The 144,179-nt window shown below is 32.2% G+C and overlaps 8 protein-coding genes, 1 long non-coding RNA gene, 1 other non-coding gene and 2 pseudogenes across 21 annotated transcripts; 7 read left to right on the top strand and 5 right to left on the bottom strand.

The window, feature by feature from the left end:
• Positions 1-16,027: 16,027 nt before the first annotated feature.
• On the top strand, positions 16,028-19,066 carry LOC107924036 (transcription factor MTB1). Of its 3 annotated transcripts, XM_041105944.1 has the most exons (3): positions 16,028-16,189; positions 16,448-16,507; positions 16,593-19,066. In XM_041105944.1, exon 3 carries the CDS (start codon positions 16,803-16,805, stop codon positions 18,651-18,653), a length of 1,851 nt encoding a protein of 616 aa, XP_040961878.1. In that variant the 5' UTR covers positions 16,028-16,189; positions 16,448-16,507; positions 16,593-16,802; the 3' UTR covers positions 18,654-19,066. The 3 variants fall into 3 exon arrangements, with proteins under 3 accessions (XP_040961878.1, XP_040961879.1, XP_040961877.1); XM_041105945.1 differs by having other exon boundaries at positions 16,448-19,066; XM_041105943.1 differs by lacking the exon at positions 16,028-16,189 and having other exon boundaries at positions 16,212-16,507.
• Positions 19,067-24,074: 5,008 nt separating this feature from the next.
• Positions 24,075-26,979, bottom strand: LOC121223712 (uncharacterized). Its single transcript, XM_041105942.1, has 4 exons — positions 26,465-26,979; positions 25,945-26,050; positions 25,474-25,564; positions 24,075-25,180 (listed from the first exon to the last, which is right to left on the bottom strand). Exons 1-4 carry the CDS (start codon positions 26,765-26,767, stop codon positions 24,244-24,246), a joined length of 1,437 nt encoding a protein of 478 aa, XP_040961876.1. The 5' UTR covers positions 26,768-26,979; the 3' UTR covers positions 24,075-24,243.
• On the bottom strand, positions 26,931-27,002 carry TRNAQ-CUG (transfer RNA glutamine (anticodon CUG)). Its single transcript has one exon. It is a non-coding gene; the product is annotated as a tRNA-Gln (tRNA).
• A 21,945-nt stretch (positions 27,003-48,947) lies between these two features.
• On the top strand, positions 48,948-65,289 carry LOC107922997 (lysine-specific demethylase JMJ25). Of its 6 annotated transcripts, none has more exons than XR_005921047.1 (14): positions 48,948-49,692; positions 49,929-50,059; positions 50,184-50,283; positions 50,390-50,522; positions 50,605-50,668; positions 50,763-51,534; positions 51,618-51,947; positions 52,052-53,000; positions 53,081-53,397; positions 53,471-53,543; positions 53,637-53,722; positions 53,819-53,938; positions 54,542-54,878; positions 55,215-55,637. XR_005921047.1 is itself a non-coding variant. In XM_041105938.1 (13 exons), exons 1-13 carry the CDS (start codon positions 49,210-49,212, stop codon positions 64,971-64,973), a joined length of 3,636 nt encoding a protein of 1,211 aa, XP_040961872.1. In that variant the 5' UTR covers positions 48,948-49,209; the 3' UTR covers positions 64,974-65,289. The 6 variants fall into 6 exon arrangements, 4 of the variants coding, with proteins under 4 accessions (XP_040961872.1, XP_040961874.1, XP_040961873.1 ...); XR_005921048.1 differs by having other exon boundaries at positions 48,949-49,692; positions 52,052-52,976; XM_041105938.1 differs by lacking the exons at positions 54,542-54,878; positions 55,215-55,637 and adding an exon at positions 64,896-65,289.
• A 633-nt stretch (positions 65,290-65,922) lies between these two features.
• On the top strand, positions 65,923-68,626 carry LOC107924789 (cyclic pyranopterin monophosphate synthase, mitochondrial). Of its 5 annotated transcripts, none has more exons than XM_016855377.2 (4): positions 65,923-66,213; positions 66,325-66,693; positions 67,374-67,492; positions 67,779-68,626. In XM_016855377.2, the coding sequence occupies exons 2-4, from the start codon at positions 66,543-66,545 to the stop codon at positions 68,427-68,429; spliced, it is 921 nt and encodes a 306-aa protein (XP_016710866.1). In that variant the 5' UTR covers positions 65,923-66,213; positions 66,325-66,542; the 3' UTR covers positions 68,430-68,626. The 5 variants fall into 5 exon arrangements, with proteins under 5 accessions (XP_016710866.1, XP_016710870.1, XP_040961871.1 ...); XM_016855381.2 differs by having other exon boundaries at positions 65,924-66,213; positions 66,325-66,336; XM_041105937.1 differs by having other exon boundaries at positions 65,924-66,213; positions 66,325-67,175.
• Positions 68,627-74,348: 5,722 nt separating this feature from the next.
• On the top strand, positions 74,349-76,147 carry LOC107923216 (aspartyl protease family protein 2-like; annotated as a pseudogene).
• A 3,446-nt stretch (positions 76,148-79,593) lies between these two features.
• On the bottom strand, positions 79,594-85,434 carry LOC107923750 (ABC transporter G family member STR). The gene is made up of 4 exons (XM_041105935.1): positions 84,781-85,434; positions 82,606-82,785; positions 82,271-82,539; positions 79,594-81,280 (listed from the first exon to the last, which is right to left on the bottom strand). The coding sequence occupies exons 1-4, from the start codon at positions 85,159-85,161 to the stop codon at positions 79,657-79,659; spliced, it is 2,454 nt and encodes an 817-aa protein (XP_040961869.1). The 5' UTR covers positions 85,162-85,434; the 3' UTR covers positions 79,594-79,656.
• Positions 85,435-95,071: 9,637 nt separating this feature from the next.
• On the top strand, positions 95,072-98,609 carry LOC107923566 (E3 ubiquitin-protein ligase SINAT5). The gene is made up of 3 exons (XM_041105934.1): positions 95,072-95,787; positions 97,303-97,689; positions 98,016-98,609. Exons 1-3 carry the CDS (start codon positions 95,566-95,568, stop codon positions 98,376-98,378), a joined length of 972 nt encoding a protein of 323 aa, XP_040961868.1. The 5' UTR covers positions 95,072-95,565; the 3' UTR covers positions 98,379-98,609.
• Positions 98,610-98,754: 145 nt separating this feature from the next.
• On the top strand, positions 98,755-103,564 carry LOC107923872 (uncharacterized; annotated as a pseudogene).
• Positions 103,565-103,719: 155 nt separating this feature from the next.
• On the bottom strand, positions 103,720-106,725 carry LOC107923874 (phosphatidylinositol 4-kinase gamma 4). Its single transcript, XM_016854041.2, is given in 3 exon segments — positions 103,720-104,285; positions 104,807-106,131; positions 106,134-106,725. Coding segments are annotated over 3 exon segments (1,776 nt in total). The 5' UTR covers positions 106,207-106,725; the 3' UTR covers positions 103,720-103,907.
• A 2,615-nt stretch (positions 106,726-109,340) lies between these two features.
• LOC121223711 (uncharacterized) lies at positions 109,341-111,071 on the top strand. Its single transcript, XR_005921046.1, has 2 exons — positions 109,341-110,181; positions 110,684-111,071. It is a non-coding gene; the product is annotated as an uncharacterized lncRNA (long non-coding RNA).
• Positions 110,382-118,132, bottom strand: LOC107924334 (uncharacterized). Its single transcript, XM_041105933.1, has 11 exons — positions 117,675-118,132; positions 116,722-116,854; positions 116,347-116,502; positions 116,121-116,226; positions 115,696-115,878; positions 114,752-114,911; positions 113,945-114,270; positions 113,572-113,661; positions 112,651-112,724; positions 111,726-111,846; positions 110,382-110,761 (listed from the first exon to the last, which is right to left on the bottom strand). The coding sequence occupies exons 2-9, from the start codon at positions 116,734-116,736 to the stop codon at positions 112,657-112,659; spliced, it is 1,104 nt and encodes a 367-aa protein (XP_040961867.1). The 5' UTR covers positions 116,737-116,854; positions 117,675-118,132; the 3' UTR covers positions 110,382-110,761; positions 111,726-111,846; positions 112,651-112,656.
• Between the last annotated feature and the right edge of the window lie 26,047 nt (positions 118,133-144,179).

Raw genomic sequence — 144,179 nt, 5'->3', positions numbered from 1 at the left:
TCGTATGTAACTGACTCCCGAACCCATTTTCTAAATTTCGTAGACCAAAATAATTGTTTTGATAAAATCAAATCGTTTATTAAAAACAACCACTTTTCAAGGTGATCCGATCACACCTTATCAAAAAGGATTGGTGGCGACTCCCGTTTTATTCAAAAAATGGTGTCAACACATTTAAAGTAGTTTTTTTTTTTTTGAAAATTAGATTGGTTCTAATCAAACAATTGAATCCTTAAATTGTGGGAATAGATCGTGATAGTATTTAAGATACCATCAAAGAATGAATCTCTAGGAGTCCACTTTACATTGGTCTTTATTAGTATATTATATTTTTCTATTTTATAATCAAAGGATTGATTGGAATTAATCTCTAGTGTATTAGCAAACCTCATAAAAGTTTATATATTGAGAGGCTTGTATAAGTTTATATATAGAGTATAAAAAGTACTTTATTATTCATTGAGCAGCGTGTTTGTGAGTGCATTTTAGAGTAAACAATTTGTGTTTACAATCTAAATTCCCAGGAGAAGATTTAGAGGTGAGTGATATAGGTTTTTAAGATACAAAAGTGAAGTTGTTATATTAGGAGACTTATAGAACTTGAATCACTTATTGTATTAAGGATTAAAGATAGTGAATTTACTTATTGAAATAAGCTTCGCAAATGTAGATAAATTGAACACATAAACTATCTCTTATGTCGCCTGTTTCCTCTTATTTTTTGTTTGTTTATCGCAGTAGCACTCTAAGTTAAGGTCACATTATGTGTATGATAACTAATTTCTACCATCATGACTTTTGTATATTTAGTTTTTTTTAATTTGTTAAATAATATATTGATTCATATAATTAATGCAAATTAGTAAATAATTCAAAAAATAATACTTAATAAGCATAATTAAAATATTCAACTATTTTGATATTAATATTTGGTATACAAGTAATTTTAAAAAATTGCTATGTATTTATTTTTAAAATATTTTATTATGCTAGTTATCAACCTTTTGATATATTATAAATTAATACTCCATGCTTCATTCAAAAAAAATTAATACTCCACGCTGTTTCATTTTTTTTTCTTTTCCTAATAGTTAATAAATTTATCATCTTAGTTAATATATATTATATTTGATTATATAAATGTGTTTTCTATAAAATTTTATGCATAGAATATAAGGTCACTTATTATATAAATAATTAAAATTGAATTTTTTTTATTTACAATTGTGATAATTTTTTTAAATATAAAAAATTTCAAAATGTGTAAATCATTAATAAAATGAAGAGCAAAAAGGAAATATTGGTTATATCTCTTCTATATATTACTAGTTCTTTTGTCACATTGGTTACATGTGAATATTCACATTTATTTTTATTATTTAATATTTTTTAGTTTATTCATTTAATATGTATAATATTTTAAAAAGTAATTTCATGATTTCTATTTTTTTCTAATCTCATACTTTTAGTATAGATTGTATATACATAGATGAACTCTTTTTTTTGTGTTAATAATAAATATTATAAAAATATCAAAATAACTAATTTAAATTTTATTTTATGCAAGTAATTTTGATAATTATCATCATATTTTTTAATAAAATATCTAGCGAATCAAACATAAATAAATGTATAATAAATGTCATAAAGTTACATTAATCCATTCTTAATAATCATACCATTGAATATTAAGATGGAAAAGGCGAGTGAATTAGTATTTGGATTGAAATAAGGATGAGCATGGACCATCCGCAATTGGGCTTAAAAATTAAGGAAGGGAAGCAAGGGGGCTGTAATCTAAGCCTGGCCTGTTTTTACATATTTCACCACATCTCTTCACGACCCACATTCAGCCTCTCATGTTTTAAAAGTAAATATGGCAAAATCTAAAACAGGACAAAACATTCAGTCTCCCGTATGTTGTTGGTCTAAAAATGGTGTGAGGCTTTGCATTCCATCTTAGTATCAAGGTTCAAATAAAGGGCGTTATCATCATTTATTATTAACGGGTTTTAATTTGTAAATAAATAAAGGATTCATTTACCAACGGTTGAAAACAATGATGTATTTATTTTTAATTAATAAGAACAATGAAGGAGGTGATAAGGAAGGTTCATAAAATAAAATTTTCAAAACAAACTTATATTTTATTTTAGAAAAAAAAATGGGGAGAACAAGTTTTGTTGTCATCATATCGAACATGTTATGTTAGATTCATCTCGTAACATGTAGAAAAAGGAATAGAAGAAGAAGATTTCAACATAAACTCGTATTACAGAGTCATCAAATCCACGCACTGACCGAGTGGGGTTAGCACATAAAAGAAAATCCAAAAGCATTTCAACAAGGACAAGAAAGTCAGATTTATGGGGGGAGTAGGAGTGAAATTAGCATAGGTAGTGTCAAACCCTATTAGCACGTGAAATTTTGGTATAGCGACTTTTCTCTCCCTGCATTCAAATTGAGGGGATGTTAGTAGTAAGCTCAAACTTTAGAGTGAAAATCATTTGTTTTTTATTTTTTGTTTTGTTCAGTAGCGCTGTCAGCTTCCAGATTAGTTATTATCCGTCTTTTTCTTCTCTCATCAACCCTTTATTTCTTTTTTCTTTTCATTCATTACACATGTTTTCTCTCTTTTCAGTTTGTAAATCTATTTTGTGGATATACTTGTTGTCTTCACTAGTTGTGATGGACATATGACAGTGCTTGTCGTTCACTAAAACTCCACCGGCCACCATTAAATTTTCTTGAAAAGTGGGTGGCTCTTCATCAACTTCTTAATCTATTTATGTTTTGAGAGTATTTTAAAATAATAAATAATTTCACGTGTTGATTTGGACCCGTGTTGTCTTAAGTTTTATATGTTTTTTTGTTTGTTTTTCTATTGTTTAATAAGTATTCAGTTTTAGAAATTTTTGTCTGCTCTTGTTCCACATTTTTTAGTCTTGCTTATACATGTAATCTTAGTTTTACAAGTGATTTTATGTATGATTTTGTTGTCGTCCTCTCTAGTTTGGTGAATGCTCGATTCTTTTGTAAATTTTTGCTCACCGTTTTGGACCATCCGATGTTGATTTCCTTATCGTATAAAGTGCTTGCAATCACTTCAAATACGTCATACTTGAGTTGTGATAAAGCCATTTGTCAACATGTCATAATATTTTATTAATGCTAAGGCTAAAGCCTTTTTTGTGTTGATGGAGCTTGTCATTCATTATTTATAAACGATTGTTTATTATTTGTTTCTGAATTGTATAATTCCATTGAATGAATTAATAAATTTATATTTTTAAAAAATAATTTGGTGGTATGTTGTTCTAAAGTTACTTTCTCCGAAGTAATAGAAAGTAATTTACCTAATAATTAGGGAGAACTTTCTCATATAAATAAAAAATAGGATAAAATTAATTTTTCATTTATTTGTGCTGAGGATAAAATTTATTTGTGCTTAGTGTGTTAGTTTATTAAAAAATCGCTAATTTTATGTACAAATTGAGTTACTAAGCAAGTTGCTTTTTGAATCTATTCACGTAATAGATTCAATCAAAATTTGAGAAAATCACATTTTGTGGACTAATTCAAATATTTGTCAATAACAAATATTATTAAAAAATATTTTTAATGATAAAAATTATTAGAAATATTAAAATATATGAATATTATTTTTTATTTAATAAAATGTAATTTTATAATGTAACATTATATTCTAAGGAAAATGTTGAATGTACAAAATCGTGTTAATATAATTTTACCGATAATTTATTCCATATTTTTTAATATATGTCAAGTATTGCAAAGCAACTAAAGACATTTTCATCAACCACATTCTATTGGAATCATAATATTAAAAACATCAAACTCAACTTTAAATCTTGAAGTGTCTAACACAAAATTTTAACCACATGCTTCTCTAATACTTTTACAAAATTAATTTATCTAACATTTAGTATGAAGAAAAAAAATTATTAAATCAACACTAAAGTTTAAAACTCTCATAAAAAAATGTTACAAAAGTTTCAACTTACTTATTCATTCATTTTAATATATATTTTAAAATTATAGTTTAAGTTATGTTTTATGAAATCATTAGAAAAAACAAACAACTTTATAACAAATTTTGTTGTTTTTGAAAAATATGTATTTAAATTTTAATTAAATTGGTGTTTGATTAACTCGTAACATCAATTAATTTAAACATTTAATAATAGTAGAGAATATTCATAATAATGAATATTAAAACATAGATTTAGTTATTAGGTCAAGTTTGAGTAAGATTATGTATAGTATCAATATCATGTATAGTTGTTCAACTCCAACTTAACTTAAAATATGGGCTTTAAATTTGCTCATGCTCATATGAGTATGTAAATAGCTAAACTAAACTCATCTAGACAAACCCGTATTGTTTTCTATTCATAGAGTTATTTTGTTTAATATTTATATTATAGTACGTTTCATACTATATAAATTATATAATATTTAGAATAAATTAAGATATAGCATATCATAAACTTAAAATCCACCGCTGCATTTTTTGAATAAATAATTTAATTATTTTATAATATGTTTGAAAGCACATGTCACGTATTTAACCCGCTTATAAATTTTGTTTTAAAAAAATCGCATACGAGATAATTTTTTCCTATTTTTATGTATATCTTCTAAGCATTTGGTTGTTTAAAAATGAAGAATGATTTCAAATTTGACAAGAAAACTTTTGAATATTAAAATTAGCTTGATCAGATGAGTGGGCCCGAAGTCGGTGTTAAAGACATGTGATGCCCCGTGACAGACATTTCACATTTTGCTTTTCGGTTGCACCAAAAGACGTCACTCATTTACAAATGACAAATTCAACTCTCACATGTACGTCCACATCCCACGTGCTTGATCATCTTTTTTCTTTTCATTTCTAAAATTTTAGCCTCTTTTCCCCTAATCTCTCACCATACTCACCTACTTTTTATAAAATCACAACATTAACTACGTATTCAAAAATAATCATACCCAGAGACCAATCGTATTTTTTAATATCTATTATAAAATAACAAAACTCATGTAAATACCATTTAAAGCTTCATAGTGTTTAATATAATAATTTTACTTTAAAATTTTTAAATCTAATTTCTCACAATCTATTATCAATAGATAGGTTGTTGACGAAAAAGACCAAAAAACAGATAAAGAAGCTAAAGATCGGTCTTGATTTGGGCCAATCTTATAGGCCTAGCTTAGCAGCTGTTCCGCCATACATAAAGACAAGCGTGGTACATGTTTTTGAATTTAACGTGCGCAGTTTATTTTGAATTTTTTATTCTTACTTTTTTTTTAAAAATTTTTGATAGTTGAAAAAATATTATCTTTTTCATGACACGATATTTAATAAAATTTACATTTTGAAAATTTCGACAATAATTTATATCCAAAATTTTGCAGTGAAAAACAATCTGGTATTTGGTTTCAATTTAATTCATTTGACCGAATGGCAGTGGACGCCGACGCAGCCAAAACAGTGCTGCTGGAAGCGGCAGGCGGTTGAAAATGGTAAAATGGGAGTGGACCAAAACGAAAATGATTTGGACAGCTCAGTAGTAGGAGCAGAGCTAAAATGTCGTGGGATTATCAATTACTCACGCACGTCTATCACGTTATTCCCACCTCTCTCTTTTTTACTCTCCTTTTCATTTTCTTTTTCCAAATATGCGATTTCAAAACTAAAAAGAGAAATGAGCTAAATTTCAAACAAACAATATACTCTGATTTAACAAATTTTCAATTATGGGTATACTTTTTTAATTTTTAATGTGACTTAATTAAACAATTACATCTTTTTCATTTTAATTTTTAATATGTTAATTTAAAAATAATCTCCTAAAATTCTATCTGAATATTATCTTAATATAGTTATACTATTTTTTTTGTTTTTCATAATTGTACACATATTGATAAAGAATTAGTTGATTTAATTAAATGCACATCACGTTCTTCTCCCTCTATAAAGACCACCTCGAATCACGTTATTTCTCACGTGCTCTTCACGAGCTTTACGTCTCTTTCCTTTCTCCTCACCCCAAGGTTACTTTGTTAGTTCTTTTTTTTTTCTACTATGGGTAAATTATTCTAATATAATTAAATTATTAATAAATTTATATTTTAATTTAAATTATTTAAAAGTTTTATTTAAATAGTTGAGTTGTTTATTTTTTAAAAAAAGTTTTTTAACGAGCTTCAAATGACGGTTCGACAGTCGATACAATTAATCAATACTCATCAACGAATAGAACATATTTTAAATCTAAAATTAATTAAAAAATTAGTATCTGATTAAATTTTAGAGTTAAAAAGATTATGAAAAAACTAAATTATAAAAAAGGTAAAATTTAAACTTTTAATTAGTCAAAAAAAAACTTATAAAGCAATTAAATTGTTTGGTGGATAAGATGAGTAAAGCAGCATGCTGTGACGACACGTATGAGAGATCAGAAAAAGAACGCACGTGGCACGCGTATTCTTTGTTAAACGTGTTTCCTTTTTTCGGTTTCGGAAAGGCGTGAGTGACGGATGGACGTGATTTTTTGTTTATTCATTAAAAATTCAGACTTGATCATTTCTAAAAACTTCTTTTTGTTCTAATAATATGAAAATGAATATATTAACCTTAAAAACTATTCACCACGCGTTAATACGAATAAAAATTCCTGTTCTTTTGTCGACTATGTAGTGGGTGCTGATTTTTACGCTGCGGTAGAGAATTTTGCTTAATCACCTAAATGAATACTTAGTAGTAGTTGGGCAACCTTTGATGTAGTTTACTTATTTTCTAAAATTACTATTAATTTAAGAATAGTTATTTGGTGCAATGAAAATTTTTAACTCCACGAACAATATTAACACTAGTCATTAAATTGTATTTAAAAAAAGGTTCAATATTTTATACGTAGGTAGTGGAAAGCTTTTATTTCACAACCGAGTTTAAGATTTTGACACGTTTTGTCTATTTACTTTTTAATTTTTTCTAAATAAAACTTAATGACACATACCAAAATCTCAATCCACTTGTGGAGTTAAAACTTTCAATTACTAGTGTACCAAATAGTTTTCCTTTAAAAAATGAAAAATTTATTCCACATTGTTTGTGGAGTTTTTTAAACTCGACAAGCGGATTGAGAATATGACTAGTGTATAATAAGTTGTAATAAAAAGTAAATTATAAATATATAAATGAATGTAACACTTGTGCCATCTTCAACCGCTTGTGAGCCAAAAAAACTTTAAAAATAATCTATCAAATAATTACTCTTAAAAAATTAAAATTAATTAAATTACGTAGATGATAAAATTTCCAAGTCCATGCTTAATTTAAAATATAAATATATCTTTTTACAAAGATACAGAGGTGTGACAAAATCAATTATTTTTAATTTAATTTTTCCCTAAAAATATTACCACATGAGGTTATTTGAATGGTTATGAAAATCTCTTAAAATTCATAATCTATACAAATATTTAATCACTTCAGTGTCATTTTAAATTATGTGATCAATTTAATTATGAATTTATAAAAATATTTGTTAGGTTATAGTTTTATATTTTCCTACTTATATATCATGTTTAATAAAAGAATTAAACATTAGAACACATATTCAATTGTATTAAAATAAAAATTTATTAAAACTTCATCTATATCTATTATTGAATAAATTTAAAAAATATTTTTTTTACCTACATCTGATAAAAATCTAGTAGAAGACCATCAAATGTTGTATAATTTTAACAGTTTCATCACTAGTCACTGTACAACTTAACTAGGGTTAAGGATACAACTTATTTTACATTAAATTCTAGGATATTCTTTTCACACAGTATTTTCATTTTTATGGATCTATAATTCTCTTTTTTTATTTATTAAGTGAAATAAATGGAGTCACGCAATTTCGAAACGAAACAAAATTATTTCCGTTGTAAAATAAAATATCATAATAATTAAAGAAAATAGCCCATAACTTTCTTCTTCTTTTCTCAATATATTTCTTAAAAATATGTTTGGCTCCACATTGCTTTCAACATTGGTTTTGCCTTAGATTCCACTCAATAAAGGGTAAGGGGGCATAGGATCTAATTTATCAAATTAATCGTAAAACCTCGAGATTATAAAAATCTAAAATTTATTAGAGTAAGTTCAATAATTAATTATCAGCAATAAACTCATTAAGGGTAAATATTGGCGATGAGTTTTAAAACTGCTTTATATCCAAAACGAAGATAGAACCCTCAATCACTGGTATATTTATTATCTCTCTTAATTCTCGTTATTAAAACTTACATTTTTATTAAACTTTCGGTATTTTAATTCCTTGAAAACAATCTCAACTGAAAACTTTATGCCATATATAATTACTAATATGGTTGAGTTTATGAATTAATCGTTAATTTCAGGTAATAAGAAAAGCTTAAACTTGTTAGGACCCTACCATGGTCAACGCCTCGTTTTACTTTCTTTCTTTCATACCTACCCATGTACTCTCCTTGTACCTGTCCGATTCGCATTTGCAGCATTTAGAAAAAGGAATAATACTACGCTATACGAAAACTAGATGTTTTATTATCTTACTTTTTTTTATTTAAAAATGTGTGAAATTAAAAATATATTAATCATATTTTATTAATTAAAAATAATCTTCAATGTGTAAAATTAAACTATTAAGTTCCCTAATTAAACATTCTATTATGAATTAGGAATATAAATTGATTACTTAAATTTACTAACTCATTAATTAATTGAACTTGTTATATTTATGAATTTTATAATTAATCATGTGAAAGCATGTAAAATAAAATATGTATAAAATCAATAATATATGCACCTATTATACGTCTTTTAATTTTTTTGATTTGATTATCACATTCTTTTATTTTTTTAACATAATTTTTACTTTCTTTATTTGATAGAAATTCATTATATAAATTATATGGTAAGCTTACAACGATTATTTTTCTTTAACGTGTTTTTATAGGTGTGTAATAAAATAAGGCTAAATTGTTTTTAAGATTATCCCTTTATTACAATTTATTATCACTATTTTATCAACCTAAGTAATCTTCAAAATTCAAATAAAGGCATGTAATTTTAAAATGGGTTAATGTATCATTTAACTCCAAAGTTACACTTAATTATCACATTGGTACTTAATTTTTTTATATCAATTTAATACTTAAAAGTTTTAAACCGTAAATTAGTTTATCCCAATTGTTAACGACATTAAATTATATGATGATCACGTAAATGACAATTAGTTCTGTTTGTTTTTTGAAATTTATATATTTTATATATATAATAAAATTGACATTCTGTCTTTTTTGTATTTTATATATTTTAAAAAGTAGATTTCTATTTATGGAATTTTTATATAACTTTCCATGATTTATTTTACTTTTTAATTTGGCTTAATAATAAATTTGGCCGCTAACGTTTGCATGTTTTGTCAAAATAACTTTAATTATATATATTTCTGAGTTTTTTTTGGCCATCAACCTTTGATTTCTTTTCAAATTTCTTTTTCTAACCGATTTAATGAATAAATTTCAGGTTTCAATATTTATTTTCTTTTTTCCAAAAGATTTCAACCTTTCATACGTTTGTTTACTAATATGTTTTTCTATTGAGTTAATTTTTTTAGATAATTACGTTTATTTTCTTTAAATTAAGAGTTATTTTTTAATTTCATGTATTGTTTATTTATTTATTTCGTTATTTTTACATGTAATTATCTTATAGGGTTATTTAAGTGATAAATTACATTTCATTAAAAATATTCCACATCATTAAACCTGTTAGAAAACAAGGTTTGAAAAAAAAAGAACAAAAGTTGAAAGTAAAAAAAGAGTCAAAAATACAATTAGAGCTATTTTGACAAACCATGCAGGTGTCAGTCGTCAAATTTATCATTAAACCTTTTAATATTTTGGTATTCTTTTGAATTTTTGACATTTTTTTTCGATATTTTTGTTTCGTTTTATGTATTTTTAAAAATAAAAGTAAAAATTATATAATTTTCCGAGATTTCATACAAATTTTTATATTCTTTTGAATCTTTTGTTAATTTATTTTTCCTTTTTGAAGTTACTCTCCTAAAAATATAAACTAAAGGTGAGTTTGGATGAGCAGTGCGTTTACTTACAGTTAGTGTAAAAACAGCAGTAGCGATGAGATTAGATACTATAGCGACACTGTAGCGTGAGACAAAAAGTAAGCTAAATGCACCACACCGCACCTAATCGCCCATCTAAACCCACCCTAAGTAATGTGGCCGGTTGAAAGCATATCACGTCACTTTTTTAACATCTTAAGAGTTAAGGTGAAGTGATATATGATTAAAAATTTTAAGTATTTAAGTGGTAAAAAAATTATTTAGGTAATTTAGATGAAACTTTAGAAAATAAATGTTGTATTTGTTGCGGAAGCGACGATAATATTAATAACAATATTATCAAAAATATTTAGATAATTATTATGCCAACAATTATACTAAGAAAATTCCCAGTTAAATTGGAGGGGTCACAATGGTCCCGCTTAAAACCCAACAACTAGACAGAACTCACTTAGATATTTATAGCAATAATAACTAAATAAATATAACCAACATAAAGCTATTAAATAAAAGCAAACAAATAAGAAATAAAATACCAGAGTTTTAACGAGGTTCGGCCAATTTAGCTTACGTCCTCGGACACTACCAAATTAATATTTCCTCTAGAAATATTACAAAGGAGAAGATTTTGGGATGATTAAAACCAAAGGGGGAGGGGTTCTATATATAACAAACCAAACCCCTCCCTTTCTATCTTTTCCTAATGTGGGATATTGCCAATATTCAACAAATCTCCACCTTGGCGATATTCCACATCTTCGAACATCTTCTCATAACACAAACTTCAATAGTGTCTTCAAATTTGCAACCAATCGCCTTCTTCCCTTTTGGTAGTTGTGCCAGCTTCCACGTCTTGTTTTTCTCTAGAGATTGCATTTCCTCTTCCATTGCACCTAACCATCTATTATTCTCTAAACTCTGAATGGCTTCGGTGTAAGTGGATGGAATATTATCAACAACTGGAAGTGCATAAGCTACCATGTCAGTGAAACGAGCAGGTTTCTGAATTTCTCGTCTCTGCCTTCTGACTGCAATTGGCTCTGATTGCTGTTGAGGTTCTTGGGTAGAAACCTCTTCCTCATCTGACTCTGCATCTGCCAATGAAGAATCACTAGTGGTACCTTTTGCTGGAATTACCACACTCTGCTCAAACTCCACCTGCTGCGGAGTACACTCCACCTGCTGTGAAGTACTACTCACTCCTTCTGGATTTACCTTATTCAACATGGCAGATTCATGAAAGGTAACATCCCTACTGATTATCGTCTTCTTTGCCTCTAGACACCACAAACGATATCCCTTAACACCAGCATTGAAGCCCATGAATAGAGCCTTCTTTGCTCTTGGATCTAACTTTGATTCTTTCACATGATAATATGCAATAGAACCAAAAATGCGCAAGGTGTCATAATCAGTAGCAGGTTTTCCATACCATTTCTCCAAAGGAGTCTTGCCATTTATAGCAGATGATGGCAAATGATTGATGAGATGTTGAGCGTACGTCACAGCCTCAGTCCAAAACTTTCTATCTAATCCAGCATTAGATAACATACATCGAACTTTCTCCACAAGCGTTCGATTCATACGCTCTGCCACCCCATTCTGTTGCGGTGTTCCACCTACGGTGAAGTGCCTTACTATGCCACAATCTTGGCATATCTTCAGGAAAGGATCGCTTTTATATTCTCCACCGTTGTCTGATCGGAGAACCTTAATCTTCCTTCCTGTCTGATTTTCAACTTTAGTTTTCCACTTAAGGAAAACTTCAAGCACCTCATCTTTGTTCTTCATAGGGAACACCCAAACTCGTCTGGAAAAATCATCAATAAAGGTGACAAAATAACGTCTTCCTCCAAGTGATGGAGTCTTGGACGGTCCCCATACATCAGAATGCACATAATCCAGAATACCTTTAGTATTGTGAATCCCAGTGCCAAATTTCACCCTTCGTTGTTTTCCCAGAACACAATGCTCGCAAAATTCAAGTTTGCAAGTCTTTGTACCTTTCAATAATCCTTGCTTGGCTAGAGTTTGCAAGGATTTTTCACCAGCATGGCCCAAACGCATATGCCACAGCTGTGTTGCCTCAGCGTCCTTCTTGGTACTCGTAATTGCTGCTGCTGTTGTCCCGACCACTGTACTACCTTGGTAGTAATACAGATTGTTCTTTCTTATGCCTTTCAACATCACCAATGCTCCTGAAGTTGCTTTAAGAACTCCATCTCGTATTGTCACAACTAGGCCTTTAGATTCTAACGACCCCAAAGAGATGAGATTCTTCTTCAACTTTGGGACATATCGTACATCCCGCAAAATTCTAGTAGATCCATCATGACTCTTCAGTTTAATTGAACCTATCCCGGCTATTTTACATGTGTTATCATTACCCATGTAAACAACCCCTTCATCTAGTTTTTGAAATTCAAAGAACCATTCCCGAATGGGACACATATGATAGGAACAACCAGAATCCATGATCCACTCATCTGCATATAATGTTGAAGATGTCATACTAAGAGAAAAGTCTGACTCTGCTTCACTATTGCATTCTGCAACATTTGCATCTTGCGGAGTCTTCCCTTTTTTCTTCAATTTTGGACAATCTTTCTTCCAATGTCCTTTTTCTTTGCAAAAAGAACATTCATCTTTGGCAACAGCTCGACCTTTGGACTTTCTTCTCTTCCCCTTAGACTGACTTTGCTGACGACCTCTTGTTACCAATGCTTCCACTGCTGCTTCACCTGAACCTTTCAACTTATCCTTTCGGCGTAGTTCATAGCTATACAATGCAGCAGTTACTTCATTGAAAGTTACTTCCGATTTTCCATGAAGTAGAGTAGTTTCAAGGTACTCAAACTCCTCAGGAAGCGATCCCAACAACATTAACGCCAAGTCTTCGTCTTCAAAAGTCACATCCAAATTCAACAAATCAGCCACCAGCTGATTAAAATTGGTAATGTGCTCGTTCATCGTGGTACCAGGAACATAACTGAAACGAAACAGTCTTTTCTTCATATGTAACTTATTTTGACTGTTCTTCTTCAGAAATTTCTCCTCCAATGCTTTCCATCAAAAATTTCCACTACAAATCTCGTATTTGCAGTTCCAATCCTCGGCAAAATGTACGAAGTGGAAGTTGTTGATATGGATGGTTTTTCTTCTGTCATTTTTGCCATAGCTTCTACTTAATAGCCACCAAATGTAGAATACCCACAAGCTTTAGGAAATGTTTCTGATGTGTAAGATCAGACTAAGCTGCAAACACAGAGCATACTACAAAACCTTGGCTCGGATACCAATTGTTGCGGAAGCGACGATAATATTAATAACAATATTATCAGAAATATTTAGATAATTATTATGCCAACAATTATACTAAGAAAATTCCCAGTTAAATTGGAGGGGTCACAATGGTCCCGCTTAAAACCCAACAACTAGACAGAACTCACTTAGATATTTATAGCAATAATAACTAAATAAATATAACCAACATAAAGCTATTAAATAAAAGCAAACAAATAAGAAATAAAATACCAGAGTTTTAACGAGGTTCGGCCAATTTAGCTTACGTCCTCGGACACTACCAAATTAATATTTCCTCTAGAAATATTACAAAGGAGAAGATTTTGGGATGATTAAAACCAAAGGGGGAGGGGTTCTATATATAACAAACCAAACCCCCTCCCTTTCTATCTTTTCCTAATGTGGGATATTGCCAATATTCAACAGTATTAACCCTTTTAAGACTTTAAACTACCCCTGAAAATATAAGATTCCATTAACCGGAGGCAAAACTTGGAAGTGTATATGGGGCTTCTCGTTTGGTCCTCTGGTTTGGTTATTTCTAACGTTGTTCTTGTCCGTTCTCTCCTTTATGTTTGGCTTCAATAAAAATGACCCTTTTTTACTAAAAAAGTTATGTTCAAAAAACTTTTTTACTAAAAAAGTTATGTTAATTCGCGTCTACATCTGGTGACAAATATAATTATAAACTTTCTTAAAAAACAAATGTAATTATAACACGTTTGTGATGAAAATTTTATTTTTATCTATACTTATATTATAATGGTTTAATGATAAATTTAGTCACTAATGTTTACATTTTTTGTTAAAATGGTCCTAATTGAATTTTTGTCATCAACTTTTTTTTTTCAAATTGCTTTTTCTAATAGATCTAATGAAAGTACTGTTAAAAAAATTAATGGGGATGACGTGGAATTTCATATGTGGAATATTTTTAATGAGATGTAGTTTATTCCTTAACTAACCCTATAAGATAATTACATGTGAAAAATAAATAAAATAAATAATACATTGAATCAAAAAAATAACTTTTAATTAAAAAATGTAATTATCTAAAAAATTAACTCAGTAGAAAAACCTCTCAATAAATAAATATATGAAAAATTAGAATTTTTTGAAAAAAAAGAAGAAAGATTGAAATAGTGAATTTATTCATTAAATCTGTTAGAAAAACAGTTTAAAAAAATCAAAGGTTGATGACTAAAAAGATGTTCAAAAATATAATTAGGGCTATTTTGACAAAACATGTAAATGTTAGTAGCCAAATTTATCATTAAGCTTATTATTATAATATATTTGATTAAGTTAGTAATTTTTAACTTAGGCTCTATTTAATCAAGTGTTGAAAAAATTCAATCAACTAAAGTTAATATTTATAAGCTACAATGAAATTTACAAAAATATAATTTTTTCCATAAAAAGTATATGAAAAATGATAAGCAGGTAATCACATACTTATCACTCAATAGAGAATAAATTCAGTTATTATTATTTTTATTTCATTCAACTTTATTTAAGATTATATTATCCTTCATCAAGCGGTCTAATTATAATCAATATTTAATTTTAACTAATAGACCAAACATATTTTATAACTTAAAACTTAACACTTAATTTTTCAATATTTAATTTTTAACACCTAAGTTTTTCAATTTATCAAACGTATCCTTAGTTGTAAAATAATTAAAAGCTCATTCATTTTATAAAAGTAACAAATATGATTTCGAGGGTTTTATATTTTAATAAATGAAAAAAATATGAGAATGATGGAATTTGAACAAAAAAACATAATAGTCATCGCTATTTCAACTTTACCACTTCAACCAAAGCCACATTTAATTTTCATATAATTTTTTTATAAGCTTGTTACTTAATTTTTTTGTCACCCACATTATGAGTGTGCTATAATAGTAGCTATGAAAATGGATAACGTAACATATAAGTCTAAGTTTTTAGTCCACATGATGATGTGTCACTTTGAGATATTATCATATAATAACTAAAAGTTTTTAGAAAAAAAAGATATAATTTTGTATATAATAACATAACATAATCTCTGAGTATCACATCATCACATGGATGATAATGAAAAAAATTACTTAATTCAGGGATTTATATGGAAAATTGAAATTGAAAAAAGTTACCAAATAGATATTTACCATAAGATTATGTGAAAAATAAAAAATTGGTAAATTTGAAATTTCGTTAATTAAAAAAGTTTTATTAAAAATCTAAAATATATAGGGATTCCTAATTTATATTTATGATCAAATATATGTGGACATTAATTAAGTAAAACAAATATTTTCCTAGATAAAAAAAATATTAGTTAGGGTCACAGGAAGAACGTGTTGCAAGTCTAACTTATTATTACGTGCCACTGTTTAGCATGAGATTCACGCAATTTTTATGTCTCTCTTATCTGTTACAAGAAAAACTCTTTTTCATTGCCCTTCACATTAATATCATCGAAAACATTTTTTTTAAAGGCAGAAACATGAAACTTCAAACTTTATTATTATTATTATTATTTAATAAAAACTCTACTTAAAGTCTCATGAAAAATTTTGGCCAAACAAAAAAAAAGTCGCATGGAAAATGATGTCTAAAAACATTACTAAATTCTCTCCCAACAGAAAATAGAAAAGAGAAAAAAAAAAGAAGAGAGAAAAAAATCCTTGCCGACTCTTACCCCTGAACTTCAGACCAATTAAAATTAAACCCAAAATTTTACCATGGTTAGTATTTAACGCTAATATTCATTGCTTAACCATGATCCACTTATCGCATTTAGGATTTTAGAAAAAAAGAAAAAGGAAAAGGAAAAAAAAAATCCCTTCTCAATTTCCTCTCGTATTATTTTCTATCTCATGATTTGCTTCAAAAAGGGAAATTGAATGAAAGCCATATTACTTCTTATGTTTTCCTCTCTAACTGATCCTTTTCTTTTCTGGGGGATTTTTTTTTTGTGTTTTCTTTTTTTTGTGTTTTGACAGTGTCTTGTGACTTTTGAGCACTCTTCTGCTGATCCCAAATTTGCTTTTCCATCTAAACTGGTGTGTATTATTATTTATCTTGAATTATTATGTGTTTTTCGCTTTAATTTTAGCTTATGTTTTCTGGGTTTTCTTTATTATTTAGGAGCTAGTAAGATCTGGAAAGGAGGGAAATCAGAAATGGATGCTTTTATCCTTTGCATGTAAAGAAAACCTAAGGGTGTTTCTAGGTTAGTTATAAATGCGTTGATTATATTCTTTTTAGGGGTGAGATTTGATCTGGGTTTTCCGAAAACTATTCATCTTTGTTCTTTTTGGGATTTGTGGATTGGGTTGTTTGGGGGTGGTTTAGGATATGAAAATAGAATTGGGTATGGGAGGTGGGGCTTGGAACGATGAAGATAAGGCTATGGTAGCCGCTGTATTAGGAACAAGGGCATTTGACTACTTGATATCAAGCTCAGTGTCGAATGAGAACCTTTTAATGACTGTAAGCAGTGATGAGAATCTTCAAAACAAGCTATCAGATCTCGTGGACCGGCCAAACGCCTCTAATTTTAGCTGGAACTACGCCATATTCTGGCAAATTTCGCGGTCCAAATCCGGGGATTGGGCCCTGGGTTGGGGAGACGGGTGTTGTAGGGAGCCTAAAGAAGGAGAAGAATCGGAAGCTACTCGGATTCTAAACCTACGCCTCGAAGACGACACTCAGCAGAGGATGAGGAAAAGGGTTTTGCAGAAATTGCATACTTTGTTCGGTGGATCAGATGAGGATAATTATGCCCTTGGCTTGGACAGAGTTACTGATACTGAGATGTTCTTCTTAGCTTCCATGTATTTCTCTTTCCCTCAAGGAGAAGGCGGCCCTGGGAAGTGTTTTTTGTCTGGGAAACATGTTTGGCTCTCTGATGCATTGAAATCGGGTTCGGATTATTGCGTTAGGTCATTTTTGACAAAGTCTGCTGGAGTTCAAACCATTGTTTTGGTCCCTACTGATGTTGGTGTTGTTGAATTGGGATCTGTGAGATCTGTGCCTGAGAGCATGGAGTTGTTGCAGTCTATAAGAAGTTCCTTCTCATCTAATTCCTCGTTGCTTAGGGCGAAGCAAATGGTTGCGGCAGCACCAGTGGTGAACGAGAAGAAACATGAAAACCCTTCCCACTTTTCGAATTTGGGGATTGTTGAGAGAGTGGAAGGTATCCCCAAGATTTTTGGGCAGGATCTGAACAATGCTTCACATGGTCATTCCAATTACCGGGAGAAACTTGCTGTTAGGAAGATGGAAGATAGACCGACATGGGCAGCTTATGCTAATGGTGTTAAGCTCCCATTTACAAGAAATCAAAATGGTATCCATGCTCCAGGTTGGCCACATGTTCATGGTGTGAAACAGGGGAGTGGGACTGAATTTTATGGTTCTCAAACCACAGCAAATAATCTTCAGGAGCTTGTTAATGGAGCTCGGGAGGAGTTTCGGCTTAACCAATACCAGTCACCAAAGCCGGTTCAAATGCAGATTGATTTTTCAGGGGCTACTTCAAGGCCTTCTCCTGCAACTACTCGGCCATTAAGTGCCGAGTCTGAGCACTCGGATGTTGAAGCTTCTTGCAAGGAAGATAAGCCGAGTCCAGCTGATGAAAGGAGGCCCCGGAAAAGGGGTCGGAAGCCTGCTAATGGTAGAGAAGAACCTCTTAATCATGTTGAAGCTGAGAGGCAGCGGCGTGAGAAGCTGAACCAGCGGTTCTATGCCTTACGAGCTGTGGTGCCCAACATATCCAAGATGGACAAAGCTTCGTTGTTAGGGGATGCAATTGCTTACATCAATGAGCTTCAGGCAAAACTTAAGGTCTTGGAATCAGAGAGGGAAAAGTTTGGTAGTACTTCGAGAGATTCGGCAGGGCTAGATCCTAACATAAATGCAGAGAATCACATCGGAGCGGCTAATATAGATGTCCAAGCCGTTCACGATGAGGTTGTTGTTAGAGTAAGCTGTCCTCTAGATTCACACCCTGCATCAAGAGTGATCCAAGCATTTAAAGATGCGCATATCAATGTACTCGAGTCAAAGCTTGTTACAGCAGATGATACTGTGTTTCATACATTTGTTATCAAGTCTCAAGGATCCGAGCAGCTTACGAGGGAAAAGCTGATTGCAGCATTTTCGTGCGAACCAAATTCGTTACAGCCATTATCATCTCTTGGATAGCACACAATTGCATTTAACATTGTCCATAGGCATAAAATTAATGTGAAGAACCTGATTTGAAGCTTCTTCAGAGGGTTTTTTATAATACTGCAAGAGGATCCCTAAAAGAGCATGAAGGGCCTGCTAGGAGTAGATAATAACTACTTATTGACCAAGTAGAGCAGCAAAGTTTTATGTGATTTGTTTATATATTATATACATATATTCTGTCATAATGAGGTCTTTTTTGCAACATAAATTAAATTCCCAAGTTTAGTTGTCTGTTTAGGAACTGATTTTACTTTATAATCTTTTTTTTTAGTTCTTTAATATCTTTTGTTTACCCAGTTTTTTTGTTGTCAGTTTCGTAAGAGTCATCATATATCAATTCATTAATGCACAACTATGTGGAATTAAAGATGGATTTAAATGCATATTATTTCTGTTTTTTTATAAAGTTCTCTTTCCCTGGAGCAAGTTATCTGCAATGGGTTGTTCATTCTCAGTGTTGTATGCCTATGTATGGACCTGTTGTATTGGTTAAATAGAGTATGAAATACTAGAGAGATTTTAATGGATTTTTTGTACTTGAAGAAGTCCGGGATTGTTGTTAATTTAAGATCACTTAAGTTGGTAGGTTGGATAGTTATATACTCAGATTTCCACTATTACTAGTACTTTTTTCAGAAAACCTATTTCACCATAGCATGTAGGGTTGGAGTCCTTAGTCAAACATGGCCAACTCACAGGTGAAAACCAAAAAAGTATATAAAAAAAACTTTACAACAGCAATCCACCAGAATCTATTATATAAAAAGAAAGCCTTTCTAGCAACTTAAAGAATAAAAACATGTAGATTTGAACAGTAAAAATCTTGAATCGTAGTAGATTGCAGCACTAGTTTTAACATTTTCCTTGCAAAAAACAATAAAGGGGGTGTGGATAACTTGAATCTTTTGTTCCTTAGAAGACAAAAATTCTAAGGACCAAGCAAAGTAGATATTGTACAGGGTATTGTCTGTGTGGATCTTCTTTTTTCATTTATTACTACATGGATTTGGAAATCAAGAAAACAAAACAAAAGGAATTGCAGATAATGCAGGGGAGGAAAATAAAAAAGGGGAAGGGAACCGATTCTTTTCTGAATTTCAGGGCCATCCCTTTAAATCTCTCCTTTTAACAAAGTTAATGGTGGGATAATTATTAACCATTGATCAACCAAGCAAATCTTATTGAACAAGTATGAAGATATGGGTGAAGTGGTCCTTGCCATTCCGCGTCCTTCCAGCCAATCAAATAATATTTGACATTTTTCATGAGGTACATGTGTTTTCTTCACATATATATTTTTTTTGGGGACAAATAATTCAAAAAGCTTGACAATTCCACATCTTCACATGTGTTTTTGCTGAGAAAACCAAACCCCCTCTCTTGCCCGTGAGTATCCTCTTCATTCTAACTCCATCCACTGCACCATTTCTTAATTACCCTTCTTAACCCCACTTTGCCCGTTAATTACTTCCATCTACCCCAGTCTTTCATAACTCAAACGTGGGCTTGAAAATGCTCCCATGTGCACCATTTTTCTTTTTCTTTATTAAATAATTTCCTTGTCTGAAAATTGAAACAAATGGATAACTGCTGAAACATATGCCCAAAATGAGGGGGACCACCACCATTAAACCTTGCTTCCAACTTTTGCTCTCTAATTTGCCTTATTATCCCATCCCCTACGCAGCTTTGCAGTCCACATCTTAAGGCCCCATTTCTTGAAAATTATTTTTTACTTTGAGATTTTCTTTACTTTCACCTTTTTGGACAGGTGAAGTTTTGGATTGGGTTCAAATAACCTCTAGTTTAGTCTTGTGATCAAAGGCTCTAATTCAATGATTAAACAAAAAAATTTCATTTAGTTGAGTGATTGTAAAATTACATAAATCAGTAAAATTGGTTGAGTTTTGTATGCCAGAAATTTAATTGGGTCAAACACGATGCCTATTGGCTTCGCCCCTCAAGAGCTGCTAGGAGTGTTCAAACAAATTAAGAAAAAATTGACATTTAGACGTAAAAGTCTAGGACCCAACCCAAAACGCGGTGTTTTGTAAACCACATTTTTGGCAAAACTAGAATGACAGCAAAAATTCCCATTTCTCATAAATATGTTCCACTCAATTACCTACTTCCATTTTGAATGATACATGTATTTATTATTTTATTATTTTATTGGGAGAAAAAATATTATTAAATTATTAAATTTTAATTTTAATACATTTGGACTTGGTTGTGGGGTTGAGACTTGCTATAGCTGAAAATGTAAGTTTTCGACAAACAAAGTGGGCCACCTCCATATCTATCGCAAGTCAGGCCCACTGCTGGTCCAGTCTATAACACTTAAATATTAAATTAGTATCTGAACTTATCTACTTCTCTGAAATTGATATTTATGTTTTTTTTTTGTCTCAGATCAATACCCAAATTTTTTTCCATCAACTAAACCGATCCCTAAATTTTTTATTCCTTTTCTTTTCCTTCTTCTTCCTTCAACCCAATTTTCTTTTTCTTGTTTGACACTAACAGTCAACAAATTTTTTCACCACTCTTTTCCTTCCTCAACTTTAAAACCCTTATATTCCATATTTTTTTTCTATTTGTTTCTCGAGAAAAAAATTCAGATATTTAATTTTTCTTTTCTGCAGATGTTGAGATAATTCTTATAGATGATTAATTAATTCCACATAAGAAATCTTTCCTTGTACAGTTGATTTATAGTATCTGATGAAGTTTAGCAAGCCTTAACATAGGCCTTTGGTTTAGTTTCCCAAAATCACCCATTGCAATTGCATATCTAAGTAGATTTAATGTTTCATTTGTGTTAAAGAAAAATAGATAGCTTTTTCATCGTAGACAAATCGCTTATTCAAAATCATAAGAAACCTTAAAAGAGAATGGAGATGATGATGGGGAGTGCAGATTAGTAATATCTGCCCAAATCAATTGCTTCGGTTTTTAACTACTATTTCTTTCTTCCTCTCTTACTTAATAAGTATCTGCAGTAGGGTTTAGGTATAGTTTGTATGGCTGTACCAGCGTTCTCTTGCCCATCCTGATCTCATCTCCTGCACAATCCAAACCCAACACCAAAACCTCAAATTCACCCCATTAGCACCCTGCAGCAACCTTAAAATCCAAATTTAGTCTCCACTCAAATATTCAATTCAAACACCCAAAATATCCTTTTTTTTTTCCAAACATATATTGAAAAGGGTTTTCATTAAATAGAAAGAACAAACAAAGAAGAAACATAGAAGCTTTTGATTAAAAAAATTGAAAGTTTTTTAGATTTAAGTATTAATTTAATTGATGTATCAATCTGTAACAAAAAAAATATAAGTATCAATTTGGAAAAAGTAGACAAGTTCAGGTACTAATTTTATATTTAACCTTATCTATAATCTAGGTATAAAACCATAAATTAAAAAAAATTGAACTTATAAAAATATTTTTTTATTTTTTATCTGTTAAATTAAAATTAAAAAAGTAAAAGATTTGAAGTAAAAATAAAAGTTTTGATAGTTATATTTTTAAAAATAATTATAGTTAATAGAAGTTGAGATGATTTCATATTTAAAACTAATTATAATTATAATTTACAATTATTCATTAAAAAAGTTATACTATTTTAAAAATAGAATTATAACTTGAATACAATTCAAAGTATAAAATATAGGGAAAAATTTGTGATAATTATAATTATAATTTCAATTAAAATTATTACTTAAAAAATTTGATTTCTAAAAAATGCATTAATTTTATTGATGTAAAACAAAGTTATTGCTTAAATAGAATTTTAAGGATCTTAATTATCATATGGGTGATGTTTGGAAAGCCACCTATTAGTTGGATTTGGGTATAATTGCTTGTAATTACATAGGGTGACATGTTTAGACAACCATTGTAATTGGTGAGTCTCACCAAATTGCCTGTAATCAAAGCATCTAATTACACTTTTCAATTTTTAGAGTGAAGGTGAGAATTGAAGTAATTATGCAGACAATTACACTCAAATTTAATTTAAAAAAACATTTTTATACAAATTTAAGTTATAAAATTTTATATTATAAGCATAGACACGTATCAGTGTTTTGGATGATTATGACCAAACATTTATTATATTATAAATCTTAAAAATTATATTATAAAAATAATTTTTATATTTTTAAAGTTATAATAAAAATATATTTTATTTAAATCCTATTTTTTTAAAGTTATGGTAAAAAAATTTATCTACATGTCATAAAAGTGTTATAATATATTTATTTATAAAAATATATGACCAATAAATATGAACACAACTTATTTATGTGTCCATACAAAATTTATAAAAAATAATATGTTTATTCGTAAAAAAAACGTGTTATAATTTTTTTTATCATAATTCATTTATAAAAAAATTTTCTAAAACTGTGACAAAAAGGTAAATTATTTATAAGAAGTGTTAAAAAAATTTATTAGACACTTTATAAAAATTTTTTTATAATTTTTTATAAAATTTATACATTATAAAATTTATATTATTTTTTAACTTAGTTTATATATAATAAAAGGAGTTATAACTTAGCATAATTTTTTCTCCGAATTAAGTTTATATAAGTTTTTATTATTAAAGCAATGTACTATTTACACCATGAACCCAAACATTACATGGTAGATGTTAATTATCGTGGGGTATAATACCATTTGAGAGAATGGAACTAGAACGTGCAAACCCTTTAATTGGAGACATTCAAAGCTCTGAACTGTGGTTGAGAGAACATTTATTATTTTAAAAATATTTTTTTTCCATATTAACAAAATCACCTTAGTATAACATTAAAAAAAATATTGGATTGTATTAGCATGTTGCGTACTTTATAGGTTGATTTTGGATGATTCATACTTCAAAGTGTACATGAAAAAAAAAGAAATCTTGATAATCTTAATTATTAAATTTAGATATAAATAATGATAAACTCGGTCAATGACTAACATTTAGGGAAAAGCTTATGTTTTATATTTAAAAGTGAATAACCCAACAAATATGGAACACTAAAACAATTAGATAAAATTGCATAAGATGTTTTTTTTCTTATTATTTTTATTAACAATCATATTATGAACTGCTTTTTTGGAGTCAGTAAAAGCTACTCCCACTGAAATGAATGATATTTAAGATATTAAAATATAAATAATTATTTGATACGTTTTACCTGAAATGTTTTAGACTCCAGAATATGAAAAATATCACATTTATGTATATATTATCACAGCCTAAACCTGCTTATGAAGTTTAAAATCCGTCATTTTTTGTGTCATGTTGTGAAGTCATCATCTAATTTTTGGTCAACTAAAACCAATCAATAGAAGCCAATATTTGGCACAATTAGAGAAATGTAGACACTCAACTGACAGAGACAAAGGATCTGCAATATGTTAACCAAGCTTAAACCATTTACAAAATGTTCCACCTGCATAGAATGGGCATGTAGAATAAAATTAAAGCGATTTAGTGTTTATTACCTAATACAACGGAATAGAAGACCTGAGCTACCAAAACAGCATCCATTCCAATTAACTATACATTACTATCAATCATGTTTACCTTTGCAACAGCAGGTATTGTTGAATTCTCACCATTTTGATTCCCATTCACAGCTTTTTCGATTTTTCTATTACGGCAGAACTTGGAAATATGCCCCTTCTTCCCACAATAGTTACATTGTATGGGCTTACCATGCATTTCTGATTCTCGCTTTTTCCAGGGCACACCTGTTTTCTTTATATCCCTTATCCTTGGCCCAAGATTGTTGGGTGGCTCAAAGTTTGCAGACTTCGAATGCTCTGCTTGTTTGACTCGGTTACGAGACAACTCCTCAACTCTTACTTGTTCCATCAACATCCAGAAAGGAAGGTGTTCTTCACGCATCAACTTAACACAGAAGTCCTTCCAGGATGGTGGTAGCTTGGAAATGATGGCACTAACATGAAAATTCTCATCAACCATTATTCCAGTTGCGACAATAGAATCAGCTATGATGTTGAGTTCTTGCATTTGCTCAACAATTGGTCTTTCATCAACAATTTGAAATTCAATGTACTTTCTAACTTGAGCTCTCTTTGTTCCAAATTCCTCGTAAAGATAGACTAATTTTAGCTCTTCCCACAGCTCTTTAGCAGTCTTAGCTTTCTTTGGGAATTGATAATACAGGTTATTAGACAAAGCGCTCAAAATGCAGTGGTGACACAGGTAGTCATCATTCATCCACTTTTTTTCAGCAACTTTGGCTTGAGCCAGTTCTTCACTGGTTGCTTCAGAACTAATATTGAGACTAGGGCATGGATCAGTAAGCACATACGCAATCAGCAATTGCTTTAAGAAAAGTTCCATGTGTTCTGCCCTGCAATGGTAATTCTTTCCATCGAAACGAGTGGTTTCAATTGGGGAAATTTCATGAGAAAAAGCAGTCCCTGAGTTAGAGACATCTCTGTTGTGTTGATGATCAAGTTTGTCTCTGCATATATTTATTCAAGGGACTGAAGTCAATACATCATTCATTACACAAATGACTCTCAAGCTAAACAATATTTGAGAGAGAGTTAAATCTGCAGGCAAGAGCAAGGACCCTGCAAACCTAGACTTAGGCAACTCTACATTTACCCATAGTTATAGGCATTACTGGAAACAACTCTACATTTACCCATAGTTATAGGCATTACTGGAAACTTCTTGTATATCATTGACAGTCTAGGTAACAATAAAGAAACTACCATATCGCTAAGCTTAAGACTGAAAATGGATTCCCACCTTAGCTTTGATTGCATCTTAGTGATAGCTTCATCAATTGCAGGGAAACTATTCTTTAAAGTTGACCAGGTTTCACTTACCAAGCTAACTCCTGCAGTAGGAAAAAAAGGAAATGTATGTTGAGAGAAAAGTGCTTGGTCCCAATACAGAATATAGCAATGACAAAACAAACAACTCGGGCAACAGGAGAAAAACGAAATAATAAAAAATCCATGAGACATTAAGATGAGCAATCAGTCGGTAGATAGTAGATGTTCAAAATATCAATTCAATCAGTAAAATGATAATGGAGTAAGTAACAAGAATCGATATTTCTTATCCACCTGGACACAGGAGTCACTATAAAAGACAACACCAAACAAACTACAGTTTTTCTTTTCCATGACGTGCATTTATTATTTGAATGGAAACAAAAAAAGATATTGGAAAAGGAAAAGAAAGAAGGTAGGGGGAGAGGACATATATCATTACCTCTTGCAGATGGGAGCTCTTTTCCATTTTTCACATAGAACTCTCTAATGGATACATAACTTTTTCCTCTAAAATCATGAACAACCACATTCGTCTTGTCTGCTAGCTGAATCAAAAATAAGAAATCTTCAACAAAAGCAAGGATTCAGTAAATGAAAACCAAGTTACAACATGGATTGTTTTTTTTTTCCAGATCCAATATGGGTTCTGAACAGCTCTACTTACCTGTTACTGTATGTCCTTCCAACAACAGAAGTTTAAGGGACACTAAACTATAATTAATACACTGACAAAAACTTCAACAAAAAAAAGTTCAAGCTTTAATAAATTGGATTCCAAGCAAATTAAGCAGAGGCAGATAGCTGAGATTGTAAAAAGATTTATTTATTATCAATTTCAGTTTCCAAACAACGAAGTATATTTATCTCCATTTTACTAGTCTATTAAAAAAAAAACTTTACTTCTATTTCCAAAGTATTTCAACAATTAATCAACCCAAAGGAAAGTGAAGAATTCGAACCTTACAAATAATACGACCTCCGTCCCCCTCAATTTCTTTCTTAACCTTAATAGCTTCTTTAGCCTCCTCTTCCACGGGCTTCGTATTGGGTTGTTTCCCGTCCACATTTTCTTCGACAGTGGAGAGAAGAAAAGACTCCACTAATTCTCTAATAAATTTTCTGTGACTAAAATCAGAAAGGTCGATTCCAAGCCGCTCAGAGGCTGTGACTCGGACTTTAAACTCAGTCATCTCTTCCATATCGGCTTTGCTCAGCATATCCTTCACTGTTTCCTCGATCTTTTGCCGAGTTTCTTGTTCCATATTGGGTTGGGATGGGGAAAAAGGAAAAATGAGAAAGTAAGGTATTTGGATGTTGTTCAGGAAAGATTAATTTAGGGGTTCCAGTGGGGTGCATAGCGAGAAGAGTGGTAAGTTAGGGATTTGATCTTTCTCTCCAGGAAAGGAAAAGGAGTAACACAAAAATAGGTTCCACCGAGATTTGAACTCGGGTTACTGGATTCAGAGTCCAATGTCCTGACCACTAGACCATGGAACCAACTTATTACATTTTTGATAGTACATATCTTTTACCATTAACTTTTAACTTCCTCACTCTCCGGCATTGAGCTTGAGACTAATGAAGATTTATTTATATGCATCTTTAGGTTAATTTGCCTAAATAATTTTAAAAAAAATTTAAATACAAAAATAGGTTGTTAGCTGGATTATATAGAAAAATGATATTTTTTTAAGTCGCGCCTATTTGATGGGGGCAACCACTTTTTTTTTATTAAAATATTTTTTTGTTTTTTTAAATATTCTTTTATTGGTGGCCCATTTCTTATAGGCGCCACTGCTTGTAATTATTTTCTTGGATCAGTATATGACCCGTGTAGAGATACGAATATGGTATGAGGTAGATGACGCCTATCTGGTAGACGCGACTGGTAGAGCCTTTCTGATAGGCGCAACTGGTGAAGCCTATCTGACAGGCGCGACTGGTTGACCAAAATAACTATAAATTTTTTTTTAAAAAAAATTTACATTACTAAAAACTCACAAAACACAACAATTTATAATAAATTATTTACTAAAAATATTTAACAAAATAATTTTATATTACTAAAAACTCACAAAACACAACAATTTATAATAAATTACTAACAAAATATCTAACAAAATAATTTTACATTACTAAAAACTCACCAAATACTAAACTAAACACAACAATTTATAACATAATCCTAAATTACTAATAAATTAATTTTAAAATAATTACAAACACAACAATTTATAACATAAACCTAAATTAATAACAAATTAATTTTAAAATAATTAAAAAAATAAATTCATACAAAATATTAATTCAAAACCTTAAACACTAAACATAAACAATTTATAAATAAATAAATAAAAATTTTGGTGCGGGGCGGAGGGGCGTAGGGGGGAAGCAGTGTGGCGCCTACCTATCAGGCGCGACCAGTGGAGCCTATCTGACAGGTGCGACTGGTCTCGGGAATTTTTAACCCATATTTTGACCCGTTGACTCTATTTTGACATGTATATATATTTAAATATTTTTAATAAAATAAAATAATATTTTATTTAAAATTAAAAAAATATTTTAATATAAAAAAGTGGTCGCGCTTGTCAAATAGGCGCGACCCAGAAAAAATACCATTTTCGTATATAATCCAACTAACAACCTATTTCAATATTTAATTTTTTATATTATTTAAGTAAATTAACCGCATCTTTATCGTTCTACCTATTTTAATTCATTTGTTAAATTATTTTTATAAATTTTATTTCAATATCAAGTTTACAAAATCTATTATTCATTTGGAGGATTGATTTATATGTATCTTTATCATTCTACCTATTTAAATTCAATTGCTAATTTTTATAAATTTTATTTTAATATCAAGTTTTCAAAATCTAATATTATATATTTATTTAAGTACGATTTGGTTTAAAATATAAGCTTCAAAATTTGCTAAGCTAGTTCTTATTTATAAATGACTATCCAATTTTCTTAATATATATTAATTTTTATCACATTAGGGATACAATTAAAAAAATATGATATTAAAATTATATTTATAAAACATTAATAATTAAATTATAGGTGAAATAGTAAAATATTTATGATTAAATATAGATTTAGTGTAACACCCCTAACCCGTATTCATCGCCAGAATAGGGTTATAGAGCATTACCGAAGTTTACAAATTAATTTACAGACATTTTATTTCATCAAGCATTCATATTTATAATTAATCAAAATCAAAACATTAATGGGCTAACGTTGGCCAATTTAACTTATACATGCCATTATAACCAAAATCAGATCATCCAAAATTACCGATAGGACCAATGGATAGTGTGATATATCTTCGATAAGCTTCCAACCCAATCGAGCTTCCGATAATCATTTCAATGCATCTAATAATTATACATATTACCAATAGTAATTCAATTCCAATAATAAAACACATATTTATGTAATATTCATCACCAAATAATATTCACTGTAATTAAAATTATACAGAACATAGTTCATACAAACTTACCAGGCTAAATTGCAGAAATACCAAAAATTCAGAGATATTTTGGTAATTTTCTATTTTCCTCGAATTTCCATCCAATCTCGATCTAAATTAATATTTCATTCAATTTATTAATTTAAATAATAAAACAATTCATTTCATGCAATTTGGTCATTTTTTGACTTTTTTACAAATTTACCCTTAAAATATTACTTTTATTCAATTTAGTCCTTGAACCTAAAACATACAAATTATTCATTTTTAATGAAAACTCATAATAGTTGAATAATCATATATTTTTCCTCCTCCTCCTCTCCATTCCACATCCTTAATATATATAACATGCTTATATGTAACATTATCTATAATTTCACTATTTATTTATATGTTCATTCAAAGCTGTCCACTTGAGTCATAGTCACTGAATTATTTATATCTTGAGCTACAGAACTCCGAATTAAGATCCGCTAAATTTATATGAAACTATACTCACATATATTCTTACTATAAAATTTTCAGAATTTATGGTTTATCCAATAAGTGCATTTTATTCTTTAAAGTCACCCCTATTCTGTTGTCTGACAGTTTCGACCCTTCTTCACTAAAAATTAATTATCTCCTCATACGGGATTCGGATGATGTTACTGTTTGTTTCTATTAAAAATAGACTCATTAAGTATTTAAAAATATAAATTTAAGCCCATAATTATTTTTATAAAATTTTTTATGATTTTCCAAAGTCAGAATAGGGGAACCCGAATTCATTCTGACATTGTCTCACAAAATTTATTATATCTCATGATTTACAATTCCATTACTTAGACCGTTTCTTCTATAATAAACTATACTAAATAATATTTAATTTCATTTTTTTTTGATCCTTTAATTGGATCTCTACAATTTATGGCGATTTTTCAAAGTTAACCTACTGCTGCTGTCCAAAACTGTTTTAGTGCAGTAAATTGATTACTAAGTTTATAACTCCCTTATTCCCTTTCTCTATAATATTTCTCATCACTTTCACTTATTTCCCTTCACTAATATATCAAGAACATAAGACCTTATATAAGAAAACTCTACTATAACATCATTTCTATGCTTTTTCAATAATATCAAACTTAAAAATATATTGAAATCTTGATGTTCTTACCTTGTCCTATTAGTTTCAACCTTTAACTTGATTTTCTCTCTCCTCCAGCTTCTCTTTCTTAAATCTAACTTGATATTCTAGCTCCCCATAGTCTCCTTGTTATCTTTCTCTCTTGATGCATATGAAAATTCTTTTGATTTCTAGGTGAAAATGATGAATTTTTGGTGGAAGGACCAATTTGTAAAGAAAGCAAAACTTTCTTTCTCTCTTCTTCTCACGTTGGTGCATGGGAAAAAATGGTGGGATGGTGATTCTTCATCTTCCTTTTCTTATATATATACTAAATAAAATAATAATAAAATAATAAAATAATATTTAAAAATCAAATTAAAATATCTAGAAACTAATATTTATTTATTTATTTAATCTAAAATATCTTTAACATCATCATTTCCTTCTGGATTTCTCTCTCTTCTAATTGACCATTTTTCCCTTTATAATCTTTAAAAATTTCATCCTTGAGTATCACTTAATTTGGTAAAATTATGATTTAGTCCCTCAAAATTCTTTACCTTTTCAATTTGGTCCTAATTCATCCATTTTCCTTAGTTTCTAGATTATTCCACCCTTAAAATATTTGCACCATTGGTCCTTCAACTTTTTCATATTTACACTTTACCCCCTCAAACTTTGAGTATTTACTCTAAATCAACAAAACTTTTCTCACTTTTACGATTTAATCCTTTCTTGAATTAATTTATCATAATATACTTCCCAATGTTGCCATAACTCAAAATTTCCCTTTTGTCACTTTATTTCCTTATTTTACTATATCAAGGATACATATTTTCTTACTGTAGTTGTAACACCCCAAACCTGGTCTAAACGTTATGACCGAATCTGGCGATGTCACATTGTAACATCCCTTACCCGTATTCGACGCCGGAATAGGGTACGAGGCATTACTAGAAGACATACATTTGCATACGTATTAAACCAAGTTACAAAATTTTGTCCGAATTAAAACTTTTAAATTATTAACATGCTTTTATAATTCTTTACAGCATATCCTCGAAATATTATATTCATAACAAATAGGGCCTACGAGACCCGATATTTACTCATGCAATTCAAAGCTTCATTTCTATTTCATTCAATTCACAATTTCTCATGTTCACAATTCAAATCAATTTCTCAATCCAATATATATATTTCAATCATCTAAGAATATAATTCAAGTTACATGAACCTACCAGGCTAAATTGCAGAAATACCAAAATTCAGGGATATTTTGGTAATTTTTTATTTTTCTTCGAATTTCCACTCAATCTTGATATAAATTAATATTTCATTCAATTTACTAATTTAAATAATAAAACAATTCATTTCATGCAATTTGGTCACTTTTTGACATTTTTACAAATTTACCCTTAAAATATTACTTTTATTCAATTTAGTCCCTGAACCTAAAACATGCAAATTAGTCATTTTTAATGAAAAATCATGCTATTTGAATAATCATATATTTTCCTCCTCCTCCTCTCCATCCCACATCCTTAATGTATATAACATGCTTATATGTAACATTATCTATAATTTCACTATTTATTTATTTGTTCATTCAAAGTTGTCCACTTGAGTCATTGTCATAAAATTATTTATATCTTGAGCTATGTAACTCCAAATTGAGATCCGTTGATTTTATCTGAAACTAGACTCACATATCTTATTACTATAAAATTTTCAGAATTATTGGTTTAGCCAATAAGTACAGTTTATTCTTTAAAGTCATCCCTGTGCTGTTGTCTAACAGTTCTGACCCTTCTTCACTAAAAATTAATTATCTCCTCGTACAGGATTCGGATGATGTTTCCGTTTGTTTCTCTTGAAAATAGACTCATTCCGGATTTTAAATATTTAAATTCAAGCTCATAATTATTTTTCTCCAATTTTTTTATGATTTTACAAAGTCAGAACAGGGGAACCCGAATTCATTCTGGCATTGTCTCACATAATTTATTATATCTCATGATTTACAATTCCATTACTTACACCATTTCTTCTATGAGAAACTAGACTTAATAATCTTTAATTCCATATTTTTTTCATTCTATAATTCGATTTCCATAATTTATGGTGATTTTTTTGAAGTTAGTCTACTGCTGCTGTCCAAAACTGTTTTAGTGCAAAATGTTGATTACTAAGTTTATAACTTCCTTATTCATTTTCTCTATAATATTTTCCATCACTTTCTCTTATTTCCCTTCACTAATATATCAAGAACATAAGACTTCATTTAAGAAAACTCTACTATAACATCATTTCCATGCTTTTTCAATAATAACAAACTTAAAAATATATTGAAATCTTGATGTTCTTACCTTGTCCTATTGATTTCAATCTTTAACTTGATATTCTCTCTCCTCCAGCTTCTATTTCTTGAATCTAACTTGATATTCTAGATCCCATTGTCTCATTGTTATCTTTCTCTCTTGATGGATATGAAAATTCTTTTGATTTCTAAGTGAAAATGGTGATTTTTTGGTGAAAGGACCAAATTGTAAAGAAAAGAAAGTTTCTTTCTTTCTTTTCTCTTCATACGTTGGATGCATGGGAAGAAGATGAAGATTCTTCATCTTTCCTTCCATATATATACTAAATAGAATAATAATAATAAAATAATAAAATAACATTTAAAAATCAAATTAAAATATTAATAAACTAATATTTATTTAATTAATTAATATAAAATATTACCAACATCATCATTGCCTTCTAGATTTCTCTCTCTTCTAATTGACCATTTTGCCCTTTATAATCTTTAAAAATTCCATCATTGAGTCATCACTTAATTTGGTAAAATTATGATTCAGTCCCTCAAATTTTTTCACCTTTTCAATTTGGTTCTAATTCATCCATTTTCCTTAGTTTCTAGATTATTCCTGTAATACCCCCTACCCGTATTCGTCGCCAAAATAGAGTATGAGGCATTACCAGATTTTACCGAATAAATTTTTCGCAAAATCTCAATTTTTTTGAACTCAATATAACCCATTTATAAATATCTAATATTCCCTGCAAATTTAAACCGAGACCAATCGAGCACAACCAATCCATTTCAATATATTTTCAAGATAGATTTAACATATTCATAAGATAACCTCATCACATACCAAAACCAAAATTTGTTAGCCATACCAATGGCTAACCATATATTCATTTCACATTAACCTTTACTTTACTAGCTTATACATGCCATTAATTTCCAAAATAAAATTTCTTTATATACCGAGATCTTGAGGTTGATAGTGTGATACGTCTCTGACCGAATCAGACCTCCGAGCTCTTAACACTACAAAATAGGAGAAAAAGAAACAGGGTAAGCACTTTGTGCTTAGTAAGCTCATGTAACAAGAATTATACTTACCTAATATTTTCAATACAATGCAATAAACATTCATACACCCATTCAATACATTATTCCCCTATCATGCACAAACTCAACATTCAAATTAGTCCAATAATTTCCATGTATCAATAATATATACCATGATTGATGAGCTCATCAATTCCATTATTTCCATTCCCTTGTTATTTTTCCATATTTATCCCGTTAAACTACTCGGAATTTCAATGGATTTTAAAGGTACACTTTAGAACGCGTTTGGTTGGGGGGAATGCATGCGTATTCCCCCTATGCAGCGGGCCCACTGCTATTACACCGTTTGGTTCGCTGTAATCCCAATCCGCGTGTAATCCAATACCCCCTATGCAGTTATTGCGCGTAATAACTATTACGCTCCCTCATCCCCGATTCCCTAATCCGTGTTTTCCCCTTCTCTACTTTTCCGTTTTTTGCCCTCGTCCTCAGCCTTCAGATTCTCCGATGCCTCCTTGCAAAGGTAAAGTTCTTTTCCCTTCCACTCAGTCCGTCATTGATTTGAGTTTGTTTCTTTGATTTTCTTCATTTTATCAAGAAGGAGGAACCGATTTGCTGTTTTATTTTAACTGTTCACTAACCCAAATCGATTTCCCTTTTCTTATTTCAGACACCTTCTTCATCGCAATCTTGCCCGATTTTGCATTCACCCGGTTAGTTTTCCAGAGGTTTTTCCAAAGATTATTTTGCATGTTCGATTGGAAGACATAATTTTAGGGCTAAATAGTTTGTTTCGGTTCTTGCCTGTATTGCATTATTTGTGGGAGTTAATTGATTTCCCTTTCTCATTACAGGTTGTTGTTCATCGAACTCTTCCCTGATTTCCCTGGTTACAGGTTAGTTTTCCTCCCCAAGTAAAACTCCTCTGCGATTTGTGAAGAGAAACTTGAGGGGATGAATCTGCTCTCCCTTGCTATTCCTACTTAACTGCTTTCGATCTGTTGTTTTTGTTCTTTGGCATGCTAATGAGCTTTATGATTGTTTAGTTGTTGTTTGGCATACTTAATCTGCTCAAATTCCAAACAATGGAGATTTTGCGTAATTTTAGTTGTTGTTGCGTCTTGGTCTGTTTGGTTTGTTTATATTTTGTTGTTAGTAATGCTCTGCTCTTTTGGCTAGATTTTGTTCCAGTTTGCTTAGCTTAGGTGGAATGGTGTTGGGTTTAGGGTTGTATCTTACATCTGATACATGGAAGATTGTTGTCTCTTTTCCTTTATTTTGTAATCCAAAGACTTTTAAGGCATGCAAGTATGTTAATTGAAGTTGTTTAAGCTATGTTTATTATTTCATAGGTAGTAGTACAGAACCATTAGGTTCATTTTGGTTGCAATCAAAGTTAATAAGCTTAACTGCAGACTTGAGGCAGTGAGCAATTACGGCTACATTTTCTAAGTTAGCTTAATGACTGGTCCAGACTTGTGAATTGCCATTTAAATTCAGACAGTTTTGTGATACTCTGCTGTTGTTTGAAGGAGTTTACAGTGGAAAATGTTGTTAGTGCTGTTTTTTCAATTCAGAAATTGTTTAGTTGTTGTTAGTGAGTAGAAGATGAAAGGGGATATTGTTGCGTCTGTTTTGATATTATTTTATAGGTTCTGGTTCCTGCTTGTATTGGCCATTATTAATTGCAGTTTTGCAAGTTTTGATATTATTTTATAGGGTTAATTATGTTGTTATTATTAAAGAGTCAAATAATTATTGAATTAATTTACAAGGCTTTTATTATATAATAAGCTCTCTATTTTTAATTATTGAATTAATTATTAAAGACTCAAACAATCAATCAAGTTCCAAATTCGATTCTTATATAATGTCCAAATTTAAGATTAAATCTTCATATTTTAATTAAAATATAATTCGGTACATCAACCGTTTAAAATGCTAACGCAAATTTTTATGATGTACAATAATATTCAAATTTCTTATTTAATTCGAATTGATTATAATATTATTTTCAAATAAATTATCAAATTATAAAATTACACTTAATTGACATAATTATTCATAAAGAGTTCGTTCCTTTTCAAATGCGTAATAATGTTAATTACTCATGTTTTTGTTACAGCAACGGAGAAAATGTTCTCAAAATTAAAATTGATAAAATCTTACTGAAGATTATTAAAAGTTATCTCAATAAAAATTGAATGAATTAGCTATTTTATTAATTGAAAAAGATATCTTATACGAGATTTATTTTAATAATTTGTTTCTCTAAAATCTAAAAATTAAATTTTAAATAAACATTTATAATGTTGATTTAATAGTTAGTTAGCTAATTTGAAGGTCTATTTTTACAGTTTCTCTTTTTAAGTTTTTAGAAATGTTGAGACACATTAGCTAAATATATTAACAATTTTATTACCTTTAGGTGCAATTTACCTTAAATTTAATGATTAGTAATAAATTTGGTAAAAAAATTTGATTAATAATTATTAAGCCTAGTATAGTATTACTTCATAAATGGCTTCTCAAAAGTGTTAGAGCCGTATGTAATACCAAACAAACAACTTTCTAAATCAGAATTATTTTTAAAAATTATTTTTGAACCCAAAAGCAAAAGCTACAAATTTGAACATGCTTTATAATTTATTAAATCATAATGAGTTTAGTTATAATCTAACAAATACCAACAATTAATTTTAGTTCAATTATATATATACCTACAAATTTTAATTACGAAGACGAAAAATTTAATAATTTATAAATATATTGATAATGTGTAATTGCAACTTCAGGGGATTGATACTGAGTTCTAATTTTAATATGTTGCAGTAATGGCTCGTCTGCCTTTAATTGCACAAAGTGTGAGGCGTAAAAGAATTGGTGCTGCATTGACAATATGGTTGGAAATCTGTAGAATTGCGATTTGGTTTTTATTTAGAATGGGTGCCAACCTTAGCCTACAAAGAAGCCTACCAGTCCAGACATCGTTCTTTCCCTTACTACAACCAGCTTACTGCCATATACGCAAGAGATCGGGCGACTGGGAAAGACGCTCAAACAGTTGCTGATGTTCTTGAAGAAATACATGTTGAGGATGAACGTACTACAGATATGAATGAAGAGAGAAACACATTCTATGACTGCGAAGCTGACGTCTTTGTAGACGACATGGATGTTTCTGGTACAGATCCGCGAGGAGATAGAGACCAAGGGGGTTCCTCATATTCAAACAAGAGAAATAAGAAATCTGATGTTCGTGATAATGTGTATTCTTCATTTGATGAGGCTGCCACTTTGTTGGGGGAAAAAATCCAGGCCGTTGGCGATCAAATCAGTAGGAGTATTGCCTCCGAGGTGGTAGTTCAGCAGAAGTCAGAAGAACATCAAAAGATGGAAGAGAAAGCTTTAAATTTATATTCAGCCTTATGGTCAATTAAGGTTTAACCGACGATCAGCGGTATGATGCTTTGAGTAAAATTCCTGATCATCCAACTCAAATGATCGTTTTCTTTAGTTTACCTTCTCTTGCCCAATTGGAATGGGTCAGAAGATTTCTTTCTTACCATTAAATATCAATGTTCAAACTTTTTGATGTTGTAAAACTATATAACATATGGATTATGATGTAAAATTTCATTTTCATCTAACATTTTCTTAATATAAGTTAATTATGTTTATGCAGAATATAATTCTCAAGTTATATATTGATTTTAGTAAATTCATATAAGAACATTTTATTATTAAAATTTTATGAAATTATATATCACTATTAAATTATATTTAATATTAATTATTTTAAATTGTATAAATTCATATAAGAAAATTTATTATCAAGAATTTTATGAAATTTAATATTAATTATTAAATTATATGTAATAATAATTATTTTAAATTATACAAATTCATAAAATATAATTTATTAGTTATAATTATTTTAAATTTTATTAAAGCATATATTTTAATTAAAATATATTTAATATTAATTATTTCAAATTTTCATTTATAGTATCATATATTATGATTTGAGTAAATTCATATAAGAATATTAATTATTAAGAATTTTATTAAATTATATATTTTAATTATAATATATTTAATAATAATTATGTTAATTTATATTTTACAATATCATATATTATGATTTGAGTAAAGTCATATAAGAATATTAATTATTAAGAATTTTATTAAATTATATATTTTAATTATAATATATTTAATAATAATTATGTTTAAATATGATTAAAATATTTATTATTGATAATAATAATCTTATTAAAATTTAAATAACAATAACAATAATCATTTACCAAAACAAATTTATGCTAAGGGTATTCTAGTCATTTTAGTTTTTTCCACTATGCTATTACACCTCTATTCCATTCAACCAAACACAAGATTACTATTACGCCTCTATTCCATTACGTTCAACCAAACAGTTGATTTGCTATTACACCTCTAATCCAATACACCTCTAATCCAATACAGCGAACCAAACGCACCCTTAGTGTACAAATTCGGGTCCGTCAATTCATATTCATGTGCGCACATTTCCATTTCAGAGAGCACACTCCCGTGAACCTCATCCTTACAGTGGGATTACCAGTCCAGGCTAAATCTCCTGTAATATAAACTCATAGAGTATTGTTGGGATTACCAGTCTAGGCTAAATCTCCTGCAATGACAATTACTCTAATGAGCTTGGATCTGAATTACCAGTCCAAGCTAAATTCAGACCCTAATTCGGATTACCCGTCCGGGCTAAATCCATTTTCCACATATTCTTCGGGAGGGCTATATCAGAATAGGATCACCGTCCGGGCTAGATCTTTTTTACCGTCAATTTCTTTTTAGAGATCCATCGAATTTTCCTTCCATTCAACCAGGATTTCTTCCCCTTTTTTATCAAATATATCAATGTTTCATCAATTTTCATACAATGAACATTCAAATCATATTCACATCAATAACAAACATTTCAAGCATTTAAGAATATAATTCAAGTTACATGAACTTACCTCGATACTTGTTCGTAAACAAAAATCTACTAATCCCGAACTTTTTCTTTTCCTCGATCTAGCTTCGTATTTAAATTTTCTGGATTTAAATAAATAAATTTAATTATTAATCTAATACATTTCATGTTCATATGTAACATTCTCTATAATTCCATTACTATTTATAGTACATTCAAAGCTGTCTCATTGAGTCATAGTCACTAAATTATTTATATCTTGAGCTACGGAACTCCAAATTAATATCCGTTAATTTTTCCCAAAACTAGACTCATATATCTTCTTACCATAAAATTTTCAGAATTTTTGGTTTATCCAATAAATACAGTTTATTCTTTTAAGTTTCCCCTGTTTCACTATTTAATAGTTCCGACCCCTCTTCACTAAAAATTAATTATCTCATTGTACAAAATTCAAATGATGTTCTCGTTTATTTCTTTTGAAAATAGTCTCATTAAGGATTTTAAACATATAAATTTAAGCCTGTAATTATTTTTATCCAATTTGTTATGATTTTCCAAAGTCATAACAGGGGAAACCAAATTCATTCTGACATTGTCTCACAAAATATATTATATCTCATGATTTACAATTCCATTGCTTACACCGTTTCTTTTATAAGAAACTAGACTCAATAAGCTTAATTTCATATTTTATTAATCCTCTAATTTGATCTCTATAATTTTTGGTGATTTTACAAATTTAGACTACTGCTGCTGTCCAAAACTATTATAGTGCATGATGTTAATTACCATTTTCCCCCTTAGCTTTCAATAAATGATAATTTCATCCCTACTCAATTAACCTCTCAATTGAGCTTATTTTTCTCAATTAATACTTTATTATATTACTTTAAACTACTTTATAACCTTTGGTAATCAAAATATTAGCACAAGACTTTAATTCCAAACTTTTTCACAATTAGGTCCTACAAATCAATTTCTATTGAAATTACCTAATTAAATCATCTCATAAACAAATTAAAGCTTCAATTTCATGCTAAATCATCATATAATTCTAGCACATATTCATAGTAACTTTCAAATTCCTTCATAAAATCTAAAACTAATGAATTCAACAAGTGGACCTAATTGTAAAAGTCACAAAAACACAAAAATTTCAAGAAATAATCAAGAATTGAACTTAATTGCAGTAATAATATGAAAAAAAAGCTTAATGAAACCTTCTATGGTGTTTTTTTGCTGAGGAGAATGCAGAAAAATAAAGAGAAATCTAAATAATTCCACTTTAGTCCTAACTTTTAAAGTAAATTTTGCAATATTCTAATTTTACCCTTAATTCTCCAATTCTCCTGATTTTTCTCAGCTTATGCCGCCCAAAATATCCCCTTTTGGGCCTATTTACAATTTATGTCCCTTCTCATTTGACAATTGAGCTATTTAATCCTTCTCGTAACTTTTACATCCTTTTCAATTTAGTTCTTTTTACTTAATTGACTACCCAAACATTAAAATTTTCTAACGAAATTTTAATACCATATTACTAACATTTCATAAACATTTATAAAAAATATTTTTGACTCGGTTTTATGAGATTGAGGTCTCGATACCTTGTTTTTACCCAATTTCTTCAATAATTTCTTTTTCTAACTAACCAGTAAATTGGTAAAATTCTTCTATCTATATTTTTATACTATTTTCCTATCATATCAATATTCATGCAAAAATATTAAAATAAATTTATCTTTAAATCAGATTTGTGGCTACGAAACCACTGTTCCGATAACCTTGAATTTAGGCAATTACAACTCTCCCCCCTTTAAGGATTTTCGTCCTCAAAAATCTTACCAGTAAAGAGGTTCGGGTATTGTTTCCTCATTGCCTCCTCAGGTTCCCATGTCGCTTCCTCAATCCCGTGCTTTTTCCATAATACTTTCACCAAATTTATCTTTTTATTTCTAAGCTCTTTTATTTCCCGTGCTAATATCTTGACTGGTTCTTTACTGTAAGTCATATCTGGCTGAATCTCCACTTTTGATGGAGAAATAACATGTGAAGGATTTGATCGATACCGTCGTAGCATAGATACATGAAAAACATTATGAATTTTATCGAGTTTCGGTGGTAATGCCAATCGATAAGCGACTGGCCCAATTTTTTCTATGATTTTATATCGCCCGATGAATCTTGGACTCAATTTACCCTTTCGACCGAACCAGAGAACTTTCTTCTAAGGAGACACTTTTAGGAATACCCTATCACTCACCTGAAATTCGATCTCTTTTCGTTTAAGATCGACATATGACTTCTAACGATCAGAAGCTGCTTTTAGACTATCCCGAATCACATTTACTTTTTCTTCTGTTTCCCGGATCAAATCAACCCCATGCATCTTCTTTTCACTGAGCTCTGTCCAATATAAAGGTGTTCTACATTTTCTACCATACAAAGCTTCATACGGAGCCATTTTAATACTGGACTGATAACTGTTATTGTAAGCTTCAATCAAAGGTAGATACTTCTCCCAATTACCTTCAAACTCTAATATACAACATCGGAGCATATCTTCCAGTACCTGAATTACACGCTCAGATTGGCCATCTTTCTGAGGATGAAATGCAGTGTTGAAATACAATTGAGTACCCAAGGCTTCTTGTAATTTGTCCCAGAAACGAGATGTAAATCGAGGATCTCTATCTGATATAATGGAGATTAGCACTCCATGTAGCCTGACAATCTCAGATATATATAGTTTAGCTAATTTATCTTGAGAATAATCCATACGTACCTGGATAAAATATGCTGATTTTGTTAATCGATCAATGATCACCCAAATGGCATCTTTCTTCTTCGGTGACTAGTAATCTCGAAACAAAATCCATAGTAATTCTTTCCCATTTCCATTCCGGTATAGTAATTGGCTGAAGCAATCCCGAAGGTACCTGATGTTCTGCTTTGACCTGTTGACATATCAGACATCTTGATACAAACTCAAAAATATCACGTTTCATACCTGGCCACCAGTACATCTTCTTTAAATCATTATACATTTTATTACCTCCCAAATGTACGGACATAATACCATTGTGTGCATCATGTAAAATCTTCTGTACAAGCTCTAAATTCTTCGGTACACATACTATTTGCCTCTGAATAATAAACAACCATTAGTCCCTATTTGAAATTCTGAATCATTACCTGACTCACATTGTACCCGTTTAGCCTGTAGCTTTTCATCATTCTTCCGAGCTTCATATATTTGTTGTAGAAATGTCGGTTTAACTCTCAACTCAGCTACGACTGAACCATCATCAACCAAATACAATTGGGCATTCATAGCTCGCAAAGCAAATAGAGATTTTCGACTTAAAGCATCAGTAACAACATTAGCCTTACCTGGATGGTAATCAATAGTCAAATCATAGTCCTTTATCAATTCAAACCACCTACGCTGTCTCAAATTAAGATCTTTCTGTGTCATCAGATATTTCAGACTTTTATGATTAGTATAAATATGACATTTCTCACCATACAAGTAATGCCACCATATTTTTAATGCAAATACAATAGCAACTAATTCAAGATCATGCACCGGGTAATTTCTTTCATGTGGCTTAAGTTGTCTCGAAGCATAGGCTATAACTTTACCTTATTGCATCAAGGCACAACCTAACACATCGGAAAATTCACATACAACTGGCACTACTTGTATCTTTGACTCAGATACCTTAGTGTCTAACACATATGCCAAATAAGCACCATACCCTTTTCTGACACAACTCTGAGCTGTCATAACTGAAATCACATCAGATAATTCATCTGTCTGATCAGATTTAACCCCAAGTAATTCTCCATTCTGACACTTCAGCACAATATATTTCTGTTTACAGTTTACTACTGCATCATGCTGAATTAACCAATCCATGCCCAATATCACATCAAACTCATCAAAAGGCAACAACATCAAGTCAACCGGAAAACAAATACCTTTTACCATCAGTGGAAAATTTTTACAAACTTTATCCACCATCACAAACTGGCCCAGAGGGTTCGAGACTTTAACCACAAATTCAGTAGGTTCAACAAATAAATTTTTAACAAATACTAATTTTGTGCATATGTATGAATATGTAGAACCAGGATCAATCAATGCAGTAATATCAGTATCAAGTAAAGAAAATGTACCAGTAATAACATCGGGTGCTGAGGCATCTTTTCTAGTACGAATGGCATATGTCCTAGCAGGTGCTCGTGCCTCAGGCCTGCTTGCAGTATCTTTCGTAGCTCATCGGCTACCACTGACATTACCGGATGGTCGATGTGGTCTACCCCTCGAAACTGGATTACTCGGCTTCGATGTCTGTTCAGCTTCTTTTTCACCCCTTTCTGGACAATCTCTGAGGAAATGATCAAAAGAAGTACATCGGTAACAAGCCCTGCTCTTTAATCAGCATTCACCAAAATGAGTTTTATTACAGTACTGGCATCTCGGCTTAGGGGTACCAAGACTGCCAACACTAGTCACTGATGGAGTGGAAGGTCTTGGATTAGTGCGTTGAAAACCTCACTCTCTACCTGAATACCCAGTAGCTGAAATAGAGCGATCCTGATATTTCTTCAATTTCTTTGAAGCAGAAAACTGAGATTTTTCCATCGATCTTTTACTAAGAATTCGAGCTTCCCTCTCAGTCTGTTTCTTTTCTTTGCTCAATTCTTCTGCTTTATAAGCTCGCTATGCCAATGTAGCAAACTCTCGAATTTTAAGAATTCCGATCAGTAGCTTAATTTATTCATTCAACCCTTCTTCGAATCGTTTGCACATTTCGGCTTCTGATTGTATCCATTTCTGAGAATATTTACTCAATCGAACAAATTCTCTTTCATACTCAGATACTGATCTGTTACCCTATTTCAGCTCAAGAAATTCTTTTCTCTTCCGATCAAGGAACCTCTGACTGATATATTTCCTTCTGAACTTGGTCTGAAAGAATTCCCATGTAATTTCTTCTTTCGGAACAACTGAAGCTTTAGTATTCCACCAATGGTAAGCTGTATCTTTTAGCAATGATACTGGACATTTCAAACACTCTTCTGGTGTGCAAGATAATTCCTCCAAAACCCGAGTAGTATTTTCTAACCAAAACTCAGCCCGTTCGGGATCATCATCAACTGCAGCTCTGAATTTTTCTGCCCCATATTTTCTAATTTTATTAACCGGAGCTTTCCTTTTTTTGATAGATTCAATACCTGTACCCTGTGAAATCTCGGGAACCGGTGGAGGAGGAGGAGGAGCTTGAGCTTGAGCTTGCTGCACTACAGGGTTAGTTCTTATATACTGAGTAAATCATTCTTTCATCATTTGATAGAAGACCATTTTAGCCTCTTCACTTTGGTCCCTTGTCTCAGACCTTCTACTACTAGTAGCTTCAACTTCTCTTTGTTTTGAAGCCGGAGCATGACTCTCAGCTTCCTTGGGTTGAGCTCGGCCGGCAGACATTTACTATAAGAAAATCACATTTCAAATGGTCAAGAGATATCACACTATCAATGATAATTTAAATGGCATGTATAACTAATCCCGTATTTGCTAAGTCGGTCTGAGAACCGGCTAAATCGTAGCTCTGATACCAACAAATGTAATATTGCCTACCTGTATTCGTCATCGAAATAGAGTATGAGGCATTACCAGATTTTACTGAATAAATTTTTTGCAAAATCCCAAATTTTTTTTTGAACTAAATATAACTCCTTTATAAATATCTAATCTTCCCTTACATTTAGGTTCAATTATTATTAAGCATTGCATTTTTAGTTATTTTATTTAAACATTCCATATAAAATAATAAAAAAAACAAAAAATATATTAATATTAAATTCTTTATTAGAAAAGAGCTTTTATGTAATTTACTAATATCAACCCACATCATAGATTGAACGTAATATTGTAATATTAGTTTATTATTAATAATTAAAATCATATAAACTAATTTGATGCATATAAAAATATTATATTAGTTATCACGACTAAATTTTATATACTAATTAATTATTAAAAATAGATAAAATCATGTTAACTAAGGTGAAAAAGATAAAAATATAAAATTAAATTAATTATAATTTAATTAGTGTAGTAGTTATATACAAATTAAACTTAAGATATAGACATTTTTAATCAAGTACATTTATTATTTAATAATTTCAACGAGAATTATACCATTACATTGTTTAATGTAAAAGCTTCAATTTATAATAATTTATTTTAATTTTGCTTTATAATATTTATTATTTAATATTAATATTAATACAATGTTTATAGTTCTATAACAAAATAATTTACAATGATAAATTATTATTTATTGTTACAAAGTTATTATTATTTTAGGTAATTTATAACTCCTAACTTGACAGCCACTTCACAGAATAATCTATATATATACACAAAGTTTGAAAAGAATTGAACTAACCAATTAACTTATATAGTTCATTATAGTACATTTTTTGTTCATTTTAAATATTTTTTATTTCTCGAAAAGTTTTGATTGAATGGATTTATTTTGATAATAAAATTTACCACACTTATGAATAAGGAATTTAATTTTGTTAAATGGACTTTTAGCAATTAAATAAAAAATTCAAAGATAAAATTATTATGTAATTTTTAAAAAAATATAAATATATTTTATTATAGTATAAGTTGTTGTAAAAGTTATTTTACTATTATTTATGCTTTTCTATTATAGATATTAATAAAATATTAATCTTCAAATATGTTTGCATAGTTTGAATATAATAGGAACTGATCCATTTAAAAATTTATATTATTTAAATCTTACTTTTTTAAGTTATGGTAAAAATATTATTATAAAAATTAATTTACGTCTTATAAAAATAATATAAAATATTTATTTATAAAAAATTATAATTATTCATAAAAAAATATGTTATATATATATTATTATAACTTATTTTTAATTTTTTTTAAATTATGGTAAAAAATTATATTATTTATAAAAAGTGTTATGAGAATCATTGGACAATTTATAAAGCTTTATTTATAAATGTTATATATTATAAATATTATATTATTTTTACTTAATTTATGTAACAGCCCATTTTTCAGTGGTGCCGGAAATAATGGTTTCGGGGCTACCAAATCCGATGAGTAAGTTCGTAAATATTATATAATAATATTTACGAGTCAAATGTGATTTTTAAAAGGGTTTCAAAAAATGAGGTATTGGGTCCTTATTTTTATAAACTAAGCCGTAAATATTTTTATAAATATTTACAGAGTGTCATGAAGGTGGTATTAAAGTTTCGTTAAGAAATTTTAACGTTTTGCTAGTTAATTAAGAGAAAAGGACCAAATTAAAAAAAGTGCATTCCCGGGATTTCGTTCCCGAAAATCAGACTTGTAAATATTTTTAATAAATATTTACGAAGCTAGTGGTGTAGTTAATTAGGTTTCAATTAAGTTAATTTGCTTGAATTAAAAGTAATTAGGTATAAGGACTAAAATTGCATATAGGGTGAAAGTTGAATTATAGATTAAAGAAAAATTTAAGGAAATAAATAAGCAATTATGTCATTGACATTAAAGGAGGCCGCATAAGGATGAAGATATTTATAAAACTTAAAGTTAAAATATATAATATTATATCTTAATTATTAAGTATATTATATTATATTATATTATATTATATTATATTGTATTATATTATAACGATAAAATAAAAAATAAATAAAAAGAAAGAAAGAAAAGAGAAAGGAAAGAAAGGAAGGAGAAAGCCACGGCCATAGGGGCTTCAATTGTTCAAAGTTCAATTGGTTAGTCAATTTAGTTCCTTTTTCTTGTAATATTTATGTTTTTAAAATTTTGGTGTTAAATACTACCCGACCCATGTCAAAATTTTAGAAATTATTGAGTTTTTAAGTGTTGTCTATGTTGAATAATTTTAGTATTAGGGACTAAATTGATAGATTTTTAAGCTAGAAATGAAAAATGATTAAATTGTAGAACAAATTGTAAATTTTGAGTAATAAGGACTAAATTGTGAAAATTTTGAAATTTAGAGATTTAAGTGAAATTAAAGAGTTAAATCTAGTTTAAAGTGGAAATTGAATGAAAATATAGGATTAAATGTAAAGAAATAAAGTTAGTCTCGGTTTAGGGACTAAATTGAAAATTAGGAAAATATTGAGCAAAAATTAAAATATGCAATATAAAATTGAATTGTGTTGTATTGATGAATTTTAATTGTTTTAATTCTGTAGCTAACGTCGTACCGAAATCCTCGATTAAAAAGGAAAAAGATAAAGTCGACGTGGAATAGCTCGGAATTCCTGGTTTGTATTTTTATAATCCGAATCTAGTTATTAATTATTGTATTTTGATTTAATGCTTATGGTAAGTGGTTGAGATGAGTATTTGGTATTTTGATTTTGAATTGAATTAAAGTTTATGGAAATTGATTTAATTGGTATATATATTATGATTGTATTGATTATTTGATTTGAATTGAATTCATATGATTATATGAAAAATTGATATTGGTTATTGGTTGTTTTTGAAATGTGAAATTCCCTATTAACTGTATCGGGCTGAGTCGGATATAGATGACATGCCATAAGACTAGAAGAGTTTAGAGATTTCTTTGACTTCGAATCGATGAGACATTGGGTGTCAAATTATTACTTCAGATTAATTCGATGAGGCACTGGGTGCCAATTTACTTCGGTTTAGCTGATGAGACACTGGGTGTCAAATTATTATTTCGAATTATCCGATGAGGCACTGGATGCCAAATTGGTGTGTTTTGGTTGGATCCATGTATCCGTCCGAGTTCGAGTCGTGTTAATAGGGGTAATTAACTGAAATGACACTATGATCGATGTTGGATGATATTATATGTGAAATGAAAATGAGATTGTGAATTGAAATATGAATTGTGTATTCATGAATTGGACATGGAATGAACGCTATTGTTGTTTAAGTGAAATGTGTATTATATTGTGAGAAGCTATTTTATTGCAAATAATGAGAATTGAGTATGACATAAAATGATGTGTTTATGATTTGAGTATTGAATGGTTAATGCTATTGTATAAATAAATGTGAATTTTAAATATTCAATTGTGCTTAATATTTAATTGTGTCTATTATATTATTTTGTCTTTAAATATTCAGATTATAGAAATACCACTGAGTTTTACTCAGCGTACGGTTTTGTTTCTCGCGTGCAGGTTAGGTACTTAACTTTTGATCGTCGATTCAACATCCAACAACGATCCCGAACTCAAATGTGGTGATGTTTATTTTTTGTGTCAGCATGTACCTAGGGTGTCTAAATAATAGTTATTTTATGGTTTGATTGTAAATGAGGTTATAAGTTTAATTTTGGTTGGTTTTATACATATAAATATGTGTTTATTTTTTAAGCTATATTATGGCATGGTAAATTGAACTAAATCTAGATAGGTGCATGTGAATTTTAATTTTATGTTTAAGTGCTTATGAACTAGGCAAAATTGATTTGGATTTGATATGTTTATAATCTGGATTAAAATGATGCTTTGATGACTCGTTTTGATGATATGAAATGTTTGAAATTTCTGTCTGTTTGATCTGTGAACTTTGGTAATGCTCCGTAACCCGGTTCCAGCGAGAGATACGGGTTGGGGGTGTTACAATTTATGTATTATAAAAAAGATATAACCTAATATGATACTTTATGTAAGTTATTAAAGATATATATTTATTTGGATTGTGAACTCAAATATTATAAGGTCGATACTAATTACACAAATACAAAAAGTTTTCTTGCACCATATTGTGAGGGTATGATATCATTTAAAAGAATGGTGTCAGACACAAGTACCATAAATAGCTTGTGAGCTTTTCAATTTGAGACACATATGGCTTCAAAATGTGGTTAAAAAGACATTTGTTGTTTTATAAAAATATTTCTCATATTAACAACATCAATTTAATATAGCATAAAAAATAATGTTGGATTATACTAGTATATTACATATATGATAACTTTAATCATACATGGAATTGAGAGAATCCATATTTCGAAATGTATATGAAAGGAGGAGATATTGATAATCTTAATGATGCATATTCAGATTCAGATTTAGATAAACTTTATTATGGACTAATAGATGATGATAAGGAATATATATTAAATATTAATGACGGAATAATGCAATGAATATGCACTAGAATAACTAAATAAAATTGCATAAGAAATTTAATTTTTTAATTATTTTTATCGATAATCGTATTATCAACTATTTTTATAGATTAACATAATATATATAATGATTTATTTTTAATTTTTATTACTTATTTAGAAATCATTTTATAATACTACAATCCTTTTATAATAATTGATATTTTAAAAAAATATAATTTATATAAATATATAATTACAGTTTGATAATTTCATTCAATTAATCTTTAATCCCCAAACAAACCCTTTGTAACATTTACGAGAGAGCGGTGAAAACAAGAAAATAACCGAAATTATGGAAACTTTTGCTCTAGCGGATTTGGCAAATCACATCGCTTTCAGGACTTGCCTATTTGTTCGTACAAGTGCATTGTAATTCGAGCAGATGTTTATAAATTCTCAGCTTATTTTTGCCGCCTGTATACCATAAAACGCCTCTCAACTTGTGAAAGAATCTCAAAGTAATCAGACTCTCAAAGATTTCATCCAATGGCAATCTGAGCGAGAGGTTACAATATCTACCTACTTAGCCATGGATTCACCGTCAGGTAAACGGTGCAGGAGAAGCGCCGGTCTAGGTAAGTGGCGATGCAGCGAAATGGCGTTGCCTTCAAGCTCGTATTGCGAGAAGCACAACTTGCAAAGAAATAAACAGGCTCAAAAAAGAATTCGCGGAGATGGAGATAATAACAGCAACTGTAAATCCCGCAAGTTAAAGAGAAGTGGCAGTGTGGGAGGTGAATTCAGCCGATCGGAAATGAACAAGAAGAAGAACAGGAGAGAGGAGGAGTTGAGCGGTGGATCGGAAGAAGGGGACGGGCTTGTCTTGACAGAGATGTTGGCCAGGGAGCGCGAAAAGGAAGAGAAAGATATCCAGGGGAGTAAGGTTGGTTCTCGAAATTCAGTGAAGGAGATAGTGGATTCCGGTGAAGGAAAAGCTAATTCCCGTAAAAAACAAGCCTCCGTTAAAGCTGTTAGGAATGGTGCCGGTAGAGAGAAAAAATCCATCGAGAAGGTTATTTCAACATATATATACCATTTTAAATATGAAACTGCTAGCGTACTTTAATTTCTGCTTCCACTTCATTCATATTTTACAACAGAAATGAGTACAGTGGAGTTTCGTTGTTTAAGTGTAGTTTTGTGCATCAATAAATTGTATTGATGAAGCAGTAACTGCTTTATATCCAATGTATTTGCATCATGTTCAAAATTGATCTATATCTCAAAAGAATAACTTTTGCATTGCAGAATAAGACGAGTAAAAGCAAAGAATTTGGAAGTTTAATGTGTCATCAGTGCCAAAGGAACGACAAGAGTGGTGTTGTTTTTTGTTCCAGTTGTCAAAGGAAGCGTTATTGTTACGAGTGCATTGAAAAGTGGTAAGTTTAGCGATACAGATTTTGACAAGACCATGCTTGAACATGCTCGGGTTCTCATATTTGGCACTAGTTCCCTTTTGGTTACCTTTTTATATATGTAGCTGAATTGTTTGGGATGAAATAGGTATTCGGAGAAAACAAGGGATGAAGTTGAGGCTGTATGTCCGTATTGTCGTGGAAATTGCAATTGTAAAGCTTGTTTGCGTGAAGTTTTGGTTGTCAAGGTAGAAGCCTTTAATTTCTTTCTCTATGTAATCTAACTGCCTAATGTGCATGTCGTTTCCGTTTTCTTTTGTGGTTGTTATTCTTGTTTATTTTGTTCTTTGACAGGATACCCGCAAGGATATAGAGGCCAGTGTCAAATTGGAGTGGCTAAAATATTTGCTTCATAAAGCTCTCCCAGTTCTTAAGCATATATACAGGGAGCAGAGCTCTGAAATAGAGATTGAAGCAGACATAAAAGGTAAAAAATGACACAAAGCACTTGTAAATGAAATTAGTTTATGCTCCTTATGCTTGATATTCTTATGGCTCTTTTATGTTAGGATCTCAATTGGCAGAAATTGATATAACAAGGTCTAAGTTGGACAAAAGCGAACGTTTGTACTGGTATGTTTTCAAACTTTTTAAAAATAAATCCGTTGAGACTTGGTTATCAAATTTGAACTTAATTGAAGGAACTGTGCATTTTTTTGTACGACAGTGACAACTGCAATACATCAATTGTTAACTTTCACAGAAGCTGCTCCAGATGTTGTTATGATTTATGCTTAATCTGTTGTCAAGAGCTAAGAGAAGGCCGCCAACCTTGTGCTAATGAAGCAGAAACATCCAGCCAACAGTTAGTTGAAAGAGCTAGTTTTCAAACTATAGAGAAGGATGAAAAAAGTAATGCACCAAGGAGAAGACATGGATGGGAAAGCCAAGTGCATTCACCCGGTAACGATAAAGCTGTTACATCTTCTCATTTGCCTGATTGGCGAGCTAATGCTAATGGTAGCATTCCATGTCCTCCAAGTGACTATGGAGGTTGTGGTGCTTCTACACTTGAGTTGAGGCGTGTTTTTAAAGCTAACTGGGTAACAAAGCTGATAATTAATGCCGAGGACATTACCAGTAGATACAAGCCACCTGATGTTGATTTCTATATGGAATGTTCTTCATGCCAGAATGCTTTAGATGGAAACAGCAACAGTAGTTCTAATGTGAGGCATGCAGCTAACAGGAAAGAGTGTTGTGATAACTACTTATTCTGCCCAAATGCTCATGATATATCAGATGATGAAAGTGAGCATTTTCAGAGGCATTGGATGAGGGGTGAACCTGTGATTGTCCGTAATGTTCTAGAGAAAACATCTGGCCTTAGTTGGGAACCCATGGTCATGTGGAGGGCTTTCAGAGAAACAGGTTCCAATGTAAAATTCAAAGAAGAGACTCGAAGCGTAAGGGCCATTGATTGCTTAGATTGGTGTGAGGTTAGTTATTAGTTATGTAACCTCTAAGTTCTGTTGAATGTTATAATTTCAGTAGATCTAACATGTTTATTAGTGTCATGTAGGTCGAAATTAATATTCACCAATTTTTCATGGGCTACTTAGAGGGTCGTATGCACAACACTTGCTGGCCAGAAATGTTGAAATTGAAGGATTGGCCTTCATCAACCTTATTTGAAGAACGTTTGCCCAGGCATAATGCTGAATTTATTGCTGCACTCCCTTTCAGTGACTACGCTGATCCAAAATTTGGCTTTTTAAACCTTGCTGCACGGCTTCCAGAGGGATCATTGAAGCCAGATATGGGACCCAAGACATATATTGCATACGGATGCTCTGAAGAACTTGGTAGAGGCGATTCTGTGACAAAGTTGCATTGTGACATGTCTGATGCGGTATTGTTTCATCTACAGCTTTCATCTTATGTGGCAAGACAATGATATCTAGCATTTTTCTCTGTAGACTTCAATTTTCTAATGTTTTATAGATATGATAATAGGTAAATGTATTGACACACACAACTAAGGTGAAAATTTCTCCCTGGCAACGCAAAGAGATAGAAAGCATGCAGAACATGCATGCTGCGGAAGACATGCAAGAGCTATATGGGGGTGTAGATAAAGCTAAGGTTGGAATGGAAGAAAGATTATTGAAGACAACCCATGGGGACAAGATCATTGTTACTGATTGCGCAAAGAATGGAAGCATGGAGCATGGGCACTTGTTGTTGGAAGAGAAACACATAAAGGAAGGGAAACTGGATAACGAACAATCAAATGCTAATCCACCCGTTCCAGATTCCGGGAATCTAAAGATTGCAGGATTGGATGAATCAAAGCCTGGAATGGGGCATTCTGTTTCCTCTGAAAATTGGAAAAACAATAGTATTGGGACAGAGTTGCTTCAAGTAAATGATTCAAATCCTCGCATTCTTGATTTTAATAAAAATGGTGTGACACAATCATTAGGGGTTAATAATAACCCTGAAAAAGGCTCCTTCGAGGAAAACAGTGACAGAAAATTAACTTCAAATATGCCGAAAGTTGAACCACACAAATTCTCTTTGTCTAGCAGTGCAGATGAAAGGGATAATCTATTTGTTGAAAATTTGAATAATAAATCAAGCATCTTGAAGCATAATGTGAAGGTAGAAGCAGAGTCATTTCCAGAAAATAATGACAAAGGGAGAACTGATAAAAAAATGGAAAATTTTGAAATGGAGAGCTCTTCATCAAGCAGCATGCTAGATAAGGACTACTTGAAAACAAGAAGAATGGATCATAGTTTAAGATTGGAGAAAGAGGTCAAAAATATTTCAGGAAAGGACCAAATGGATGAAAATGTCTACTCTTCAGAGTTAAATGCTGCCACAGCAGAATACGTGACTGTGAAGTTAAACGAGCAAAGCGTAAAACAATCTAAAGGTGGAGGAAACAATTCTTCTAATGGTGCGGATGTTCTGAAAGAGATTCTTTTGTTGGAAAATTGACAATCTCTACTGATTATGCTGTTTTTGATGTCAATGCAGTGGTAACTGAGAGCGAAGGTTTAGCTGATTGGAGTGCATCCTACCTAGAAAAGATTAAATGTTCAAACGACATGGTGGTAACGAGGAAAGACAAATTTGGGATTTCATTCTCTGGTGATTGTGCACTTAGTGTCCCTGTTTCGAAAGAATCAGACCAAGAGGCTGTCAAGGATATAGGAAATGATGATAACTTAGAACTGGTCAAAGGTGGTGCTGTCTGGGATATCTTTCGCAAGCAGGATGTTCCTAAAATCATTCAGTATTTGGAAAAGCACAAGAAGGAATTTCGCCATGTTAACAATCTTCCTGTAATTTCGGTGAGTACCCTTACTGCTACTGTTGAACTTTTAGTATGTTTTCTATACTGGAGAGCTGAACTACTTTTCTCAGGTCATTCATCCCATTCATGATCAGACTCTTTTTTTAAATGAGAGGCATAAAAGGCAACTGAAAGAGGAATTTGGTAAGAATATTCTCTTTATCGGTCAATAGCAGAAGTACAATGTTCCATCATTCATACCGCAACTGTGTCATTAATATTTGGTGTTGAATGCAGATGTGGAACCTTGGACGTTTGAGCAATACCTTGGTGAGGCTGTTTTCATTCCTGCCGGATGCCCTCATCAAGTGAGAAATAGACAAGTAATCCCTCGGCTACTGACAATCTTATGTGTAGAATGTCTTAAATTTCATCTTGCACTATTAATTCCATTAACTTCCTATTTTCTCTTTTACTAGTCTTGTATTAAGGTTGCACTGGATTTCGTTTCTCCCGACAACATTGAGGAATGCCTTCGATTAACTAATGAGTTCCGTAAGCTCCCAAAGAACCATAGAGCCAAGGAGGACAAGTTAGAGGTAAGAAATTTGAATTTAGTTTCTTTATTTGTTTGAATAGGTTTAAGTAGAATGCATTTGGTAGCCAATTTTAATGATGTTATGCTTAACTTTGAAAAGCCTTTGGAATGGACATATTCAACGGTCTCTCCTTAAGTTAGGTTTTTATGTTGTAGGGTTACTTGGTAAAGTAAGTTAGGTTCAGGGTAGTTAGATGATAGAATTCTATATATGTTTACAGCTCTTTGTAATTAAGGTAAATGCATTTTCAGAATTAAAAAAATTCTCCCATCCTCTTGCCTCAACCATCTCTTTTGCTTTCATTGTTGAATTTTGACATGGTATCAAAGCCTACCAAAGACTCCAATTACCTTCATCTTTTCTTTGTTTTTCATTGTTCTTGATTGATATGTTTTTCGGTTATACGGTTTATATATCATTTTGTATTGTGATTTTATCACATTCATTGTTGTCTCTTTAAGTTTTTTTTTCTTGGTTCAAATTGGAGTGTTTGGAACTTTGTAACAATTGTGAACGAGCATGAATTCAGCAATGGAGGTTTTGCAGCTGTAGTCTCTATTGATTCCAACCATCTGTTGTACTTTCATCTGTCAAATACACTAGGCACGCTTCTTGTTTCGAACCAACTATTGGGGTTTGAGAATTACAAATGTTTGGAGGCGTTAGATGCGCTCTACATTGTTGGCAAAGAATAAATTGGGCTTTGTTGATGGAGTTTGCCAAAAGGAATCTTATGATCCCATCTTTCATCATTAATTGGAGCGCTGTAATGCCATTGTTCTTTCTTGGATTTTGAATGCAGTTTATAAAGAATTTTTAATAAGAATCTTCTTTGTATCAAGTGCTTCTTTAGTTTGGCAAGATATTGAAGAAAGGCACGATAAGGTTGATGGTACTTGGGTTTATTTTCTCCATCAAGAAATTCCTTCTCATGTGCAAGGTATCTCGTCAATCTTTATCTATTCTACTCCAATCATATTGTTATAGGCTGAATTTGATGCATTAATGCCGCTTGTTCTCGTGATGCGTCAAGGAAAACATTCAACATGTTACTCAACAAAGGCTCTTTCAGTTTTTGAGGGGTCTAAATGAACCCATAACACTATTAAGATTAGTATTTTACTAAGGCCAAAGTGTTTTTGGAAAAAAAATACTTTTGTGGAGAAGTTAAAATTTTCGACTTTTGATAAAAGTGTTTTTTGGCCAATTTTTAATATGGGAGAGATATTTTTTTTTTTTTAAAATAACTTGTTTAGGAATGTTTTTTTCTCAAAAGGCCTCATGCAGCCCTTGCCAACAATTAATCAAGCATGTTCTATGCTTGTCCAAGAAGAGTCACAAGGCAACACTCTGCAGCTTTAAATTCCAAAGCAATGTTTGCGCCTACTGCCTTGTAATCTTCGAATGCTCAACAAATAAAAAAAAAGTCCAATGGTATATTTAACGACGGCAAAGTTAAAGTGCACAAGAAAGAGAATTATTGCTGACTGATTGGATACCCATCAGATTTCAAATTTACAGAGAAAAGGAATCTAAGTTTATCATCCTCAGCAAATCATGTTATTGCCTTGGAATCTTTAGATGGAAATGACGCTTTGACATCTCAACAGGCTTTAGTCTTTACTCAAGCATAGTATCAACAAATTCTGGATTACTTAATAAGGGAATATCTGTTGATGCAACTGCAATATGACAGGTATGATTTCTTGATTCACCTCTATCAAAATATCATCCTTAGAATGGATCTTGAACACACGGGCTACTAATCATATGATATCTGACTTGCAATGTTCAAAATCTCCAATTTCTTGCCCTTCTTAATCAAGTTTTGTTCAATTGTCTAATGGTGAAGCAATCCCCATTACACATATTGGTTCATATACTCTTCCAATTGATGATAATCTTACCAGCATTCTCTACATACCAGATTTTCATTACGACTTGCTTTCCATTTCGAAATGCACCCTAGATCTAAATTGCTTTCTTTCATTCTATCCTGATAAAGAATAAAGTCTGCCATATCAAAATCATTCATTTACTAAGTTAGCTTCTGTATCTTTCATTGTTTTTTTTTAATTATAAAAATTAGAATAATCTCTTTGGCATAATGGATGTAGACATGCATCATTGTCAAAAATGAACTAAATGTCTCTTTTCCAAAATAAAATCTTGAATAAAAATTATTAGCATAATAATAAATTTAGGCCTCAACATTTATCTATTTTTTTTATTTTGATTTTATCCATTTTGGTAAAACCACCTTACCCTCAACAAAAATTTTAGTCAAATTATTATTTTTATCTAAAAGCTGACTGAAAACTTCATCCTTTTTTGGTTTTTTTAAAAAAAATTATGAAGTTTTTTTTGAATATTTTAATAATTTTGTAATTTTTATGAAGTATATATCAATTGTTGAGTGAATTGTCATGCAATGCCGATAAAATTTTAATAGTAATTTTTTCTTTTTTTAAAAAAAATTTTGACTAGAATTTGAAATTTGAGAGCTAAAGTGAAAAAAAAAAATTAGAGTCAAAATGACAAAAATGAAAATGTTAGGAGGCAAAGCCAAAATCATGTTATTTAATGTTTTGTTTGTCCTCTTGTTATTTAATCTTCACTACATTTTTCAATTGACTAATCGTGTTGTGACATTATTTTTTTCTTTTATTTACATTGACTTGTGGGGTTCATATCGTATATCTACCTATAAATGTCATAAATTTCTTAACCATTGTTGATGATCATACTAGGATTACATGAATACTTGAAAGTGATATAGTTGTTTGTTTAAAACCATTTATTCTTATAGTTCAAACTGCTTGTATTTAAATCGTTAAAATTGATAATAGTGATCGAAAATTTTAATTCAGAAAGCAACCCTTCTCTTCTCTTGGCATGATTCATCAAAGTTGATGTGTTCATAATCCATAATATAATAAAGTGTTTGAATGAAAAACATAGACTTGTTAGAGGGTTGTTAAAACAGAGTGGCAATCAAAATTGATTTGACAATTAAGTTTCTTAGAGAATTTACTAATGGAAATCAAGTTATAAGGGCATTCTGAAGCATAGACAACTGATATTAAAGGTAAAGGCAAATAGATGGGATAAATTTTCCTGACACCTTTGACCAAAGTTTGAAATCCATTAGCTAAGTTAACTGTAGTGGAGGAAGCAGAAGAAGGGGTGAGAGTATAAAATTATTTTTATTACTAGAAATATGGTCGAAAACATCTAAGTTAAATATCTAAGGTCCATTTGATGAAAAATGAGTTCCACCAGCAAAAAAAATTACCGAATTGTTGTTTCAAGGCTTGATATTATAAATACTCATCATATTCTGATTTAGATAACGTGATAGATTTGACTCGTCTTTGTGTATGAGAAATTAGAAGAGGAATAGGCCTATCTCCTTAAACTTGGTTACATGTGCAATGGGTCGATTATTGCAAGAGAATCTCCCATGTAAAGCCCAACAAATGTCACATATGTGCCCACTTTTATCATAGTAGGTGCTATGAGGCTAAGCTCTCTCCTCCTTCCTTTTTTACTATCGCCTTGTGGGCTTGTATCCTAAATGGTTAGCATAGATGATTATACCTCTCATTGAGCTTAAGTTAAGGAGATGCGAAGTAGTCAAACAGTTATCTAATCAGGAATTGGAATGGTTGAGCTAGTATTAATATGATTTTCATCGAAGCTAAATATGTACGCAATCCAATCAGAGCAAGAACCATAAAGAATTTATCCCTTTACTTCTCCTGATACCCAACATTCTTAATAAGAAGCATAACAACTTTAAACTCATCCCTCAACAATTCAACTTGACCCAAATAACTAGTCATATCTTATTGACTTTACTGTAGATGGACAAGATCTGAAATAACTTTGCTGATCCACTGAATATCATTAGTATATAGGTCCTTGGCCTTAGCCAAACTCTGTAAGAAGTTTTGCAAGACTAGCAATGTATGTAACTTTGGCTCAAGCGAATGTCATAGCAGGCTACATAATTGAGATCAAGTTTAACCTAATAATCTCTACTCTTTTCATCAACGGCTTAACATCTTTTTTAAGACGTTCTCTATAGCCTTTCCCCATGAATCACAATTCGACAGAAGCAACCTAAGAAACATAATTATTATTGCATTATAGTTTGATAGTAGTAATAGTAGAATAATTATAGAAAGCAGAGAAGAAAAGTTTGGTAGAACTTGAAGGATCCATAGCAAGGGAGAAAGAAAATTAATTAAAATGGTAAGTTAAGGTTGAAACTATACGGGGCAGCACCACTGGAGGGGGACGGACAGCACAAACCTTCATGAAGACTCATGGAGGAGAACGATAGCGGGAAGATGGTGCATGCACTTTCAAATGCCAGCGCGTAGGAGATGAGTAGAAACCTTTGTGGTGCGTGTGTGGGCTACACAAGCCGATTCTGGCAATGATATTTCGACCGGAGGGTCGACAAAGGCTACATAATTTAATGGGAGGGGCGATGAGAGTGGTTTAGCAGAATACCATGTGAAATTGAGAGAGAAAGAAGAAGAGAATAGAGAAGAAATAAGGTTGTTGTTCCATTTCTATTATGGTTGTTTCAGCCGTGAGGAAAATAGAGGAAAAATAGAGAAGAGAGGGAAACATTCTAAATCCATTTCTATATACATATGCTCTTTATACTAGTAGTTATATATATAAAGAAGGAAATATCAAAGATTACACTTCCTAATTCTATGCTAGTCCGATCCCTAAGTTTTTGCTAGTCAATATGATACATTAACGTAAGATTACTATCATCAACAATAAAAATAAAATAAAAATACATAAAATGTATTTAAAAATTTAAAAGATTTTTAAAAAAAATTCATAAAAAGTTTTAAAAACTTGTGCATATCAACAATGAAGGAAATATGGATTGCCATGCTGTTATGTTTGTGTTGTTTAAATTTTAACAATTCAATTAACTTTTCTATAAAAAAATAATTTTATTAAAATTTAAAGGTTAGGGATGATCCCAAAAAAAAATTAAGGCCAAAATAATAAAAAAATAAGTAAACATAAGAAGTGTTGGAAGACAAGCACATGAAAAGTAGTTCCCATACTGTATGGAATAGTTCCTATTGGTTGCAAATGAGTATATAAAGTAAAGTGCCAATGGATAGGTTGAAAGGTTCAACCATGTTTAGTGGCAAAGGGATATGGCTAGAAGGAAGGAATTGATTAGTGCGTCACCTTTTTCTGGTTGCAAAACAAGTTACCGAGAGGCTTGTTATTGTTACAGTATCAATGTTCAATTGGCCTATGTATCAAATGGATGTGTACAAAAGGTATACATGGAGCTTCCATCAAGATTTCACAATCATGGGGAGAATTGAGTATGTGAGTTTCTCAAGCTCCTTTATGGCCTGAAGCAAGCTTCTCACCAATGGAATTTAAAACTTACAAAAGCTGTCTTTGGTGATGGTTACTCATAGAGGAAGCATGACTACTCAATGTTCACTAAAAGACAAGAACGTAAAATTGTTGTTTTGTTTTTATATGTGGATGATCTTTACCATACAAATGATGTTGTTTTAATATCATACTTGAAGTTCATAATACACCAGCATTTCAAAATGAAGGACCCTAGAACCAGTAAGGCCAAAAGTTGGAATTGTTTTGAATGAGAGAAAATATGTCTCAGAACTTATTTTAGACACAAGGCTAGAGGGAGCCAAAACAGCCGGCATTCTGTTGGAAACTAAAAAACCTTCCACCAAAAATGATTATTAGCATTTGCAGATAGATACTCATGAAGTCTTTGAAGATGTAACTCTTTATCAACAGCTCATAGGAAGGATCTTGTATTTAAAACACACAAGATCGAACATCACATATGCAGTTGGCACTTTAAGCCATTTCATGTAGAAGTAAAAAAAGTCGCATTACGAAGTTGCATCCAATTGGTAAGGTATATCAAGAAGGATCCAGGACAAGGCATTCTTTTTATTGCCTTTGGTTCTCCAAAATTAGTTGCATATTGCAATTCTAATTGGGCTTCTTGTCTTATGACTAGAAAGTCAATGATAGATTTCTATAAAAAAGCTAAGAAACTCTTTTATATCCTAGAAGTTGAAGCAAAACACTATTTCAAGGTCCTCAATCAAAGCTAAATACAGGAGGATGGCACTCACTATTGCAAAACTTGTTTAGTTATTAGGACTTGTAAAGGAAATTGCATTTGAAGACAAAAGACCCATCAAGCTGTCTATGACAATCAAGCAGCCCTTGAAATTGCTACCAATTAGACATGTTTAAGGGTAGGACTACTCATCCAAGCCCAAAGATCTACCCGAAATTTAAGAGTATTTACAAAAAATTTTAGACTCGAAAAATGAGTTTGGGCAAAAAAATTGGTCAAAAGTCGAGCTTGGACTCTAGCATTCAAGGCCTGAGCTTGGCCCTACCTATTTTTTAAGTTTGTGTTATATTATATTATGCTATTTTATATATTAAGTAATTTATAACACAAAAAATTTAAAATTTTAGTAATAAATAATACTATAATGTAAGCATACTAAAAAAAAGATTAATTTGCCTATGGATAGAAATTAAATCTCTAGTAACAAATCTTGGCTTGGATGGAGTGATGGTTAAAGCTCTTGTCAAATACTTATTTGGCACGGGTTCAAATTGTATTGTCCCATCCTTTACCCCTGCATAAAAGAATAATAAATGAGAAATATTTAAAATTATTAAATATTAAATTAAAAATAATATAAATATTTTTCAAAAAAATTAAAAATTAATATTGTAATTGCAACACCTTTAACTCGTATTCGTCACCAAAATAGGATTACAGAGTATTACCAGGGTTTACGGGTCAATCAGATAGAAATTTCAAACATTTCATTACATATCAATGCTCCCAATAAAACCAATTAAAATTATATATATTGTCCCTTAAACGAGTCCTCAAGACTCGAAATACATATTAGAAACAAGTCGAGACTAAATCGAAAACTCAGAAAATTTTTCAGAAATATTTAAAATTTTACACACTGCAAGGGTCACACGGCCATGTGGCTAGGTCGTGTGACTTACACGGTCAAGGGACACTCCCGTGTCTAAGGCCATGTAACTCATTGACTTGCAATTTTTTTAAAAGATACATGGGACGCACGACCGTGTCACCTGGTTGTGTGTCACACATGGCTAAGATACACGCTTGTGTCTCTGCTCGTGTGGACAAAAATAGGCTATTTTCCAAGCCACATTTCTCATCCAATTGGTCATCAACCTAACTCAACATTTTTAGATTACAATAAGTTATAACGAGGCATTCAAATCAAGCTAAGATCAAGTTTTAAACATATAATATCGTTACTTATAATCAATATGATTTTAGGCATCTCAAAAGATAGATTATAACAAGTATTGGTATATTCATGTATTCAATATGTTTTTATGTATAACTAACTTATATGCATATTTGTACCTAAGATTTACCAAGCTAATTTGCATGATTTCTAACCAAATCACTTACCTACCAAATCTTACCATTTGATACCAAAATGTATTCAAATACTAACATATTTAGCTATATATACTTTATATATCAAGGTACCAATTCATGATCAATTCATTGCATCCCAAAACACATGTACATAAATGCACTTTTAGCTAACATTTCACCTTTAACCATACAACCATAAACCAAACCACACATCAAACATATAAGATAAATATGCACCAAACCAAAATGTGCCAAAACACAAGCCAAATAAGTGGCTAATCTTAACAAAACTCGTATAGGCCAACATTAACCAGAATACCTATGCATGCCATTATAACCAAAATAAAAAAAATCTTAAAGTACCAATAGAACTGATGGATAGTATGATAAATCTCCAAAAAGCTTCCAACCGATTGAGCTTTCGATAATCTGAAAAGTAAAGGAAAACATATACGTAAGCAATGTATGCTTAGTAAGCTCGTATAAACTATAATCATATCAATCCATTTCATTATGAAATTTATACGTATCAAGAATAATCCAATATTGATATTGCAATACTCATAAAGATATATTCATCAACTCACAATGTGAATAAATCCATAGCCTTACTTATACATATTATCCCTAATATAGTAGAGTTTCCAACAACTTTATACTCTTCCAAATTTCTTTATTCTCATTTGTATTTCTTTACTTTTCACACTCATTCCATGTGTACAACACACAAGTCATAAGCATATCATATCACCATAACCATAAGCTATTGCATTTAAACATAGCCATTTTCAAATTAATTACATGATAAGCTATTTCATAAGAAATCACAAACTTAAAATTTACCACTGCTTCATGAGAATAAGCATATTTTCATTTGAGCACTTACATTTTTAATGCATCTTATAATTAAACATATTATCATTCAATCAATAGCTTGGCACTTGCCTAAGCATCAAACAACAACACTTGTTAGCGTACTTGAACATATTTCATATAAATTCAACATCAATATCCTTATTATCTCAACATGTCACACCTGAGTTTATTACTCATCTCAACTTACATAATTTCTATGTATCAACATATCAAATATATTCATATATATACATATCATGATGTGAATCAATCTTTTACCGTTTATTCATGTACATATATCATCCATTTTCGAGTTGACACAAAATAAATATATATATCTTTCAAATTCCATAAATAAATCACCTTACCGAGGTTTTCTCATATCGAAGAACGACTTACGAATAAGAATACATCGTTTTCAGAAGCCTGAAGGTTGAACAGAAGCACATAAGTGCTAAACAGAAACCCATAAGAGTTGAATGGAAGCTCATAAGAGCTGAACAAAAACCTGTAAGGGTTAAACTGAAGCTCAAAAGAGCTGAACGGAAACCCATTAGGGTTAAACAGAAACTCATATGAGTTAACAGAAGCTCGTGAGAGCTAAAAAAAAAAGTAAACACGAATGTTCGCAACAAATGCTGGACCTCGGTTTACTTGGGTAATTTTCCGTCAATTCATCCTTTGCATTTATCGTCAATTTATCTTTTGCCACAAAACGATTGTACTCAAATCCCCCGTTCTATTCATTTCGAACATTCAATTCAAATTTCATAATTTTAACAATATTTTACTTTCAACAATAGATATGAATAAATACATTATACCATTCATCAATTTAATATATAAACATTAAATTTTAACCATACGAACTTATTTGGCTAAATTGCAGAAATGTCAAAGTACAGGGGCATTTTGATAATTTTTTATTTTCCTCGATTTTCCACCCGACATTGATATAAATTAATAATTTCATTCAAAATATTAATTTAGACAATAAAAAATTCATTTCATGCAATTTGGACTTTTGACATTTTTACCAAATTGCCCCTAAAGTTTTATTTTTATTCAATTTAGTCTCTGAGCCTAAAACATGCAAATTAACCATTTTTAAAACAAACCCTAGCTAGCTGAATGTTCATAGTATTCAAAACATCCCATTTATGCAACAATTTCACATCAAATTCTTGTACTTTTATTAATTTAACAAATTAGTTCCTAATCGAAAAATTCATCAAAATCACTTAACAAAATACTTTTAAATAACAATTAATATCTCAAATTCATCATTTAACATAAAATATTTCATCAATGGAAACATCCAAAACCTTTAACAGTTTCAAAATCGAAAGTACGGATTAGTTGGATCTAATTGCAACGATATCAAAATATAAAAATTATAAAAAATAGGATCCATTCTACTTACATGTAAAGGAATAAAGCCAAAAACAGAAACCTACCCCATGCCTATGGTATTAGCTGGAATGAAATAAAAATGTTTTAATTTTACTTTAATTTATGTTAATTTCCATTTAATTACAAAATTGCCATTGGTTTTATATTATTTTATCATTTCCATTCAAGTTGCCGTCCAACTATATTAGTTTAGGCATATTTACCACCTAAGTCCTTCTTTTTTATTAATCATGCCATTTAATCACTCAATTATTATAATTAGTAAGTTTTTACACTATTTTCAATTTAGTCCTTTTTAATTAATTAATTATTGAAGCGTTAAAAATTTTCAACAAAACTTTAATACCACCTTATTGACATTCCGTAAATATTTATAAAAATATTTATGGCTCGATTTATAAAAACGAGGTCTCGATACCTCAATTTTTAAAACCACTTAACATTGGATTTTACCCTTCAAACCTAATAAGTCATCATAAAACATAAATTACTAATTCCAAAAATCTTTTCAAAACCATATCTGACTCGTAAAATTTACGAGCTTACTACTCGCCGAATTTGGTGGCCTCGAACCACTGTTTTCGACACCACTGAAAAAACGAGCTGTTACAGTCAGGCTTAAAATAGGCTTGAATTTACCATCTACAAATATTAGATTTATATTTTGAGTTAGGCTAAACTTAAGCAATAATAAAATATGTTAACATCATGTTTAAACCCAACTCAACTCATAAACACTTTTATTGCGAATCCAATATATCATAAAAGAACTGAAAATAGAGGGAGAAAACTCAGGAAAATCTTATTCAAACCCAACATATATCCATAAAAGGGCAACTAGTAGACATCATGACAAGAAATCTTGAAATGCAGCCGCATGGTTATTTTTACTTCTAAGTTGAGGGAGAGTGTAGAGAATCAATTAAACATGTTAATACTTGGGTTAGTTAGCTTCATGTTGACAGGTAAATTCATTTTCAGAATTAAAAAGAAAAAGAGAATTCTCCAATCTTCTTAATCATCTCTTCTTGCACTCATCATTGAATTTTGCCATGCATACAAAGTATCATCTACTGAATTGTCTAGAAGTTGAAAAAGAAGATGATTACATCGTACTGCAGGCATTATTAGAGATTCTATTAGAGGGAAGTTAGTAATTATGTTACAGATTTCATCAGATTTTCTCATCTACAGGTAAAAAAGATGGTGCTGTATGCTGTTAGTTCAACTGTGAAAGAGGCCCAAAGTCTGATGACGCCTAATCAGGTGTAAGATATATGTAAACTTTTAGAATCTTAATTTGGGGTTCAATAGTTTAGCCTGTAAATATCCGATGGATGGGGTTGTTCATAGTTGGATTGCGTTATTTTACCGGCCTTTTTTGCTCCTCAAGGTTGAAGTTGTAAATTGCACCAATCACCTTGTAAATGTTTTGTCATGCAGAATGTTAATTGTTAGTAGACATAATTTAGCCATGATAGAACAATAACAAAATTGGCCAGCTTTTTTGTTCTTTCTGTAATTTGCAACTCTCTATCTATAAATCTAATAACTGCACCTCACATATGACACAGACAAATCGAGTAAGTGTCGGAACATGTAAAGTTTAAGTCGAGTTCGTGGTGTAAGCATATGAATTTGATTTCTAAGTGTAAAATTCAAATCATAATCTATTAATCATATGGTCGAGGTCTTAATCCTCATTTATTAGAATAGAACATATTTTGTGATAAACTATTTATCTCTTCAAACAGGACTCTCGCTGAGAGTTAAAAAAATTATTTTATTACAGTCACTAATAACAAAATTAGTTTGAGAAATTAAAATGCAAAATGAAAAATGTTTTAAAATTAAAATATAAAAACTCAAAATCAAATTTGAAAAAAAAAGTATTTTAAATATTTTAATTAAAATATATTATTTAACAAAAAAGTGAAAATATATTTAGAAAAAAAAGACTAAAATATTAAAAAATCTCTTGAAAATAATTTAAAAATGAATTGAGCATTAATTAAAAAGTCCAATCAATTAAATTTTTAATTAAAATTTAACAATCAATTGGGATATTTGTAATTGTCATTTCCGTTAAGGTCCTTATGAGCTCGTTAAGTCCTTGCTAACTTGTTTGATTAATCCACGTGGCAATTAGATTAGAAATTATTCTATTATTACGTTTTTTAATGCCATGAAATTTAAAATAAAATTAATAAATTTATGAAATAAAAAAGAAAAAAAAGTATAAACGAAAAAAAAAAAATCTTCCTCCCACCATCGACTGAATATCACTCTCACTCCCCTCCCACCATCGACCGCTCAAACCCCCATCGTGGCCACACTCCGGCTTCCGTTTGCGTCAGCAACGCCACCGAAAGGAAGGTCTCCCCATCCTGTTCAACTTCCGCGATCAAGATTTCCGAGAACCAAGCCCAAAGTGCTCAAAATCAAACCTTTAGCCTCGACCTGCCTATGCTCCTATCTCCTAATCTGGCCGTTGATCCGACTTAATTTTCTAGTATGTTGCTCTTTCCGTCAGCAGTTAACTTTCGACCGTTCGGATTAAGCAAAAAAATATTCCGAACCTCACATTCTCTAACTTCTGATTTTTTTTCCTTTTTTGATGCAGACTTCAACTCGGGTCTCTCTTCTCTTTTCTTTTTTATTTTGTTTGCTGAGATTTTGGTTCATGGTTTCTTATGATTTGGTATCTATTATTGTTTTGGGTATTTTGGTTTGATTAAGTCTCGAGTTTGGTAAAATGGGTCAAGGTTTGAGGATGATGGTGAGGTTCTTGATGAGCAACAGTGCAGGGGGATTACTGGTTGATGGTGAGTTGTTAGGATTATGGGTTGCTGGTTGATGGTGAGCTGTGAGGAGTTGGGTTTAAAGGTGATTGATGATGGGTTAATGGTGGTGATGAATGCAAATGGTGGAGTATTCGAAAGGATAATGGTGAAAATGGTAATGGTGGCCATGTGGGGCTTAATAGTTGCCGGTAATTGATGCCAAAGAGGTGGCCTGGTTTGATTGATGGTTGCCCGGAAAATTAAGTTTTTTTTTTTAAATTTCTTAATTCTTTAATTTATTCACCAAAAAGAAAATCTGATCCAATCACATGTCGTCATGTGGATTAATCAAAAAACTCAGGAGTTGGCCTCAACGGAAATGACAATTACAAGGGCCCAATTGATTGATTGTTAAATTTTCAATTAAGAGACTTTTTCAACCAGGGTTCAATTGATTTTATATCATTAAAAATGGGCTTTTTTAGTACTTTAGCTAAAAAAGAAAAAGAAAAAAACAGAACAGATGACTATATTAGCAATTACCGCTCGAACGGTGCGTTTGAGTGGCCGATTGTCTTTGACTCATTTCGCAGTCAGCTCTCTCAGTCTAGCCGTTACATTACGTTCTCGTAGTCGTAGACTCGAACTGACTGACACTCTCACTAGTCACTGCAATCTACCGAAAATTCCAGTTTTGTATTGCTCAACCTGTTTTCTTTCACCTTCTAATGCTATAATTTCAGCTTATTTTCACAAATTTTAAAACATAAAATATCGCAACTTCCCCCTTCCCATCATTAACCCTAATTTGTTTGTGAAAATGCCTGAATAAGAACCTGCTTTCATTTGAGAATTAAGATCCTAAAGCTGTAACTTTTTTTTGTCTCAGTCTTGATTATTGGCGTCATGTTTCTTCGTCGACTTGCTGTGATAGTTCCTCGCTCTACAAGGTTCTTCAGCAGTAAAGATAGCCTTGACCTTGCAAGCACCATAGCTGAACTCAATAAGGTATTGCTATTATGTGTTTATAAGAACTAAGAGGTATCCATTGTTTTCTTATTCTTTGTTTGTTCGTCAATTAACGTTTGCGGCAATATGACAATTATTGAACCGAAACCATAAGGATTTGTTTGTTTTTTCTTTGATTTGATGTATCCAATTGAAGCCGCGGTTCAATGCCTCTTATTTTGTCTCACCATGACAAGTGCTATGCCGATTATCAAAATCTACTACAAATACTTTACTTTCAACAGAAACTAGAATGCATGTGATTATGTCCAAATTTTGGTTTCAGGAAATGGAATCTGTCTTTGGTGAACCTCCTCCAGACGGACTAGCCAATTCTGGAAATAGAAGCTGTATGGCTCAAGATGCCCACCATAACTCTCATGTTATTTTGGGTTCTACTAATGATAAGTTTGCAGCTCAAGAACTGAGCTCTATATCTCATCATTTAGGTGAAAACACGCCTGGTCTGACCCATGTTGGCAGCACAGGGAAAGCCCAAATGGTAGATGTCTCACCCAAAGAAACTAGTAGCAGAACTGCTATTGCTAGTTGTAAAGTAGTTTTGGGGAAAAAGGTGTTTGATTTGGTCTTGGCCAACCAGATGGCTAAGGGGGATGTTCTTACTGTAGCAAAAATTGCTGGCATAAATGGGGCGAAGCACACCAGCACTCTCATCCCTCTATGCCACAACATCACTTTGGCTCATGTTCGTGTTGACCTAAGACTTGATCCTGAGGATTTTAGTGTTGAAATAGAAGGAGAAGCGGCTAGCACAGGTAAAACTGGGGTTGAGATGGAAGCAATGACAGCTGTGAGTATAGCGGGATTAACCGTGTACGACATGTGCAAGGCCGCTTCGAAAGATATCCAGGTCACAGATATACGGCTTGAGCGTAAAACTGGTGGGAAGACTGGATATTGGTGCAGGGAGGAATAAGATTTTGAGAGAGTGCTGCCAAAATGTTATGGGTATTAGTATTTTAGTAGATATTTGCATTTTTTTTAGCAGAATGGTAGTATTCTCTGTTCTTTTAAACATTAAACTTGGTGGCTTATTTCATGATTTTATTAAAATTTACAATAAAAGGAGGCATTATGTATAACCTATATGCAATTTTAAACTAATCTTCCTCATGCTATTTTGTGGACCTTTTAATTCTCAAATGTATACCTGTTCTACACAATATTCGTAAAGTTTTAAGCACACATATACCTATTTGGTAAGAAGATTCAAATGTTGTACCTTTTTAGAAGGCTATTAAGTGGAATGTGCTGATTTGTGTGGCTATAGAAGGAATAAGGTAAATAGAGATAGGGATGTTAGAGTTGAACCTATTGAGATCTGTAACTCTTAGGAGGCTTACCAAGTGGAAACCATAAGTCTCTATATTTACAAGAGGCCGAAAGCTGTCGAGGGCAAGGACCCTATGTGACTGGTCTGGAAACAGCAACAAATGTGAGGAACAAACTGTTAACAGGTACAACTATTCAAGGTATATCCAATCATTTAATTCTAGGGATTATTTTACAGTTTACAGGTTGCCTGCAATATGTAAGTGCATTTAAATTTAACAGTGATATGTAAGTGCATTTAAATTTAACAGCGAAAGGAAAATTATAGTCAGAATGAGCCTTTAACTATTGAATAACTCTCAACTATGGATTAATACTATAATAATTATAGCTCAAATTGACTACTTTTTCTTTTTCTCGGGTTTACTGGGAGCCAACTTTGCAAAATCACTTTTCCCATTTTAATTGGCAGATTGCTTTGCTTAGTTGTTGAATCTAAAGAGTTTGCTTTAATTATTTAGTTTCTTCACCTTGAAGTTTACACTATACACTATCAATCATTCCCCCCATTCCCCTGCCTTGCAAGGCAGTGAGCAAAGGTGAAATAAAAAGCCCTTACAGCTTTTACATGATGCTTTGTTTAGATTTTTTTTCTTTTTCTTAGCAACTATTATCTGAGTTTTTTCTTAAGCAACTAGGATCCACTTTTCATGGCATCAGCATGTTATATTTAGTCACAACTGGTTGAATTGGATGACAATGACATCATGGACTGTAAACATGGGAAATGTTGTTTAATTTTATGCTGGGAAAAACTAAGATATGCCCCATGATTTGCCCTAATAATAATGTATTTGTTATGCAATTTCTTTTTGGGTCTCCTCAACTTTTGCATTATTTTCAGGTTATCTTCTTTTTCTTTTGGCTTTTTAGAACACCACACGGTTACAATTTGTGCAAGGGAAAAAAGTTGGTGCTTTCTCATTATATTGTGCTAAGCCCACGTTCCAATGATTTTTTTTTTTTTGTTTCTTCAAAAGCAATGAAGAGCTGATCTTAATTTGCTTTACAAGGTTACAAAGTATTTTCTTGCCTGAATATGCCTAGCTATTTTTAATAAAACAAAAGCATAAATTTGTAGATAATGTTGAACTATTAGACTGATTGCTGTGCTGGTCCTCAGTCCTCACCACCTTTTTCATTTTTCATTTTTTTTTTTTGGATGTGATGTATTAGTTCATTACATTATCGGTATATCAATCTAATGAAAAGCTAGTTGTTAACGAATACTGTACAGTAGCAGCCTTTAGTCCAGTAGGTGCCAGATCAGCCACCATGTCAGCAAGCGTTAAAAAAGAGCACACGCGAGAAACGAAGACCACGTGTTGAGTTGGAATAGGTTGTGCAATCTGCAATTCCTTGTTTGTTTCTGGATATCTCTCTTTATTTGATCATCAATAAAATTCTATTAGAGTTCATGACACTGCTATATCTACCACTTCTTTCCTAGTATTATTTTGGTCGATGCAGTCTTAAGTAGGGAAGTTTTAATAAAAGATTTAAGACTTCCAACTTTCTATTATGTGTTATTGGCTCTGCCAATTAATTGCTTTGCGAAATCCATCTCATAAACCAATTTCAAAGTTGAAGTTTTATGAAATCATTGATTTATCATAGCAAACAATGTAATAGAATCCAGCTCAACTTACACACATCACATGTCCAACACCACCTAATCAACTAAAGTAGGCACCGCTACCATGGATGGGATGACTTCTGCTTCTGCCTCAAGTTTTTTTTTTTTTACGTTAAAATATACAATTAATCCTTGTAGTTTAAAATTTTAAAAAATTAATCTTCTTACATATTTCCATCTTTTACCGCGGTTTGTAATTTTCTGTTAAAACTTTATCAATATAATATATTTATTTTTTGTCAATTATATGTAATGAATAATGACGGGATAATATTAATTATTAAAATGAAGTTTTTAAATTAAAAAAATTAAGAGAAATTATTTTTTAACTTTTCCAAGTAAGAAGATTAACCTTTTATCTATGAAAGGAAGTACAAAATTGAGATTAATGATGGGGTTTGGAAAGCCCGGCAATGTGCCTAGAGGAGCATTTATGGAATTCCTCTTCCACATTACATCCTCTATGAGGTGATTAGAAATTCAATTAACTAATTAATTAATTAATAAGGCGGTTCTGAATTCCAAGACTGAGATTATGGAATGACATGTTTCTGGTTAACATTTCCATTTGCAAAAAAAATAAAAGTATGTCTGTGGGAAGTCAGACCAAAAACAAAGGTTAATCTTATTGAGATCCTTTAAAGATTTGATTATGTCCGTCTCATATGTCGACCTTGCGATCTAATCTCACCACTAACAATAAGTCCGTTACCAAGATTTTATATCCAAGTAGAAACTCCTGATTCCAAGTGCCACATGCAGGATTTTCTATCTTTTATTGTAACATACATACATGCCTGTATTATTCCAACGACAATGATCAAAGGCTTCTGATTTCTTAATTATTTTGCTTCTCGATCAAAAACTGTTGTATTTTATTTATTATATAGTACAGTTAGTACCAAAGTTGATGACACGCATCGGCTATTTTACCTAACCCAAAAAAATATTATATTTACAAAAATAACCTAAATTTAAAAACTTAAGATAAAAAATAATAACTAAAATAACCTGAAATGAATAGTAAATTTGAGTTGTGGCATGTCAATGGCCAGAACCTACTCGTATTTTGGACCCATGATTGCCTGATAATTATATTAGACTTTTAAAAAAATAGTTTTTTGGGTTTTGGCCTATCAATGGCCGGAACCTGTGTATTTTTTAAAAAAAATTGCATAATACTGATATATAAAAAAGAAGAAAATAAATTTTTGGTGCTGGTCTGACAATGGCCGGCACCCAGTACGAAAAAAAGGAAAAAAAATTTAACTGTACTGGGTGCCGGCCATTGACAAGCCAGCACCCAAAAAATTTTTTTTTTACTTTTTTCGCATACTGATACCTGATACTGAAACGAAAAAAGTAAAAAAAAAATTACTGTACTGTGTGCCGGCCATTGACAGGCTAGCATCAAAAATTTTTTTTTTACTTTTTTCGTACATTGATACCTGATACTGACAAGAAAAAAAGTAAAAAAAAAATTCACTGTACTGGGTGCCGGCCATTGACAGGTCAGCACCCAAAAAATTTTTTTTTTTACTTTTTTCGTATACTGATACCTGATACTAACACGAAAAAAGTAAAAAAAAAATTTACTATACTGGGTGCCGGCCATTGACAGACCAGCACCCAAAAAATTTTTTTCCTTCTTTTTTGTATATCAGTATTATACAATTTTAAAAAAAATACACGGGTTCCGGCCATTGACAGGCCAAAACCCAAAAAAATATTTTTTTTAAAGTCTGACACAATTATCAGGCAATCATGGGTCCAAAATACGAGTGGGTTCCGGCCATTGACAGGCCTCAACCCAAATTTACTGTTTATTTCAGGTTATTTTAGTTATTATTTTTAAACTTGGGTTATTTTTGTAAATATAATATTTTTTTAGGTTATTTAGGTAATATAGCCACACGCAACTCTTTCCAACGCATGTGCTGCAAAATGCAGTGGGTTCCTTACTTAATACCATCTCCTAAGTCCTAACACTTCTTAGGGTGCGGTGCGTTTACTTGCGGTTAGTGTAAAAACAGCGGTGGCGGTGAGATTATATACTGTAGCGATACTGTAACGTGAGACAAAAAGTAAGCTAAACGTACCGCACCGCACCCAATCGCCCATCCAAACCCACCCTTATTTATTTTTGATGTTATTTTTCTTTACCCCACTTGTTAGATAATATATAATATTATTATCAAATACACAGTCAATACTTCATAATAAATAAATAAATTTATTAATTTAAATATATTTCAAATGACACATGTATTAAATAAATAAATTTATTCATTCATTTTTTCCCCTAATATAATTTCAGCTATTTTACCTAAATAGCCTAAAAAATATTATATTTACAAAAATAACTCAGGATTAAAAACAATAACCTGAAATGAACAGTAAATTTGGGTTGTGGCCTGTAAATGGCCGGAACCTACTTGTATTTTAGAACCATGATTGTCTGATAATTGTGTAAGACTTTAAAAAAATAATTTTTTAGGTTTTGGCCTGTCAATGGCAAGAAACCGTGTATTTTCGTGTATTTTTTTTGAATTGTATAATACTGATATACAAAAAAGAAGAAAAAAAATTTGGGTGCTGGCTTGTCAATGGCCAGCACCCAGTACATTAAAAAAAATTCAAAATTTGGTCTGTCAATGGCCGGCACCAGAGTACGAAAAAAGTAAAAAAATTTGAGTATTGACCTGTAAATGGCCGGCACCCAGTACAGTAAAAAAAATTTTTTACTTTTTTTCGTGTCAGTATCAAGTATTAGTATATGAAAAAGGTAAAAAAAAATTCTTTTTTTGGGTTCTGGCCTGTCAATGGTCGGCACCCAATATAGTAAAAAAAATTTACTTTTTTTCGTGTCAGTATCAAGTATCAGTATACGAAAAAAGTAAAAAAAAAAATTGGTGGTGGCCTGCTAATTGCCAGCACCACATTTTTTGGTGAAAAAAATATTTTCTTATTTTTTTCGTGTCAGTAGCAGGTATCAGTATAAGAAAAAAGTAAAAAAAAATTTTACTGTACTGGGTGCCGCCATTGACAGGCCAGCACCCAAAAAATTTTTTTTTTACTTTTTTTCGTTCTCTAGTGCAGGCTATTGACAGACCAAAACTCGAATTTTTTTACTGTACTAGGTGCCGACCATTTACAGGCCAGCACACAAAAAAATTTTCCTTTTTTTCGTACTGGGTGCCGGCCATTGACAGGCCAGCACCCAAAAAAAATAATTTTTTTCCTTTTTTTTTGTATATCAGTATTATACAATTTAAAAAAAATACACGGGTTCCGGCCATTGACAAGCCAAAACCAAAAAATTTATTTTTTTAAAGTCTGACACAATTATCAGGCAATCATGGGTCCAAAATACGAGTGGGTTCCGGCCATTGACAGACCACAACCCAAATTTACTGTTCATTTCAGGTTATTTTGGTTATTGTTTTTAAACCTAAGTTATTTTTATAAATATAATTTTTTTGGGCTATTTAGGTAAAATAGCCTAAAACAGATAATAAGATATATAAAAAATATAAGAAAATATTTAACACAAATACGATTTAAAGATACTAAACCAGAAAGTAGCTTAAGAGAGGAACCTAAAGCTGGCAGAGAAGAGAACATATGAAATCACCAAAAGAAGAGCATCTTGTTCATCAATTAATCTGGTTCAATATAAGGATCTATTAACATATAGGAATCTCATCGAGTCCTTGCTATCCCGCTCCTAACAAATATGGTTGCAGCAGCAAAATGCAGGGATTTACAATTCAGTTCATGGTTGTAAAACAAACTCGATCTCGGGTTTGGGTTCACACTAGATCTCTCTAGTTACAAACTCGCACAAAAGGCTTGGCCATAAGGGTAAAACAGACCTTTCAATCCCTTTCACTAAGGATATTTGTAATTATTGACGTTCAACCAGAGCGTTCCCCGTTTTACTATTTAAATTCTCGCTACCAACTCTGTCCTCGATTCTATCACTCTCACTCTCACTCGAATCGATGGAAGAAAAATCGAAAACCCGTCTACTCTTTTCCTCCTCTTCTTTTCTCTCTCTGCCGCTCTTTTCAACCCTTTTACAGCTGCAAACCTTACTTTTCCGCCATCTTCCTTCTGCGCCCACTCTTTCATGGACAGATGTCGAACCCGAATCCGACTCCTTGGTCGAAATATCCGAGCTCAATGCAGTAAGTTTTAATACTACACTGGAAATGCATTTAGAATTACATCACTTAGATGTTTTTTCTTTGGAAGAGACTCCTGAGTGACTCTTCGACATTTCTCTACAACTTGACATGCTCCGCGCTGAAACCATCTACTCCCTCGTTTCGAAAGCAATTGTGTGTAATCGTCCACGCGCGACTGGACATCCTGGATTCAGCAGTTCCATTATTTCCGGACTTGCTCAAGGTAGTGGGGAGTACTTCACGCGCTTGGGGGTCAGTACTCTTCCAAGGTATCTTTATATGGTGCTCGACACCGGCAGCGATGTGGTGTGGGTTCAGGGTTCACCATGTAAGAATTGCTACTCTCAATTTGACCCCATTTTTGACCCGACTAAATCTCACTCTTTCTCCGGTATTCCTTGCGGGTCACCGCTTTGTCGTAACTTAGATTCATCGGGATGTAATAAGCGCCGCAAGTGTCTTTACCAAGTATCCTACAGCGACAGTTCGGTTACTTTCGGCGACTTCTCCACTGAAACACTAACGTTTAGGATAACTAAAGTGGGACGTGTGGTGCTCGATTGTGGTCACGACAATGAGGGCTTGTTCGTTGGTGCAGCTGGCTTGTTAGGCCTTGGTCGGGGAAGATTATCAGTCCCCACCCAAGCAAGACACCGCTTCAATCGGAAGTCCTCTTACTATTTGGTCGACAGGTCCGTTTCATCAAAATCGTCCTCTATGATTTTTGGTGATGCGCCCATTCCCCAAACCACCGTGTTTACTCATCTGCTTACAAACCCTAAGCTCGACACTTTCTACTACGTTGAGCTGCTTGAGATTAGCATCGGTGGGACACGTGTCCGAGGGATTACGCCTTCTTTATTCAAAATGGATCCAGCTAGTAACGGAGGGGTCATTATTGACTCAGGCACGTCTGTCACCCGCTTGACCCGACCCGCTTACATCGCAATGAGGGATGCGTTCCGTATCAGGGCCTCGAATCTGAAGCGGGTGCCTGATTTTTCATTGTTCGATACATGTTTCGACCTGTCCGGTAAGACTTCCGTTAAGGTACCGACGATTGTTCTACATTTTAGAGGAGCGGACGTGTCATTGCCGGCGACGAATTATTTGAAGCAGCGAAACCTTTTGCTATGCTTTGGCGGGTACCATGAGTGGTTTGTCCATTATTGGAAACATTCAGCAACAAAGTTTCCGGGTGGCTTTTGATTCAGCGGGTTCTCGGATCGGGTTTGCTCCCCATGGATGCGCTTAAACATGGGTATAGTTCTTTTATCTATTTTTACTCTATTTGAGGGTAAAAAGAGAATAACAAAAATGATCTTCCATGGATTTGAATGTAAGACAGGAGGAGAGGGAGATGATAAAAGGCGGGTAGTTTGTTAGAAATAGCGAATCAACGTTGTTTTGCGGTTTTTCAGGTGTTATCTACTGTATTTTTCAAATATGAAGATCAATTTATGCGTTACTTTAAGACACGGGGAATATAGTTTATTACTTGTTTAATTAATTATAAGTTGAATTTAACTTCAATTTCTAGAATATAAACAACATAGAATCCATAATTATCGCCTGCATTTTCTGTTTTGATGCTCTGCAAAAATACAAAATGTATCAGAGCTGGTATTTCAGTAATATTTCAGTGAGTGATGTGTGCTGAATTGGTAGCCATCCTACCTGGTAATGGAGGAGGACTAACCACAATCCAAAATCAATGGATCTCTTTCAAATGACCGCTACTAAGTAGTTAGGCGCACTAACCTTTTTTGATAGCTTGAGCTATTTATCAATTTTTCCTAACTAGTTATGGATTTATCCTTTTCCCAACAATTATGCAGGCCAAAGAGAGATGGTGGTGCCAAATATGTTAATTAGCACTTGAGTTCATGCACCAAAAGAAAGCATTTTTGGTGGCAACCTCTGCCTTTTTTCTTTTTTCTTTTTTGTTCACTATCCTATAATGCGGCATTTTGGGTGCATGCGGTCCTAACACCTAAGCAAGCATGACACTTGTGCAAAAAATCAATTAGCTCCACCTTTACAATATGCAATTATCTAAAGTTTTAACAAGAAATAATAAAAAAGGGCCTGCCTACAGGATTAATGGTGAGTACTAATTTAGTGCAAGTCAACGAAATTGGTTACCCCACTATGTTATGTTTTACGTCCACAGGCATGAGGGAGTGGGACATCTAGCAATCATGTAACAAAAGAGCAGTGCTTTGCAGGGGGAAAAGTGCAATTATCTCATTTTTACACTCTTTACAGAGTACAAGAATATAAAGTACTCACAGGGAACCTTGTTGTGTGGGAAAAGAGATATTCCTTAAAATATATTGGGTTTTTTTTATTACTTACCTTGAGTAATTATTTCATCATTAATACAAGAATTTTTAAAATCGTAAAATAATATCTAATATAAAATTTGAAAAATTATATATTAGGATATGTTATGTCAAATCATTAAGAATAAAACTAGATGCATAAGCGTACTTGAATTCATCGATTTCTTGAGATATAAGGATCTTGCGGTTTTGATCTTCTAAATTAGCACACAAGTAATTTTGAGAATGTGACTCTTTCTTCTAAAGATGATATATTAGAAAATTTACTTATATGTAATTTGGAGATCATAGCCCTAACTTCTAATCAATCCATCATCAATTATAAATTGGTTACTAGAGTATCTACACATATGTGATCCATGCTTTATTAATAACTAAAGTTCAATAAAACTTAACTAAGTTAGATCACTTTTAATTTGAGCTAACTTTTTATGATAATAAATAATAACTTGTAATTACTCTTATTATATATGTGATTTTTACATTTTTATAAGACACATCTTTTAATTGACTTATTTTAGTTTTATTTCATTTTATGGATGGTTAATTTCAAGTATTGTTTTCGATTAGATAGACGAGAATATAATAAAAAGTAGAAGGTGCTTAAATGGAACAAAAGGCTTTATCATCTTTACGGTAACACCAAGGTAAAAGTTCGACAACCCCAATGGAGCAAAGAAACACAGAGCTCATTATTACCGTCCATTTCTTCATTTTTTCTTCTTTGTCTACAATCTTTCATTACATATTTCCAAGCCAGCAACTTACCCTTTTATCCACACTTCATTTTCCCTTATTTATAACTCCTACACATCGTCACCTTTTAAAAAACTTCAAGGCCTCCATAACTAGCCACAATTCAAGTAAGTCTTGATTTTCCAATGGCGAAGACAGGGCGGCACACGACGAACAAAAGTCTAGAGAGTCTTTTAGATACAGACAAATCAGCCGCCGCAGCTGGCGGAGGAGGAAGGAAGAGTAATGCAATAGCGCCGCCTGTGCCTGTAAGGAAGACTATACCGGGTCATGGGTTCGAGTTCAGTAACCTGTCTTACAGTGTTATCAAGAAACAAAAGAAAGATGGTGAGTGGATCAAGAAAGAAGCTTATCTTCTTAATGATATATCAGGTCAAGCCATGAGAGGTGAAGTGATGGCTATTATGGGACCTAGTGGTGCTGGGAAGTCCACGTTCCTTGATGCTTTGGCTGGTCGGATTGCTAGAGGGAGTCTCCAAGGTTCTGTCAGAATCGATGGCAAGCCGATCAGCACATACATACATAAATATATATATATGATATAATTATATACTCTTTTTCAAATCAGGTTACTGTATAACCTCCCTTTCAGTAATTGTCCTTTTAGGACCGAGCAATGAACCTCTTGGATAGGGGTGGAGGGAGGGGCAGACAGTAGTTTTCTCCCTTCAAAAATGAAAAATTGTTATATAATCTGTTTAACTTTTGAGATATCATAAGTTTATATAATTATAAATTTAGCTTTTCAAAAAAATTTATTCATTTTTTCCCCTAAGATAATTTCCTAGTTTTGCACACTCCTTAAACGTATCCTTAAGGAGCCCCCTTTCCTCAACACTCATAAAGACCCCACCTATTAACCGTCATTTGAGATAATCACTGCATCCCATCTGAGATGATTGAAAAAATGTCAAATCACTACCCTACCTAAGCTTATAGTGGCCAACCATTTAGGTACTTGCCTCTGACCCTTCTATAGGATCTCGACACGTGACATCTCAAAATCAAGCTAAGAGTAAATAAGCTATTTTACCTAAATAGTCCAAAAAAATATTATATTTATAAAAATAACCCAGGTTTAATAACATTCACCAAAATAACCTGAAATGAACAGTAAAATTAGGTTGTGGCCTGTCAATGGCCGGAACTCACTCTTATTTTGGACCCATGATTGCCAAATAATTGTGTCAGACTTAAAAAAATCATTTTTTTAGTTCTGGTCTGTCAATGGCCGGAACCAGTGTATTTTTTTAAAAATCCTAAAGGCCCAATAAGGTTTCGCCACGCTCAAACTTATATATTCGCTTCAACTCGTTGGGGGATATATAGATTCGGTAAAGGTAAGTAGATATTTTAGATTTATTATTATTTTTTAGATAATTGTTGAAGTTTTAATAATAGAAATGAATAATTTTTTAATAGTAATGATTAGTTTATTTTTTAATTTATCATTTAATTTACATATTTTTAAATAAATTGAATAAAATGTAATTTGACTTCTAGTATAATTAAGTATCTCCATTGCATGCAATGGGTTTAGTTTTCCTAGAGGTGATGACTTCAGTTAAGATAATGATGAGATTAGGTATCATAAAATAATAATAATAATAATAATGCAAATTAATATTGCATACCATTTTTTTTGTTAATGAAAGAAGACTTCCTTGTCATAAAGACAATGACACAAACATATGATTCAATTAATTATTGTATAATTAATTTCTCTAATCATAGTAATCCAACTAAATGGTGTCTTTAAAAAGTATACTTCAATTCAATAATAATGATATGTTCATGCATTAGCAATGAACTTGAAGCCTTCAAAGTTACAAACATGGGATACAAATCCCAGAAAGATAAAACATGCTTTTACACTGGTTTTTTTTATTTTCTCTCGTTCTTAGAATAAAATCTAAGAACCACGTAGAAAAACAGGCGATAAAGTACACCCCAAGCTAGCAATATAAGGATATCATACCAAAGATTCTCCAATTTAATCCCCATGGATGATATCACGTCTTCTCCGATCATGGTGCAACCAGCAAGTGCTTTGTTTTTAAGGTGCAAATCACTAGGTTTCAACTCCCCTAAAGGTCCCGGTGAAAGATCCGATGGGTTACCGGAAATACAAATTTCTTTATCTTTAAACTCATTCACCAACAAAGCTTCAAAAGGGTATTTAATGGCGGAAATGTAATGTAACCATCTCCAATAAATGGGTATTTTGTTACCTTTAAGAAAGAACCCACAGGTGAGGAAGAAAAGAGCTGTGGTAGCGATTACGACGGCGTAACCAGTAATGTAACTCGGGACGAGTGCACTCACCAGCATGACGTAAGCATTGGTGGTGATTAGAGAAGCGTACAGGATTAACCAGAAGTTTAATACGCTGCTTTGTAGGCGAAGCCAGTATTTGGTAATGGCGGCGAAGGTAAAACCTTGGATAGCGAAAAACGGGAGGTAGACGATGAGGGAAGATATGACGTAAGATGATGCACGATAAGCGTTATGAGAGGTCTCTCTGATGAAGATGAACCGCTCTTGGATGAAAGTCGGGACTGCGTCGTTAGAGGAGAAAAATACTAAACAAATGGCGAAGATGTAGAAATTTAACAGCCGGTTGATCGTCTGAAAATCGTGATGGCTTAAGTTTTGGAATAGAGAAGATAAAATCACCGCCATGACCATTAATACGATTTCCCGGGAAAGGAAGAGCTCCGGTGTACGAACCACGTTAAGCGCCGTCCTCCACGACAGCACTGCTACTTCTCTCAGCCATGGGTTAGCGAACTTGGAGCCGTGTTCTGGCTCGTCCAACACTTCTTCCATGTCGAATTCTTTGTACGACGGACTGTAAGCAACTGGGGTCTTCCAGTAGTGTGAAGATGTTTGGGGCTGAGCCATTGTATGTTGTCGGCTGGAAACATAGCTTCTTACACCAGGAGTTGTAGCCGGTGTTACACCAGGAGTTGTCGCTGGTGTCCATGACGGTGCACGACGAGGAGCTCCGGTGACACCACGGTAAACCCAAACGGAGAAATCTTTATAGAATTGAGAAGCCAAACGTGGGTAAGCACCACTGTGTGAAGTACTCATTGGAGTCTGAGGTTGCCACCGGGATGATTTCCGTTCCAATGAGTAATCAAAGTCTTCTTCTTCTTCTTTTTCATCTTCGTTGTAATCAAATCGGCCGGACTGTGATTGATTTGTAACAGAGAAAACATTGCTACGTAGGCTAATAGCATGTCTAGAACCAGGTGTTTTCATGTTCTTCGGTGTTTTAGGTGTTTTGGGTGTTTTTGGAATTGGTGTTCGTGCAACTTGGTCTGGTTTGATACCATCACGTTGGTACACTACGAGAGGGTCCAGTCCGACAGTTGATTCATCGTATTCTTTGATTACGTCGAGGAGATATTCAAGACTGTTCTCACCGTCAGGAACTGGTCTTCCAAAACTGGAAAGGTGAGCCGGGAGAGAGGTTGGGCTTCCCATATATATTAGTCTACCCCTGTAACATTTTGTAAATATATACAGAGAGCTTAGTTCATCAGTAACAATATGTATATGTATATAATAAGGTACTACCATCCATTATATTGTTAACATTTTCATGGGTTCTAATCTTGTTTCAAACCTAATGTCAATGATAGTACCTTTATATATATTTTAATTTTGGGTTAATCTCATAAGATGCCCTTAAACTATGGTCTAAATTTTAAATTGGTCCTAAACCTCAAAATGTTTCATAAGTGCTTTCATTAGCCTAGCCATTAGAGCTCAAATAGTATAAAGCATGTGGATGAAGTTTTAAATACGTGCATCTATATGACAATTTTAAATACACATGGAGGGTTCAATTAAAATTTTAATGATTTCAGAAAAAAAATCAAAATTTTGAAGGACTTAATGATAATTTTTCAAATTTTTGGAGGTCCAAAGTCCTAACTCTTGTAAAGATCCACACCTCTTGATACAAACATGTTTACGATAAAAGTACCATATGGAAGTCTCTATACTAGGACTTGGATTGCATATTGCTCCCTCTATTAAAATATGGCAAATCAGCCCATGTACATTAGATTAAAGAGCAAATTAATCCTTCTATTAAAACTTCTATCCATTTCTACTGTTTAAAACCTGTCCGTGTACATCAGCTTGAGGTACATGTGCCGTATTTGGTTATTCAACCAACCATGTCCTATTTTTAACAGTATAAATGGATGAAATCTTTAAAAGAAATGACCAATTTGCTCTTTTATTTAACATATAAGGTTTAATTTGTCAATTTTTTTAGTAGAAGGGACAAAATGCAATCGAACTTCTAATATAAAGACCTCCATGTTACTTTTACCGACATGTTTACCTATTTAAAATATATTTGAATTCAATTTTGTATATTTATAAGTCACTGTCACCCGGTAAAATCTATAGATTCATCACCAATCATATTCTAAAACTTTCTAGCATGAAGAGAGATTGATGATTGAAAGCATTGTACCTTGCTAAGACGGTGATACGGTCCAATAGCAATTGAATCCTAAAAGAAGGTTGATGTATGGTCATGAGAACGATGCTACCACCTCGAGCTATGTCCTTCACCTTCTCCACCACACTATAAGCGCTCGTAGAGTCGAGACCAGATGTCGGTTCATCGAGGAATAACAATGGTGGTTTATGAATGATGTCGATGCCAATCGACACCCTTCGCCTCTCTCCTCCTGATACTCCTCTTCTTCCTTCATCCCCAATATATGTATGTGCTGCAGTCTACATAATATGGTAAATATTATCTATCCCATTGTGTGTAGTAAAAGGCTGAGTGGGGGACTTTACCTCTAAGCCTAATTGACTGAGTAGCTCATTGACTCGTTTTTTCTTCTCCACCCTAGAAATAGAAGGTGGCAACCGCACCTCAGCTGCAAACATGAAGGTTTCTTGAACCGTCAACATTGGAAAAAGTTGGTCTTCTTGCATTACGTAGGACGAAATCATCTTCATGTAGCTTGTAGTTACCTGAACCAAAAGCAATATAAGCAATATATCCCATAATCAATTGTGTATTGTTGATGTGTTGATTGAACTATGCAAAGATGGTGGCGAGAATCGACAGTTCGTCTCGTTTAGTGCAATGTGGTTGAGCTAAGGAAAAGCAAGAAAAATTGAGGAAGGACATACGAGGAGAGAGAGAGAGAGAGAGAGAGAGAGAGAGAGAGAGAGAGAGAGAGAGAGAGAGAGAGAGACTCTGGGTTTTGAGTAGTTTTAAATTTTATTTACTCGGCTATTTTACTTAAATAGTCTAAAAAAATATTATATTTACAAAAATAACCTAGGTTTAAAAACATTCACCAAAATAACCTGAAATGAACAGTAAATTCGGTTGTGGCCTGTCAATGGCCGAAACCCACTCGTATTTTAGACCAATGATTGCCAAATAATTGTGTCAGACTTAAAAAAATCATTTTTTAAGTTCTGGCTTGTCAATGGCTGGAACCAGTGTATTTTTTTTAAAAAAATTATATAATACTGATATACAAAAAAGAAAAAAAATTTGGGTACTGGCCTGTCAATGGCCGGCACCACTGTACACGGAAAATTTTTTTTCGAGTTTTGGTCAGACAATTGTCGACACCAGAATAGGAAAAAAAAATTAGTGGTGACCTGCTAATGGCTAGCACCATCTTTTTGGGGGAAATTTTTTTTCACTTTTTTCGTGTTAATAGTAGGTATCATTATATGAAAAAAGTAAAAAAAAATTGGTGGTGGCTTGCTAATGGCTGGAACCCACTCGTATTTTGACCCATGATTGCCTGATAATTGTGTCAGACTTTAAAAAAATAATTTTTTGGGTTTTGGCCTGTCAATGGCCGGAACCTGTGTATTTTTTTAAATTATATAATATTGATATACAAAAAAGAAGGAATTTTTTTGGGTGCTGGCACGTCAATGGCCGGTACCCAGTACAGCAAAAAAAATTCGAGTTTTGTTCTATCAATGGCCCGCACTAGAGTACGAAAAAATGTAAAAATATTTTTTTTGGTGCTGGCCTGTCAATGGCCGGCACCCAGTATAGTAAAAAAAAATTACCTGTTACTGAAGCGAAAAAATAAAAAAAATATAATTTCTTGTCACCAAAAAAGGTGGTGCCGGCTATTGGCAGGCCACCATAAAAAAATTTTCTTTTTTCATATACTGATATCTGATACTGACACGAAAAAAATAAATTTTTTTTACTGTACTGGGTGCCAGCCATTTACAGGCCAGCACCCAAAAATTCTTTTTTACCTTTTTCGTATACTGATACCTGATACTGACATGAAAAAAGTAATTTTTTACAGTACTGGGTGCCGGCCACTGACAGAAAAAAACTCGAATTTTTTAATGTATTGGGTGCCGGCAATTCACAGGCCTGCACCCAAAATTTTTTTTTCTTCTTTTTTATATATCAGTAGTATAAAATTTTAAAAAAATACACGGGTTCTGGCCATTGATAGGCCAAAACCCAAAAAATTATATTTTTAAAGTCTGACACAATTATCAGGCAATCATGGGTCCAAAATACGAGTGGGTTCTGGCCATTGACAGGCCACAACCTAAATTTACTGTTCATTTCAGGTTATTTTGGTTATTGTTTTTAAACCTGAGTTATTTTTATAAATATAATATTTTTTAGGCTATTTAGGTAAAACAGCCGAAATTATCTTAAGGGAAAAAATGAATATTTTTTTTTGAAAAGCTAAATTTATAATTATATAAACTTATGATATCTCAAAAGTTAAACAGATTATATAGCAATTTTTCATTTTTGAAGGGAGAAAACTACTGTCTGCCCCTCCCTCCGCCCCTATCCAAGAGGTTCATTGCTGGGTCCTAAAAGGACAATTACTGAAAGGGAGGTTATACAGTAACCTGCTTTGAAAAAGGGTATATAATTATATCATCTATATATATGTATGTATGTATGTATGTATGTATGTATGTATATATGTATGTATGTATGTATGTGCTGACCGGCTTGCCATCGATTCTGACAGAACCTTGGAGACTCCCTCTAGCAATCCTACCAGCTAAAGCATCAAGGAACGTGGACTTCCCAGCACCACTAGGTCCCATAATAGCCATCACTTCACCTCTCATGGCTTGACCTGATATATCATTAAGAAGATAAGCTTCTTTCTTGATCCACTCACCATCTTTCTTTTGTTTCTTGATAACACTGTAAGACAGGTTACTGAACTCGAACCCATGACCCGGTATCGTCTTCCTTACAGGCACAGGCGGCGCCATTGCATTACTCTTCCTTCCTCCTCCGCCAGCTGCGGCGGCTGATTTGTCCGTATCTAAAAGACTCTCTAGACTTTTGTTTGCCGTGTGTCGCCCTGTCTTTGCCATTGGAAAATCAAGCCTTGCTTGAACTGTGGCTAGTTATGGAGGCCTTGAAGTTTTTTAAAAGGTGACGATGTGTAGGAGTTATAAAGAAGGGAAAATGAAGTGTGGACAAAAAGGTAAGGTGCTGGCCTAGAAATATATAATGAAAGATTGTAGACAAAGAAGAAAAAACGAAGAAATGGACGATAATAATGAGCTCTATGTTTCTTTGCTCCATTGGGGTTGTCAAACTTTTGCCTTGGTGTTACCGTAAAGATGATAAAGCCTTTTGTTCCATTTAAGCACCTTATACTTTTTATTATATTCTTATTTTTTATTTTCATCTAATCGAAAACGACATTTTACACCTGGCTTTTCTTGTTGGAACAAAATTTTTGTCACTATCGTCTATCTCATCCTATCTTTTAGTTTTAACACAATACTTATAATTATTTAATACTCTTTTTTAATCTATAAATATAAATATAATTCGTTTCAACATACTCAAATTTAATTATTCGTACATTTATTTTGTTATTCTCAAATTTCTATAACACGAATATTCTTTCAATCCTCGATGGTATAAGTACAAATGATTCTTTTATTAAAATAATATATTTTAAACTAGTAAATAATTAAAAATTGTGAATACATGTATTGCTATAACCACATTTAAAGTATTATAAATACAAACTTGGGCACCTAAATAGCATTTATTATATAAAATCGGCTATTTTACCTAAATAGCCCAAAAAATATTATATTTCCAAAAATAACCTAGGTTTGAAAACAATAACAAAAATAGCCTAAAATGAACAGTAAATTCGGGTTGTGGCCTGTCAATTGCCGGAACCCACTCGTATTTTGGACCCATGATTGCTTGATAATTGTGTCAGACTTAAAATTTTTTTTTTGGTTCTGGCCTGTCAATGGCTGAAACCAGTGTATTTTTTTAGATTGTATAATACGGATATACAAAAAAAAAATTTGTGTGCTGGCCTGTCAATGGCCGGCACCCCTGTACACGAAAAAAAAATTTCGGGTTTTAGTCTGTCAATAATCAGTACCATAATACGAGAAAAAGTAAAAAAAAATTTTTGTGGTGGCCTGCCAATGGTCGGTTCCACCTTTTTTGTGGAATTTTTTTTTTATTTTTTTCGTGTCAAAAGAAGGTATCAATATACGAAAAAAGTTAAATTTTTTTGTGGTGACCTGCTAATAGCCGGCACCACCTTTTTTGTAGATTTTTTTTTTTACTTTTTTCATGTCAAAGTAAAAAAAAATTCCCACAAAAAAGGTGGTGCCGGCTATTGGCAGGCCACCACAAATTTTTTTATTACTTTTTTCGTATACTGATACTTGTTATTGACACGAAAAATGTAAAAAAAAATTCTCACAAAAAAGGTGGTGCCAGCCATTGGTAGGCCACCACCAAAATATTTTTTTACTTTTTTCAGTTACTAATACCTGCTATTGACACGAAAAAAGTAAAAAAAATTCTCACAAAAAAGGTGGTGCCGGCCGTTGGCAGGCCACCACCAAAATAATTTTTTTTTACTTTTTTCATATACTAATAATTGCTATTGACACAAAAAAAGTAAAAAAAAATTCCCAGAAAAAAGGTGGTGCCGGCCATTGGCAGGCCACTACCATTTTTTTTTTTTACTTTTTTCGTAAACTAATACATTCTTTTGACACTAAAAAAGTAAAAAAAAAATTCCCACAAAAAAGATGTTGCCGGCCATTGGCAGGCCACCACCAAATTTTTTTTTTTACTTTTTTCGTAAACTAATACCTGCTATTGACACGAAAAAAGTAAAAAAAAAAATCTCACAAGAAAGGTGGTGCCGGCCATTGGCAGGCCACCACCAAAATTTTTTTTTTACTTTTTTCGTATACTAATAACTGCTATTGCCACAAAAAAATTAAAAAAAAATTTCCACAAAAAAGGTGGTGCCAGCCATTGGCAGGGCACCACCAAAATAATTTTTTTTTTATTTTTTTCGTATACTAATACCTACTATTGACACGAAAAAAGTAATCAAAAAAATTTTGCCACAAAAAAGGTGGTGCCGACCATTGGCTGGCCACAACAATTTTTTTTTACACTAAAAAAGTAAAAAAAAATTCCCACAAAAAAGGTGGTGCCGACCATTGGCAGACCACCACCCAAAAAAATAATTTTTTTTTACTTTTTCTCGTATTCTGGAACCGGCAATTGATAGACTGAAACTCGAAATTTTTTTTTCGTGTACAGGGGTGCCGGCCATTGACAGCCAGCACCGAAATTTTTTTTTCTTTTTTGTATATCAGTATTATACAAATCTAAAAGAAATACACTAATTCCGGCTATTGACAGGCCAGAACCAAAAAAAATATTTTTTTTAAATCTAACACAATTATCAAGCAATCATGAGTCCAAAATACGAGTGAGTTCCGGCCATTGACAGGCCACAACCCGAATTTACTGTTTATTTCAGGTTATTTTGGTTATTTTTTTAAACCTGAGTTTTTTTGTAAATATAATATTTTTTTGGGCTATTTAGGTAAAATAGCCTCATAATTGTTTAAAATTTATGATTATTATATTATTTTGTATTTAAGTTTAATTTGAATATTCAATTTTATACATATTATTTTTTTTTGAAAATTTAATCATTTTATATTTATGTTGATATTTTTCTCATATTATTGTATATTAATTATTTTTATGAAATAAAGTAATATTTATTCTCTCAATTAGATAAATTTTCTTTTTTATTTTTGAATTTTTTTCGAGGTTTGATAAAATGAGAGTCATCACTTTAAAGTTTCAAATTTTTTTTAGATTTTATATAAAAATTTTAAAATTTTCACACATTATTACACCTTAACAAAAATATAAATCAGAAACTAAATTTAAAAAGTTACTGACAGATTAAAAAAAATTAAATACCAATTTGAAAAGAATTATAAAATTCAAGGAAAGGAAAAACAAATCGTGATCTTTAAAAATATTATAAAAATAATAATAGTTCAGCTATTTTACCTAAATAGTCTAAAAAATAATTATATTTACAAAAATAATCCAGGTTTAAAAACATTCACCAAAATAACCTGAAATGAACAGTAAAATGCGGTTGTGGCCTGTCAATGGTCGGAATCCACTCGTATTTTGGACCCATGATTGCCAAATAATTGTGCCAGACTTAAAAATATTTTTTTTTGGTTTTAGCCTGTCAATGGCCGGAACCAGTGTATTTTTTTTAAAAAAATGATATAATACCAGTATATAAAAAAATAAAAAAAATTTGGGTGCCGACCATTGACAGGCCAGCACCAGAATACGAAAAAAAGAAAAAAAAATTAGTGGTGACCTATCAATGGCCGGCACCACCTTTTTTGGGGAATTTTTTTTTCACTTTTTTCGTGTTTATAGCAGGTATCAGCATATGAAAAAAGTGAAAAAAAAAATTTGGTGGTGGCCTGCTAATGACTGGCACCAACTTTTTTGTGGGAATTTTTTTTAGTTTTTTCGTATCAATATCATGTATAAGTATACGAAAAAAGTAATTTTTTTGTGGTGGCCTGCCAATGACCAGCACCACCTTTTTTGTCGGAATTTTTTACTTTTTTCGTGTCAATAGCAGGTATGAGTATATGAAAAAAGTAATAAAAAAAATTGGTGGTGGCATGCCAATGGCCGGCACTGTAATACCCTTTACCCGAGACTGTCGCCGGAATCGAGTACGAGATGTTATCCAATTTAACTTACCAATTCGGAGCATAAAAATTTACTTTTAAAATTAAATTCACTGTTCATAACAAAACTGTCCACCTACGTGACTGTCACTAATTTAATTATAACTCGAGTTACGAGACTCAAAATTTAAATCCGTAAATTTTCCCTGAAACTAGACTCATATTCCTACTTACCATAAAATTTTCAGAATTTTTGACGTAGTCAATTAGTACAGTTTATTCATTAAAGTATCCCCTGTTTCACAGCTCGACAGGTCTGACCTCTTGGCACTAAAAATAAATTATCTCATTGCACAGAATTCATATAAGGTTATAGTTTGTTTCTTTTGAAACTAGACTCACTAAGAAATCTATACATATAAATTATGACCCATAATTATTTCTGTCAAATTTATAATGATTTTCCAAAGTTAGAACAGGGGACTTCAAAAACCATTCTGACCCTGTCTCACTAAAATTCAAATATCTCAAAATTCAGAATTCCTTTGCCTACACCGTTTCTTTCATATAAAAATAGACTTGATAAGATTTAATTTCATATATAATTCACTCTCTAATTCTATTTCTACTATTTATGGTGATTTTTCACATTCACGTCACTGCTGCTATCAAAGAAACTGCTTCTTTGTATTAGCTACCATTTACACATACATAATACCAAAACATAATCTTTACTAACCATTTCAATAGCTAATCTTAGCCATATCATATGAACATACTCAAAATGATTAAGACTCTATACATGCCATAGTTTAAACATTTTGAAAAGCACATAATATCGAGATGATTATGATAGTGTGATACGAGCTCCGACGATCTCCAATTCGATCAAGTTCAAATCACTATAAAACAAAGAAAATGAGAAAATGTGTAAGCTACAAATAGCTTAGTAAGTTACATGTAAACAATAATTACTCATTTAATAATTAACACTTTTAGCATATATAACAAATCAAAACATTCCTTAGCAATTTCAATCACTTACACATGCAGAATCTTACCAATTCACTTTCATATACATTTTCACACTTACCATTTATCACATATGCTCATTCTTTCAATTATACTTGCATACACACTTCATTTCATATTCACTTTAACTCATTATTAATCCCGTTGAATACTCGGAATATACACAGATACGTAGAGATTTAACACATAAGTGCAACACTGATATGTAACCGAAGCTACCACTGTTATGTAGCCGAAGCTACCACTGAAACGTAGCCGAAGCTACCACTGATCAATAACACTGGAAATGTCCACGGGCATGCTCACACAAGCTGTTAGGTGTCTGCAACACATGCTAGATCACCCAGCACCCGGGACTCACTGTAACACTGATCTCTAGTGACATGTCACTTGTATCCACTTCTATTCCTAAGTTCAACCGGGAATTTACACTTAACACTTTATTTTCAACACTTTATCACTTGAATAATTCATGAATAATTTTCGTTCCACATTGAATATTAATTCGCATATCAAATATAATTCACAATTTATAAAAATATAACTATTATTTACACGTAACTTACCTCGGATGCAAAACGATTATTTTTGTAATTTAGTTGATAACTTTCTCTTTTCCCCGATCACTTCCACTATTTCTTCTTTCTTGATCTATATTAACACAATTTAATACATTTTATCAATATTCCATTCAAATACAATTTATACACAATATTTTGGCAAATTTACATTTTTCCCCATAACTTTTCAAAAAGTTCACTTTTGTCCCAAAGCTCGTAAAAATAAAATTCACTAAATTTTTAAATTTCAAACTTCACTAAATCATATTTCATGCTCATAACAGCCCTCAATTTCACAAAATCACAACTTTATGCACACTTTACCATCTTTCACAATTTAGCCCTTTTTCAACATTTTCATCAAAATTCATCTAGTAAAACTTGTAATTAACACTTCAAACATTCATTATCTAACATCACTAATCAATTTACAATTATATCATGAATGGGTCAATTTTTAAACTTTAATTTCATTTAAATTAAATAGTAGAAACATGAAATTCAAGCATCAATAAGCATGAAAATACGAAAATAATTAAAAACGGGGCAAGAAATCACTTACAATTGAGCTTAGAAAAATCAAGAACCCTAGCTATGGTAACATGAAACCTTCGGCAGCAAGCTTCTGATTTTTAAGAAGATGGACACTTATTTTCTCTTTATTTTGTCTTTTTCTCAATTTGGACAAAAATGCCCTTGACCCATTACTTAGATATTTTTCTAGAGTTACCCTTTTGTGTCCATAACACTAATTTATGGTCTAATTGCCACATAAACACTTCCAATTTCATGCAATAATTCAATTAAGTCATTTAATCACTAAGTAGACACACTTTGCATTTTTCTCAATTTAGTCCTAAAAATTTAATTAGACACTAAATCATTAAAATTTTCTATCCATATTTTCACACAATATTTCAATCAATCAGTAACTAATAAAAATTTATAAAATAAAACTATTTCACTTCGGATTTGTGGTTACGAAACCACTATTCCGATTAGGCCCTATTTCGGGCTATCATAGGCACCACCTTTTTTGTGGGAATTTTGTTTTACTTTTTTCGTATCAATAGTAGGTATAAGTATAGGGAAAAAGTAAAAAAAATGTATGGTGACCTACTAATGGTCGGCACCACCTTTTTTGTGGATTTTTTTTTACTTTTTTCGTATACTAATACATGTTATTGACACGAAAAAAAGTAAAAAAAATCCCACAAAAAAGGTGGTGCCGGCCATTGGCAGGCCACCACCAATTTTTTTTTCTTTTTTCGTATATTGATACATGCTATTGACACGAAAACAGTGAAAAAAAAATTTTCCCCAAAAAAGGTGGTGCCGGCCATTGGCAGGCCACCACCAAATTTTTTTTTCTTTTTTTCGTATTCTGGTGCCGGCCATTAAAATACCAAAACTCGAAAAAAAAAATTCGTGTACAGGGGTGCCGGCCATTGACAGGCCAGCACCCAAATTTTTTTTTTATTTTTTTCTTTTTTGTATATCAGTATTATACAATTTTAAAAAAATACACTGGTTTCGGCCATTGACATGCCAGAACGAAAAAAATTATTATTTTTAAGTCTGACACAATTATTTGGCAATCATGGGTCCAAAATACGAGTGGGTTCCGGCCATTGACTGGCCACAACTGCATTTTACTATTTATTTCAGGTTATTTTGTTGAATATTTTTAAACCTGAGTTATTTTTATAAATATAATATTTTTTGGACTATTTAGGTAAAATAGCCTAAATAGTACCACTACTGTTTAACTAATAATGATCTATTCATTCTGATCCATTATTTGGACTTCTAGAAAGTCTCGTTTTGAAATTGCTTTTAGGTTTCTTTTAATCTATTTAAATTTATTATGATATGTTTGAAAATGACGAACTACGATCTTAGTCGATTTCATATTTGATTAACTACTAACATTTGATTAGTGAAATTCGTTTAATGGTTATAAAATAATTTTAAATATATCCTATTAACATTAGTGGATTTTTTAATTATTAGGTAACATTGTAAACATTTCTATTATAAACAAATTCTGAACAATTAAAAACCTTTTTTTTTTTCTCTAAATCGTTCTTCCTCCCACCAACTTACTCTTTTTTCTATGTACCTTTTTTTTCAAGTTATAAATATATTTTTGGGTATTTTTGTTGTCTTCACAAGTTGTGATAGACAAATGACGGTGCCTGTCATCATTGAAATTTCATCGGTCACCAGCAATTTCTCTTAGAAAGTGGGTGGCTCTTTGTCGTCTTCTTAATTTGTTTATATTTTGAGAGTATTTTAGAATAATAAATAATTTCATGAGTTTGTTTAAACTATGTTGTTTTAAGTTTTATATATTTTTTGTTTGTACTCTATTGTTTAATAAGTTTTTACTTTTAAAAGTTTCTGTATGCTTTTATTACACGTTTTTTTAGTCTTACTTATGTATGTAGTTTGCCAGTGATTTTAGGGATGGTTTTATTGCCGTCCATATCTAGTTTGATGGATGCTCGATTTTTTTGTCGATTTTTGTCCACCACTTTGGATCATCCAAGGCTGATTTTCTTATCGTATCAAGTTCTTGCCCATACTTGAGTTGTGACAAAACCAGTTACCAATGTACTACGATGTTTTATTGATGTTGAGACTGAAGCCTTTATTCCCCTAATTATATAGTCCCATTAATGTAATAAATTAATAAATTTACCTTTCTAAAGAAAATAATTCTCAACAATTGGGTTCTAAGCGCTTAGAGATATAGTTGATTCTAAAACCCACCCGGTACTGTTCCCATTCTTATAGTTTAACCCAAAATCAACTTTGGGCTAACTTCTGATTACCCAATCGACCAAATGGGCTCACTGTATTATTCATGATCTTACCAACAAAATTTGTGAAACCAAGATTTATGTTTACTTTTCTACGTTCCTATGCGGGTCGACCCTTCGTTCTCAAAGTAAAAAAAGAAAGGGTAAACTGCCTTCTAGTCCTCCAATTATTGATAAAAATACAAAATGGTTACTTTATTATTCGAATTTCTTTTTCGTTGGTAACTAGCCATCAAATGGTTATGTAAATATGACGTAGTAGCTTTTAAAATTGATAAAATAACAAAGTTAACCTTCAATATTTATATATTGTGTCAATTTAACCTTCATCGTGTAATTTGATATGTATTTTTTTTTTCAACTTTGCTTTTCTTTGAGATCCTTTCACCTAAAAAATTAAAATATATATATCAACTAAATTTGATAGAAAACATATTAAAAATGAAAACACCTAAAAATTCAATATAATAATTTTTATATTTTCTAATTCTTTTAAAATTAACCCTCTATATCACAAATAAGTAAAACTAAAAAAAGAGATCAAATTAAACAATATGTAAATGTCGAGGGTTAATAGAAACTTTAAAAGCTACCAAGTTATATTTCCGTTAGTGATTTAACGGCCAATGACAAAAAAAAATCAAATAATTGGATAACAAAAATATCGAATAATTAATAATCATTTTGTACCTTTTCATAATTGAGTGATAAAAAAATTATTAATAATTTTGTGACCACTCTCTACATACAATTTCAACAAAAATATATTAGAATTCTTGTGCTCTAGTTTCTTCTTCAAGTTGAAGTAATGTTGGATACAAGTCACCACCTCCTCGAGTGATTATTATCCCAATATTTATTTAGGACTAAATATAATCTTTGTTGTCTCAATTTTGTTTCTAAAACATTTGAAATGTATAATATTTTTTAAAAAAATTAACATAATCATAATATATATATGCTTAATAACTATTTAATTCAATATAGTAGGGAAAGGAGAAGACTATGATAACCCATAATCAAAAAGTAAGGTGCAAATGCCAAGTTCTCCTCCCATGTTCTAATTACTGCATATAAAACGACGACGTAAGGAGATGTTGACTAGACACATCTTGCTTCTAAGTTCAATTTCCATAAGGAAAAGATGAATGCAGGATTCGGCTATAAAATGAAGCTTCGTTTTCCAATACTAAACAAACAGTTCCAGATGATGGCTTTTACCATATATGAATAGGAGCTTTTTTTTTTAACAATATTTAAATATATATTTTTTTAATTTCAATTGCTTAGCTCGTTCGTTTACTCTTTTTGATTTAATAATTGAAATTTAATTGATAACATCGTCAAAATATTTCTATTAAATTGAATAACATAGCATAAAAAAATTGCTCATATAACTAATATTATACACTTGATAGATTAAATACACAAATAAAAATGTTAAATGTGAAATTGTAATGTTCTTCAACATCGTTTCAAAGTTGATTTATTTTTTCTCAGATGACTTAAAGTTGGTTAAGTAAGCAATTTTTAACAATAAAAGGGCCAATGAAAGTGCTGTAATGATATTAGTAATCCGACTTCAATTACTAAATAAAAAATAATAAAGAGATTAAATTTTAACTATACGAAAAGATAGAGACTAAAAGTGAAATTAGACCTTTAAAGATTATCCGTAGTAATCTGACTCGCACATATCCCACCTGTTGTCCAAAGTTCAAACAAGGAGGGTTGCTTCCAGCCAAGTGATTTAGAGTTTATGTTTTTGCAAGTTTTCTCGTATAATATCAGGGTTAGAACATATTTAAAACCTCAAAAACTAGAATATTGAATGAAAAATAAAAAAAAAAATCTCAAAAAAATCCTATTATCCAGTTATGGCGGTTGGCCCGACAAGTAGCTCATACAATACAATTATGTGCACGTTATACGGTAGAAAGTAGAAAGAAGGTCATCTCTTACAGCATATGAGGCCCTGGCCCTACATTGCCTCCCCAATAAATTCTCATCCAATGAATAAGCGACGAGAGGCAGCAACCAACTTCCATCGTTAAAACTTAAAAAGGGTTTTCTTTTCCTCTCAATGATTCCATCTAATCCCCTAAATCTTTATCAACTTTCATTTTCTTTTAACCGTGCTTTCTCTTTAACCTGGAACCGTTTGATGCAGTTCATTTTCTGATCCGGGTTTTAATCTAGTTTTCATTCTTTTTCTTTTTCGCATCAATTAAAGTGCACCCAAAGTTCTTGTCTTTCCAGAAAGGAATAATACCCATCGGAAAATAACCGGTCCATTTTGATAAAGTTTTTTTTTTTGGATCTCCTTTTGTATGGAATTTGATAGCATTGATTGTATGACATCTTCAGATGTGATTGATGATGATGATGAGATCCATCATCATAATCAGTTGTCTTCATTGTTGAAGTCCCATAGCAACAATGGGAGCAGCAACAGTATTGTGTCACCTGCGGTTCACTCAAGCACCACCAGTGTCCATGAACTTCTGGAATGTCCTGTTTGTACCAATTCTATGTACCCTCCCATCCATCAGGTCAGTCTTTAATTCCAATTTCTTTGATTCTTTTTCCTTCTGGGGTCTTGAATGGTTTAATTTTGGTTTCTTTGTCTTTGTTTTTAAGATTAATTTATTGGCTTTGACTGTTTGTTTGAGGTTTACTCTCCTGTGTTGAATCTGTGCTCTTTTAGTGTTAGAATTAGGACTATAGATTGGAGAAAATTGGTTTGCAGGGATGCTATTTTGTGGTGACTTAGTTGGATGTTGGGTTGTGTTGTGTTGGAGATGCTGAAGTTGAAGGTCTTTTTGTGGGTTAGAGGAAGACGTGAGTCTAACGTTGCATCTTTTGGGATTTTGATTTTTGAAATTTCTGTAGTTTGGTTTTACTGTAGAATTACAGTACAGTACAAGAATCCTTTCCATATAATGATATAATCTATAGCAGCATTTCCATGAGTAGGATAAAGAAGCAAATATATATATATTTTTTTTGAGGGGGGGGTGGAGGAGGAGCAAATAGAAGAAGATCATGGAGTAATCATGCTGTAATGTTAGAAACCAACACTTCAATTTTTGTAGTTTATTCTTGTTGGTATTGCCTGTAGCCTTGCCCTATACTCATGAGGATGTCTCTTATATTCGGGTCAGGCACAATGAATTGTGGATTGTAAGGTGATATGTGCAGCTGTTTGTGCTATAAGAAGGATACTAGAAAAGTGTGTTTTTAACATTGGTTTTCATTTTCTCTTAATCTGAAGAGGCTAAGAAAGGCAAAGTGAAAGGGAAACTAAAGAGCTTTTAAAACACTATCCGGTCATGCATATTTTAGGAACCAAGAAAATCAGAAACCGATATTTCTTAAGTTGCATAATTTCACAGAAAAAGCATTTGAATAGTGGCTTAAGCTACAGAATAAAAAATAATGCTGGTAAGATTGTTTTCATAGCAATAGTAATTGAAGAGTGCCTTATGGTATATTATTTTTGTTTTCCTTACAAGAATGTATTTCCTACAGTGAAGACTTAAATTGAGATGGGTTATCACTTGATATTAAGTAAATTTGTGTGTTTTCCCCTTTTTCTTTCTTCATATGGGTTCATGCACGTATCTTTAGCCTCCACATGATCAGGTGGCTGGTTAAATGGTTGCTAACCAAAGCAAATTTGAATAGAGGATAGCTTTTTTTCTTCTTTTTTCCCCCCTCTTTCTTTTGGGGTTTGGGGGATGAGGTTGCCATGTGTACGGTTTTGTCTAGACAAAAATTGATCTGCATGGTTTTTATGATTCTCTGTTGTGTGCTGATAAAACCATATATTTGTATGTTTTGCTCTGAAATTGTTCCCAAAGTCATTTCTAGTTTCTCTAGTTCTACATGTTAAAGGCTAGATTCTATTTTCTGAACCGTTGGTTTTAGTGGAATAGAAGTTTGCAATGCTTAGAATGCTAGTACAACTAGACTGGATTTCTCATACTGTTATGCTTAGTGAATCTTGCTGCTCCAAGTATTTTCTCACCTTGTAATTGTTGTTTTAACGGTATGTTGTTTCACAGTGTCACAATGGGCATACTCTCTGTTCGACCTGTAAAACAAGGGTACACAATCGGTGCCCCACTTGTAGACAGGAGCTTGGTGATATTAGGTGTCTAGCACTAGAGAAGGTAGCTGAATCACTTGAACTGCCTTGCAAATATACATCACTTGGATGCCCGGAGATCTTTCCTTACTACAGTAAACTCAAACATGAGGCCCTATGCAACTTCAGGCCATACAATTGCCCATATGCTGGATCAGAATGCACTGTTGTTGGTGGTATTCCATTCCTTGTTGCTCATCTAAGGGATGACCACAAGGTTGACATGCATTCTGGATGCACGTTTAACCATCGTTATGTGAAGTCCAATCCTCGGGAAGTAGAAAATGCCACATGGATGCTAACTGTAAGCACTCTCTTCTTAAGCACCTTCATTCTGATTAGGAACTGAATTAATATATGATGGATAAGAATAAATGAGGTATGCTCCTACGGTAATTTATTTCATTCTTATATATGGAACACCGTCTTAACATAAGTTTAAGAAAATGAAAGACTGTCAAGTTCCTCTGACAATGAGTTGAGCTATCTATACTAACAAGGAAGTAGCCATATTCTTTCATAGAAGTGTGAGGAGTTGAATTAATATCCATGTTTTAACCTATAGTGTTGAAATCTGTCATCTATGTTAGGTATTCCACTAAATGGTTTGTATCTTGTCATCTATACTAGGTATTCCACTGTTATGGCCAGTACTTCTGTCTCCATTTTGAAGCCTTCCAGCTTGGGATGGCCCCTGTTTATATGGCATTCCTTCGTTTCATGGGTGATGAGGTTGAATCCCGCAACTACAGTTATAGCCTAGAAGTTGGGGGCAATGGCAGGAAACTCATTTGGGAAGGCACTCCAAGAAGCATAAGAGATAGCCACCGAAAGGTCAGGGATAGCCATGACGGCCTTATTATACAGCGTAACATGGCACTTTTCTTCTCCGGAGGAGATAGGAAAGAGTTGAAGCTGCGAGTAACCGGACGGATATGGAAAGAACAACAGAACCCAGAAGGTGGTGCCTGCATACCCAACCTCTGCAGTTAAAAAGAAAAGGCCTGTTGGATCCCTGATGGCACACCCCATAATACCATTTGCTGCATATTCTTGTAATATTCATAGTAGCCTGCTGTTAGTGTTGTGAGAATTCTTGAATTCTGTATGAATATTGGAGGCCTAAGCCTTTTCTCAATTGTAAAAACAAAGTTATAAATAGTCTGCACTCTTGCATACTATGCTGTAAAATAGTGAGAAATACAATGGAAATGTGTTTGCCAATTTCCTTTCCCACCCTAGAAATTTGTGTGGTAATCAACTACAACAATGGATTTTGTCAACTCGAAGCATTAGTTATGCCTTCTTACCTTACTGATTAAAGGTGACGCGACTGTCAAACGTAAAGAAACGACGTCGTTTACAACTCCAAAGGGGTTTTAGCATTTTCCCAGAGTTTCCAGTGTTTCACACAAAACCTCTCATCACTCTTGAAAGCACTGTTAGTCCTTTCATGTTATCAGCAGAAATCAGAAAATTCTCAACCTTTTTTCTTTTAGTTCTTCAAGGTCGAAACATTTGCTTAATGTTTTGATGGAGCTTCTCAATCCTCCAATGTCTAAAACCCCACAGCTTTTCTCAAGCTTCTCATCTTTCACTCCCCGACTTTCCATCAAAACTTCCAACAGAAAGCCCCTGCGTAGATTACACATAATACCCTCATTTCCTCTCGGTTTACCGTCACGAGGGACCAACGTTTTTCGTGTTTCAGCTCATTTTAGTCGGAAAACGAGCCGCCGCAACTCTCTGAGGAAAAAACTCCTCGATCATCAAAAGGTGCGTGAAAATCCCATTCCTTTAAATCCAAGTCCTGATTTTCAGAACCCAAATGGCGGTTCGGAAAATTTTGAGAAATTTAATTCTGGTAGCACCAAACAGATTGAAATAGATAACGATTCATTAAAATCAAAGCGTTTAGGTGAATCTGTTTTGTTGAGTAAATTAGAGAATTGGGTTGACCAGTACAAAAAAGATGCTGAGTTTTGGGGTATTGGGTCGAGTCCTGTTTTCACGGTTTTGCAAGATTTGGAAGGGAACGTAAAAGGGGTTATAGTTCATGAGGATGAGATTTTGAAAAGACTTGAATTTGAAGACATGGAGAAAGTAAATTCTAAAGTTTTGTATGCAAGAAATTTAGCTAGAGAGATGGAAAGAGGTGAAAATGTGATTCCGAGGACTAGTTCGGTAGCCAAGTTTGTGGTTACCGGTGAGGAGTCTGGTTTCATAAGTGGAATTCGCGGGGTTATTCATCGTCCTGGGTTTATCCCAAAACTCTCAAGCTTTGGAACTTTGGTGCTTGGCGGTTTGATTTTACTTTGGGCGGTGAAGTTGTTTGCTCTCGGAAAAAAGGTGGTGGAATACACAGAATTGGAGAAAGAAATGATGAGGAGAAAGATAAGGTCTAGGAAAGGAAAAGACATATTGGAGAAGGGCAGTGTTGAAGTTGTTCAAGCATTTGAAGAACCGCCGAGTTCGTCTTTTCAAAGGCCACTGCTGGATAAGCAAGAACTTATGAATAATATACTAAAAGCAAAGGCTGCAATGGATAAATTGGCATTGCCAGATTCTTCAGGCTCTCAAAGTAGCAAATCTGAGGATTTTGAGGGTGAAATCCAGGAGATCAAATTGATGGGCAATGAAGCCCGGGGGATTGAGGGTAGAGAGCAATTTGTTGTTGCTAAGGATGAAAGAGAATGCCAGGCTGCAAACAAGGAATTTTCTGATGAGATGCAGCCAACCAAAGAGGGTAGGAAAGATGGGGCGAGTTTCTTGAGTAACCTTTCTACTGAAGATGATTCAGAACAAGGTGAAGTTAGCTACAAAGCAGTGGAGCCAATTTCTTCAAATGAACCAAAAGATGACGGTGTTAAATTTCTCAATGGAGTAGCTTCTTTAGATAGTAGAGTTAGGCTAGTCACTGATGCTTCATGTGTACAGTTACCAAAAGACGAGCAAAGCACTAATGAGGATTTAAAAAATACGGGGAGTACTTTACCTGTATTAGTCAAAGGAGAATGTAACCAATCCCCTGTTATTACTGATAATGAATCATATTCTGCAAAGAGCAATTCTTTTGGAAAGAAACCTCGGGTTATACTGTCAGTGAAGGAAGCTAGAGAGTTCCTTTCCACAAAATCCAACAAAGAAAAACTTAACCAAGAACCTGTAGAGGAAGCTGTGCAAAAGAGTACTCCTGATTTAATCCTACTGAGTGATAAAAGATCAGGTACAAGTACAAAGCAGATAATAGATGCGAAGGACAAAATGTTCCCCTATGGCATGTCCCGTGGAGATTCAGAGTCTACAGCTTCTGAAAATGCTTGTCAAAGTGCTATTCAGGGGGACAAGGAATCTATGCTTAAGAAGGAAAATGATGAAGAAAATTCTGATGAGGAATGCAGAGAAGAGGCTCATCAACAACCTCTATCTTCTTCTCAAGAAAGCATAGGTATGAGTAGAGAACAAGGGCAGTCAGTTATGAGGGAAAATTGGATTGAGAATAATTTTCATGAGGTTGAGCCTGTACTTAAAAAGATTGGAGATGGATTTAGAGAAAATTACATGGTTGCTAGGGAGAAAGTTGGTGAACAATTAAATGTGCAAGCACAGATTAAACAACTTGGCTCTAATGAAGATGAAAATGAACTCGAGTGGATGAAAGATGATAGACTTAGAGACATTGTTTTTCAGGTCCGAGAAAATGAATTGGCTGGCCGAGATCCCTTTTATTTGATGGATGCTGAAGAGAAACTTGCATTCTTCCAAGGTCTGGAGAAGAAAGTTGAGAAAGAAAATGAAAAACTATCTCACCTCCATGAGTGGCTTCATTCGAATATTGAAAACCTTGATTACGGAACAGGTACTTGTTCTAAACTCATAATTATTTCATTATTTCTACCCTCTGAAGCAGAAATATTGCACCATATAATTAGATCTTTGTTTATAGCAGCACTAATTTATGACTTACACTTCATAAATCTAGAATCCTTCTTCAGGCATGTCCTTTCCGTACTTGTATCTTCTAAGTAGAACAGCTCCAAAATTGTTTTGATTTACTGATTCTTAGTTACTTGGTGTCTTTAGACATAGAAGTTAATGACACAATGATGCTAATAAGATCTTTGGCTTTTGTTCTAGATGGTATCAGCCTGCATGATCCACCAGAAAAAATTATACCACGCTGGAAGGGGCCCCATTAGAGAAAAGTCCTGAGTTCCTCAGCAACTTCCAAGAACAGCGTAAAGCACTTTTTACTGGAAAAGTTGGTATGACATATCCAGCAAAAAGAGATGGGCAAAGTTTCCTTCAGAAACCCACAGAATCCCCCATTAATGAGGATTTAGCTATTTCCTCATCAGAATCAGATTTGACTAGGAAAGTTCATGATACTGATAAAAAGGATCCCAAGATAGTTATTGAAAGCAGTGATGGCTCTGTCAAACCTGGTAAAAAATCAGGAAAGGAGTATTGGCAGCACACAAAGAAATGGTCCCGTGGGTTCTTGGAATGTTATAATGCAGAAACTGACCCTGAAGTCAAATCCATTATGAAGGATATGGGGAAGGATTTGGACCGATGGATCACTGAAAAAGAGGTACAAGAAGCGGCAGATCTTATGAAGAAACTTCCTGAAAGAAACAAAAAGTTCATGGAAAAGAAACTCAACAAGCTTAAAAGAGAAATGGAATTATTTGGACCACAAGCTGTTGTTAGCAAGTATCAAGAGTATGCAGAGGAGAAGGAAGAAGATTATTTGTGGTGGTTAGATCTTCCACATGTACTGGTAAGTGTTTTGAGTATGTATATTTATTCTCCGCTATGGTTTTTGCTTTCACTCAGAATTACTTTCAAGTTCTTTTTCTCTAAACCCTAAACCCTAATGCATGAGTTGTATGGTTCCCGAAGATTGTGCTATGTTTCTAAAAATGCACTTTTGGCATGTACCATGCCTATTTGCCCATGGTACTGGTTATTGAACACACTGTAATCTTCTGTTTATATTGCAGTGTATTGAATTATACACATTTGAAAATGAGGGGCAGAGGATAGGATTTTATGCACTGGAGATGGCAGCAGATCTTGAACTTGAGCCAAAACCACACCATGTGATTGCTTTTGAAGATACTGGTGATTGCAAAAGCTTTGTTACATCATGCAGGCTCACTTGGATATGCTAGGAAACGGCAGGGCCTTTATTGTTCCACAGCCACCTAAGGTAAAATTTTGATTGGTTGTACCATGAAATAGTGTCAATCATATTGTCTTATGCTTTTAGAAAAAATGAACTTCAAGTGTCAAAGGATTGCCTGAGAAAACCAATGACATGCTAATTTATCCAACTATAAAGTGAACATACTTGTCGCGTGGAGAAGATCAACTAAATTTTGTTGTTCTGATGTTCCTATCAGTTTTAGAATGTAATCAATCTCCTGATCTGATACTGAAAATTGACCGAAAAGGACAGCTCTGGTCAAACCCTTTATCTCTTTAGTATTTAAAAAGAAGAATGACTGGTCAGTCACCTGTTGATTATGTAGTCCTTAATCCCTTCTCAAAAAGCATGAAGAGTTGATGGTGATCATATTTTCTTTTCATTTTCCTTTGTTCCTCTTGAGGTTGGAATGCTGTCTAATTGTTCTTAACGTTCAACAATTCATACTAGTATGCTTTTCGGGAAGCCAAAGCAAACGGTTTTGGTGTAACTGTGATCAAGAAAGGGGAGCTACAGCTGAATGTGGATCAAACTTTAGAAGAGGTGGAAGAACAAATATGTGAGATTGGGAGCAAGATGTACCATGATAAGATCATGCGTGAACGCTCTGTGGATATAAGCTCATTGATGAAGGGCATGCTTGGTGTTGGTGATAAACCCAGGAGGAGGTAAGTTCTTATATTCCCAAGTGTTTTTACAAATTAATGCAGCGGGAGACGGTATTCACCATAGATGACTTGTTATTTGTCTGCAATATAACATGACTCTTTTTTTTTCCCTCCAGAAGGTCAAAGAAGAAGCTCAAAAAGCCTTCCAAAAATTGAATTGAGGACCGACTTCAAAATTGACTACTTGAGAAGTGCCGGGTCACTGAGGTTCGAAATTAATTTCTTTTCCTTGGTCTCTACTTGTAATTCAAACATTACAGCTTTCATAAAAAAAAATCATAAGTGCCTGCAATTTTGTACAAAAATATACGGCCGCCTAGCAGTTTTATATTCTCCAAGTATTGCCATTGAAGCTACGTCAGTGTCAATGAGCCAACCTAATCGAGACCTACAACATTCCATGAACTTAATTTATAGTACAATGAAAAACTTTATAATGAACCAAAAATAACAGTAAAAGAAAAAATAATCCGTTGTCTTCAATTAATTGAGTTAAGTACCACATGAAATAGAGAAGAATAAACCATACAACCAATCTGCCTAGCAATTTAAGGTCCTACCATCTGGCAATGCCTGTACAGTATGAAAATGAATGTATGACTGCATAACTATAGACTATGAACCAGCATCCTTTACAGATGTTCAGCACTCAATCTCGTCAAGACGGCGATCCATGATATCAGAGAGTGTTTCAAGAAATGCAGCTTCACTTGTGCCTGGAAGCACAGAATCCTCTGCCTCTTGGACAATTTCCTCAATCACAGATTTCACCTTAATGTTCTCTCTGCACAATATACTTCCAATAGCAAAGGGAGTGAGCCCTCTCTCTGCACCTTTTTTGAGGAGCATGGTGGAGACGCGGAAAGTACGTGCACATTTAGGCGACATATCCCATCCAAGAAATTTCAAAAGAGCAATATCTTCTTCAGCGTCAAGGGATTTTATATAATCAATTATCTCAGAAGAGTAAGATTGGCGAGATTGAGGCCAATACAGCCATTCAAATGTGCAATCTTCAAACTACAGAAATAGAAAATATAAAGAATCATTAGGCTTTAATATATAAAAAGCGATTAATCTTTAAATACGGAAAAAGACAATGAAAAATATAATAATTATAATTGAAAAGACCAAAAACAAATTCAATGTCGTGAAAGAAAAAAAGACAAGGGCAGTGACACTCTCATAAGCACTGCCTAAGACAACAACAACCCAGAAAACATAGAATAAGGCAGGCGGCACCACTCAGCTTGCTAGACAGTTTAAATTAACTGTATCAATATGAAAATTTTTGCAGTGAATTAGAGTCTCTTGATTCAATTGGACCTAATACGAGTTCATTAACCTTCTAATCGTGATTGTATAATATGGCTCATGTTAAGTTCACAATTGGAATTCAAATCACCCCAAGCGTGATGTTTAGCATTTATAACCAAATGGACGAACCTAGACTAAAAATAACAAGGGCTAGGTTAAGTAAAATATAACAGAACATAAAATGCTAAAATGAAGTTGCAGTAAACTAAGAGATCAGTACTCACACTTTCAGGCAAACAATAGCCATGATCAATCGGAATCAATAATATCTGCCCATCTTCATCCTTGTTCAATAAAATGTTCCCAGCATGCCGATCTACATTAGCCAATCTTATATCCAAAACAGAGATTTTGTGTACTTGGTCAACAGGGAAAGACCCAGGACCAATATCCTCACAACTTCCAGTATTCTCCACAAACAACTGCAATGAACCAATCTTAACTGTTGTTAAATCATCAGGATTGTTAAAGCAGCTATGCAAACACTTGATCATAGCAGTAGGAGGAACTCCAGCAAAACCCTTCTCATCACCATATATCTTGCCCTGTTCATTCTTATAAAGATCCAAAATATAAGCTGCAACTTCCCTGAATGCTCCTTCTCCAACTCTTGTACCTTTCTTCAACCCTACACCATCGGTTGAAACTGGTAAGTTTCGAGGATTGTTAACAGCTAAAGGCTCCTCATCAATTGGTTTAAAAACAGAAACAAATTTCTGACCCAAAGAATCTTGCATGAAATAAACTCCTCCAGTACCCTCCACCGATCTAATTGGAATTTTACCATTATCCAATCCATCAAAGGTCAAATCAATCATATCCACTATGACTGAAGATAATTCAACCTTGGGATTAACAATAACTGGTTCGAGTAAAAAATCCCTATCAAGAGGCTTTTTTGGTACCTCCTCTCTACCAACATCATAGCCACTCCAACTCTCTTCGCCACCAAGATCATATTGTTTACTGTTTTCCTTCTTACCTCCATCAAAATCTTGCTTGTCTTTCAATTCTGGTGCCACAACAGACAACTCAAAATTCTTAGCAATGGGCTTAGCCCTAACTTTGGCAGACTTTCGAACTAATAAATGCAATACTGCATCATTGTGCTTACATATATCATCAATACGCCTCTGATCCTCCAAACACTCCCCATCACAAACAACTTCTTGCTCATCAAGATCAGTAAACCCTTTCTCTCTCCTAGCAATCTGCTGTTTCACGTAACTAACATCCCGTCCTCGTTCCACATGAAATGTAAATTCTTTGCCAGAAGTAGTCTTAACAGTAATGACCTGAAGATCAGAAAGCCTAAGAACCAAATGCAGAACATTCCCATCATTGACTCCATAGTCACGAATAAGGGAATTACTCCGAGCCAGCTCCCGGCCACTACAAACCAACTTCTGATTCTTTACAACAAACCCTTTACAGGTTTGAATTCGTAGCTTCAAGGACTCAATAGAATCTGATTCCAAAACCCGCATTGGAATCATCGATCCACAAAGGGCCAAATATATCCAAATTGATTCGTTTTCACAAAACCCAATTCAGGATTCATGTGATCAGGAGGAACCAAAGGTTCATTTCGAATACTAACAACGGCAAGACCAGCAGACGACATTTTTGACAGTGGGACTTTGAAGAACAAAGTGTTTTCAACCCTCTAAAACAAGAATTCTAAAAATTTAAGCTAACCTGTACAAATTCACAATAATATCCCATCCTTTTTACAATTTAACAGTTCCATACAACCAAAAAGAAATCCCACTCCAGAGCTAAAGACAAAACCTCTAGGCCGGAGAAACCGAAACCCTAGGAAGCACAGGAAAAAGTATTTACGAATCACGCAGCTCAATCATCTTGATTTGTAAGACTAAGGTTTAAGATTGACTGTAAGGAAATTATTAACTATTATGAAAGGGAGGATTCTTACCAGAAGATAGAACCGAGGAGAGGGGAAGCAAGTATTTGAAGCTTAAAAAAAAGACAAAGGAATTAACACTTTTGCTCCATTCTTCTCTTTCTGGGATGGTGGTTACTTAGGTTGCGGAAGGAAAGACGGAAAAGGATGAGAGAAGAGTAAGACGTTTGCATACGGCGCCGTTTAGAAGGGTAGTGACTCGATGACTTTTAGGCAATTTTTGTATACCGTATACAAATATTTAAGTGCAAGAAAGGCAAAGTAGGCAAATGCTTTTTGGTATTTCTTAGGCTCCACGTCTATAAACTCTTTTCCCAATTCAGTTTAATTTCGATGAGTATAATAATATTTTTTTTATAAATTAACAAAACATAAATAAATAGCTGTAGGTTTTCAAAAGAAAAGTATCCAAACCCCTTCACCCGCTTAAATTAATTGTAAATAAAAAGACAAAACTAATTCCCTCAACTTTTTTTTTTAAATATGACTACTTATATTTTCTTTTATTTTTTTAGAATTTTCCTACGAATACATATTAAATATTAAATTTGAGATGAATTCTTTTTTTTTAGTTTTTTACTTTTATATTTTAATCAATTTGTTTTTTATTAGAATCTTTTAAATTATGATAATGAATTCATTTTACACAAAAAATATTTAATTTTAATTGAAGTCAAATAAAATCTAATAATTAAAAATATAAGTATAAATAAATATTATTTTTTATACAATATCTACTTCTAGTACTAACCCTAAACTTTTAAATCATGTATTCTCCTTATAATTGCAATAATAATGGTATCTTGAGAATAAATAATAATAGTATACTTATATTTTTATTTTTTTTAAAATTGGTAAATAAATCTTAAAGGATTTATGATATTTTTTCCGATCTGAAAAGGGATAAGCGGATATAGTTAAACTTTGGGTGTAAATGAGACGTCGGTGTTTGCAACCTACTCGAGTTTGACTCGAAAAAATTTGAACTCAATTCGATAGTTATTGAGTCGAGCTCGAGCTCGAGTGTTCGATTGAGCCGAATTCAAACTTAGTAATACTTGACTCAAACTACTTGCGAGCCTTATCGAGCTTTTCATATTTTTATATTATTAAATTATGTCATTTTCCTTAATATATATTATTAACCCTAAACTTAATTATTATTAAGCTGAACTCAAACTTGAGTATAAAAATTGATAAACAAGCTTAATCGAGCTTGAATAATTTAATTATATATCTAACCGAATTCGAGCTTAAAAATATATATTCGATCGAGTAGTAGCCAATTATCGTTAAACTCGAAGTCCGGCTATTTGTGTTGAGCACGATTGATTACACCCTAATTGAAGCATAGGAATTCACTAAATCTAAGGAAATAAAGGTGATTTATTATCGAGCATAGTGATATTGTGGGAATATTCGATTTTGTTGAAGGCATAACTAAGAAGTTGAAAGTTTATTTATTTATGGGTAAACTACTTAATTGATAATTCAACTTTTTGAATGCTTATATTTTAATCACCTAAAAAACAGTATTTACAATTAATCATTATTGAGAGAAAAAAATTATTTTAATCACCCAAAAATAAAATCCATCAGTACACATCCTACATCTATCATATTTTTACTATTTTCTAACCCCCACCGTTCATCTTCCTTTCCTCTCAAACCTATAACCAAATCAACTATAATTTTCATGCAAGAAAGGGAAGAGGCTATATATTTGGTTTAACTACACACTAACACCCACGCTGACACTTTACGAACAATAATTTGTCATCTTCCATTAAACCCTCTAATTTTTTCACTATCTTCATTTCATTTGCTTTGCTTTCATCTCTCTTCCATAAATCATTTTCTGTTTGTCAAAGCTTAAAAAGGATTGGTAACACTTACAACAGGGTTTTCTTTTTAACTATTCTCAATACATATAACGAGTGTGATTATATACATGTTAATATAGTACAAAAGAGCTAGCTAGCCTTATGATGGCCTCATAGCAGGACTTTGCGTTTATGGAGTATGCATATTTATACCGCTAAAAGATTTGGTTGAAACATGAAAAAGCATAGTTACGATAAACTATGATCATTGGGATTGTTGGCATGAACCTTCTTTTCGGTTTGGCTTTGGAAAGATAAGAAAGTTGTATGGCAAGTGAGGCACCAAGCTGGGGTGATCAATGGGGTTTTGAAGGGATTGGTTCCATGAAAGATGAGGATGCTGCAACTGCGAAGAAAGAGATGGCAGCAAGAAATCCCAAGGAAAATGTGGGTTTCATAAAGCCAAGACAACGGCATTCATGGGAGCCAAGAAACTCAAGCTTGGGGCATCCAAAGCCATAACATGGGTCAAGAATAAATCCCAAAAAAGAAACTCCAAATGCCACCGGAACATAGTTTTTCTTTTTTATAAAACAACAGTGATGGTGGAGGCCTGTAACGACGGGCCTAGATGGGGCGATGCTAGGAGGATAGGATATGGGGTGGAAAAGCAGTGGCGCAATGATCTGTTGGGTATTGGATGGAGCAAGAGATGGTCAGAACTCAGAAGGAGTAATTGGATGGTGCAGCTGAGGAAGAAAGTCCGTGTAATAAACAAGGATGAAGATGGTGACGAAGGATTTTGATTGGTGGACAAAAGTGTTTTACTTAGGTCAACGGGAAATTTTGACCAAAAAATATGTTAAATTGAAATTTTTTTTAACTTGAGGAATTTAACGTTTAAAATGAAATTTTTCTTTGATTAAATTACAAATATTTTAATTTAAAGGAACAAAATAAAACCACATGGAAACTAGGGGTGGGTTTGGATGGGCGATTAGGTGCGGTGCGGTGCGGTGCGTTGCGTTTAGTTTACTTTTTGTCTCACGTTACAGTATCGCTACAGTATCTAATCTCACCACCACTACTGTTTTTACACTAACCGCAAGTAAATACACTGTCCATCAAACTCAGCCTACGTACCCTTTATGGCATTTAGTTTAAGGTACAAGTAATTGGTGCGAAATTGGCAAGGTTCCTTTCCCCATCCCATCAAGTCATTGATGACTTAAAATGAGGTGTCGACCTAACAATTACTTTGTCCCCAGATTCTGCCACTATATTAATAAAAATTAGGTTTTGTTGAATCATCGGTTCTTTTTTTTTTATCGAATCAAGTCGGCCTTTCATTAAAAGCTTTTTTTTTTTTTGGAACCAATCAATAGTTATCTCTAGTGATTTTTATTTATATCAAAATTATAAATTTAATATTAAATAATAATAATAACAAATTATTATTCAATATTATATTTTCTCCCTCCCTCTCCCCCTTCTCTCATCATCTTCTTCCTTTCTAATTCTCCATTTTCATATGATATTAGCGGTTGAAGGGCATTGTTCTAAAACAACGTGATAACCATCTCCGACGTGATCCATTCCCAGGGTCAAGAGTTGCCAAAACAGCCCACCAGCACATGATCCCCTACCGCTAGCGCTGCCGTAGATGGAGGTGTAAATCCGCCGGAAATAGTTGTTTCTCTTCTCTAAGCTGTACCCTGGCAACTTGGAAGTCTTGCCAAACTCCGCTATCTATGAGAAGTGGTTTTTCAGTACTGAATTGGAATCGAAAATATGGGCTTGGATCCATTTGTCAACAAAAGCAAGCTGGCCTCATTACTTGAGTTTGTTGATGGTAATCTGTAGTTAGATTAGTGAAAAATGAAAACCAATTTCCTCTACTAAGGCTTCATGGCAGGTCTAATTGTAGTTTTGGTCCCTAAAGTTTAGGATTTAATTTCTCTATCTTCATTTGATATATTTTGGTAGTTCCAAATTATTAACGGGTTGATAAAAAAAATTTACTCTTATTGGATCACACAATCAGAGAAGATGTAACCAACAATAAATTTACTATATTATTATTTAGAGGATTGAACTGATTGGTGACGGTACATGTCAATATTTGCTTGGTTTTTATGAACCAGCAAGATTTGATAATGTTGTGGTTTTAAAAACATTTATAAAAATGGCTCAATGTTTTCCATTCTCTGAACAAACTTGTCACACTAGCGGTATCTTAGTACCGCCTTGATCGCCCGTAATTAATCATGTTGGAACACCCTTACTTTTTGGCTGCTGCCGCCCTTAATTTGTTTAAGGACTGATTGTTGATGATTATTCAATACGTAATACAGGTGTTCAAGACAAGTGAGGAAATAGTGATTGAGGCCACCAATAAGGGGAATATTGCTCGTTCATTAATGTCTCCTCCCCTGCAGGGAGAAAAACAGAATAGGATGGGTTAGTGTTTGTTGATACAAGATTTGGGTTTGAGGGTCTTGGGAGGGTGGAAATCGCATGATTGAGGAGTCTCGAAAGTGTGGTCAAAAGGATGAATAAACCTTTAACTTCTTGGATAAGGAGATAGATCTCCGACAAGTCCATTAGATCAACAAAGATGGGGTTTTCCCGTAAAGAGATTTTTATTCTTATACCTTCAAAAATGTAAATAAAAGAGATGTTTGGTAAACCCACCTTAAGGTGACTAAGAGATAAGATATTTATGTATAGCATTGTTACTTATGTCTCTTCATATGCTGAAAAATAACATTCCTTTTGCAATGCATGCTTAATTGTTATGCGAGGGTGATGAGAGGCAGATACTTCTTATCGCTAATACCTATGTGTCTGCTGGGGATGAGCTAACCTAAGATTTCATTGTGGATTCCTCTTTTCTCACTCCTAGTTGGGTTGATATAAATAGGCATATGTCTGAATGATAGATATGACTATTTGTTTAATTCGGATGAGTAAAGCTCCCAAATGTTGAAAATATATGAATTAAGTTTGATACTCTATACTCCCATTTATTTATAGAAGAAGCACTAGAAAGCTATTAACTAAAACAGATGAGAAATCTCAACATCCACCATAGGGCATGTACTTCTTTCGTTTTTACCTCGTGATTTTTTTAAAGAAAATATATATTATACTTTCTGATTCTCTTTCAAAATTCATCATTTTACCTTTTTTGGAATTGCTCATTTTTAGTTCCAACATTTTATCATTTTCCAATAACCTGATTACATGGCTTCATCTCTATTAACACATCAATCTTTTTAGTGATTGGACAATTACATGCTGGAATACTGATATGTCACATAATTTTAATTAAATAACATTAAAAAAAAAACCAAAGAAACCTTCGACGGAAGAGAGAATAAAAATTGAACTTACTTCTGCATACGGAAACCGTTTAAAACCCTTTCAATCAACCCATCAATTTTCTGTCGCCGGTGTTGGTTTTTTTAGTTGCATGAACGACATTCTCTTCTCTACTCTACTGCAATCCCTATTACTGGGTTATCAAAAAAGAGAAATTTCTTTGAAAATTAAAACTTAATTTAGTAAAGAAACATGGAACAGGTGTACCTCCAGAAGCTAAAATTACATGAATTGGATGAAATTTGAAGGTAAAAGTGTCTAACCTTCAGTGATTTTAGAAATGGGTATTTAATTAGACATTCCCATGAAATTAAATTTGACGGAAATTATTCTACTTCTTTAACAAAAACAAGCAAACAAGATAATATAGATGAAGCATAGACAGAAATAAATCAAAAAGAAAAGGTTGAAAAATTACAAAAAAAAAAGACAGCATTTTGGGTTTTTTTAGATTAGGGGTTTTATTTGATTTTTTTACCAATGTTATTTAATTGAAATTACTAAATTCAAACCTTTAACACAATAAAATTAAAAATCACGAAAAGTATTAAGCTTGAGACAAAAGAAAAAAAATGAATAATCCCAATTCATTCCATTTTCAGAACTGAAGCTCAATCATTTGCCTCATCACAAAGTCAAGTAGGATGGGAAAATATCGCAGTGATTTCCTCATCATACATAGAAACAAAAGATTACCAACAAATGGTCCTCAGATTCTTCAAATAACAATAAGGTCTCATACCCACAATCTGAAAAGTTACAACTAAGCAGTTGGCTACTTTCCTGTTTTCTTGACTGCTATTTGATTGATCACAAGTTAAAAATTACACTGCTTAGATGTTGAAATATGTTAACAATTCAAATTTCAAAATGCCTACTAAATAGATGTCAAATCTTGTTCTTATTCCTAACAATTTCAAGAAGGGACGTTACTAACCTTTATCTAGGATTTATCTTCATCAGACGGAGAGCACGGCTGTTCGGGGACAGAATCAACAAAAAATTCCTCCACTGAAACAAGTTAAATACATCAGTGAATTATCAAACCCACATTAACATACCGAGTATATCCCAATGGGGAAATGTCAGCAACCAAAGTATTTCAAAATGTAACATTCATGCCATTTTGTGGATTTGGCCACCTATTACTAGAATTCCAAACCCTTGACATGAATATCAATTCAAGGGATAAATCCCAACATTTTACAAACTTTAATTGAATTTGCAACATGATATGGAACACCGATTTAATGCAATTTTATACGTGAAATTTTTATTTTCATTCAATTGTACTTATGAAACTATAAAGGGAAAGGCCTCAAACACTCATTCAGTAATGAATGCCTCGATATTCTCTTTTTTTTTAATTTTCACTAAGAGCAAGATGAAGCATTATTAAACAAAGAAATTAGAAAGCATTATTATATAAATTTAAACCTGAACAGACACCAACACAATTAAATAAATAAATTTTCAATTATTTTCATTTTAAATAAATATAATTATTTGTGTAAGCAATAATTAAACACATATTTGAGCCATGTAGATAATATTGTTGGTGGCAGGTGAAAATTGATCAAATCAAAGCCTCGTGCATACGGTAGCACTTGCACCAATCAAAGTATCCTTATTGCATTGCCCATTAGATTCATGTTCATGTATAATTTTGAGATTTAACTAATTCAACCATAACTGAGTGCACGAAAGGTCTCGTAAAATCCTACCGATGTCAGTTAAAGCATCCCACTTCAGTTAATACATCAAATCAGCATCATAATGTTTTGATTTAAGCTACATCAATATCCTCTAATGATTCAAAATAGACATCAACGTAAACATTAGCATGCAACCTCATTACCTATATTCTCTTGATCCGAAGAATCAAGCAAAATTTCTGAATCAGAGGGAAGAAAAGGAGAACCAGGGTAATTCCCAAGGGCACCTAGATCTGTAACGATTCCACTTTGTGAGAACAAGATCAATTAAGAAACACTTCAAATGGAACAATAAAGTAATAAACATGGTTGATTCCTGGAGTGATGGTTCCCAAGGAGAACAATAAAGCATGCACAAATTATTAAGAGCAAAAAACAATTACAAAAGCACAAGTCTTCAGATATGTGTTTGTGTGTGTGTGTGTGTGTGTGTGTAAGAGAGAGAGAGATGATAAACAATTTAAATACAAAATTTTAACTGGATATCTTAGCATAGGCATCATAGCCACAGCTTACCTCCCAAGTTTGACAAGTCTGCAGTCAGATCTGTGAGACTGAAATTCCACTGAATCTGATCAAGTGGTCTAAAGGAATCTCTAGAATTCCCAGCTTCATTATCCTGTCCCAGCTGCAATCCTACTGAACTTGCCACATCTGTTGTGAAGGCTGAATCAAGTGCTGATGTGTCTACTCCCATCCCTGACATATCTGATGCACTGAAGGGAAAACTCCCACTGGATGCCACTGAAGTACAGCTCAAAGGCATCTCTGACATAGATGACATGGCAGTGGTTGGTGGAACTGCAGGCATTACATCACTGGCATTGCTGTCCATCACCATGCTAGAATAAGAATATTAGTCATCATTAGCATAATCATTAAACATAATTTTGGTTTATAAAATTACGAAAATCTAGAAATTATGTGACAAGGAATTAATATCTAAACATTTAAGAATGCAGTAGCAGTAAAAGTTATTCATGTAGCTAAAATAAAACAGTTCAGGATTACAGTTTAATAGAACAGAGTTGGTGCAATATAACCTTAAATCAATCATGCATATTGTGCAAATTTGATCAAGTAGTTCCTGAACATCTCAAACAGAAAAAGGCTAAAGAAAGAACACATAATAATCAAATCATAAATTTCTTTTTCTTTTTTAAAGATCAAATCATAAATTATGCAAGTTATTTTTAAAGAAGCTGCATAATTTATAATATGAGATCATGAAAGTACACCTTCACATTTACCAACAAGTAAATATTTGTATATCTAGTAGCCAATTAATAGTGTAGATAAAAAAAAAGACTGTTAAGTTCTCACTCATTCCCAGAATTCATCCGCATAGGTTGAAAGTTGCTGGGAGCAGGGACTCCATTGACAACATGACAGCTTGATATACCCATGGAGTCCATATGAGGTTGCCCTGCAGCTGGAAATTGAGGTTGTTGCAGCACAGGGTATCCCATTGGTAAATTGTTAACTGCACTGCAAAAAATGGCGTTGAATAACCACAACAGTGACATAAAACATGACCAAATAATCAGAACTCCTACAATCATTGTTACTCTGACTCTCTTCATTGAGGTACCAGTGTCAGGCACATAATCGGACAAGGATGTGAGGATATGGTCCCCAAAGATCCTCCAAATACATAGAAAAACTTGGAAAAAAAAATTAAACATACACAAATACAACACACCGTATCCAGGAAACATAGCTTCTAATAAAATTTCTGCCTCAAAACATATCTCGAGACAGATCCCAAATGAAATTTGTGATAAGGTTTAGTTATCCATCCCTCTCACAGTTGTTTCTCTTCTTCCAGTTGAGAAAAGAACTGAAACTTGCTATGTTGAAAGCAGTCAAGCAAACAGCTAACAGACCCCATATCAAGTAAGAAATTACAAACCACGATTAAAAATATTTTAAACATGGGGATCCCTGTCAAAAGTGTAACACAGGGATCCTTTTCCTTATGTTGTAAATTTGAAAAGGGGAATGTGATCACTAGTTTCGAAATTATCAGTATCAAGTGAAAACCACAATACAGTCCCAGAAATTTTGTCATGTTTAAAGAAAATCCTATAGCAATACTGATACTCTTAAAATTTATTAACCATCTATGGCTATTCCAAGCCAATCTTGATTCTATGATTCAGTAAGTAAGACCAGCAGCACCATGTCTAACTTAAAATCGTGATCACTTTAGAATATAACTAAAATAATCAAAGGCTTGCAACCATTTTTATTTAGTCAGAACCTACCGGGCATGGGATGGATCCCATTTTGTATTGGGGCCAGAGGAACCTTTGGAGGCACAGGATATTTCATCATATGATATTGACACTCAAGCAAATGGTTGAATAAAAGGATTTGCTTCTTTAACTTCAGCCTTATATAATAAGCCCTGAAAAAGTCAGCATTTTCCTCTTCCAGCTTCTGCCATACTGAATAAACAAGAATAGCAAAGAGAACAGAGTGAGGATCCCACCTCTAACACAGTTGAACAAGAAACATACTTGATTGGTGGGTTAAACTTCACAAGTTCAAAGATATTATTAAAGCAGACTGGTTTTCATTTCCCTTTTATGACATCTACTTTATCACATGCATATGCAATGCACTCTATTGAAATTCCAGATAACAGAAACACATATTTGGACTAACAAAACAATTTCAGGAAGCATACCTAAAGTTGTGAATCCTGGGTCTATCCTCGCTCGAGTCAAGAGGGTTTTGACAACCTCATCTCTGTTCATATAGAGTTGTAAACATCGTTCAATTAAATTCTGGACCTGGACAACCAGTTTATATAAACTGTGAATCGCTAATTAAAAAAACAGATAGATAGAAGTCCCTTGACCAAAAAGAAAAGGGGATAAATGAGTGACATATAAAAGGAACAGGTTTCTTACAAGTTCTATATCTTGGCGTGAAACTTTTTTGCCATCATTGCTTGAAGTAGACAAAGAGCCAGAATCTGCTAAGGGGCCATCTGCTGTTTGACTGTTTTGTGGTTCTGTTTTTGGTTCATGTGAAGCTTGAGTTGAGGGTTTTTTATCTTGTGTGCTCTGTGATCAAATAAAATCAATCATCAAGGTAGTGTAAAGGAAGAAATGATAAGAAAGTTCAAGCCAAAAAACAAACAAAAAGCCAGTAAAGAGGGAACAGTTCTTTTATATGTGAACTTGGGAGTAATGACCACTTGCAACTTGACACAGTGGCTACTTAGCTGACACCAAAGAGAGCAATTATATAAAATATAATTACTTATTAAAAGAGGGAAACACCTGTATGTTCTTCATTACTACTAAACGCCAACTGCCTGCATCTATTTGCTCAGCGCAGAGCCTCACACTCTCCACCGAAGGTCACATAATTCACCAACATCAAATGCTAGCATTTGAGAATATCATGTCCTACCTGGGAACAAATTTACAAACAGAAGGCTGTGAGCCAAGCGCCGTAGAGAGAAGAATGGCTCTTGATTAAATGTTTTGAAGTATAAATCAATCTTTAGCAGAGAAAAGCCAAAACTTATGTTAAAAAATGGAACAGAAATATACCCCAATGGGCACTTACTGGCATTAGAATCTTTTACCAAAACAAAGAAATATACCATGTTTAGCTATTCACAAGTTCTCCAACTAAGTTCCCAACATTAAACAAGTTCATCTCTTCTCAAATCCAAGCAATCACGTTGATCAAATCAATTGTTATATTAGATAAGAATTAATTCCAAAAGCATCTTACTAACTACTTCCAAACCACAAAGCAAAGACACCAAAAATGAAAAGAACCAATCAGGTTTTCATTACTTAAGTATCATTATTAATAAATAAAACTCTTTGCTTCTTATTTTTCTCGCGATTCTCGAATGCAAAGTATGCAACAAGCAGAATCAATTCCACATTTTACTAAAAGAAGAAAAAGGACTTCAGCCTTTAATATAATCAAACAGATCTAAGATTAATTACATAAACTGAGCAAAGTTGGAATCTGCACATTTAATCTATTTGATTTTTCTAAGAAGAAAGGCCTTGCTGAATATCAATTTGAAAGTAGCATTTTCAAATCAAACCTTCCCCTTTAGTTAACAAATAGCTAGTAAAATACAGTCAATTTCAGCAAATAAAGCAAAATCTCTGGAAATTTTTATGGCAATAAACTACAATTAACAAGTATAATTATGAAGACAAACCAGAAATTGTAATTTAGTAGAAGCTGTAGGACTAAAATTTACCTTACAACCAAAGTTGCCAACTCTTGAAAACACGGCAAAACAAAGAAAATCAATTTTTTTATTTCAACAAATTCAGAGATCCAATTGAAGATTTAAGAAATACAGAAGGAAAAAAACTTTACAAAAATTTACTGTATAAGCTGAGAAGAGTTACATAAACAGTAACTTTAAGGATTATAAAAGAGAATATTCTCGATTGAAACTGAAATGTAAAGATATTTACAGAAAAATAAAATGAAGAATTGAAGAATTCTCTTTTTAAAATTATAAAAATAATAATACTAATAAAGGCTGGAGAAGAAGTGAAGTTCTAAGGAAGATTTGAGTGGAGATTTTTAGGGTTTATCATGACTACTATGATTATTGTTAGTGAACTGATGATGAGAGCTAAAGCGGAATGGAGAAAAATGCAGAGAAAAACCAGAGGGAAATAAAAATGGGGGGAATCTCACCCAACTTTGGCATTTTATAGTTTTGATTTTTCTGATATTAAAAAACGTCAAATTTGGGAGAAAATCAGAAAATGACGGTTGGGACAAAAATAAAAAAGGAAAAATTACTTATTTATAGGATTTGGTGAAAAAAAAGGGTAACTTTTGAAATTCTGACACGGCTTCAACGGCTCAAGCCTCGGCTTAGGCAGAGGATCTTTACTAATCACGGTTCACGAGGCTGCCGTGATATAAGTATCTGAACCACAAACCCTTCTTTTTTGTTTTCTTTTTAGTGATTGTAAAATGTTTTAGCTCTTTTGGTTTTCGTTCATTACCTATCTTCCTTATTATTATTATGTAAATTTGTACTCATTATTTATGTACTTTTGGTGATAGAGTGGGATGATGATTGTTGTTTTATAGAATCAAAATCACTTAATAATTAATAGTGAATTTAAATGGGTGGTGCGTTTACATACAGTTAGTATAAAAATAATAGTAATTATGAGATTAGATACTATAACAATATTATAAAGCACAAATTTTGCCCGGGCCTAATAAACTCAAACTTAAATCTAACAGTCCAATACCGATAGCCCAATGCCCAGCCTAAATCAAGGCTGAAACCCTAGCAGCAGTTTTCTTTCCCTTCCTCAGCGCCGCAGCAACTGCCCATTGCCCCCACGTCGTAGTAACCTTGCCCACGTTCAGCAACTTCCATGCACGTTGCGCACGTTCTCCTCCAGTGCACTTGTAAAAAGCCTAGAATAACAGAGAAAATAGAAAAATGTAAAAAAAATAATTTCTGTAATATTCGGCTATAAAGTCGATTGTAGTATTTGTAAAAAAGGGGGAAGACTGAAAAAAAATAAAAAAAACTATATCAGTTTTTGGAAAAGGTTTTTTTCTTTCCTAGCAAAAGCTTTTGTTTCTTTAAACTTCTGTTGAAGTTTATTTATAAAATATAAAAGAATAGCAGAAAGAAAAGAAAGGTTTACCTTCCTAATAGCGTCGATTCCCGTTTGTTTCGCCATAATCGGAATTGGAGCGGGGGTTGTAAGGCCGAAATTGGGGTTGGAGAGCAGCGGCCTAGGGTTTGGTTTTAAAGAAAACGTAGCAGAGGAAAAAGAATAAATGTTTTGAAAAATATAGGCTGCTAGTGTTTTTTTAGAGGTTCTTTTTGTTTAAATACCATCGAAATACGACGCCGTTTTGAGCTAGGGTTCCTAGCACCAAAGCGAAGCCGTATGGTGTTTTTTTAGAGATTATTTTTGTTTAAATACCATCGGAATACGACGCCGTTTTGAGCTAGGGTTCCTAGCACCAAAACGACGTCGTATAGGGCTACCCGCGCGCGACCCGATCCATTTTCTCAGGACCCGCGTTTTTTCTTTTTCCTTTTTCAATGGTCTAATTACGCAATTGGTCCCCTGTTTTTACAGTTGTTTAAATTAAATTTATTATTTCTTTTAAATTTTATTGCACATTTTATTTTGGTTTCAAATCGGTCCATGTTGCTGCGCAGTGTTTTGGAGGACGGGGTTAATTTATTTGTTGGTCCTCCACTGTTAAGGGCGTGTTCTATTTGGCCCATTTGCATTTTATTTATTTCAAATCTGCCTCTGAATTTTTGTCTATTTTCAATTTAATCCCTAATCTGTTGTTTTAGTTTTTTTCAGTTTTTTATATTATTAATTTTGTTATATTAATTATTATTATATTATTTATTATTATGCCTATACGTATGTACACGCATATGTATCTTATAATATATATATGTATATATTTTAAATGTTTTTTTAAATAAATACATATACATATTTTATTATTATTTTATTTTCTTAGTCTTTATATATATACACGTATATACATTTACATTTTATAATATTTATACATTTTCCATATCATATAATCCATATATATATTTTTATAATATATATTTATTTATACACTATTCAAAATTATTTTAAATATATTTTTTGCATTTTTTATATATACATATATTTTCATATTTTCATAAGTTACTAATATATTATACTTATACATTTTTTTTATTTTTGTAAATACATGTACATGTTTTATATATTTTTTATTTTTATAATTTTTGTATACATGTATATATATATGCATTGACATTTTATAATACATATACATGTATAATTTAAATTAAAGTACTGGTTTCATGTTGTACATTAAACATTTTATCATACTCTTAAAGGAAACAATGTTGTTTTTTATTAAAGCATTAAAATCATCTTATTTTGTAAATTTTCAAGATATTTGGCATTCATGATTCTCGAGAAAGATCATGTCCTAACTTACTGGATTTCGATTGTTTTTCGATGAATTTAGAGAGCCGAGTATTTATTTTGCAATAAAATCACACGGATTCAAATAAAAGCTTATTCTCGGGAATTCAAAAATGTTGGGTCCTAACTCACTGGACATGACATTTTGTCATCTCGAAATAAGAATTTTTAAAAAAGTAAATAAATAAAGGTAATGTTCGGTATTTGGAATTTTGAGAAATTGTGCCCTAACTTATTGGGTTTCGATTTTCTTCATTTTACCTAAATAACCGAATATCCTTCTTAGGTTTAAATGCACGAGTTTTAAAAATCAAAAGACAAACTTAATTTTGAAGATTAAAAATGTTGTTCCCTAACTTACTGGGTGTGACGTTTAAATTCTTTGAAATAAGAACGTCTTATTTTTTTAATTCATTCAGGATAAAAAGTTTTATTTGAAAATCTTTTCAAATTTTCGATACCAAGACATTAAACGATCAATTTGGTACCGATTTTGGGCATTACGAGGGTGCTACCCCTTTCCTCGTGCGTAACTGGCTCCCGAACCTGTTTTCTCAAGTTTCGTAGACCAAAATCGTTTTTAATGTGAGCCGATCACACCTCCATCAAGGATCGGTGGCGACTCCAATTTTTGTTTTTTCAACGTCGACAACTAAATTTTTGTTTTCAAAAAAATGGTTTCGACAGCTTGGCGAGAGTCGAGCCATGAATCGATTATTTTTTGTCTTTTTTTGAAAATCAAAAGTTGTTTTAAATTATGATTTCCCCTTTGCATTCATTGGTTTTATCATATGCTTGCTTGATTGGCCTAAGTTTGTTAGCTTATTTGCATTTTGCATTTCATGGTCAATTTTACCCCTCTAAGAGGGAGTGAGAAGCTAGTTCTTCGTGAGGTTTTCACCTCCTTGCAGGGTAGTAGACCGCTTTTGGGATACATCTATGCCTATGTCTTCGTGAGTTTTTCATCTTCGTGCAGCCATAGGGAAATGTATTCCCCTGAATTGAACTTGGTCCATATGAGCCTATAATGGGTGAGGATCGAGGAATCTACTGGTTCGGATACCCTTGCTCTAGAAGCCAAACCTCATATAGTGAACCTTAAGAACTCACCCTAGGTATAATTACTCTTAACCTTAGTAGACACCTAATTAGGAGTTTTTACTATTTCTTGATTGTATTGTATTTAATTGATACTGACTTTTTTGTGTTTTACTCTGATTGCATGGCATTACAATTACATGACATTTCATTATAAAGGCGTTGGTTCGTATTCGGTTGCTCGATAGAAAGTTTATCATGGGAAATAGGTTTCTTGATAAAGTGGAGGACAATGAGGCTGTCCGAACTTGGGCTGAGATGACACAACGCAAAAAATGTGATAGTTTGACCGTGGGATACGTATCAGAATTATGAGACTTCACTCGTGTTAGCATAGCCCAGAAAAACTTGCAGGAGTTGAAGGAGATTTGGGATCAGTGGAATAATGAGGTTAGATAGTTATTATATTCAAATTATGGGGATTTGCCTTATTTACTTGATATGAAGGTAGACAAGCATCTGTTTCGAGCTCTTGCCCAATTTTGGAATCCGGCCTACAGTTGCTTCACGTTCGGGAAGGTCGATTTGGTGCCTACAATAAAAGAATACATGGCTTTACTTCGATGTTCGAGGGTTCAAGTAGACAGAATCTACTCGAAAGTGGTAAATCTACCGACCTTCTTGAGGAAGTTGATGAATATAACAGGGATGAGTGAACAGTGGGTTACGGCTCAGATCAAGCAAAAGGGGGATAGCAGGTGCTTTCATTGGAAAAATTTGAAGGACCTCATTTTAGCGCACCCAGATGCGAGGAAGAAGGTAGATGTTTTTGCTTTAAGTATATATAGTTTGGTTGTGTTCCTTAAGACTTTGGGACATGTTGACGAGGCGGTCACTGACTTATGTGATCGGCTTGATAAGAGAGTTTCACCAGTCCCAGTAATTTTGACAGAAACTTTCAGGTCACTGAATGCATGCCGGAGAGCAGGAGAGGGTAGATTTATTGGATGTGCGCAGCTCCTACTTGTATGGTTCCACAGTCACTTTTGGAAGGTTGATAAAGTTTCGTATCGGGTTTTCTCTGAAAGTCACTCACCATTGAAGGAGATAGTGGCTACACCAATGAGAGATGATATCTCGGAAGAGAAATGGATGGCAATTTTTTAGAATTTGCAAGAGGAGGATATCGAGTGGAGAGCTCCGTGGTTGCTTTCAGGTAAGATCCTATATCGGTGTGGGGATTTTGATTGGGTTCCTTTGCTTGGAATTTAGGGAACTATTGGTTATGCCCCATTGCTAGTGCTAAGGCAATACAGGTCAAAGCAATTTGTGCCCGCAACTCAGGGACTAGTCGAGTGTGAACTCTCGTATGGAGGTGAAGGTTACAAAAAGAAAGCTCGTGAGATGGCCAATGCATGGAATCAGACTCGCTGAATGAAGGGATTAGCTGTGGGTCCAATGACAACTTCCGAGCATAGCGAGTGGTGGGTTAAGAGGATCAACGATAACATTCCTGGTCCAAGTTCAGAAAATAGTCAGTCGGTAGAGGAACACTTGCGGGTCGTCCCTTCTGAGTTGAAAATTATAAAGCAGGACTTTAAAAGAAGAAATACAGAATTAGAGAAGAAAATAGAGCAAATGGAGGAGGAAAAGATGAATTTGAGACTGGATGTGGATGTTCAGAAGCTCGAGGCTGATAAACTAAATAAGGGGAAGAATAAAGCCGAAGAAGAACTAGATAGCTTGAATACAGATTACAAGAAGCTGTGTCTGTCAATGAAAACTGCCGGGCTTGGGAAACCTTCAGAGCAATGGCGTGAAGAGATTCGAGAGGAAAGAAACAAGTCAGACCGGTGGGAAAGAAAATTTCAAGAGGTTCAAGCATGAAGTGAAGCATTAGAAAAGAGCTTGTTAGAGAGCCAAAAGGAAAAGGGCGAACTAAAAGACAGGGTGGTTAAGTTAGAAGGGTCTCTTCGTCAACACAGAAGTCAAAATTCTGTAGTAGAGCTAAAGGCAAGTCTAAACAAGATTGAAGAGATGAAGAGAAAAATAGAAGGGTTAGAAGCAGTATTGCGAAATTGTGAGGTTCGAATTAAACATTTAGAGGCAAAGAAAGGTCATCAAAATGAGCAACTTCATTATTTCCAAAATCAAGTTAAGGACAAGGATCATGTTATGGGAGAAGCTGTGGTTCAGATTCGAGAGATAGCAGATCACCTACAAGCTTTGGCAGTACAAGCTGACACGTTAAGAGTGAAGTATGAATTGGAGTCAGACCGGAGACAAGATTTGGCCTCGTTACTTACAAAGATTAAGGTCTTGAGTACTAGGGCAAAGCCTTATTTGTAGCTCATTCTATGTAAAGAGATTTGTTTTCTAATAAAGTTTTCTGAAAGTAATTGAAATTAGAATTAACGCCCTTTTGCATTCATTTTCATACATCGCATCATATGCATTAAAACTATTAAAGGGTTCTAATTTAAAAATCATTCTTCAATTAACCTGGAAACCAATCAGCCAGCCTAACACCGTTACGGTACAAGAGCGAAATCAAAATATGGACCAAAGGTTGGAAAAGCTCGAGCAGTTCCAAAAAGAAATGTAAGATCAACTTCAGCAGCAAATGCAGGTGCAGCTTGAGAAGATCCAGTAGAAAATGATGGACAAAATGATGGAATCCCAAGGGAACATGATGACTTAGTTAACGCGACTGTTGGCTGAGGGAAAAGATAAAAGAAAGGGCAATTTGGCTAATGTTGAGGATAGAAGTGGTGATGGACCTCTCTATCCTCCAGGCTTTACTCCTCCACATGTGCAGGCTTAGGCTGAAGTACACCCGCACAAATCTTCTGTCACAATCAAACCTCAGCAATTTCAGGCTGAGGCTTCGAGGTCAATAAATATCCAAATCGAATCAGGCTCTAACCTTGAGAAAAATCCTGTCAAGACTATTTTTGATGAGGCGGTTGGAAAAGAAAAAATAAAAGAGGAATTACCAAGACAATTAGAAGAAAGGTGGAATTGGATTGAAGAAAAGTTCAGAGCGATGGAAAGCACTGAGAGATATGGTAGGATTGATGCTAAGGATTTGAGTTTGGTTCCAGGTTTGGTGCTCCCTTACAAGTTTAAGATACCAGAGTTCGAGAAGTATAATGGGACTAGTTGCCCTGAAGCCCATATCACCATGTTTTGTAGGCAGATGACTGGATATGTCAATAATAACCAACTATTGATACACTATTTTAAAGATAGCCTCACAGAGGTAGCATCTAAGTGGTACAATCAATTGAGCCGTACCTAGATTAGTTCCTGGAGGGATTTGGCACAGGCTTTTATGAAGCAATACAGTCATGTAACAGATATGGTTCCTGATAGAATTACTCTCCAAAACATGGAAAATAGGTCGAATGAAAGTTTTAGGAAATACGCTCAGAGATGGAGGGAAGTTACTGTCCAGGTTCAGCCACCGCTCTTAGAGAAAGAAATGACGATGCTATTTATTAACGCACTAAAAGCCCCGTTCATTACGCACATGTTAGAAAGTGCCACAAAAAGTTTCTCAGATATAATCATGAATGGCGAAATGATTGAAAATGCCATCAGAAGTGGAAGAATAGACGAATGAGAGAGTAACAAGAAGTTAGCCTCATGGAGAAAAGAAAATTAGGTGAATAACACAAGTTACTCAAGATCAGATATTGTAGGTCAGCCAAGAAAGGTGGTGGCTAATCAGCAAGTTCCATCAATGCAAGATCTTGGCACGAAGATGAGAAGCTCCAGTTCACACCCATCCAAACAACATATGGGGAGTTGTACCAGAAGCTGTTTAATGCACATGTGGTATATTCGTTCTACTTAGAACCCATGCAATCTCCGTTCCCAAAATGGTATGATGCAAATGCCCAATGCGAATGCCATGCAGGAATTAGAGGACATTCTACAGAAAACTGCACCACTTTCAAGAAACTGGTCGAAAGGCTCATCAATATGGGCATTGTCAAATTTGAGGATTCATCCAGTGCAGAAAATCCGCTACTCAATCATATTGGTAGTGGGGTGAATGTGATGTACAAAAAAATGTAGGGGAACGTTCACATCAATGCCATACATGGAGACACAACTGAAGAAGAGACCTTGTTAGATATTCGCCCTTCTAAATTTGGAAGTGTTTTAAATAATTAGACTGTAGAAGAAATCTCTGTAGTATTTAGAGCTTACTTAGAGTAATGTTCAAAACACACTTGTTGCTTTTAGTCTAGAGGCAATAAGAGTTCCTTTGTGAAATAGGCTCGTGTCTGAGCGTCATTATTCTAATAAAATAAATCTTTGTATTCATTTTTTAGCCAATATTCTTTCATTCTTTTTGAGCCAATATTCTTTCATTCTTTTGGATTCTCTTCCACATCATTCTTTCATTAATTTATATTCATATTGTACAAATTCATACATTCTTTTGTATATTCTTTGGTGCCTACTATAGGTCCCAAGATATCAAGGACATGAGTAACGCTGCTACAGACTCTGAATCTCCTTTTAAGCGAGACATGTGTTAGAGGGATTTCACGACTTTGAAGATAACATAGATTGTAGCTTATCTCCGGACTTGTTAAGGATGGTAGAGCCGGAAGGAAATTTTAACTCATGAGAAGACAATGTATATTGTGACCTTAGAGGAACATGCATAATCGGATAAACGAAGCAAAATCTTGTTCAGTTACTTCAAGAGTTCAAAGATGTATTTATATGGTCATACTAGGATATGTTCGGGTTAAGCACTGACATTATAATCTGAACAACAGCATGATGTCAGAAATTTGTAGTATGTTAAAGATTAACATTATGAGCGATACAGTGAAAATTCTTTACTGGGGCAATGCCTTTCTCTTCGACTTATCATAACTTTGCCCATTGAAGTCGAGTTGTCATCTCTCTGCATTTTTGTTAGATTTTATCCTAATTGAAGAGAAAGATCTTAAGATTTTTGTCCCATAAGGCTTTATAAAAGAAACCTGATACCAAAGAAGATCTTTTACGTACAAAATGAAAGTGGAAGATCTTATGTAGAAGACTTTATCTGAAAAAACATTGATTCTGATCGAAAGGGATAACTAGGATTTGCTTAATCCTATGAGTTCAGATTCAATCAAAGAAAATTAAAAAAAATCAAAAATCAAAAAAATCAAAATCAAAATAAAAAAATCAAAATCAAAATCAAAAAAATAAAAATGATGAAAAAGGAAAAGAAAAAGAAAAGAAAAGAAAAATGAGAGGCAAGGCAAAAACCCGCAAAGGGAGCTTTGTGACTAAAGGTGGGTTTGAGTTGAAAACCCGAAGAGGGCGGCTCAAATATTGATCAAAATGGGGCATGAGGTGATCAGAGCAGCTCAAATATTGATTAGAATGAGGTATGCGGTGATCTTGCTATACCTAAATCAGCAAGAAAGGGTACGCGACATCTTGGGGCATCGACAGAGTATTGTAGATCTCCTAAACACATGTAAAACTCAGAATGGTCTTCAGAAAGTTTGGGGCATCGACATCTTGGGGCAAGAGGACGTTGTAGTGCGTCAGTGATACGACTTTAATAAACTTTGAGTAATGACTTCCTAAGCGGGATCATTCTCGGAAAAAATAATATTCTATATTCATTCAAATGTCATTCATACACGTCTAGTTAGGAGCATTTGATTCATTTTGATCATGACATCCTAATCACTAGGCATAATTAGGTTTTTAAATTGAATTATACAGGATATGTTCCCCAGAGAACAAGCCGGTGAAACTTCAACCTTATCTCCCTGAGCAACAGTGGAGTAGGTTAAAAATGGTAGATCTTGCCTTCCTGTACTGGCAGCGAAACAGATCGAAGACACCAATCTTATCGCCTTTACGTTACAGTGGAACGGATTGAAGCCGCAACGGCGAATCTTACTTTTCTAACGTTGCAGCGGAGCAGATTGAAGCCACGACGGCGAATCTTATCTCCCTGGCGTTAAGACTTGTATTGGCTGAAGTGGAACGGATTAAAGCTGTGGGCAGCGAATCCTTCTCTTTGGCATTACAATGGAACAGATTAAAGCCACAACGACGAATCTTACTTCCCTGGCGGTGTAGTGGAACAGATTGAAGCTACGACGGCAAATCTTGTTTCCCCAACATTGCAGTTAAACAGATTAAAGATGGCGAATCTTATCTCCCTGAAGTTGTAGTGGAGCAGATTAAAGCCAATAATCCTATCTCTCTAAAGTTGCAGCGGAGCGGATTAAAATGACAGATCTTATCTATCTGAAGTTGCAGAGAGCAGATCGTAACTATTCTTATCCCCCTGAAGTTGCAGTGGGGGCAGACTGAATCTTGTGAATCTTATCTCCCTGAAGTTATAGTGGAGTAGATTAAAGCCAATAATCCTATCTCCCTGAGGTTGCAGTGGAGTGGATTAAAGTCACAGATCTTATCTCTCTAAAGTTGCAGTAGAGCAGATCGCATCCAGTCTTATCTCCCTGAAGTTACAGTGGAGCAGACTAAAAAATAGCAAATTTTTGTTCTCTTGAAGAGTTACGAATTGCCAGTTCTATCCCCCTCAGAAGCAGTGGAGCAGGTTGAAGCAATAAGATGCAGTGGATTTGAATGAAGCTACTTGAAGAAAAGAAGCATCAAAACAAGTCAATGCGAGACCGGGCAAAATTGGTCTTTCTTAAAAGTCTTTGCTCTGTTCTCATTACACGACAACGAGCAAAGAAGGGCAGCTGTAAAGCCCAAATTTTGCTCGGGCCCAACAAACCCAAACTTAAATCTAACAGCCCAATACTGATAGCCCAATGCCCAGCCTAAATCAAGGTTGAAACCCTAGCAACAATTTTTTTCCCTTCCTCAGCGCCGCAGCAACTGCCCATCGCCCCCACGTCGTAGCAACCTTGCCCACGTTCAGCAGCTTTCGTGCACGTTGCGCACGTTCTCCTCCAGTGCACTTGTAACAAGCCTAGAATAACAGATAAAATAGAAAAATGTAAAAAAAATAATTTCTTTAATATTTGGCTATAAAGACGATTGTAGTATTTGTAAAAAGGGGGGAAGACTGAAAAATAATAATAAAAGAACTATATCAGTTTTTGGAAAAGGTTTTTTTCTTTCCTAGCAAAAGCCTCTGTTTCTTTAAATTTCTGTTGGAGTTTATTTATAAAATATAAAAGAATAGCAAATAGAAAATAAAGATTTACCTTCCTAATAGCGTCGATTCCCGTTTGTTTCGCCTTAATCGGAATTGAAGCGGGGGTTGTGAGGCCAAAATTGGGGTTGGAGAGCGGCGGCCTAGGGTTTGGTTTTAAAGAAAACCTAGCAGAGGAAAAAGAATAAATGTTTTGAAAAATATAGGCTGCTAGTGTTTTTTTAGAGATTATTTTTGTTTAAATACCATCGGAATATGACGCTGTTTTGAGCTAGGGTTCCTAGCACCAAAACGACGCCGTATAGGGCTGCCCGTGCGCGACCCGATCCATTTTCTAAGGACCCGCGTTTTTTCTTTTTCCTTTTTCAATAGTCTAATTACGCAATTGGTCCCCCTATTTTTACAGTGTGTTTAAATTAAATTTATTATTTCTTTTAAATTTTACTGCACATTTTATTTTGGTTTCAAATCTGTCCATGTTGCTGCGCAGTGTTTTGGAGGATGGGGTTAATTTCTTTGTTGGTCTTCCACTGTTAAGGGCGTGTTCTATTTGGCCCATTTGCATTTTATTTATTTCAAATCTGCCTCTGAATTTTTATTTATTTTCAATTTAATCCCTAATATGTTGTTTTAATTTTTTTTTAGTTTTTTTATATTATTAATTCTGTTATATTAATTATTATTATGCCTATACGTATGTACACGCATATGTATCTTATAATATATATGTATATTTTAAATGTTTTTTAAAATAAATACATATACATATTTTATTATTATTTTATTTTCTTAGTCTTTATATATATACATGTATATACATTTATATTTTATAATATTTATACATTTTCCATATCATATAATCCATATATATATTTATAATATATATAATATATTTTTTCGCATTTCTTTATATATACATATATTTTCATATTTTCATAAGTTACTAATATATTATACTTATACATTTTTTAATTTTTTTTGTAAATACATGTACATGTTTTATATATATTTTATTTTTATAATTTTTGTATACATGTATATATATATGCATTGACATTTTATAATACATATACATGTATAATTTAAATTAAAGTATTGGTTTCATGCTGTACATTAAACATTTTATCATACTCTTGAAGGAAACAATGTTGGTTTTTATTAAAGCATTAAAATCATCTTATTTTGTAAATTTTCAAGATATTTGGCATTCATGATTCTCGAGAAAGATCATGTCCTAATTTACTGGATTTTGATTGTTTTTCGATGAATTTAGAGAGCCAAGTATTTATTTTGCAATAAAATCACACGGATTCAAATAAAAGCTTATTCTCGGGAATTCAAAAATGTTGGGTCCTAACTCACTGGACATGACATTTTGTCATCTCGAAATAAGAATTTTTAAAAAAGTAAATAAATAAAGGTAATGTTCGATATTTGGAATTTTGAGAAATTGTGTCCTAACTTACTGAGTTTCGATTTTCTTCATTTTACCTAAATAACCGAATATCCTTCTTAGGTTTAAATGCACGAGTTTTAAAAATCAAAAGACAAACTTAATTTTGAAGATTAAAAATATTGCGCCCTAACTTACTGGGTGTGACGTTTAAATTCGTTGAAATAAGAACGTGTTATTTTTTAATTCATTCAGGATAAAAAGTTTTATTTGAAAATCTTTTCAAATTTTCGACACCAAGACATTAAACGATCAATTTGGTACCGATTTTGGGCATTACGAGGGTGCTAACCCCTTCCTCGTGCATAACTGGCTCCCGAACCTGTTTTCTCAAGTTTCGTAGACCAAAATCGTTTTTAAGGTGAGCCGATCACACCTCCATCAAGGATCGGTGGTGACTCCAATTTTTGTTTTTTTAAAGTCGACAACTAAATTTTTGTTTTAAAAAAATGGTTTTGACAAATATTATAGTATGAGACAAAAAGTGAGTTAAACACACCACACTGCTTATCTAAACTCACACTAAATTAAAAGTAATTTTAGAACTTTTATATCTTAGTTTATTTTATTTTTACATATTGATGATATATGAGCTTAGGAAACTTATGATTTATATAACACTCTTAAGACAATTTAATAACTTTGCAACAAATAAATAAGTAAAACAAAGTTGCGAAAAAAAATAAAATGGGACAAACATATCTTCCGTGCTATTATACATGATCCAAAGATTGCTCCCTTATTTATTATCGGTTTGCACGTCTAACATAATAATTAGTTTTGTCCTAAATTTGATGCTTGTCAACTAACCTTTTATATTTTCCCTATTAGAGAATAAATTATATTAAAACAATCTGAAAAATATATATATAGTTTTTAGACACTGAGATCATTAAATTTTAAAAATAACACAGTATTATTATACATTCATTTACATCTACTATATTCTCTAAATTAAATTAAATTAAATTAAATTATTTAAAATAATTAATTTTTAAATTATAAACAAACATATTTTCTTCTTTTATAATTTTTAATCATTTTTATTTTTTCCATAAATTAATATATTTTATTTTTATGAACCAATTTAAACAAAAAAAGAGTTTTTAGACAGTGAATTTTTTTGCTTTTTACCATTTTAAATTTTTTTTATTTCATATGGTGTATTTTTAAAAATTAAAAATTATATTGCATTGAATCTTCAGTAATAAGAATTATGTAAATTTTAAAGGTTTTATACTATATGAATTTTTTTAATTTTTATTACTCATGTTTTAAAAAAAAAATAGAGTTGAAGAGTTAGTTGAATATGAACAGATATATAATAATTTTATATGTTTAAAATTTAATGGTGTAACAAATTTTTATTGGTGCCTAAAATTGGATAACTTAAAAAGGAATTTTGAATAGGAGAAAATACATGGTTTAAGTGTGGATGAGACAAAGAGTATTCGAGAGACTAGATGTTTATATTTAGCTTTGAGGCTGCTAATAAAAGAGCTACCCAGCATTGTGATTGGTTACTCCTAAGGTGGTTTTAGAATAAAAATATTATAAATATTCATCAGATTTAGAACTAGAGATAACCAAAATGAGATAAACGTGTGGCAAAGTAAAATTGCTTGAAAGTAATTATCTTTGTATTTTGCAATTCAATCATTGTACCAAAACTGAAATAGTACTGGACTGAGTTCACTTGAGCAGAATATGAAGTTTAAGAACATGGATATCATCAAAGCTAATTAAAAGTTAAAAATTTTTATTATATGATTTTTAAATTATTCATACCTTAATACCTTTAAATCAAAAAATAATATACATTTAGACGCTCTTAATCTTACATTAATTTAAGTATTACAACAACAATAGTACTAACTATAACTCAATCAATGAATATAACATATCATATATGTATATATAACAAGGTACATAAACATTCATATTGCGACAAGTGACGTATCTCCATTTTTTATTTATATTTAAATTTTTATTTTCTTAAAGATAGTTAAATAGATAGTTTATTTATATAAATTAAATTTTATGGATAAATTAACTTTTTCAAATTTTAGTTTATTTAATTAACAATTTATCTTTAAAAATAAAAACATTTCAACATTTAAAAAATATGAAAAGATAATAAATCTAAAAACTTTGAAAAAATAATTTTGTTTTGTAATTTTATTTCCAAATATTATATGTTTTGAATTTTCTTTTTAGAAATCTTACAATTTATTAATTAAATTTTAATTTTCTATTCAAGAGATGCGCGGGTTGGCAATTTTTTTTTGTTTTAAAAATATATAATTTTTATATTATTTATTGAATAATTTAAATTATAATGATAATTTTTATATATTAAAATTAATAGATTATCTCTTTACTATATCAACTAAAATATACTGTCTTTTACAATGGAATTTATTATGGAAATTTAACAATTATATTAAAAGTTTCATAAAATTAATATATAAAATATTATAAAATTTCTAACTATTATCTCTTGAATGATTAAAATTATGATGATATTTATTTTAAAAAAATCCAATGATAATAATTTATTTATCTCTATAAATGCCATGCCAAAAGTGATAAATTGATAAATTTAAAATTGATAAATTACACATCAACAAAATTAAAAAAGAGTAATCTATTTTAAAAGAAAAAGAGAATTACAATGAGATATAAATTTTATATAAATTTAACAAATATTAAATATTATTATATTTATTTAAAACTTTCATTTGAAAAAAAATAAAAATAAAAAAAATAATTAAAAGACCTAGTCAATCTCCCTCGGACGAGATTCTTGTACCATTCAAGCTATATTGTGTGCATCATGATTATCTTCTCTAGAGATATGCCATGTACTCTAATGTATATTTATTATTTTAACGTACAAATCTTTTATTATTATTTTAACTTTCTTATAGCATGTATATTTTCTACAATTTTTAAATTATTTATATTTACATATGCTTAAATAAAAAAATATATTTTTAAGAAAAATTAAAATGATATAATATATTAAACTTTATTTTTCTAAACTTAAACTAAAAATTTCACTAGAAAATAATGTTAATTGAAAAATATATTTTCTATAACCCAAATGCATGAATTTAAATTTTTAATCAAAATAACACACACAAAAAAACTGATAATTATCTTTGATGTGAATTCAAATTTTAATTTTAATTTTTATTTAAATTGATTAAGAATAACATGAATTTTATAAAATATTTCTAATATTTATGCTGTACCATGTTATTTGTTGATTTCCAATGAAGTCACTGACCAGTGTTACAACTCCATAAGATATCGGGTGAACGGCTAACTAACATTACCATACTTAATTTTGAAAGAGTGATTGGACTTTCTATTATGCACAAACCCCCTTATGTAATTATTTTAATTTCTTGTAGAGGCTTCGTATATATACACATCCTATACGTTGATTTCGACTTCATGCATGTTTAATTTGTTTTTTGAATCAACTCTTGTTATTTATTGGATCTTAAATGTTATTAAAAATATAATAAATATTCTATTTATTGCTAATAGAATAAGAAAAATCACAAACAGAATTTAATTATTTAATTATATTTTTAATATATTATAAAAATTAACATATATCATAATCCACTAACACAATTAACAGAAGAATTACCCAAAAAGTAGGAGATGGTTCACGAGCCAAGCGTGTCGATGCACCCTATTACATGTGATATTATAAATTAAATGGATTCTATTAAAAAAGAAGAGTAGCATTTTCGAATAATAATAAGATCTAAGAGAAAGAGAGCAATAGAAAAGCGACACATGTGACAGGTTTTGTTTTCTTGTACGCACCAACCAATACGAGTGCGTCACACATATCCTGACTGCTTGTAAACTTGTCAGACCAACGACCACCCAGGCTCAATTAACTTATTACACGTGTCGACAGAATAGAGGTGGACCGTGGAGAGCGTGTGGCCGTTTATTGCGTTGGGATTTGATTTGAGAAAAGTAAAAAGTACGACTTTCAAAATTCCCCCAAACGGCAAAGGTTTCCGTTTCAACCGGTTTGGTCTCATTTGCAAATCTACTCAATTTGACGTGTATTCCAGCCAATTCATAATTTGAAATATATCCGATATCAAATTAAAATAATTTTCCACAGGCCTTGCTAATTATTTCAATTACTTTTATTCATAATCTTAGTGGGTTTAGATTCTACTGTGGGCACATCATATTCTATTCCATCCAATATTTTTAATAAAAAATAATCAATTCTTTTTAAACAAATTAATATACTATTCACACAATGTAAAATTATATATGAAAAATTGATGTGGTTGAATGGTTGAAACTCCATTCTTATATGAAATTCACTAATCAAATAAATCATAAATTAACTAATTAATAATTAATAAAATATAAAGCATTAATAAATTTTTGCATCTTGTTGTTTATCATCTCGAATAACAAATTTGATCTTCAATCCTCAATTGAATAAATTTGATTAGGCATGAATAAAAGGTTTCTATGAATTTCTTGATAAACTTGTTCTAAAAGGCTAAATAGTTTAGTGGTTGAAGGTAATGGTAGTTTTCAAGAAATTCAGGTTCATTTCTTGCTATCTTCATTTTTAACTTTCACTTAGGTGGTGATCTGTTTCATGGATTTCTTGACACAAAATAATAGTAGTATTTGGGTGGCGGTTAAGGGATGAACTTTAAATCACATATATTCACATACCAATAATTATGAGATTGCCCCTTTCATTCTAGGGTGACAAAGGGACTGTACCATTCGACTCTTTTTTTCACACTTCAAGCTTTGGTTCGAATCTTGGTTGGGTTATGAGATTTTCTTCTTAAATCTAGGTTAAATGGTTTTATATAATTCTTCGCATATAATAATAAAGTTTGTAGTTTAGGCGAGTGGTAAGAAAAGAATGATGGAGGTTGTTTTGTAGGGCATTGGTTTGATGAGGGAAGGTAAATGTGCAAAAAAAATTTTTTTAATAGAGTTGATAACTTGTTATGAAATAAAATAATAGAGAGAATAAAAGACAGAGATATAAAAGAAACATAAGAGAAAAAGAGCGAATGTATGAATTTTAGTGATCAATAGTAATAATTTACAATACTTCTCCAAAATTTATATTTATAAACATCAATTTAAGAAGTATATATATATATAATATAAAACTCTATTTCTAATGATTATTAGAGTCCTAAAGTATACTAAACTTATATTGATTACTTATTAATAAAATATTAATAACAAATATAAATCTATAAAAATATATAAAAAATAAAAAAATTATAAATATATATGTATAAAAGAACTAAAAAAAACATCTACAATGAATTTGGATAAACAGTTGTCTGAATGCATTTGAATTTAGACAACCATCAGTTTAGGTTTATTTTTGATGTAATCTTTTTTTATAATTTTATAATATCTATTTATAATATATATTAATTCTAAAATAATAATAAAATAACTTGATATATTGTAAAAAAATTGTAAATTTACTAAAAATACATCTTGAATAAATCTAGACAAATGGGTATTCAGATTTAAATTATTTGGACAACTACTTGTGTAGACTTATTCTTAATGTAAAAAAATATTTTTTTATTAATTTATATATTTTTAAATTTATATTTTTCATATAAAGATTATCAAACGTATCAGTATAAATTAATTGTGTTGATGGGAAGATAATAACCAAATATAAATTTAAGTACCAATTGGATAAAAAGATTCTAAACCAACGGCACCCTATTTTCAGTGGAAATGTCCGCCCACAGGTAAGGGTCAATTTAAGTTTGTATTATGTTTTACTCCAATAATATTGAAATGCGTGAAGTACGTATGAATTCACGATACTCCTTTATTAAAAAGAAAAAAAAAAGATTTCTAGTTATGATTCTAGAATTTATCGTCCGTTGCTTTGCGTAGCTGGCCACAATACAACTCCCCCCACTGCCAAAAGGCACCGATTATATGAAGTTATACGTTGATGGTAAATAATTGTAATATGATTTATTAATTGATTTTAATAATGGAAAGTTGGATACATGTTAAATAAAATTTTAAGTTTGAGTTTTATGTTTGAAAAAAAAAAACTTGGTATGATACCTCGTCAATAAATGAAACAAAAAATATGGATTAATTAAATATTATTTGTAATTATTATAAATAAATATTAATAATTTTCGGGTTTAAGATTTTGAGTTTTAAGTCTAAGATCTAAGATTTAGAGTTTAAAATTTTAACATTTATTTATAATGAATTATTATTTAATTATGTTCAAATAAAATGATTAATATTTATTATTTAATGATGGAATGTCGTGTTATCATTCACTAATAATATATAAAACTTATCCATTTTAAATTTTAATATATCTGTATTTCAAATTTTATTAGTCTAAGTATCGGAAAATATCAAGAAAAAGAAAATAGTAATGATTTGAAGAGTTCAAGTGTCCCTAGTCCCTACAATCATGAGTTTTATTTTTGAAAAAGAAAAAAAATAGCAACATCAATGTCAATTTAAGGTGTTTCTTGATTGTGCTGGTAACTCTTTACTTTGCATGCTGTTAAACCCCTACACTTGGATGAAAAAGGAATATTACATTGTGGCTGTTTCCCAACTCAATCAGCTCCATTAATAAATCCTATCGGCATTACTTCCCCTTATTACTTCAAACTCTGCGACGTCTATGAACATCGTGGTAACGATAAAAACCGACGAGATATGTTTAGTGCCGATGTCGGTGGCCGTGAAATAATTCATAAATAGGAGGAAACAGGCAGGCAAAACTCAAAAGCTTTGTCATGTCCAAACCAACTAATCACTCCAACATTTACCTAACAAGTTTGGGCCACAACTATTAGATTCTTTTAGTCACACATTCTGGTTGATGATGATGGGTTTTGAGATAAATTGAGTAATGATATTATTTGGTTCAAATTAGTAGAAATTTAGTCAAAAGAAATTTGTCTTTAACTTCCATGGCCATCAAAAGGGTAAAAGGTTAACAACAGTGTGCCGCGTGCAGCATCTGTACGTACGTTACAAATGAACCATCAACATTCATTTTAACCCTCCCCCCTCCCCACCGGGCCCTATCTATGGTCTTTTCATAGCAACCTTTTTGTTGTGTCAAAGAGCACGAAAGGAAAAAAAGATATATGGACCCACGAGACCCTGGTTTACATATCTGACAAAACCACACAAATTTCCTTTGCTCCACTCTTGATTATTACATTACATTACACTTGCCATGACATATATAATTTTGGTATGATTATAATCTTCGGTATAACTTTCAATTTTATTTTGATAATATATCCATTTTAATAAGCTTCGATTCAATTTCATGAAAAAAATACAGTTTTGTACATAATAAAATAAATAATGTATTTATAGCTAAGGCACAGGTTGATTCATATCCTTCTATTGAAAAGGTTATGAAAGCAAATAAAATGTAAACAAAGTGAATAATAAAACTAAACATACATGAAAGGAGCTTAGGATTTGGTATGGTAGATTCTCGTTTTTTATTATTAACACTTTTGTTAATAGTAGAGTTAATTCTTTATAAAATCACTCTATATTGAGAAGATTGTGGAGCTAAGCTTAAGATATTAGCAATATTCTTAGGTTTGTCCTAGTATTGGATGTCTTGAAAAGTATGGTTTGTAGACTTAGATTCAAATACTATTAAGAATTTTACTTGATTTTCTTTGGAGTACAAGTGTCCTTTTCTCTTCCTCTCATCATTGATAGCATTTTCCTTAAAAAAATGAGTCCTTACATGAGTGTAATTTCTATGAAACTACCATTATATCCATTATCTTCATAACTTCTCTCCTATTACGCACTACAAGTAACATGAACATGATTTTATTCACTCTCATTACCCATAATTCATAACATATTCTTGTGAATTAACCTATATCTCTTCCACGTCCTATAAATTTATGTGACTTGTTTCATAATCATTCTCCGAGTATAACTAATTTGGTAAGACTATAAATAGAATATCCAAATATTCATTTAGGAGACTTTTTGGATCATTGATAAACTTAGTATTCTAAAATTCTGAACTTTCTTTTCCATCATCACTTATTTTTCAAAATCTACTTCGATTTTCCTCTCTCTCCATAATATCTGGTTTTGATATATTATAATAATTTCTCAACTTACCAAAACAACCTTTAGAGTTTTAAAATCATTATGAAATTATATGGTAGGAGCAGTAGCAGGATCGCTTTCTATCCACTAATTTCTTCTTTCTTGCATTTGTCCACACTTCCAAATTAAAAAGACAGTTTGGTAATTATGAACCTCTAAAAGTCGTATCCACACAAGGGACAGACAAAAGCCCAGCAAGCATCTCTATATATAAAGCCTTTGCTTTGCCGGTTGTCCTTTATTTTCTTCCAAATTCTTATTCGATCAACGATGTGACGCTGTTGTTTTTGTCTTATTATTATTATTGTTATTATTTGCTCCTTTCTGGTATTCAACGGCCCTGGAAAAACTTCACGGGATTTTTTTTAGAATATCTCATCTTTTATTAGTATCTAGAAGTGTTCTTTGGTTGGTTCAAGTCTGAGTCGGATTTAAATATGATATTAATATATTTTATATTTATCTAAATTAAACTCAGCCTAAAATATGAGTTTAAAATTTTACTCAAACTTGTTTATTTTTACAAAAAAAACTAACCAAAACTCATTTTAGTCATGCCCATATTATTATTATTTTTCTAAAAAATATTTATTTTATTTTATTTTAATATTTAATAGTTTTATATATTTTTTATTTATTGAATTTTTTATATAGTCATCTTAATATTATTTTAATGTTTACATTAGAGTAGTATTATATATTTTGTATAAGTTTATTTTTCCAATGTGTTTTAAATTACATAATATATAAAATATTATAAACTTAAAAACGGATCTGACCGGGCTGGGCTCGAGCCTTGAATGTTCAAGTTTGAGCCCAACCCATATTTTAAATGGGTCTAATTTTTTACCCAAACTCATTTTTTGGACTTAATGTTTTTACTCAAACCCTCCTAAATTTCGGACGGACCTTCGAGCCTGAATGGATAACCCGACTCATGAACAGGTACATTGATACGAAATGAAAATATAACTTATATAGTGAGATATAAGGGATGGAAGTGCACGTAAAATTTGTATCTTAAACATTTATCACTGCACGAACATTTTATTAACAGAATACTATTTTTTAAGAATTAAATCTTAAAACTATACATGAACTATGATTTAATGTATAATTTGATACATGAATTTTGATTTGGTGCAATCATAAACATAAAATTTTGATTTTGATTCAGTCATACACATAAAATTATTTGTGTATGCAATATACAAATATAAAATGGTGCAATATCAATAATTGTATTAATAATTTGTGAGAATTTGATTAAATCAAAAATTCATATATAAAATTGCATAAAATTAAAATTCATGTATAGTTTTGAGATTTTTTTATTATAGTGAATATACCCATTTAAAGTTTAAAAGCATGCAACAATATTTAATTCTTACAAGATCTACGAATGGTTGATTAAGAAAAGTCTTGTTTAAGTGTTAAAATGTCTATTATGTAACCAACAAGTGTTAGGTGCAGTATTAAGGCAACCTTGATTTAATCCTTCTTATCAACTCAATCAATCACATTGTTGGCTGAAAATATTAAGGGGAAACTACACTATAGTCACTAAACTATCAGTAAGTTTTTGTTTTGATCATTTAATTTTAAAACAATACAATCTAGTGGTTGAATTATTCAAAAGTTTTTATTTATCCTAATAGCAAATGGCTCGCATCCATTGAAACGACATCGCAAAGTACTTCATCCTTGTACTTTCCAATGGCAAACGGAACTAACACCTGCTTGTTTACTTTAATCTCTCCTCCATTATTCAGCCACTGCAACTTGTAGGGATTGAGATGTTTTGTCGTCTTCAGTCCTAACTTTTCAACCATCACGGAACTAGCAACATTAGTGCAACTACCACCATTGATAATTACAACACATACCTTGTCATTGACAAGACATCTTGTATGAAAGATGTTCTCTCGCTGCTGTTCTTATTAAGTCGGTTGAGTGTTCAAACTTCTCTTGATAACAAGTGCTTCACCGGTTGCAAATGTCTGCACATTGTCATCATCTTCATCAACATCTACTGTAGGGAGTTCTGGCTCTTCTTCTTCTGTCTCGGACTCAATCTCGCCACTCTCTAATAATATCATGGCCCTCCGATTTGGACATTGACTGGCAATATGTCCTCTACCAAGGCACTTAAAGCATAAAATGTCTCTCGAACGTTCTAGTTGCATTTGTTGTTTCCCACGCCCAATGTAACAGCCCGATTTTGGGTCTAGACGAAATAGTAGTTTTTGGACCACAAATCTGACGAGGAAAAAAAATATAATGGCCTGAATTTTCAGAGGTGTTGGAACGGTGATTCGAGATCACTAAATTCGACAAATGAGTAGAAAATATTATTAATTTAGTGAGTATAAGTTAAATGTGAAGTTAGGAAAATTTTTGAAATAGTGAATAGTGCACTAGAAATAAATATTAAAATAATTAGAATAAAAAACAGGGTATCGAGACCTTGGAGATTTTAAATCGAGCCATAAATATTTTTATAAATATTTATGGAGTGTTAAAAAGTTTGTATTAAAGTTTCGTTAAGAAATTTTAAAGTTCTGATAATTAATTGAACAAAAAGGACTAAATTGTAACAAATGCAAAATTATGGGAAATGATTAAATAGCTTAAATGATAAAAGGAAGAGGACTTCAAAGGCAAATAGACCCAAGGTCTATTTGGGCTGGACGGCAAAGGCATGAAATCAGCAACAAAGTAAGGAGAAATAAGGGCAAAATTGGAATATTGCAAAATTTACTTAATAAAGTTAGGACCAAAGTGGAATTATCTAGATTTCTCTTTATTTTTCTGCATTCTCATCAGCAAAAACACCATAGAAGGGTTTCCTTAAGCTGGTTCTTCCTATTTTTACTGCAGGTAAGTTCAATTCTTGATTATTTCTTGAAATTTTGGTGTTTTTGTGACTTTTACAACTAGACCCACTTGTTGTATTCATTAGTTTTTGATTCTATGAAAGAAGTTGAAAGTTGCTATGAATACATGTTGGAAATATATGATGATTTAGCATGGAATTAGAGCTTTAAATTGTTCATATGCTGATTTTATTGAAAGAATTGAATAGAAAGTGAATGTTTGGGACCTAATAGTAAAAGAGTTTGAAGATAGAGTTATATGTGGAAATTTTGAATTTCAATAGTTGTGAAACAACTTATAATGTCTAGGTAAAGTATTAATTGAGAAAATTAGATTAATTGAGGGATTAATAGAGAAAGAACCGAATTGTATAAACTGTGAAATTTGGGGCAAAATGAAAATCAACATTTGGCACTAAAGCAGTTTTGGACAGCAGCAGTAGTATAACTTTGAAAAATCACCAAAAATTGTGAGAATTGAATTAGAGGGTGAATAAAATATGAAATTAAAGCTTATTGAGTCTAGTTTCTCATAGAAGAAATAGTGTAAGCAATGGAATTGTAAATAATGAGATATAATAAATTTTGTGATATAATGTCATAATGATTTCGGGTTCCCCTGTTCTGACTTTGGAAAATCATCAAAAATTTAATAAAAATAATTATGAGTTATAATTTATATGCTTAGAATCCTTAATGAGACTATTTTCAAAGGAAATAAATGGAAACATCATCCAAATTCTGTACAATTAGATAATTCATTTTTAGTGAAGAGTGGTCGGAACTGTCAGACAGCGAAACAGGGGAAACTTTAAAGAATAAACTGTACTATTTGGCCAAACAAAAAATTCTGAAAATTTTATGGTAAGAAGGTATATGAGTTTGGTTTCAGGGAAAATTTACGGATCTTAATTTGGATCTCTGTAGCTCCGGATAAAAATAATTTAGTGACTCTGACTCGGATAAACAACTTTGAATATACATGTGAGTGAATAGTGAAATTATAACTAATGTTGTTTAAGTGTGTTATACACATTAAGGATGTGGAATGGAGAGGAGGAGGAGGAAAATTGGGAAATATATGAATTATTTGTGTATAATTGGTCATATGCTTGATTATAATTGATAAACGATGAAATAGAAATGATGCTTATATTTGTCCATTATTGGTCATGGTTTAAGCTCATGTGTGAAAATAAAGTTTCATAGTATGTGTGTATGGTATATTCGGTATATGATTTGGTATGAAATAATGTCATGAATGGTTTATGAATTAACACATGTTGGTAAGCCTGATACATGAATAAATGTTGTGCTCATCCATGCTTATAATGCTTATGCTATATGTGTATTTGGCTAACATATTTGGTGTTAGGCTTTAGCCAAGTAGTGACTAGATTATGTCACGTTAAATTTATAAGTTATGCATTGAAATGGTTTATCGTGTGGTTAGTTCCAAAAAGAGTTATGTTTAAATACACTAGCTTGCAACTATGGTTGAATGATATGCTTATATCTTGTGTGATGTGCATAGAAACAAGTGTGGAAAGATAATGAAATAATAAGTTCATATGACTGAAATTTAATGATTAAATGTTAATTTCATGAATTATATAATGTATGATGAAATGTATTTAGTGTTGAAATGAGAGTAAAATAAAAATTCAAAAATCGAATAAATGATCAAATTAAGTGGAACGCCGGATTTGAGTACTTCTGATCAAGAGATAAAGTGATAAGTAGTAGCTTTAGCTACACTTATCTCATCAAGTGAAAAAGTGATAAGTGCTACACTTATCTGATCAAGAGACAAAGTGATAAGTTGTAGCTTTAGCTACACTTATCTGATCAAGTGAAAAAGTGATAAGTGCTATACTTATCTGATCAAGTGACAAAGTGATAAATGTTAGCTTTAACTACACTTATCTGATCAAGTGACAAAGTGATAAGTGTTAGTGTTAGCTTTAGCTACACTTTTCTGATCAAGAGATAAAGTGATAAGGCTACACTTATCTGATCAAGAGATAAAGTGATAAGTGGTAGCTTTAGCTACACTTATCTGATCAAGTGACAAAGTGATAAGTACTACACTTATCTGATCAAGTGACAAAGTGATAAGTGGTAGCCTTAGCTACACTTATCTGATCAGGGACAAGTGATAAGTGATCATACGTAAGACCATAGTTATACTATGGCAAAGTCAAAGTGAAGTACTCAATTTTCCGTAATCATTCCCTAATTTGATTAAGGATGGTAAGTGACAAATAGACCCAAACAAATTAAAGCAAATTGATAAGTGGTAGTGTATTTATACCAGGATGATGTTGTTATTTAAGCTAAAGTGATATTTTCATTGCAAAATTGAGAATTTCATAAATGTGTTATTGAACGGTATAATCGATAAACGTTGAGTTAAATGGTAAATACGTATTAGTGTTGAACTTAGTTATTGAATTGTACGTGAATTAAATGGAAATTGCTAGTGAATTGATTTAAATTGTGAGCATGAGAAGTTGCGAATTGAATGAAATGGAAAAGAAACATTAAATTGCATGAGTATGTATCGGGTCTCGTAGGCCCTAATTATTAGGATTATAATATTTTGAGGATATATTGTGAAAAGTTCTAGAAGCATGTTAATTATTTTGAAAGTTTTAATTTAGATGAAATTTTATAATTCGGTTAAATACGTTTACAAGTGTATGTGTTTTGGTAATGCCTCGTACCCTATTCCGGTGTTGGATACGGGTAACGGGTGTTACACCCAACATCAACAATTGGAGCCTTGGGTTTACTCGTTTCACCCTTTTCTTTGATTTGGAATGGTGTTTGCTTCTTGAAATTGTTAGGAGTACCCGAAGGATTGGAAAATGATTTAAATGGAGTATTACCTCTATTAGAAGACTTTCTACGTTGCTGTCTTTCAACTTTAATCACCATATGCACCATGTCTTCCAACTCAACATAATGCTGCAACTAAACAATGTTAGAAATTTCAGAGTTTAAACCTGCAAGGAATCGTGCCATAGTAGCC

Source organism: Gossypium hirsutum, chromosome D11 (genome assembly GCF_007990345.1).
Source record: "Gossypium hirsutum isolate 1008001.06 chromosome D11, Gossypium_hirsutum_v2.1, whole genome shotgun sequence".
NCBI lineage: Eukaryota > Viridiplantae > Streptophyta > Magnoliopsida > Malvales > Malvaceae > Gossypium > Gossypium hirsutum.
Note: the sequence above shows the minus strand (reverse complement) of the source record. Positions and strands in the feature narration are given on the sequence as shown.

What these genes read in the sequence shown, in the direction of transcription:
- LOC107924036 (XM_041105944.1), top strand. Translation starts at nt 16,803, where the DNA reads ATGAAAATAGAATTGGGTATGGGAGGTGGGGCTTGGAACGATGAAGAT.
- LOC121223712 (XM_041105942.1), bottom strand. Translation starts at nt 26,767, where the DNA reads ATGGAACAAGAAACTCGGCAAAAGATCGAGGAAACAGTGAAGGATATG. An exon ending in GAGGTCGTATTATTTGTAAG is followed by an intron (nt 26,051 to 26,464) that starts GTTCGAATTCTT and finishes TTTTTGATTCAG; the next exon opens with CTAGCAGACAAGACGAATGT. An exon ending in AGAGCTCCCATCTGCAAGAG is followed by an intron (nt 25,565 to 25,944) that starts GTAATGATATAT and finishes TTCCTACTGCAG; the next exon opens with GAGTTAGCTTGGTAAGTGAA.
- LOC107922997 (XM_041105938.1), top strand. Translation starts at nt 49,210, where the DNA reads ATGGATTCACCGTCAGGTAAACGGTGCAGGAGAAGCGCCGGTCTAGGT. An exon ending in AAAAGCGAACGTTTGTACTG is followed by an intron (nt 50,669 to 50,762) that starts GTATGTTTTCAA and finishes TTTGTACGACAG; the next exon opens with TGACAACTGCAATACATCAA. An exon ending in ATCAAGTGAGAAATAGACAA is followed by an intron (nt 53,723 to 53,818) that starts GTAATCCCTCGG and finishes CTCTTTTACTAG; the next exon opens with TCTTGTATTAAGGTTGCACT.
- LOC107924789 (XM_016855377.2), top strand. Translation starts at nt 66,543, where the DNA reads ATGGGTTGCTGGTTGATGGTGAGCTGTGAGGAGTTGGGTTTAAAGGTG. An exon ending in GTGGGGCTTAATAGTTGCCG is followed by an intron (nt 66,694 to 67,373) that starts GTAATTGATGCC and finishes TTTTTGTCTCAG; the next exon opens with TCTTGATTATTGGCGTCATG. An exon ending in CCATAGCTGAACTCAATAAG is followed by an intron (nt 67,493 to 67,778) that starts GTATTGCTATTA and finishes TTTTGGTTTCAG; the next exon opens with GAAATGGAATCTGTCTTTGG.
- LOC107923750 (XM_041105935.1), bottom strand. Translation starts at nt 85,161, where the DNA reads ATGGCAAAGACAGGGCGACACACGGCAAACAAAAGTCTAGAGAGTCTT. An exon ending in TCAGAATCGATGGCAAGCCG is followed by an intron (nt 82,786 to 84,780) that starts GTCAGCACATAC and finishes CTTTTGGTTCAG; the next exon opens with GTAACTACAAGCTACATGAA. An exon ending in CGTATCACCGTCTTAGCAAG is followed by an intron (nt 81,281 to 82,270) that starts GTACAATGCTTT and finishes AAAATGTTACAG; the next exon opens with GGGTAGACTAATATATATGG.
- LOC107923566 (XM_041105934.1), top strand. Translation starts at nt 95,566, where the DNA reads ATGGAATTTGATAGCATTGATTGTATGACATCTTCAGATGTGATTGAT. An exon ending in TGTACCCTCCCATCCATCAG is followed by an intron (nt 95,788 to 97,302) that starts GTCAGTCTTTAA and finishes GTTGTTTCACAG; the next exon opens with TGTCACAATGGGCATACTCT. An exon ending in ATGCCACATGGATGCTAACT is followed by an intron (nt 97,690 to 98,015) that starts GTAAGCACTCTC and finishes CATCTATACTAG; the next exon opens with GTATTCCACTGTTATGGCCA.
- LOC107924334 (XM_041105933.1), bottom strand. An exon ending in CCCAGGATTCACAACTTTAG is followed by an intron (nt 115,879 to 116,120) that starts GTATGCTTCCTG and finishes TTGTTTATTCAG; the next exon opens with TATGGCAGAAGCTGGAAGAG. An exon ending in TGGGATCCATCCCATGCCCG is followed by an intron (nt 114,912 to 115,695) that starts GTAGGTTCTGAC and finishes TTTGCAGTGCAG; the next exon opens with TTAACAATTTACCAATGGGA.